General features: G+C 43.9%; 1 protein-coding gene across 2 annotated transcripts; it reads right to left on the reverse strand.

The window, feature by feature from the left end:
- Window positions 1–23689: 23689 nt before the first annotated feature.
- On the reverse strand, window positions 23690–110904 carry LOC143924125 (UAP56-interacting factor-like). Of its 2 annotated transcripts, none has more exons than XM_077448316.1 (9): window positions 110717–110904; window positions 53082–53213; window positions 52550–52692; window positions 49714–49811; window positions 41389–41470; window positions 39574–39626; window positions 39353–39427; window positions 31647–31767; window positions 23690–24026 (listed from the first exon to the last, which is right to left on the reverse strand). In XM_077448316.1, exons 1-9 carry the CDS (start codon window positions 110790–110792, stop codon window positions 23931–23933), a joined length of 876 nt encoding a protein of 291 aa, XP_077304442.1. In that variant the 5' UTR covers window positions 110793–110904; the 3' UTR covers window positions 23690–23930. The 2 variants fall into 2 exon arrangements, with proteins under 2 accessions (XP_077304442.1, XP_077304354.1); XM_077448228.1 differs by having other exon boundaries at window positions 41389–41473; window positions 110717–110902.
- Between the last annotated feature and the right edge of the window lie 33275 nt (window positions 110905–144179).

The following is a 144179-nucleotide window of genomic DNA, read 5'->3' on the forward strand; positions in this document are numbered from 1 at the left end:
AAAGCCAGTCTTTAAACAAGAACACAAGAGCTAGTTTCTTGTGATGTGACCAAGGCGAAGGCAGAGCTCCTCTGGACTGGACGGCTTAAGTAGGCAGGACTGACAAGCAGGATCATCAACAGCTGAGTAACTGTGGAGAGAGATGGGAGCTGGCAATTAGCCGAGATAGATAGATGAGCCATCAGCTCAGAGAAGAAAGGGCTGAGCTCAGCCCTGACACGAACACTGAATATCTTGGAGGACAATTTCATGGGTCAGATGGTGAATGCACCAACAAGGAACAATGCAATACTAGACCTATTGATTACTAACAATACATACCTGATCGCGGATGTAGAAATACCGGTAAATTTAGGAAACAGCGACCGCAGGTCAATTAGTTTCAGCATAGATCACGCAAATAGGAAAAACAAGGGTAATACAAAGACACTGCATTTCAAAAGAGACAACTTCTCTAAACTATGCTCCTTGCTAGAAGATATTAAATGGGATAAAATCCTGAGAAAAATTAACACGGAGGAAAAATGGGTATGCTTTAACAGCATAATAAATAAAGGTATTGGCCAGTGTATCCCAATGGGAAATAAATTCAAAAAAGCTAAGAAAAGTCCTGGGTGGCTTAACTCCAACCTAAAAATGCATGCAAAAGCAAAAGAAAAGGGATTAAAAAAATATAAGGACTGACATCATCAGCATTCCAAATTTACAAAGATGCAATAAGAAATGTAAGGGTGCAATCAGGGCAGCTAAGATAGAACACAAAAGGCACATAGCGGAGGAGAGTAAAAAAAAAAAAAATTCTTTAAGTATATAAGTAGTAAGAGAGGGAGGTCAGAACATATTGGCCCCATAAAGAATGATGAAGGGAATCTGATTACAAAAGATTGAGAGATGGCAAAGGTTTTGAATTTATTATTCTGCTCAGTCTTCACGAGGGAAACGGGGGGGTTTCAGTAACCAAGAATGCATGGTTTATCCTCATGACATGCGACAGGGAGCACCCTCATGGCTAACAGAAGATAAAATTAGAAATATACTTGAAAAACTTAACACGAATAAGTCACCAGGATCAGGTGGCTTGCACCCAAGGGTCCTTAAGGATACAAGAGGGGCAATTGGAACTTTAGATGAGGCAAGTGATCGATGACCTAATACAAAATGGTTTATTGAATTGGTAAAAATAGGACATTACAGTAAAAGTGAAAAACTATTTCATATATATACATAACATAAATGCATTACATATGCATACATGCATGAACATTAAAGCAATCCATTATAATCTTCCATCTATTGTTCTAGCAAGTAAAAAAACAGGTTGTGCCATTGTATACGATGTTTAGCATTATTACATATCATGTTATGGATAGCTATTAGTATAAATATATTATTTGCATCCCATGTAGCGCAATGCGTTTCGTGGTTGAAACCACTCATCAGGAGAGGATGCCTTGGTATGTCTAAGAAATTGGATAAGAGGGAGAGGGATAACCAGTCCCAATCTCTTACATGATAATGGAATGGGAAAGATATGCGGTGTGATGGAAAGAATAGGGGGGAACCGCTGGATTGGTCCATAATGGGAGCTGAGGTGGTGAAAACCGGCACATGAGTGGCGAACACGCACACAATGTTCCCTGAAGGAAAAAGGGGGCCTCCATGAGTAACAAATGGTAATAGAAATATCTTAAAACATGTCTATTAAAGTTAATGGGTTGAAAAACGTGTAAGTGATAAAGTGGGTTGAAAAATACCAATTATACCGAAGAGAATAGGAGGAATGGTCACTGAAGTGCGGGAAAAGTGAAAGTGGTCGGGGATAAGTAAATGACCCAAACACCGAAGTATAATAAGTGCTGGGAACCACATACATGGTAGCCAAGGAGAAGAAGTGATGCATTAAAAAAATAGAGGTTTATCCAAGCACCAACATAGTAGATACAAGGATAGTTACCTTGGACTTAGTAATGTGATGTGATCCGCGTGTGAAGTATACAAGCCCTGAACAACAAGTGAGGATGGGAAGGACAGTGAGGGGTATTTGTGTGCGCTCACAACATGCGCTCGGCTAGCCACCAGGGGGAGGCCCTTGAGTTCCTTAAGGGTCCTTAAGGAACTCATTCAAGTGATTGCCAGACCATTGTTCCCAATTTCTAGGAGCAGGCTGCTGATGGGAATGATACCAGCTGATTGGAGAAAAGCCAATGTAGTCCCAATATTCAAAAAAGGGCCAAGTTATATACTGGGGAACTACAGACCAGTAAGCCTAACATCAATTGTTTGAAAGCTCTTGGAGGGGGTTTTAAGGGACTATATACAAGATTTTAGTAATAAAAACAGTATCATTAACAGTAATCAGCATGGATTCATAAAGAATCATTCTTGCCATTGCCAAACCAATCTATTAACCTTCTATGAGGAGGTGAGCTGCCATCTTGATAAAGGAAGGCCCGTAGACATGGTGTATCTGGATTTTGCAAAGGCATCCAATACAGTTCCCCATAAACATATTTACTTTACAAACTAAGGTCTGTTGACATGGACCATAGGGTGAGTGGATGGATTTAAAACTGGCTACGGGGGGGGGGAGTCCAGAGGGTGGTGATGAATGGGGAGTACTCGGAATGGTCTAGAGTAGTAAGCGGGATCCCCCAGGGTTCTGTCCTGGGACCAATCCTTAATTTATTCATAAACAATCTTGAAGATGGGAGAAACAGCTCAAGCTCAGTGTTTGCGGACGATACTGAGCAATGCAATAACATCTGTGCAGGATGTGGAAACTTTGCAAGAAGATCTAAACATTTAATGGGGTTGGCAACTACATGGCAAATGAGGTTTCATGTTGAAAAATGTATAATATAAAGAAAAAGGAAAGGTCTGGTGTCCCCAGTAACACACTTCCATCCCTGTAACATATAGTAAAATGAAGGATTTGTTGGGGACCCCTAACCTCTCCTACCCTGTGTCTTTATATTCAATACTGTGCCATATTTCCAAATACATACTTTTTCATCCTAGGTACATTGCTACACACATCCACCCCTGAAGAGCGAGCTGGATCGCGCAAAACTAGTCTGGTAGTATGATGCCCGTGTACTATGACTACTGTTATATTTATGTACCAATATTCTTGGTTTATGTATCTTCTTTTAAGCACTTGAGACCCGCGCTATAGCCGAATGACGGCTACAGCGCGGACCTCCTTTGCCGGGACTACGTCTATTGACGTCGTCCCATGCACGAGCAGCCTGCGCGCCCCCTGAGGGGTGCGCGCGGCGCGCCCCCTGAGGGGTGCGCGCGGCGCGCTCTGTGATCGGCGAGTCTATGAGACTCGCCTGAGCACCGATCTGAGCAAGGGGTCGATCCCGACCCCTTATCACGTGATCAGCTGTCAGCCAATGACAGCTGATCATGTGATACAATGGAGCCGGTAATCGGCTATTATTCCTCCTCGCGCTGACAGCACGAGGAGAAAAAAAAAGAGCCAATCACCGGCGGCCGTGATCAGGACATCAGTCCCGATCACGGCCAGCCCTGCCAGTGCCCACGTGCCCCCTGCCAGTGCCACCTCATTAAAAAATAAGTGCCCTTGTCAGTGCCACCCAGTAGTGCCCACAGTGCCACCCAGCAGTGCCCACAGTGCCACCCAGCAGTGCCCACAATCTGCCTCAACAAAGGTGCTGCACCCCAGTGCCACATATCCGTGCCCATCAGTGTCATCTACCAGTGCCCATCAGTGCCGCCCAGCAGTGCCACCTATCAGAGCCACCTATCAGTGCCACCTATCAGTCCCCATCAGTCCCATCTATCAGTGGTACCTATCAGTGCCCTTTAGTGCCACCCATCCATGCCACCCACCCGTGCCATCTTATCTGTGCCCATCTTTGCCCATCAGTGCCACCTTATCTGTGCCCATCGGTGCCGCCTTATCTGTGCCTATTAGTGCTGCCTTAACTATGCCTATCAGTGCCCACCAGTGCAGCCTATCAGTGACCACCAATGCAGCCTATCAGTGCCCACCAATGCAGCCTATCAGTGCCCACCAGTGCAGCCTATCGGTGCCGCCTCATCAGCGCACTTCAATGAAGGAGAAAAATTACCTGTTTGCAAAATTTTATAACAAACTATTAAACATGATTTTTTTTTTTGCATCTTTTTTTGTTTGTTTAGCAAAAAATAAAACTCCCAGCTGTAATTATATACCACCAAAAGAAAGCTCCATTTGTGGGAAAAAAATGATAAAAATGTCATTTGGGTACAGTGTTGTATGCCCGCGCAATTGTCATTCAAAGTGCATCAGCACTGAAAGCTGAAAATTGGGCTGGGCAGGAGGGGGGTTTAAGTGCCCAGTAAGCAAGTGGTTAAATTGGCAACTGTTGGTTATATCTATGCTTGTAAACAATTTTACTTGAATAAACCATATATTGTATTTACTACTGTTATGTTTTCTGGTGGAAACGGTATCCACTTCATTTAAAGTCCTGAGGCGAATCCTTAGTTTTAAAAATGTAATATAATGCATTTGGGTTCCAATAATATGAATGCAATTTTTTTGCTAAGGGGAGAACCTCTGGGGGAATCTAGGATGGAAAAGGGCCTGGGAGTCCTAATAGATGACAGGCTCAGCAATGGCATTCAATGCCAAGCTGCTGTAAGCAAAGCCAACAGAATATTGACATGCATTAAAAAGGGGATGCAATCCTGAGATAAAATGGTAATTCTCCCACTTTACAAGACTGAAGAACTGGAGAGGGTCCAGTGATGGGCAACAAAGCCAATAAAGGAACTGAAGGATCTCAGTTATGAGGAAAGACTGCAAGCATTGAACTTATTCTCTATGTAGAAGAGACACTTGAGAGGGGATATGATTTCAATGTACAAATACCGTACTGGTGACCCTGCAATAGGGATAAAACTTTTCTGTGCAAGGGAATTTAAAAAGACATTCGGACATTCACTAAAATTAGAAGAGACATGGCTTAAATTTAACCACTTGTGGACCGGCTCACGCCGATATAGGTCGGCAAAGTGGCACGTTCCCACGAATCGCCGTATGGGTACGCCGGCTACTTTAAGAACCATAGCAGGTGTACACCCGCTGCACAGAGGGGGACCCACTATGCGTGGCCAGCAGGCATGATCGCCAGCCGACCACCCGCGATCGCTGGCACAAGAGCCAGAATGGGGATTTGTGTGTGTAAACACACAAATCCTCATTCTGACAGGAAAGAAGAGACAGATCTGCTGATTGTAGTAATTACAAACAGCGATATGTCTCCTCCCCCAGTCTGTCCCATATCCCCACAGTAACAAACGCTCACGAGGGAACACATTTAACCCCTTGATCTCTCCCTAGTGTTAACCCCTTCCCTGTCAGTGACATTCACACAGTAATCGGTGCATTTTTATAGCACTGATCGCTATATAAATGCCAATGGACTCAAAAAGGTGTCAAAAGTGTCCAATCTGTCCGCCACACTGTTGCAGTACTAAAAATCACAGATTACTAGTAATAAAAAATAATAATAAAAATGCCATAAACATATCCCCTATTTTGTAGACGCTATAACTTTTGCGCAAACCAATCAATATACGCTTATTGCGGTTTTTATATGTATTTTTTTAAAAATTGTCACTCTTTTTTTGTTTATAGCGCAAAAAATAAAAACCACAGAGGTGATCAAATACCACCAAAAGAAAACTCTATTTGTGGGGGGAAAAAATACGTCAATTTTTTTTTGGGTACAGCATCGCAGGACCACGCAATTATTAGTTAAACCGATGCAGTGTTGTATCGCAAACAAATGGCCCAGCATTAAGCCAGAAAATCTTCAGTGGGGAGCATTGATAATTTCAAGAAACTATTAGCTAGGCACCTAAACGACCACAACAGGGATATACAATGTAATATTAACATAAAAGCACACACACAGGCTGGACTTGATTGACTTGTGTCTTTTTTCAGCCTTACCAACTACGTAACTACGTGACTATGTTGATGGCTCTCCTTTATCAGAATCCTAATTTAAATGTGTCCTTTACAGATGTTGATGGTGCAGGATATACAGCTGCTACATGAGGAGTACATCAGACCTGCATTTAGTGTTTCAGTAAATGGGAGCCTGCAAGATTCAAGCTTTATATCTGTCCTGCTCTTTGCATTCACCACACACGCCCCCGCCTTGTATAATGATTAAAAAATGTTGAAATTCAAGTTCCCTTGGAGGGTATATGGAGTATATACAGTATTTGGAATGGCTAGTTAATGATAGTGTTTTAACTCTTCCCTGTTAGAAGTAGGCTGTTAGGAACACTGGTTTTGACTTTCAGTCTGTACACACTATTTATTTATTTAGTATAGACATTTACATAGTGGTGATAAGTTACATAGCACTTTGCGTACTGTATACTCACATCAGTCCCTGGTCTTAAGAAATATGGCCACATCATTGACTACTTTTGCGTGGTGATTGTAAAATATGTATAATGGGAGGTATGTGGCTTTTTCTTAAATCTTAATTTTAAGGTGAAGTCAGCAAGATCCTATGGTAAAAAAAACCTGTCAGGTCACCCGCAGGACCAAGTGACTAGGAGCACACCATGGAGGTTGTGGACACAAAGGCTGACTACTGAGAGTTGATAATTCTGAGAAGCAGCTACACAGGGTCACAGTTATGGTACTTGACAGAGAGCTAGAGCATAAGATTCCCCAAGGTGTGGAGTCTTAGCCCCTGTACACACGGTCGGAGATTTCCACAACCAAATCCGTCGGATTTTACCCGTCGGATTTTGTCCGTCAGATCTTGTCCGAAACTGTTGCATACACACGGTTGGGCCAAGTTGGCAAAAAATCTGATCTTTCAGAACGTGATGACGTAATTTCGTTACGATGGGACTACGTTCAGGCTAGTAGCCAATAGCTTTGATGTAGGAATTTGATCTGAGCATGCGTGGCACTTGGTCCGATCAGAATTCTCTACACATGATCGGAATATGTCCGACCGGCCCAGTTGGTCGGGAAATATTTCCAACATGTTGGAAAATTGGGTCCGACGGAGATTCGGACGGAATCAATCCGATGCATACCACACACAGTCGGATTATCTGACGACGTGGTCCGATAAGACGCATTCCGACGGATTCTCCGACTGTGTGTACGTGGCATAAGAGCCAGCAGGTTTTCACGAGGACCTCTGATGGTGAGGATGGACTTGGCTGCAGCTGACTCCAGGTGGCGGCCCCCAGGGTCTCTCAGCTCACGCTCACGTCTGGCTCTGCTGGATGGAGAGGAAGCAGCAGTCCAGGGCAACAAGGAATATTCAGGAGGACAAGCCAAAGGTTGGGGCAACAAGTAGACAGGGATGGTCGGAAGAACGAGCTGAAGGTTGGGGCAAAAAGCAGACAGGAATTGTCAGGAGAACAAGCCAAAGTTGGTACATGGGAATCAAACAAAGAGCATGCGGCAAGAATCACCCAGGGAAGCCTTCACACAATTGTTGCTTGGGCAAGGCTGGCTTGCAGTGCGTGGGGTAAAATAGTGTTTGCTGTTAGAGGCTGGGGTGGAGCCATGCTGAGAGAAAGTTCTTAAACAAACAGGTGTAAGAGCACTGTCCCTAAAGCTGATACAGACCAGAGAGGTAAGCAGACAGTCAGGGCATGAAACATTACTGCAGATTCATGACAAAACCTAGATATTTTCCAAAATGTATACTGGGACTGATTTTAATGGAAATTCTTACCAGCAAGGTGGGGTGAATTCCCAATCTCATAGACCATGTTTGAGATGGTCAGCATATATGTGTCAGCTCAGGAAGGGACATGCTGAACTGTAAAGCTAGAGGCTATTGCAGTAGAACTACCAGTGCTATAGGTACCTGTTTCTGGACTGTTGCCATTCCCAAGGAGTAATATGACCTAGAATTTGGGACTTGTTCAAGACATGAACTGAGTAAAGCTCATTGGAGCAGAAGCTTTTTTTGCTATGTGTGCCGTTACTTTGTAAAGATATGTACTTAGTTTCATTCTCCTCAAATAAACAGCCTGTTTTTTGAGAACTGGAAGTTTTTTGCCTCCACTTCTAAACCCCACTCTACCTTTATAGGGTAATCAAAATGTTTGCTTGTTGCCTAATCGCCTTTACTTTGGCTTACACTTTTGTCTGCCATCGTGTCTTGACCCCGTAGCCTGTTTTACCATACTTTGGTCTGTCATCTGCTTTGATCTCTTGCCTGTCTGTACTTCTGCCTTTCATTTTGGCACTATATCTGGGTGTCTGCTGTTACTCTGCCTATCCATCCAAGGACTTTCTTCGCACTATCACTGATCCTATCTGTTGCCTTAGCAACAAAATTAGACTCCTGAACGTCAAGACACATTTGGCCCTTAAATGCATGGAATGGCTGTTCCTTACCTTGTACCTGGACAGACAAAAGTATTTGTAGGGCATCTCATTTAATATTAGCCTTGGGGAAACCAGTGAACTTAAAGAGGAAGTAAACTCTCCCACTCTGATGCTTCTTTTCATTTTGTACATTATAATAAGTAATTATTAGACTATAGCCACTGTAATCCAGCCCAAATCGCATATTACTTACTGTTTAAAGAAACTTTAAAAAACTTGTTTCCAGGGGTTATGCAGCACCATCTTAAGTGTTTTCTGAATCCACAGTGGAGTGTATTTCATTGAGCACTTCCTGTACTGTTAACCAAGCCTCCTTCTCAATCCAACGTTTCTATGGTAGCCCTCCTTCCCTGTTCATAGCTTACTTGTTTATTTCATAGTATTTACTTGTGCCGATGTCTAATGTTTGCCTTTGTCAGACTTATCAGCTTCAGCTGATAAGACTGCAGTAATGGCCAAGTTTAGACTGTATGTGAGGTCACATGGTCACATGGGGGTGTAGGAGGAAGCTCTGCATGTTTCGCAGTCACTTGGGAGTTCAGTGTTGTGCCGTAGGAAGTCCTGATAACAGATAGATAAGCACATCAAGGATTACAACAATACTAAGCAAGTAAGGAGATAACTACAAGCAGTGTTCATTAGGGTTTTTTATGCTGATTTACATGGGACAAAGTTGTGGGGGAGGGTTTACAACCACTTTAAAGTCATCTTCTAAGGAAAATAATATGTGGAACCAGCTTTTGTTGAGATGTTAAGATGGTGGGTTAGCAGAAAAAGAGGAGTTCTGTGACCCTGCACCTTCAAGGGGACCACCATCCATCAAGTGCTTTTCTTTGGGAGCGAGGAAACCAAGTGGGAGCAGAGAAGCAAGACATCATGTGTAGCTCTTAACCTCTTAGCTGGTTTCACAACTTTCTGGATGCTATGGCTGCTCATCCACCCACCCTTCCTGGGACTGTTACGTGATGCAGTGGGTTTGCTTCCTTGAACTTTACGTGTTATTTACTGTATATCACTTTTGCTGGTATCTACCATTTCATTGTTTTTTTTTCATTGTTTCAATAAAGCCTTATCGGAAGTTTCCGATGGAAAATGTTTGATGGGAGACTTTTGTTGGAAATTCCGACAGTGTGTAGGCTTCATCGGACAGTTTCCATTGGAATTTCTGTTGCAAAAAATTTGAGATCTGGTTTTCAAATTTTCCAACAACAAAATCCGTTTGTGCAAATTCCGATCGTGTGTACACAATTCTGATGCACAAAGTTCCACGCATGCTCGGAATCAAGCAGAAGAGCACCACTGGCTATTGAACTTAATTTTTCTCGGCTCGTCGTACATGTTGTACATTCTTGACGTTCGGAATTTCCGACCAACTTTGTGTGACCGTGTGTATGCAAGACAAGTTTGAGCCAACATCTGTTGGGGAAAAAAAATGGATTTTGTTGTCGAAATGTCCAATCGTGTATATGGGACATTCGATTTTACCATTACACTTAAGGTCTGTGCTGTCTTCCCCTTGCCCTGGTTTGTGTTTTGCAGCTGGAGTTCCCTCTCCCTGATGTCTGCGGCATTTCTCTTAATGTCTAGTTGATTTTTGTCTAGTGTTTGGGCTACCCGCTCATGTAATTTGATTCCATTTTATATTCATTTATAATGTGTCTTATTTTATACATTTTACCTGTAGCACTACAGGAGCTGCTTAAGTATGAGGAACATGTCAAATAAATCACAATGTGCCACTTTAGATCAGATTGGTTACTTCTAATCAAATTGGCTCTATGAGTCCAGACAGAAGGAGAGCAGAAGAATGACCTTCTCTTATGTCTGTCCTCTCTCTTCTATCCCCTGACACCACAGGCCCAATTACACACACATACTCAGTTCAATATTTAATGGCTTAACTTCCCAGATAAACTATCCTGCACACCCACTACATATACAGAGCCCTTAACATGTGTGTGCATGCCCGTAAGGCACCAGTAACTTCAGTCTCTTGGAAGGAAGATGAGACCTTAGATCTTCAGCTAGCCACTCTCATTGGTGCACTTAAAATCCTGAATAACAGGGCCAAACAACATAACTGACCCAGATTATCAAGTAAAGAATGCAGGACCTTCCTCAGCAAGGTGAAAGGATAATGGTGTCTGTATACAGTGTCTCTGTATCTGAATGGCCTTGTGTCCTATGTCTCTACGGGTGTCAGCAAGGAGACTAAGAGCAATGATGTCTGTATACAGTGTACATACAACTCTATCTGTGTAGAGTCCTTGTTTTCTGCAAATGGGCAAATGCCCTCTCACCCAATCCTGCGGTCAAGGCCCAAATGAATGTCCTGGAACAGACAGACTCTTCTAGTGGCCCGACTGGTCACCTCACACCAGAACGCTTCACACTGTCAATGCAGGTGCATCTGGATATGCACCTGGGATCCCCCTCTCTCCCCCTACCTGGGAAACAGCACCTCTTCCCTAAGTCCAGTCCCTTCTCCTGCCTCGTGTTAACTGAACATCTCAGTTCAGCAAGATGGAGTTCCTAGTTCCTTTTTCCCCAGAGCAGGTTGGCTCTTGTAGTTCTGTGTCCAAAGATATTGGGCTGTTTTAGATAGGGACTAAATATCCCAGAATCCTTTGCAACTGCTGCTGCTTGTTAAAGTCCCTCTGGCTCCTGTAATTGCTCCTATAATTGGCTCTCTTCCTCCTACCAATAGGAACACAGGGGAAGGTGCAGAGTGAGCAGCTCTGTGTGTCTCCAGACAGAAAGAAGAGGAGGGGGAAATTCCACCACAGCTGCTGACAGGCACTTTCTTCCTCAAAGAAGAATCTCAGCCAGCTTGGCGAGGCCATGGGATATGCAGGGTACCTGCTACATACCTATTTGGATAGTGTCCTATGGACACTGTGGCTCGTTCTGGGGGGAGTGTAGCACTGTGAGCAGAGCGCCGTTTTTGGAACAGGGTATTAGTTAAGAAGTGAGAGTGTATCTTAGAGCCCTTTCACACTGACAGTGTGGGGGCGTCGGCTGTAAAGCGCTGTTAGTTTTAGCTGCGTTTTACCGTTGTTTTTAGAGGCGCTTTTCAGCCGCTAACGGGGTGCTTTTGACCCCCACTAGTGGCGGAATAAAGGGTTAAAAGTGCCCACAAAGTGCTGCTGCTAAGGTGCTTTGTAGTCACTTCGGCGGCGCTGCCCATTGCTTTCAATGGGCAGGGGAGCTTTAGGAGCGGTGTATACACCGCTCCTAAAGCTTCTCAAAGATGCTGCTTGCAGGATTTTTTTTATGTTCTGCCAGCGCAGCGTCCCAGTGTGAAAGCACTGGGGCTTTTACACTGGGATTGCAGATGAGGCATTTTTCAGGCACTTTACAGGCGCTATTTTTAGCACTAAAGCTCCTAAAAAACGCCTTCAGTGTGAAAGGGGTCTTACTGTGCAGAGATCTCTCCACCTTATTACATGCAACAACCATAACTACTGTTCTATGCTATCTTACTGACAGTTTGAGCTCATACTTGGCACATCTCACCATCACATAAAGCTAGGATGTGTATTCACTATAGCCTGATTGATATATAAGAAGAAAATAATTCAGAATGGTGGCCTATGAGAAAATAGTCACCTTCCGCTAAATAATCTGCTAATTCAGATATACAGTGTATACATATGCCATGGACACCACAATACTGGACTGCAGGACCCTGTAAATAAGACTGAGGTGTACAAAAAACAGACAGAAAGCAACTCTAGTAAAATTACATGTTTAAAGTGGTATCAAAGGTTCGGCTTTAAAAAAAGAAACAAAAAAAAAAATGTCATACTTACCTGCTCTGTGCAATAATTTTGCACAGAGCAGCCCCAAGCCTCTTCTTCGTGGGTCCCCCAATGGCGCTCCTGGCTCCTCTCCACTTGCTATGGGGGCACTGGTACGTACACACTCCCGAGCCCTGCTCTATGCCTCCATAAGACACATAGAGCCGTGGCTCGGACCCACCCCTCACTCTCTCCTCATTGGCTCACTGGTTGTGATTGACAGCAGGGGGGTGGCTCCCCCTGCTGTCTCACCCAAAGGGTTAAAGGAGTCCCGCAACAGCTGAGGCTCTCGTGCACATTGCTGGATTGAGAGTTGATTTAGGTGAGTATAAGGAGGGGCTGGGGGGGAGCAGCACACAGAAGAAAAAACCTTCAGCCTTTACAGCCACTTTAAAACTACAGTATATAATAAATATATAAGTAAGTGTATACTTGTATAAAAATGGGCATGATGTGTATAGATTAGGAAAAGCTTTACGGGTTGGTATATATATTTTCAAAATATTTAGTAAGTAGCATCCCTTAAAGTGGTTGTTAACCCACTGTATTAACATAGTTTTATCCCTTCTGTATCATAATATATATGTCCCTGTGTCTGTGTAATGTAAAAAATCCACCGCTCTGTACCTGTATAAGCTGTTCTCTGGGCTCTCAGCTGACATGTCGGCTCCCTTGTTTCTCGGGCCTACAGCTCTAGCAGGCGGGGCCTAGCGTCCTGCTGACGTCAGCCGCTGGATGCAGAGGAGAGTGAGTATTTGCATTACATAGGCACAGGGACAGAAGTTCTAATGATACAGAGGGGATAAGAAGATTATGATCAGATACGAGAGGAGCGCACGGGGGGACAACAGAGGAGACCGACACAGGGAGAGCTGCAGATAGCAGGCTGCAGCTGACGGATTCATGCAGATTACAGTGTCAGGGGCTTAGCAGCCATGATTGTCGTGGTCTGTTTGCACAGGGAAGGGTATAGCCAGGCAGGATCAGACAGGTTTTTTAGGGTATACAGGGGGACAAATGGCACAGCACAAGCACTGTGCTGTATAACATGCTTTAAGGGAACAGGATCAGGTTTTTTGTTTTTTTTGGGGTTAACAAACGCTTTAACTAAATGTACTGAGTCGGTTTCTTATCAGCTGACAAATGATGCTGAATTTCACAGTTCAGTAATAGCAAACCATAACCAATAATTCAATAGAGTGTACAGTCCACTAACTAGAGCAATAGATGCAAAATCCTACATTCTGTAAAGCACTTAGGCTGACCATGTAGGCAGCTTCCATCAGCCCTGCAGGGTTTCCTTTGATTTATTTCAGCAGTATGTTCTGGCAGCCTAAAAGCTAATAGCTGTTTATTTCTTGTACTGAACTTTACGCAGTGCTTGTGACCTGGCTGTGAGACTGGGATGGGATTCATTTGGCTAACGCACACTCATAACACACTTTAGAACTATGCAGTGTTCCATGAGCAACATACTACCATATCCTTTTACTGCCACCTCCTGGTGATACTTGTAATATAGTAGGAAACAAATATCCTCAGCATAGTAGACACTATGAAAAAAGACAAGCATGTTATAGTTTACAAAATCTAACTGACAATAATTATAACATACAGTAGGTCTACTGTATTAGTACAGTATATTGGAATATTGTATGGATTTTGGAATAAATATCTTACTTGGTACATCAGAAATAAGGGATGTTAGTATAGGAATTCCTAACAATGTAAATGTGTTGCTCATCCAGCCATGGGGGGATACTGGTTGGCTGAAGTACCCACTGGCCAGCTGTGTGATTTACACATGAGTTTTCATTCTGCTACCAGCATATATCTTGGTGTTCCTGCTAAGATTTCTATAATGTAACATAACAGAAGGATTGACTACAGTAGGCAGAGTAAGCCCCATAGAAATAACAGTGGCAGGTCTATAGAACAGAGGTCTTGGCATTAGGTTCCCCAAGAGAGTAAACAAACTGCTAGTTATGTAAACCTGCAGACATAAACCCAAATAATAAATCTGGATAGTTTTGGACTACGCCTAACTGGAAATGTTTGTATTACATGTATTATATTCATTTTAAAAGAGAAGTTTGGGATTTTTTTTATTAAAGATTCATACTTATCTAGGTTTCCCCCACAGGCTCTAAGACTGAGAACGTTGCCATCAAACCCCGCTGATTGTTCGGTCCTCACAGCTCTCTGCTCTGCTCCCCCTTGCTCGCTAGAGCACTGGGCTTATGTAGGGGGTGGAAGCAGCTGGCTCAGGCTCTCCTCAGTTCACTGAGAGGCTAAGCTATGTGCCGGTCCAGAGTTCTGGGTGGATGCTGACCATATGGTTGCAATCTTTGCCCAGCCTGGACCAGCGTTGTGACTCTGTGGCTTCAGCCCATGGTCTGCTGAAAATGGGTCATAGGAGTGCAGAATGAACTGCACGCCTGTGATTCACAGGAGAAGTACAGCCAAACCAGCTTTGCCTGTACTTCTCCTTTAAGGCTGAATGGTGACCAAAAAACTATTTTTGGGGGGGGCGTGGCCGGCCAGGGGAGCGGATGGACGTGTAGGAGAGAAGCTCCGCAGCAATCTGAGCAGTAAGGGCGAATTACAGCGGCGTTAACCCTCGTTTTCGGCCATAAGACCTACCAGCACCTGCGGGCAACATCCCTGATGCCATCCAAAAAGAGAAAAGGGCTCTCCAAACTGGGCAAAATGCTGGACTTTTTTGCCCATCAGCGCCAGATCCAGGCCCAAGATGGCGGCCGCGCACGAGGCCAACGATCACAGCAGGAGAGGACGGACCGGTACATAGATCACGGCAATCTACAGGCAGCGGTTCCGCTCGAGCACTCGGTTCCCACCTCTGCATCTTCGAGCCCAGCAAAAAGCAGGCAGAGAATGGATGCTCACTTGAATGACACAGAGGAGGTGAGTGCTTTTAATTCCTCCATGGACGACACTAGAGAATTACAGGACTCTATTACTGATTTTCCCACATTGAATCAGCCAGTAATGGACACCACCTTAAAGGACATGTTAGTGTCCCTAAGATCCACCCTGCATGCAGATATAATGGCTATCACTCAGCAATTTAAAAAAGAAGTGCATGCAGTTACTGACAGAGTGTCCCATGTTGAAGTGAAGATGGGGGAATTCGCCCAAACATTTAATGAACTTGTGGATGCCCATAACGATAGGGAAGAGGATATGGCGGCTATTAAAGCAAAATTAGCGGACCTCGAGGACCGTTCGAGGCGCAACAATATTAGAATCCGTGGGATATCTGAGTCCATTCCACCGCAGGAGCTGAGAGAATTCTTTATCAAGCTAATGAAAGTAGCTCTTCCAGAACTAACTGAGGAGGAGTTGGTAGTTGATCGGATCCACAGACTGCCAAGGCCTAAGAGTGTCCCAGCGCACTTGCCCAGGGACACGATAGTCAGGATCCACTTCTATCACATAAAAGAGAAGTTTGTCAGAGCGACCAGAAGGAGGGAGGAACTGCCTATGGAGCTTAAAGATTTGTCTTTTTTCGCCGACCTCTCGGCTTACACAATGCAGCAACGTCGGCAGCTGGTTACCATAACGAAGCCCTTGAATAACCACAGAATTCCCTACAGGTGGCTGTATCCAGCTAAGTTGCTCATCACATACGATGGGAAATCGCATGTAGTGGCCAAAGTCGCAGAGGGCATCCGCCTCCTTGAAGAATGGCAACTCCTACTTCCACCGCGTACAGACCCGAACAGGACGGGATCACCTCTCTCCACGCGCACTAGCTCCGATGCTGAAACGGGTTGAGTCTACTTACTGACGATAATACTAAATTCGCCTTCACGCCCAGCTAACTGGCTTACAGGTTTATTTTTTTGTTTGTTTGTTTTGGATTTTTTTTTCTTGAACATGTTCACTTTTTCATACTAACTGTTGGTTATACATAAACCCGCATTTACCCCCCCCCCCCCGGTTTTAGCGGAATATTATCTGCACAGATTCCTTAGTGAATCGCTACCTTTTTACTATTTTTTCTGCTCTTTTTTTTCTTTCTTTTTTTTTCTGTAGTCGCTTGTTTAGCAGCTAAGCTTTCACTGGACTTGAACTTCATTCTCCCTTAGTTAGTCCACCGAGGGTACAACTGTGAACTTTTTTTTTTACCTTTTACTGCAACGTTAATTGAAGTCTAATCGGGGATTCCTCCCCATAGGATCGTCCCTTCAGGCTTGGAAGACTTTGGTTATCGGGTCTTACATAACACATTATGGCCTTTACAATTTCATCGCTCAATGTCAAGGGGCTGAATAGTCCCTACAAACGCCAAATGGCGTGGAAGGAGGCAGCCAGATTACGTTGTGATATTGCTTGTTTTCAGGAATCCCACTTTATGGCGGGAAAACACCCTTCATTCCAAAACCGTAGATTCCCACAGGTGTTTTTAGCCAACGGCCCCAAGAAGAAAGCTGGAGTGATCATCGCGGTTAAGAACACCATCCCTTTCAGTCTTATAGACTCCCATTTGGATCAATCGGGACGGTACATTATTCTTATTTGTGAAATCGCTCAGGTTACATATACCCTGGTTAATGTGTATCTCCCTAACTCTAATCAACATAGCTTCTTACAAAAGATTTTGAAAAAAGTGTCAAGTATGAAAAGGGGTCATGTTATATTATGTGGGGATTTTAATTCCATTATGCATAGTGATTTAGATGTGTCTAACCCGCGTATACGTAAGTCTCGCAAGCCAACTTTAACAAAACTATTTTCTACTGCTGACCTCTATGATGTCTGGAGGTGTCAGCATGCATCAGAAAGGGACTATACCTTCTTTTCAAATGTACATCATTCATATTCCCGTATTGACAGATTTCATGTTGATAAATTCCTGTTACAAAAGATAGGTAAATCGGACATTCATGCTATAACTTGGTCAGACCATGCGCCTATTTCAGTTAGGGTGGGGGAGAACGGCGCTGTTACGAGAGCAAACAGGTGGCGCAATGATGTGTCCATTGTTTCCCAACCTGAGAATGCAAAATACTTACAGACAGTTATGTAAGAATTTTTCGAGATCAATGCTCCGTCGGTGTCGGACCCCTTCACCCTCTGGAATACCCACAAGGTGTATATGAGGGGTTTATTAATCCAGTTGACCGCGAAGGTTAAGAGGCAATGGGCGGAGCAACTTACCAGTCTATTAGCAAAGATAGAAAAGTTGGAATCTATGAATAAACAACACACTACACAAAAACTAACGGAAGAACTGTTTGTTGCTAGACAAGACTTGCGGGCTGTACTGGTCTCACAGCAGGAGAACCGCCTTCGTTCCATTAAAGCTCATAACTATAGATATAGCAACAAGGCGGGGAAACTGCTGGCGGGCCAGCTTCGGGAACGGATTACGCAACAAAGGATCAAGTCCATGATTAACCCCATTACGAAGCGTGAAGTGTGTAACCCTAAAGAGATTTCAGACGCTTTTAGCGACTATTATGAGTCCCTGTATAATCTCCAAAATGACCCAGAAACATTTCAACCTTCCGATCGTTCGATTTCCGACTTCCTAAATTCACTCAATCTTCCCACAATTTCCCAAGGTGACTTGGAGGCGTTAAACTCGCCTTGCACAATTCCCGAAATCCAAAAAATCATTCACAGTATGCCTCATAATAAAGCGCCGGGCCCGGACGGCTATTCTTCAGAGTATTACCAATTGTTTCACGCTGTACTTTCTCCATATATGCAAAGGATCTTTGATGCCGCGATGTCCAGTGCCTCTTTTCCGAAGGAGATGCTTACGGCATCTATTATTACTTAACCAAAGAAGGGTAAGGACCCCATACTACCACAGAGTTACAGACCGATATCGCTATTAAACGTCGATATTAAAGTGTATGCGAAAATGATTGCTAGTAGACTGGCAGGTTTGTTACCAGGGCTTGTTAACCATGATCAGGTTGGCTTTGTTTTAGGTCGGCAGGCCAACAACGCAACTAGGAGATTGATCAATTTGATTTACTCGGCTGAGAAGTCGGGAAGGCCTTCTCTGCTCCTCTCATTGGATGCAGAGAAGGCCTTCGACAGAATTCACTGGGGATACTTGACTAGAGTTCTACAAAAGTTTGGGTTGGTGGGACAGATCCTCCGAGCCATACTGGCTCTATATTCTTCTCCGTCTGCTTATGTGTATGCCGAAGGGATGTTCTCCAAGCATTTTCATATAACAAACGGCACCAGACAAGGTTGCCCGCTATCGCCCATTATCTTTGCATTAGTGATGGAGCCCTTTGCCGAAAATATTAGACAGCAGCTAGATGTACAAGGCATTCACTCCCAGCAAAAGCAGCACAAAATATCACTTTTTGCGGACGATGTCATTTTGACACTCTCCGATCCCCTTAAATCTATTATGGCAGCGCACGACGTTATTGTGAAGTTTGGGAAGGCCTCCTATTATAAAATTAATGAAAATAAGTCCTGTATCCTAGGAATTGGTATAGACAATCATATTAAAGCACAAATTCAAGGAGCTCTTCCATATCCGTGGGCCCTAGATTCCATAAAGTACCTGGGTACTAATATAACGCCCTCTTCCACGCAGTTGTTTCAGGCAAATTTTCCACCTTTATTAGAGTTGCTCCAGTCAGATATAAATAGACTTAAAAAACACTATATATCGTGGCACGGACGATTAGCGGCATATAAAATGCTTCTACTTCCTAAATTGACATACCTTTTCAGAGCACTCCCAATCCATATACCCATCCAGTTTTTTAAAGCTGCTCAGAGACAAATGTTAGAATTCATCTGGGAGGGGAAGAGAGCTAGGTTCTCTACTATTGTGCAAAGTAAGAAAAAACAGGCGGGGGGTTTGGGAGTACCCGTTATTCGGGACTACGCCACGGCTGCGGTTCTGGATCAGCTTCAGGGATGGTTTTCCACCCAGGAGCCGAAACCTTGATGTCAATTAGAACAGGCATGGGTAAATCCTAGGTCGCTCCGATCCCTCCTAATCGCTTATAACGTCGAGCAATTTCACATTATTACTGATCACCCCACAATTAAGGCTTCCCTTCTAGCCTGGAAGGATTTACTTACTTCACATGGTACTTCAAAATCGTTTACCTTAGTTCCCATTCCCATAGAGTCTCTTTATTGGTTGATTCCGAATTTGTCTCTGGCCCTTTGGCGAAGAAGCGGGGTATCTATGGTTCAAGATTTGCTAGAGGGAAACCACATTGTGGCCTTCCAGGCTCTCCAGAACAAGTTTAATATACCTCAGACCGAATTTCTAACATATTGTCAGATTCTGTCTTCGTTCCTAAAAAAGAAGGAAACCGGTACTAGGTTTATAACGTTGGTATGGGACTTCCTGAATTCAACCAAACCTAAATCTAAAGGGATATCGCTAATGTATGACTTACTTAACGCAAAGTCTTCTTTCTGTCGGTTTGGTCATTTAGAGAGGTGGGAAATAGACCTGGGTCGAAAGTTCACTGAGCAACAATGGTTATTAGCTTTTAAACACAATGCTAGTTTCTCGAGATGTTCGAATTATGAGGAACTGGCTGCGAAGATAACAGCTAGATGGCATCTCACTCCCTATATTACAGCAAAATTCCTCACCGAGCGGTCTAACGAGTGTTGGAGGGGTTGTGGTCAGGTGGGGACGCTGCTCCACATGTGGTGGAAGTGTCCACATCTGCGGAGCTTTTGGAACGAAGTGTTTAAACTGATTGCCCGTGTTACGGGCGTCCTTCTCAGGCCCTCCCCAGATAAGGCACTATTAAGCATTGGTATGTCAGAATATCCTGTACCCATGAGAACAATTGCTATGCATGTGGTCTTCGCGGCCAGATCCTTGATAGTATATAAATGGAAATCAAAGGATACTCCACACATCTCAGAACTGATTTTGAAAGTGAATATTATTTCAGAGTATGAGAAAATTTTAGCATTCAGAGATGGATCCAGAAAAAAATATCTAAATAATTGGTCTGCTTGGAATGTCTCTTTAGGGAACCTGGTCATGCAAAGCACGTTCCCATGATATTTTATTTCTGCACTATTTCAGTACCCTCGTACCTGTAACTTAGAATTTCAAATCTTACACCCCAATTTTTTCTCCTTCTCCATTTCTTCTCTTTTTTTACCTTTCTCTTTTTTCGGTTTCATCTTTTTTCTTCCGTATCTCTTTCCAATACTCTCGTTTTTTTTTTTCCTTTTACTTTTCATCCTTGACAATCTTCTATCGAAGAAGATTTAAGGTTGTTCCTCAAATATCCGGGTTAGAAAGTGTCATACTTGATGAGGCACAATAGTTGCAATTTTTGAAGATGACTATAATGTTGGAAACTGCAGGAATACGACTTATGTTTGTAGTATGTTTTGTGATATGCTATGTTTATATTGAGCCCTTGTGTGTAACAGATTTCAACGCATTGTAACTCGGATTGGTTCTGTAAGTGTTTATATTTTTTCTTTTATTCTCAATAAAAACTATTTGAATTAAAAAAACTATTTTTGGCCTCTTGAACTGTAAAAATAATGCCACCATTTTCTCCAATCCAGAATGCTTACATTCATTCAAAAGAATACAAGGTGATTTCAGAATGGACTAACTGTAGAGCAAGCAACCAGTTGTGATCTATCTGCCCCAGCTGGAACTGTAAATTTTGGCTTTGAACATCCAGCGCTGACTGTGCTGTATGAGGGGAATGCAAGTACAGGTACCATATAACACGGCAGCGACCACACATTGCATACACTTCATTAGTGTTAATATTTTTACAGTGTTCAACTTTAAATATTTTAAGAACTGTTAGAATAAAACATTTACTGAACAAGAACATGACATACTTTTGTGTGGGCAAGGTAGCCAAAAAAGAAAAATCAGGCACATATTTAACATGCTGTATATATAATTTAAGAAGTATAAAAAACATTTGTGTATAAAATGCGAAATGTAACCATTTGGTTATATATAATGACTTTTAATAAAGATGATACTTTAATAATATGATACTTTAATAATATAATATGTTGAAGAAAAAAACTCAATAAATAGTTTCCGAATTTTCCGAATTTTGAATAGCTTCTTTTGCAAGCATTAAAAACCATTTAATATAGCTTCTGCCAGGTTCTTCCAAAGTCTGGTATTAAGGTGTCTAGCGAACCAATGTTTTTGACTTTGCCATAAAAAACATATTACTCTCCTCAGATCCTAAGGATATTTTCAACTGTACGTTCATCCAACATTTGGAGATTGCTTTTGTGCATGCATCAGAGGTATAGGCAGCTGTCTAAGGTGCCCAGGTTATAAAGCAGGGATATACAATTAGCGGACCTCCAGGTGTTGCAGAACTACAAGTCCCATGAGGCATAGCACGACTCAAGCATGACATTCAGAGGCAGAGCATGATGGGACTTGTAGTTTTGCAACAGCTGGAGGTCCACTAATTGCAGATCCCTGTTATAAAGTATAGTGTGTTCCTCCACTTCAGGCTTTGCCTTTCAAATGGCAAAAGAAAACTTTCTGGGGGGTAACAGCTTCAGTTTTGATTTATTTTTCTTGATCTAGAATTTGCGCTTCCTGCCATTAATGTGGCTGATGTACAGTGTGTGCATGTTAAATCAAGGAACATGAGATCCAAACTGAAGCGGTTATCTCATGTAAACCTTCTTTTGTCATTTAAAAGGTAAATCCTAATTGGTTTCAGATAGATATAGTTCTGTAGTCTTGTTCTTCTGCCCGAATCTGAGCACAGCTAGCTACAGAATGGATGGAACCAAAGCTTATATCTTTATTGCCACTAAACTTCCACAGTGTAGACCCAAGTAAGATTGAGACTCAAGAGGGGTGGACTGACAACTCATGGGGCCCCCTGGCAATAGGAGATTATGGGGCCCCCAGGCAATCCGAGATTATGGGGCCACACAGTATACACACACACAGTATACAATCACACAGTATACACATACATGTACACACAGTATACACAGACATGTTTCTATTGGCTGAGAAGGTACTGGACAGGTGGGGCAGCTATAATCTTGGGATTTTTAGACCAAAAGGATGTCGGTAAGGGGCATTTCAGAGACAGATGTAAAAAAAAAACACAGATTTTTACATACTGTCCCTGGTTTTACTGAAGCTGGCAACCCTGATGGGGCCCCCTGGTGGCTCGGGCCCTCAGGCAGTGCCCGAGTGGCCCAATGGTCAGTCCACCCCTGACTTAACCATCTTCCAGAGCTAGGGTACTAGAAAAAGTTTATATTGATCATCAGTTTATTCGTTTTCTTACTTGATTATGAGGTCTATCCCAAGAATGTCCCTACATTTAAATACTACTTCCTATAAAATTCTTGTTTTTTATAGTGTTCCCAGATGGCACGGTCAGTATCAATTTAAATTGGTTCTAAAGGCTGAAAGTATTTTTACCTCTTTGCATTCTATGCATGAAGGTAAAAAACATTCAGTATGCTGCCCCCCCCCCCCCAATTATTACCCAAGCCCAATCATGATCCAGTGATGTGCATGAGAGTGGCTACCGGTACTCTCCCAAGGCTCTGCATATTGATTGACTGAGCTCACAGCCAGTAAGGAGACAGTTGGCATGAGCCCCATTCTGTGTGTCTTATGGATTGGGAGTGAGCAGGCACAAGCTCCCCCATAGCTAGCATCTTGCTTTGGGGCACTCAGGGAAAAGAAGGGACCAGGAGCATCAGTGGGGGACCCGAGAAGAGGAGGATTGGGGCTGCTCTGTGCAAAACCACATCACAGAGCGTATAACATGTTTGTTATTTTAAAACATTAAAAAATACCATTAATGTCACTTTAAGTATACTGCTTGAGCAGCAAAGTGTAACAAAACTGGGGTTCCTAGGGTTGGGGGTTTGTGCAGGGTCAGAAATTGGGTAATGCATACTGCCGGCTTCATATCACAATTCTTACTGAAGCTTAAACCCTTGGCGTCGCCTGCACGCAAATATGTGGCCTCTTGGCCCCTAGTCCTTGGCACCAAGAGGCTGCATATTTGCGTGAATTGCTGTCAATACAGCTGTGCTGAGTGCGCATGTGATGCACACACCAGGCACAGTTAAGGGCACTTAACCCAAAAGCTCCCAATTGCTGCTCGCATTCTGGAGTTTTCGTATCTGAGTTTATGGATTACGTGACCGCAATGATCTTAAGCCCCGCCCTGCCTCCCGAAGTGATAAACCTCTTAAAGGGCCGTTCCATTGTCTGGGACATAACATGATGTATCCAGGTGGCATTTGTGAAAAGCCATGAAGAAACCATAGTGAGCAGACGAAAATAAAATCAGTATGTTTGTTAAAAGACTTAACAGACAAACAGCATGTACTATAACCAATATGTACATCCCTTTAAATGAGCACAGTCAAGCAACAAGCTTTTTTTTCCGATAGCATAAAACAGCAGACCAACATCCTAGACCTAAGATCATGAATAATATCAGTCCAACACAGCAAGTCTATAAGTATTTGCAGCCATTATAGTTTACTCAATATTCTTTAAATTCCTTTTTGATACATGGTGCAATTAATTGGATTTTGTTACACTGTCAGCACAAAAACCTGAACATAATTAAGTTCTATAGCACAGGTCCACAATGCATTGCATTGAATGTGACTTGTCCATCCAGAAGTAAATGTCCTAGAGCAGAAGTTGAAATTTAGCTGTGTTCCTCTTTTCCTGGGAAATAAAATTGATGTTAAGCAAGAGTGACTGTCCGACCCCCTCTTCTGGCGGGTGTAAACTGTCCTTTAATCTTGAGGGAGGAAAACCGATCATTCAGTGTGACATTAGTCTGCAGAATACAGAAGATTGCATTAGCACTTTTATTTGCCACCCTTGCTAAAACAATCTTTGACACATAACGTAAAACATACAACATTTAGGTCAATGGTAACCACTGAATAACAATTGCATATGAATTGAAACACAGTTTATGTTACAGAATAAAACACAAACTTGCCTTTATATAATTTTCTATCTGTGCCTAATGATCAACTGAATGTAACTGGGCTCAGTTTGGAAGTAGCATATACAGAACCTGTGCTCAATTCCTAATAGCTCTATGTGTATATATTTCATCAGGTGATAAATAGGTGTGACCACATGTTAACACCAAAAATTTTGGAAGAACCCTCTGCACACTATTATATACCCTCTCTAGAAAACCTCAGTAAAAAATAACAGGGGTTCAATTTGGGGTACGCTTGGTGAACTTTACTGAGATTCATATGCTGAATCAGAAGACCACTGAAATCAATGGGAACTGAATCTCAGAATTCAGTAATGGCTGTTTCCTAGGCTAATGGGCAAGAGATTGTCAAATAAAGGGCACAAGGAGCTGAGAAGCACCCTGGAGGACAGGTACCAAAGCAAACAAATAATTACCAAGCTTTTGGTGAAAAGTTCTCGTTAATTGCCTGGCACCATATATTTCTAAACTGGTTCATGAGGACCAATCTGGATTTATTCCAAGCGCCTCCACTTCCATCAATGTTCTTGATATGCAGGTTTTTTTGTTTTCAGGTTTAGGTCTAATGGTCTACTTCCATTAGACTCTTTAAGGACTAATTTGCCTTGATTAAAATTGTAGATTCATTCCTTTATCTGGGCATGAATATTTCTTCTTGTCCAAAGCATTATTTGTCTCTGATTTGTCTCAAGTGTAAAAGTTGGTGCGTCACATACTTAATTAGAATTATATGGCTCCCTCAGCTGCTGTATTTATTACAGACCGCACCCATTTGGATTCCTAAGGGCTGGTTTTGTATTGTTGATGCTTTATTTTTTGAGTTGGTAGGTAAGGGAATCCCTTAGATCAAGGGGGATTGGCACTCCTAAATATGCGGCTATATTATATAGCTGCCCAGATTCAACACTTGATAAGTCTTCTTGGTATTGGAAATCATGACTCTATGCAACTAATTGTTCAAAATATCTTAGGTAACCTGTCGGTGATCTTGCTGTTAGAAGTTATTGTATTTTAAATCTTTTCTCGGGTTATTAATGATCCCAAAAATTTGGGACATAGTCAAATCCATGTTTAACCACTTGCTTACTGGGCACTTAAACCCCCCTCAGTCCCAGACCAATTTTCAGCTTTCAGCGCTGATGCACTTTGAATGACAATTGCGCGGGCATACAACACTGTACCCAAATGAAATTTTTATCATTTTTTTCCCACAAATAGAGCTTTCTTTTGGTGGTATTTAGTTACAGCTCGGAGTTTTATTTTTTGCTAAACAAACAAAAAAAGATGCAAAAAAAAAAAAAAAAAAATCATGTTTTAATAGTTTGTTATAAAATTTTGCAAACGGGTCATTTTTCTCCTTCATTGAAGTGCGCTGATTAGGCGGCACTGATGGCTGCATTGGTGGGCACTGATGGGCTGCATTGGTGGGCACTAATAGGCTGCATTGGTGGGCACTGATAGGCTGCACTGGTGGGCACTGATAGGCATAGTTAAGGCGGCACTAATAGGCACAGATAAGGCGGCACCGATGGGCACAGATAAGGCGGCACTGATGGGCAAAGATGGGCACAGATAAGATGGCATGGATGGGTGGCACGGATAAGTGGCACGGATGGGTGGCACGGATGGGCACTGATAGGTACCACTGATAGATGGGACTGATGGGCACTGATAGGTGGCTCTGATAGGTGGCACTGCTGGGCACTGATGGGCGGCACTGCTGGGCACTGATGGGCGGCACTGGGGTGCAGCACCTTTGAGGCACATTGTGGGCACTGTGGGTGGCACTGTTGGTGGCACTGCTGGATGGCACTGTGGGTGGCACTGTGGGTGGCACTGTGGGCACTATGGGCACTGTGGGTGGCACTGATGTGGGGGAACTTACTTTTATTCAGGATGGCACTGCGGTGGGCAGGTGGGCACTGGCAGGGGGCAGGTGGTCAGCTGTATTGCTGGCCGTGATCGGGACTGATGTCCCGATCACGGCCGCCTGTGATCGGCTTTTTTGCTGGGTGGCACTATGGGCACTACTGGGTGGCACTAACAAGGGCACTTATTTTTTAATGAGGTGGCACTGGCAGGGCTGGCCGTGATCGGGACTGATGTCCCGATCACGGCCGCCGGTGATCGCCTCTTTTTTTTTCTCCTCGCGCTGTCAGCGCGAGGAGGAATAATAGCCGATTACCGGCTCCGTTCTATCACATGATCAGCTGTCATTGGCTGACAGCTGATCACGTGATAAGGGGTCGGGATCGACCCCTTGCACGGATCGGTGATCAGGCGAGTCTCACGGACTCGCCGATCACAGAGCGCGCCACGCGCGCCCCTCAGGGCGCGCGCAGGCCGCTCGTACCCGGGACGACGTCAATAGACGTAGTCCCGGAAAAGTAGATCCGCGCTAATGCCGTCATTTGGCAATAGCGCGGATCCCAAGTGGTTAAAGTAGAGCTTCACCCAAAAGGGGAAGCTCCGCTTGTTCGCAACCTCCCCCCCCCTCCACTGGCTCACTTGGCACTTTTTGGGGAAGGGGAGAGCAGCTCCCCTCATTCCCCCACAGTCTTCTGGGTCACATCACAGTTCCCAGAAAACTATGTGATCATTCATAAGGTGTAGCGTGGCCCCCGCATGTGCAGTAGGAAACAGGCTGTGAAGCTGCAAGGCTTCATTTCCTGTTTCCCATACTGACTATGCCGGTGCCTGACTGAAGAATCGGTTCGGGGTGAGCACTTCACTGGATCTCTGGACAGGTAAGTGTCCTTATGTTAAAAGTCATCAGCTACAGTATTTGTTTTGGGGGAGCCTGGTATGAGGGATTTTCCATATAGATCCTTTTGTGAGAAAACAATAGTTTTTTGGAGGTTGCTAAATTAGGCATATTTGAACAGTGGGAATCCAAGGCATAAGATATGTTCATCAGCTTTTTAAGGATAATGTTTTGAAATCTTTTTAACAATCACAAGTTGAGTTTTAAATCCCTAGAACCAGCTTTTTTAGATATTTCCAAGTTCAGCATGCTATGTGTGCCCAACAGAAGTGGAGTTGCCTTAGATTAAAAAGGGGTAATGTGTCTTATTTATTGTATATCTAAAGCTAGTCGATTTTCAAATAACTCTGGCTTTCTTACCCCATAAGGCTAAATGGGAACAGGACAGGGCCGCTCCCAGGCTGGTACTCGGGGTGCAGTGCACGCGGGCGCCAGAGAGGTGGGGGCACTGAAGCGCCAGAGTGCTCCCCTTCCTCCTCCTCTCTGTGTCCAGAGGAGTCTCTCTCCGCAGGTCACCGCCGCCGCTGTGTTTTTGGCTGCTGAAGCCCGTTCTCCCTCACTCCTCCTGTCAGAGAAGTAGAGCAGCCGCCGGAGATCAGAGTGGCTGGTCTCTGTGTGGAGAGAGACCAGCCACACATTGACGTTGCTGGGGGGGGGCAGGCTGTCACCGTGCCTGACACATGTTCTCCTTCTCTGCCTCTCACTTCCGCTCAAGCCTGTCTCTATCTGCTCTCTACCCAGGTGGCGTGGCTGCGCACTCTCCTCTATAGCTCCCGCCTGGTTGTTTTTATGTACCCCAGTGGAGAGGGGGCTTGTTCTGTGGGGTCTCTACTAATAGGGGGGGGTTTGTCCTGGGGGGGTCTGTACTAATGTAATGGAGGAGGGTTTGTCCTGGGGGATCTGTACTAATGGTGGGGGGGTGGTTTGTCCTGGGGGGATCTGTACTAATGGAAGGGGGTTTCTCCTGGGGGGGGGTTTGTACTAATGGAGGGGGGTTTGTTCTGGGGGGTCTGTACTAATGAAGGCGGGGGCTTTGTTCTGTGGGGTCTGTACTAATGAATGGGGATTTGATCTGGGGAGTCTGCACTAATGAAGGGGGGGTTTGTCCTGGGGAGTCTGTACTAATGGAGGGGAGTTTCTCCTGGGGGGTCTGTACTAATGGAGGGGAGGGGTTTGTCCTGGGAGGGTCTGTACTAATGGAGGAGGTTTGTCCTGGGAGGGTCTGTAATAATGGAGGGGGTTTGTCCTGGGAGGGTCTGTACTAATGGGGGGGGGTTTGTCATGGGGGGATCTGTACTAATGGAGGGGGGTTTGTCCTGGTGGGGGTCTGTACTAATAGAGGGGGTGGTTTGTCCTGGGGGGTCTATACTGATGAAGGGGGTCTATACTTAGTGCAGGGGGGTCTGTACTGAGAGGCGACTGTAGTTGGTGGAAGGGGGGGCGATACCATGGTATACCGCACCTGGTGACACCAACCCTACCCACTGCAGCTGTGGGCTCTTCTTTCCCCCCTCCCTCTCCTCCTCACGTGCACTGCTGTACTAGTGAGCAGCACTGGCAAACACAGCTGCCCACTATGTTTCTTCCCCCGCCTTCATATCAACCAGGGAAGAAATAGAATAGAATAAGGAGCAGAGAAGAGGATTGTAGGACATGGAGTCCTGAAGACTGACAGCCCAACTGTAGCATGTTCAGCTGAATGGGAGAGAGAGAGAGAGCCAGGAGCCCGGGAAAGCTTTCAGGGAAGTACACCCAGGGCTCCAGAGGGAGAGGACAGTGCTGAGAGAACACCATCAGAGAGAGAACCCCGCTGCCCTGCGCCACCAGAGGGAAAGCCACATAGCCTAGCGCCATCCCTGGCTGAGAAAGGAATGGAGTCATTGCCAGAATACAGATCTGCGTGCTACTCAGCGGAGTCGCCACAGGCAATTCAGAGTGAGCTGACTCCTGTAACTGTTTCGGTGGGTCAGGTGAGAGGGCCGATCGGCCATTATCTACTAACATCCATAGGAAATGCAGTCTCTGACCAGCTCCTGTATTATATCTGCAGTCTCTGACCATCTTCAGTATTATATACAGTGGTGTGAAAAAGTGTTTGCCCCCTTCCTCATTTCCTGTTCCTTTGCATGTTTGTCACACTTAAGTGTTTCGGAACATCAAACCAATGTAAACAATAGTCAAGGACAACACAAGTAAACACAAAATGCAATTTGTAAATGAAGGTGTTTATTATTAAAGGTGAAAAAAAATCCAAACCATCATGGCCCTGTGTGAAAAAGTGATTGCCCCCTTGTTAAAACATACTATAACTGTGGTTGTCCACACCTGAGTTCAATTTCTCTAGCCACACCCAGGCCTGATTATTGCCACACCTGTTCACAATCAAGGCATCACTTAAATAGAAGCTGCTTGACAAAGTAAGGTCCACCAGAAGATCCTTAAAAGCTACACATCATGCCGAGACCCAAAGAAATTCAGGAACAATTGAGAAAGAAAGTAATTGAGATCTATCAGTCTGGAAAGGGTTATAAAGCCATTTCCAAAGCTTTGGGAATCCAGCGAACCACAGTGAGAGCCATTATCCACAAATGGCGAAGACATGGAACAGTGGTGAACCTTCCCAGGAGTGGCCGGCCGCCCAAAATTACCCCAAGAGCGCAGCGACGACTCATCCAAGAGGTCACAAAAGACCCCACAACAACGTCCAAGGAACTGCAGGCCTCACTTGCCTCAGTTAAGGTCAGCGTTCATGCCTCCACCATCAGGAAAAGACTGGGCAAAAATGGCCTGCATGGCAGAGTTCCAAGGAGAAAACCACTGCTGAGCAAAAAGAACATCAAAGCTCGTCTCAATTTCTCCACAACACATCTTGATGATCCCCAAGACTTTTGGGACAACATTCTGTGGACCGATGAGACAAAAGTGGAACTCTTTGGAAGGTGTGTATCCAATTATATCTGGCGTAGAAGGAACACTGCATTTCATAAAAAGAACATTATACCAACAGTAAAATATGGTGGTGGTAGTGTGATGGTCTGGGGCTGTTTTGCTGCTTCAGGACCTGGAAGACTTGCCGTGATAAAAGGAACTATGAATTCTGCTGTCTACCAAGAGATCCTGAAGGAGAATGTCCGACCATCTGTTCGTGTACTCAAGCTGAAACGAACTTGGGTTCTGCAGCAGGACAATGATCCTAAACACAGCAGCAAGTCCACCACCGAATGGCTGAAGAAAAACAAAATGAAGACTTTGGAGTGGCCTAGCCAAAGTCCTGACCTGAATCCTATTGAGATGTTGTGGTATGACCTTAAAAAGGCCGTTCATGCTCGAAAACCCTCTAATGTAACTGAATTAGGACAATTCTGCAAAGATGAGTGGGCCAAAATTCCTCCAGGACGCTGTAAAAGCCTCATTGCATGTTATCGCAAACGCTTGGTTGCAGTTTTTGCTGCTAAGGGTGGCCCAACCAGTTATTAGGTTTAGGGGGCAATCACTTTTTCACACAGGGCCATGGTGGTTTGGATTTTTTTTCACCTTTAATAATAAACACCTTCATTTACAAATTGCATTTTGTGTTTACTTGTGTTGTCCTTGACTATTGTTTAAATTGGTTTGATGTTCCGAAACACTTAAGTGTGACAAACATGCAAAGGAACAGGAAATGAGAAAGGGGGCAAACACTTTTTCACACCACTGTATGCAGTCTCTGGCCATCTTCAGTATTATATCTGCAGTCGCTGACCATCTCTTGTATCATGTCTACAGTCTCTGACCATCTATTGTATCATGTCTGCAGTCTCTGACCATCTCCTGTATTATGTCTGCAGTCTCTGGCCATCTCCTGTACCATGTCTGCATTCTGACCATCTTCTGTACCATGTCTGCAGTCTCAAGTCATCTGAAGTCACCTCACGCTCCATTCGTATATCCAGAAGGACGGGTTGTCTGTTCGTACATTGGCCGACACAGCAGACTTCAGGCTTTTGTTTTACTGCTACATTGTACTGTAAGTGCAATACTTTATTTTAATTAATGGTTGTTGTTAGGATGCTGGTGGACACAAGCCCCATAAAAAAACGGTCTAAAAAATACATTTTCATAAAAATGCATGGCACAGCAGGCACATATCAGTAATATGAAATGTTGGGTATTCTTTATTTTACAAGTTTTCAGGATAAGAACATTTTCAGCAAGTACACAAAATACCTTTTGATCTTGCTGAAAATACAGTGTCCTTGTGAGCTGAAAAGAAAGCAAGAACTTGTCTTGGTTAAACTACTAGTCCCTTCAATCCACCATATAATGTAGATGAATAAAGACAGACAAGTCCAGTCTGTGTGACAACTGTGGCTGCCACATAGATACAATGGAGGAAAAAGCATAGACATGAATTATTTTGTAGGATCACCAGGTGAAAATAGAGCCAAAATAAGTCTGAAAAACAAAATGAATGCAGCCACCACATATAAATCCTGGCAAACTGTAATATATAATACACTATATTTTTATATACATATACTATGATATACTTTGCTTTAGACATGAGTAATATAGCTTTCACCGTTTGCTGCCCTTGTGTCCCCTTGCAATTTGTGCAATATTGTCACCACTACAACCACTTTTGCTATGTTAGGCATTACATTCCAGGTCTGAGTAATTGAGATAAAAAATGAACTCACGTGATTAGCCATAGCTCGGAAGTTGAATCTCAAAGGCACACCTTTCGGAGGAGGTCCTGATGGCCGAACTCCTGTTTTCTTAAATTTACCACCAGGTTGCTTTATTCCTGGTTTGATGGCTCTGTGACATTGAGTAAAATAGGGGAACATTGGTTTTCTAGAAATGACATAGCGTAGGCAGCATTTGCACAATAGAACCAAAATATGACAAATCCATTTATCAATACAGCAAGGAGGTTCAGTAATTCAAAATGGCAAATTTAACATTCAGCAAGAGGGCACAATTATTAACAGCATGCATAACCAGCCAATCAGATTTCCACTTTAATCATTTTAGAGCAGTCACATTCAAAACAGCCAATGATCTCTGTTTCCTATGTGTTATTTCATGTTTCTTTTCTTAGCCCTTGTACACACGGTCAGACATTCCGATGGACAATGTCCGATAAGACCGTGTTGTCGGATAATCTGACAGTGTGTGGGCTCCATCAGACTGTTTCTGTCGGAGTATCCGACGGACCAAGTTTTCCAGCTGGGCTATAAAATTTTCCGACAACATGATCCGATCGGACTTAGTCCGATCATGTGTACAGAATTCCGATCGGACAAAGTGCCACGCATGCTCAGATCAAATTGCTAGACCAAAGCTATTGGCTACTAGCCTGAACGTAGTCCCGTCCTAACGAAATAACGTCATCACGTTAAGTATGATCGGATTTTCTGACAACTTTGTCCGACTGTGTGTATGCAACGGATTTGGTTGTCGGAATGTCCGACCGTGTGTACAAGGGCTTAAACTGACCTTCCACAGTATATATGTCTCATTACTTTGACGTTTAGTACTGGGGTTATGGCAGAAAATGTACAGATCATATTTGCAAACATGTGGCTCCTAACCCCATACACAAAGAAAAAGGCCTTATGTTCAGAAACCCACTGTCAGGGCTGGCTTAGCCCTTCCTCCACTGGGCTGGCCGCTCAGCTGTCGGCTAATTGCCAGCTCTCTTCTCTTTCCACAGTTACCAGCTGTTCCCGATGATGCTCATCTGACCTGCCTATTTAAAGCCTTCCAGCTCATTTCTCCATTGCCTTCACGTTGGTCACATCTCTAGGAACCATCTCCTGCTGTTTGTTTCAAGACTGGCTTGCTGACATCCCTCCTGGCTTCTATCCTGCTTGTAGTAACTCTCCTTGGATCCCTGACGTCTGGACTGGCTGATTACCCGATCTGGTTTATGAACTTTGGACTGGCTGACTACCCGATCTGGCTACTGGACTCTGGCTATGCTTGACTATGCTTTTTTCTATTTACCTTTTTATTTTTATTAATAAACAAGCGTGATTTGACTGTACTTCTGTCTCTGTCTGTTTCATGGTTCCTGACACCCACCCCCTGCCTTTCTACAAAGCTAAATGTTACATAGCCCCCTTACCTCCAAAAAAAAAGGAGGAAGATGAACAAACAAGGTGGTCAATTCCTATGTAACATTTAGCTTTGTAGAAAGGCAGGGGGTGGGTTTCTGTCCATAAGGCCTTTTTCTTTGTGTATGGGGTTTTGAGCCACACGTTTGCAAATATGATCTGTACATTTTCCAAATCTCTTTAATATTGTTTGTAATTTACTTTACTTATTGTTAAATTATACAATTCTTTTTCCTTTATATGTACATTTAGATTGTAATATATCCTTTTCCTTGTGGATTGAATACTCCAAGTCCTTTGTTCCTGAAGAAGCCGCTAAGGCGAAACATGTCGAAAAAATTGGGACGGAGAACATGTTGTTTTTATGGTGGAATTCTGTTTGTTTCCCTGTAGCAGGCTCTTTGTATGGACTGTAAGGAATTGAAACAAATGCAGGTTCCATGTGCTTGTGAATTTTTAGTATAAATAATAAATAAATTCAAATGTTTTACTTTTATTATCTACTATGTGTTTCATATTTGTAATTGGTACCATAAAGTCCTCTACCTCCAAGTTCTTTATATATATTAATCTTTTTGGGATGTTGGTACTGTAATGTGTACAGTGAGAACAGATAAATCATTTTTGAATAATCTTTCACATTATACAAACAATTGAGGTAACTATTGTTTTTTTTTTTTATTCAATAAAGTGTATTTTTTTCCCCAAAGATTTGTTTAAAAGACCAAAATACCAATTTAAAATTGTAAACAAATAATTCTATAAAAGGCCTGGTTAGCAAGTGGTTGATAAAGTGGAACCGAGAGTCTATAATACTTCCCAAACCTCCTTACAAAATACAAATGCATAATAGCAGACTTCAGATAAACAATTCACTTTCCTTCCAGGTACACCACCAACTCTGTGTTCCTTTATTTACATCTGAATACTAGTCAGTGGGAGCACAGTATTAAGCATGCGCATGCTATGTCCGTGTTGGGCTGCTTATAAATCTATTGCTCTATGGGCCACTCAGTACAGTCTATGAAGTGATGAGCACACACAGTACTACACCACCAAACATCGCAAGCTCAGATGTAGGCAAAGCTGGAATACGAGACAAGCATTGCTGACCACCTGGGAACAGGGTAAGGTAACATCTGAGGTCTGTTTGTATTGATATGTTTTGAAGAGAGCAGGGGAGCACTTGGAACATGTTAGTATATCATTTTTTCCACTAAAATTTGGACCAGAAAATCAGAGGTGGGTAAGCTTCTAAAAATCTGCAAAGTCTGCCAACAGTTCATCAGATTTCCTTCTGTGAATCTGTCTGCCCAGGGGGAGAGAGTGTCGTGTCAACATCGGAAGAAAAGAAGAAAGAAGAAGACGGTGACGCTCCCCCGCTAGCAAAAGAGCGGCAAAAGAGCAGAAGATAGAGGAGGAGCCCGGCGAGAATAACCGGAAAGTGCAGAGAAGACCCCCGGAGCTTCCTGATAAACTACTTTAAAAACCTGTGTAGTGTTTTTTTTTATTGACACTTTTCCCCCCAGGTGAATGGATAGGGGTACGATGTACCCCATACTCATTCACATAGGGTGGGGGGCCGGGATCCGGGGGCCCCCTTATTAAAGAGGGTTCCCGGATTCCCATAAGCCCCCTGCCCGCAGGCCCTGATAACCAACGGCCAAGGTTGTCAGGAAGAGGCCCTTGTCCTCATCAAAATCAAACCCATACCAGGCAACGGGGCTCGCAAGGTGTCAAGCTCACCCATGGAGGCAGCGACATTGACTTCCTTCTCTATTTCCGTTGTACCTGAAGTCACAAAAGACTTTAGTCCGTGTGTGGGCAAGTCTGTTCATTTGGAAAGTCCGGCGGAAAGTCCGTTCGTGTGTGGTTGTGTGTGTGCAAGTCCTCTCATTCGGAAAGTCTGGCGGACCTCCGCTGCAAAGTCCGGCGGATTGTCCACCAGACTAAGTCCGCCGGATAGTCCGATCGCGTGTACGCGGCATTACTCATTCACTATGAAGAACTTTAATAGATAGACGCAAAGCATAACACAAGTTAATTAAAAAAAAACACCATTTAACAGAATGAGGAACAAGTATTCAAACTGTTCTGCACTGGAGCTTCCTGTTAACATTAAATTGTTACTAAACCCACAAGAGAAAAATCAGTCTGCATACAGTGGTGTGAAAAAGTGTTTGCCCCCTTCCTCATTTCCTGTTCCTTTGCATGTTTGTCACACTTAAGTGTTTCGGAACATCAAACCAATTTAAACAATAGTCAAGGACAACACAAGTAAACACAAAATGCAATTTGTAAATGAAGGTGTTTATTATTAAAGGTGAAAAAAAATCCAAACCATCATGGCCCTGTGTGAAAAAGTGATTGCCCCCCTTGTTAAAACATACTATAACTGTGGTTGTCCACACCTGAGTTTAATTTCTCTAGCCACACCCAGGCCTGATTATTGCCACACCTGTTCACAATCAAGGCATCACTTAAATAGGAGCTGCTTGACACAGTAAGGTCCACCAGAAGATCCTTAAAAGCTACACATCATGCCGAGACCCAAAGAAATTCAGGAACAATTGAGAAAGAAAGTAATTGAGATCTATCAGTCTGGAAAGCGTTATAAAGCCATTTCCAAAGCTTTGGGAATCCAGCGAACCACAGTGAGAGCCATTATCCACAAATGGCGAAGACATGGAACAGTGGTGAACCTTCCCAGGAGTGGCCGGCCGCCCAAAATTACCCCAAGAGCGCAGCGACGACTCATCCAAGAGGTCACAAAAGACCCCACAACAACGTCCAAGGAACTGCAGGCCTCACTTGCCTCAGTTAAGGTCAGCGTTCATGCCTCCACCATCAGGAAAAGACTGGGCAAAAATGGCCTGCATGGCAGAGTTCCAAGGAGAAAACCACTGCTGAGCAAAAAGAACATCAAAGCTTGTCTCAATTTCTCCACAACACATCTTGATGATCCCCAAGACGTTTGGGACAACATTCTGTGGGCCGATGAGACAAAAGTGGAACTCTTTGGAAGGTGTGTGTCCAAGTATATCTGGCGTAGAAGGAACACTGCATTTCATAAAAAGAACATTATACCAACAGTAAAATATGATGGTGGTAGTGTGATGGTCTGGGGCTGTTTTGCTGCTTCAGGACCTGGAAGACTTGCCGTGATAAAAGGAACTATGAATTCTGCTGTCTACCAAGAGATCCTGAAGGAGAATGTCCGACCATCTGTTCGTGTACTCAAGCTGAAACGAACTTGGGTTCTGCAGCAGGACAATGATCCTAAACACACCAGCAAGTCCACCACTTCCACCACTTCAATGGCTGAAGAAAAACAAAATGAAGACTTTGGAGTGGCCTAGCCAAAGTCCTGACCTGAATCCTATTGAGATGTTGTGGTATGACCTTAAAAAGGCCGTTCATGCTCGAAAAACCCTCTAATGTAACTGAATTAGGACAATTCTGCAAAGATGAGTGGGCCAAAATTCCTCCAGGACGCTGTAAAAGCCTCATTGCACGTTATCGCAAACGCTTGGTTGCAGTTGTTGCTGCTAAGGGTGGCCCAACCAGTTATTAGGTTTAGGGGGCAATCACTTTTTCACACAGGGCCATGATGGTTTGGATTTTTTTTCACCTTTAATAATAAACACCTTCATTTACAAATTGCATTTTGTGTTTACTTGTGTTGTCCTTGACTATTGTTTAAATTGGTTTGATGTTCCGAAACACTTAAGTGTGACAAACATGCAAAGGAACAGGAAATGAGGAAGGGGGCAAACACTTTTTCACACCACTGTATATATAGTAAAACATGCTTGTTATATTCACTGTGAAACCTAAGGGGTTAATCATCTGAATTGTGTAAAAAGGCTGTTTGATCCTGTATGCAAAGATCCTCCCCTTCTTGTATTGCCCTCAAAACATGTCAGGATAAGACAGAGTAAATGTCAGGCTGCACATGCTCAGTTCGGTGTATATTGCTAGAGAGTTTTTTTTTTCTTGGGAGGGTGCATGTTATCAGCACATGGCCAATCAGCACTGTCCAGACAGAGGGTTAGGGGTCCTGCATTCTGATAGGACAGCCAGTGCAGTATGAAAACTCCTCCAACAAACTTTAACCAGGTACTGATAGACATCACAGGACTGCTATATATTGCTGATGACAAGGTATTTAGCAGATTATATTTACTAAAACTATTGCATTAACATGTTTTGTGTACCGTGGGAGACCAGAGTAGTAGTATAGTAAATGGAGGGTATGGGAATGGCCTATATATAATATAATATGCCTATTGTAAAATAACTGATGTTTTCTCACACCCAACATGCTGTGGGCAGGGTGTCAGGCTGGCCATAGAAATGAATATTTGCAAGCACCTGTACTCATGTAAAACCCCAATGCTTTTCTTCATTGATGTTTAATTGCTCATGCTCATACAATGTATTTTATGAACATCTAACCTCTACATTTGGGAAATACACCGTAGGAGCATGCACAAGTAAATGCCGGGAATTTTAACTAGGCATATTTTATGCCTCCATACATTCGTGTGCATGAAGCTCAAGTGTTAAAATTCAGGTCAGGTTTTTAATTGCATCTGTGACCCCACCAGGAAAATTTCCCCTCAACTCCTGTCCCTGTGACACCCATATACAAAATGGTGGGAGTGGTTGACATTGTGACAGGAAGACACACTGAAAAAAAAAAATGGTCAAAATTTCTAACTGTTCCCAGTTTGAAGAAAAATTCATTTTTCTATGTTTGTGTTCTCTTTTGGAGAGGCTTTTCATCACATACCGCCCTGACAGAAAATTTATGGAAATATCCCTAATAGGGACACAGACAGCAATAAAAAACCTGAGAGATTCTAACACTCCCTTGCTCTATCTAAATCACAATAAAAAAAAAATGGCTTCAGTTAGTAGGAAGCAGATTTTTGGGCCACAAAATAAATATATAAGCATACTGACTTCTTTCTATGCTGATACCCTGATACCCGCCGTATCTCTTTTAGTAGTGGGCAGAAGCCACAAGGACCCAAAAAAAACACAATGGTACTTCTTCTTTAAAATACTAGCAAAGTGTTGCAGAGCAATAGCCTCTTTCCTCCCGCCAGTGCTCCTATGAAGGTGTGGACTCGTTAGTGGGTCGTTAATTGCTGAACCCTGTCCAGGTCTATTTACTGTGGCACAAAGTATTATATATACATAGCTCCCAACTGTCCCTGATTTTCGAGGGACTGTCCCTGATTTGGAGCAATGTCCTTCTGTACCTCTTTCCTCCTCATTTGTCCCTCATTTTCATCTGATCTATATAGTTGTATATAAAATGCACTATTTATTTTTCAAAAAGTGTTTCCTGGTGTTATACCTTTCATCCAATTTCTAAATTGCTGCATTTGTAAAAATTTTAAAAGCCAATATAAAGGAATAATAGTGATTAAAAAAAGCCCTATGTGTACATACTTTTGCTAGTAGGTGTTCCTCATTACCGTCTCAAAAAGTTGGGAGGTATATAAATATATATATTATGAGTGTTCCTTTATGAGATTGTATTACACATAATGAAGAAGCCCCCGCATTCACCAATTTAGACTTTTATTTATGGTTTACAAACTCAGAACGCACAAATCTTCTTGAGCTTATTTGCAGTATTCTGGGAGATCCCTACGTATGCTGTGGTTTAAATTATAAAAAAAAAACAAAAAACTCTTCATGCACAAAGGAGACGATTCTTGTGGACCATGAATGGCCTGTTTGTATATATGGCTTGAGCCTCCAGGTGTTGTGGGCACTCGGCCAATATAGGTGTGTGGGGACACAGCGGCCGCACAGACACAGCCGCTTGTCCTAATTCGACAGGTGTGTGAATGAGCGGTCCCCTGAATGTATACTGCCTGCATGCAGCACCTAGCAGTTCAAGCTGCATGAACAAATGGCATATTCAAAGTCTAAGGGCCTCAGTGCCCCTGTGAATGGGCATAAACTCGTCCCATTTTTCCAGATCCTTTTTTCATGTTACAGACATTGCAGAAAAGTCTAGCGATCAAAGGTTTAAAAGCTGTAAAGGGCACACTTTTTGTACAGCCTCTGCACGCTCACAGCCCACTTGTTTGGAAATAAAAACGTGTATGCCTAGTATACAAGAGGGGGACAAATATTTTTATTTCCAAAAAAAAAACCACAGTAGACCAGCTGATATGTGATGGGGTATTCACAATATTCTAACTCATGTTAAATTTCATACAGATTTCTTCCTAAAAAAATAAATATTAAATCCTACTCACTGTGAACCTCTATTTGCTTTAGGGTTAGGGACAGATACTGTTAGAGTTGTTCCAAAGCCCTCATCGTTCTGCCAACTGTCAAAAAAATACATGAAACATCTCAATTTCTATTTGGTAAATTTGGCATATACCCATACATACAAATACACTCTATACATACATAAACACAGTACATATAGCAGATCCATACATACGGTACATATAGACATATAAGCACAAACCTTCTGGTGTTCAGCTGCCTGTTACTACGGTTTATCTTGAACTGCTGTGTTAGCTGGAAGCAGACAACATAAAAAGGGTTATATTTCAATAAGGTAACCAATACTAGTTAATACCCTTATACCACTAATTCGCTCGATTACTAATTCTGTGCTTAAAATGTTCTATGAATTCCATTTTTTTTTAAACTGGCCATATGGTAGGAGTGCCCATCTAAAATGCCACACCCTTATTTCACTTATGTGCCCTTGTGCCAAGACACTTTGGTCACATGGATATGTATTCTGCAATGTCAAATCACATGATGCTAAACATTGTTGGTACTATGTTCTCTATGCAAAACCACAAAAAAAAAACCATTGCAAAGAAAAATTAAATAAATGAATCACATGATGGATCTGGAACATGTACCCAGGGATCAAGCATGCCTACAGAAAGTACTGGCTATTTTGCGCACGGGGTAAGATTTTACAAGTAAATATTTAATATTTTATAATGGATTACTGATGACTATAGGGATAGTTTTACACTTTAATCTTATTTTGAATCATGTAATTTTACTATAAAGGGGTTGCAAACCCCTGTTTTAAAAAAAAATAAAAACAAGTATGCCTATACTTACCTGCTCTGTGCAATAGTTTTAAACAGAACAGCACCAATTCTCTTCTTCTGGGGTGCCTTGCCGGCGCTCCAGGCCCCTCCTCTTCATCGAGTGTCCCCATGAAAAGCCGCTTTCCCCGTCTGTCCATTGACAAAGACAGCGGGACTCAGCTCTCGCTCCCGTTTCACTGGATATGAATGACAGCAGCGAGGGCTAATGGCTGGAGCCACTGCGCTCGCACACATTGCTGGGTTGGATCAGGCTCAGGAAAGAAAAAGGTGGATTCTGGGGGGAATGCATTAGGTGAAAAACCATGAGACTTTACAACCACTTTAAAGGTGCCCATACATGGATCTAAATTTGGCTGGTTCTGCAGGGACTAGCGAGTCGGCGGGCAGGGAGCAGAGAGATGACATCATCTCTCACCACCCGCCCTGCATCACTGTAGTTCCACCCTCACTGTGCAGCAGAGAGATTACATAATCTCTCTGCCGTCTGTATTCACACTGGCAAGTCATAATCTGCACCTTAGCAGGTCAATGACAATCAGCAATGTGTGGCAGGTGACATGGCAAAGTGATAATCAGCAATATGTGGCAGGTGACGTGGCAAGTGACAATCAGCAACGTGTGGCAAATGACAATCCGTAGTGTGGCAGGTGGCGTGATAATCCGCAACGTGTGGCAGGTGATGTGGCAAGTGACAATCAGCAACACGTGGCAAGTGACAATACGCAAGGTGTGGCAGATGACGTGGCAAGTGACAATCCGCCACGTGTGGCAAGTGACAATCCACATCTGGTAGCAGGCAAGTGACAATCCGCAACTTGTGGCCGGGATGTGGCACTTGACAATCCGCATCTGAAGGCAGGTCGACATGGGAAGTGACACACTCGGGGTTCCCACTGATTCTGCATTATGGTGAGTTGAACCATTTCAATTTATATTACAATGTAATAATAGAGATAATGCACTTCAATCATCCTGACACCGTACCAACCACGGTGCAGTGATGATGAAAGCGCTAACACCAGCCATTGCCCCGATAAATTTCCTGGAAAAAAACATATTTTCTGGCATTGCCCTCGCGAGTCTAGACTCTGGTTCCACACCTGCTGTGTATTTAGTTGTTTTCTTGTCGTTCAACTTAAATATGAAAATCTCAGACATTTTGTATTTTAATTCCTACATCAATTTCCTATATCAGCACTACTTACTCTTCTGTTTTCATTAAATGCATTTCTTCTTTGTTGGCCTTGACCAGTTCTGAACTGTTGTGCCCTGTTTTGTATGTTGTTTCTGCTGTAATAAATATTATCATTATTACTTGTTAGTCACAATTGGAGATTATGCTAAATTGTCCTTTATTTAAATGCTCCGTGTTTTCGCTATAACAGCTTTTACCACTACATCAGAGGCACCAAAATAACCAAACCTTACCGGCATGCTGTACTGCCTGGAGACGATGGCATCTGAGGGGGGGGGGTTTAGGTAATATTTACATACAGTACTTTTGAACATACAGTTTATAACAATGGGTTCCATCTAGATACAATTTCCCTTTTGCAATTCATTTTTAAAAACAGAAGCATATAACTGGTGATTGGTCACTAAGACACCCAACACTGTGCTATTAGAGGAAGAGTCCTCAGACTTTGCATTTTGTGACTACAAAAGCAAGTACAGAAAATGGAAACTAGCATAAGAAATATTCAGTTGGTCGATTGTCTTTGTGAGGCAGTTTAATTGCCAATATTTAAAAGGAAATACATACCATAGTCACAAAGCTAGATATCAGTCCCAGAAGCTTCCTATGAAATCTGCCATAAGTTAAAACACCTCTTTCCTGACAGACTCCATGGCAGCCTACGTATGGGTTAATCCCGCCTCTCATACCTCATAGGACCCCACTCCCATAAATCTTTGCTCCTAATCAGAGACCGTGTTCCTTTTTTGTCCTCCTCCTTAAGGACCAAAGGGGTAGTTCTTACCTGAAGGAGTCGTGAATCTGGTTCTGGTTCCTGTTCACAGTTAGCACGCATGATGGAATTTTCTGGTGTCTGGAGTCCAGTATCCCAGCTACTAGCAGGGAGGACATGGGGATGTATGCCATGAAGAGCTTACTATCCAGCCACTGGCTGGCAAGCAGCAGTATGGCCATTCGTTTTAGCTACTAGCGGGAGGCCTTTCCCTTTAATTGATCCCCAAGATCGTGCTTATGGATGGGAACCAGGTCGGGTAGTCGCTGCGCTGGAATGGTATCGTATGGCAGCCTGTGTATGTGTATGTTTGTCCTATGCCGATTGTTTTGGGGGATGGCGGCTGGAACGCATATGCGCATCTGCAAGCTTCGGTTGAAATTGAGGCTTGGTTTTCCCTTGCACAGGACAGTTAATATGGCGGCGACTGCGCATGCGCACGAGCGGCGGCAGTTTTAAAAACCTGTCAGATTCAGACAGGTTTGCTGCTGCTCTTTAGCAAAAAAAAAAAAAAAAAAAAAAAAAGAAAAGAGAAAGATTTCACTGCTTGCTCTGTGGAATTGGGGTAAGAGTTTTATGCTTAATCCTGGCTGATTTAACTCTTTATTGGCTAACTGATTTGGAGCACTATCTGGTAGTGTGTCATTCATTGATTTATATTTTTGCTATTGACTTAGTTGCAGCTTGTCTGAATCTATTCCTATGGATGTCTCTTCGCCCCCTTGTGGCCAGCCCTTGTGCCGCAGGTAGGATGGAATTTTATTGTTCCTTTCTGCCTGTTTGTTGGGTTGATTTGGGGGTAGTAAAAAAATAATAATAATTATATATATATATATATATATATATATATATATATATATATATATATATATATATATATATGTATATATATATATATTTTTTTTTTTTTTTTTTTTTTTTTTCTTCCTTTGTTTTTTCCCTGTATCTATTTTTAGCCCTTCTGTACCGGATCTTCGTTCGTCAGCACGTGAAGATAATACTCAGTCTGGGTCATGTTGTGGCCATTCAAGATCAAATTCGGGACGTCATAAGTCCTCTTCCAGACACCGCTCTGACAAATCAAGGTCCGGGTCTTGGCACTATTCCCACCACCATTCTGGTCGCTCGGAAGGAAAATCCTGTTGGGGTTGCAGAGCTAAAATTCCGGAAGACAAATCGCTATGCGATTTATGTTTTTCTCGAGTCGCAAAAGAAAGAGATACTAAAGACCAGCAAGTAGAGGCTTTGGTCAGAAAGGTGGTTCACGAATCTCTGAGTAGATCAGATTCCACGCATGCGGCCGTTCCTCCCTCTGTGCCAACTTCAGTCGTTGAGATGGAAGACCTTGGGGTGCCGGGTCCCTCCCGCGACAGTTGTTCCTTCAGTGGTTCCTCTGACGGTGAGGCTGAAGTGGATGATGTTAATGCAGGGTTTGATTTCTCCCTGGTTCCTCATCTGGTCAGAGCAGTCAAAGACGCACTAAGATGGGACGAGCCGGTGGAAGCACCCGCTAAACAGAGGAAATACTTTAAGCATCTTAAAAAAGAACGCTCAAATTTTCCCTTTTTGGGGGAACTAGGTGAAATCATCTTGGATGAATGGAGCAAAGTTGAAAGGCAGAATTCTTTGATCTCCAAAGTGGCTAGAATGTACCCATTTAAGAGTGAGGAGGTGAAGCACTTAGAGTCTGCTCCTCTTATTGATGCAGCTTTGATGAGACTGGTAAGACATGTCACGCTCCCTCTGGAAGACACCGTCTCTTTATTCGCTTTATCTAAAGCTATGGAGTGCTGGACTGGACATGTCACGCTCCCTCTGGAAGACACCGTCTCATTATTCGCTTTATCTAAAGCTATGGAGTGCTGGACTGATGATATGGGTGCGATTTTGAGGAGCATTTCCGAGGATGCATTTAAGAACTCTCCACTACATGAGATGAAGATGGCGTCAGCGTTTCTGGGTGAGGCCTCCCTGGACATTATTCACCTAGTAGCACGTGTCATGCTGTCTTCTGTTACAGCTAAACGGGCCTTATGGTTACGCCCTTGGGTGGCGGATCCGGCCTCTAAACAGGCCTGGTGCAAAATTCCCTTTGAAGGCGCTTCCCTCTTTGGGAATAAGCTGGATTCAGCTATCACACGTCCTACCGGGGGGAAGTCTGGATTCTTACCCCAGGATCGCCGGCTTTTAGGTCAAAAGAGGGCTCAAGCAAGACAAAATCCGGAACGTGCTAGGGATGCACGTCGTTACAGGCCAGGTCGTGAGTTTAGGAAGAACTGGTGGATGAAACCAGCCTTCTGGTCAGAAGTCTTCGAAAACAACTTCTTCCGGGAATCGAGAACATATTAAGTCTTTTTGATATAGAGCCTGTCCAGGCGGAGCAGGTAGGGGCCCGTCTACTCCGTTTCTGCCATGTCTGGGCAGCCTCAATACAGGACTTTTGGGTCATCAAAAAAGTTTCCAAAGGGCATGCTTGGGTGTTCAGCAGTCCACCCATACACCGCTTCGTTCCCACGAGTCTTCCTCAATCAGAAGAGAAGATAGAGGTTCTTCTAGCTTACACAGATTCCCTTATTGCTCAAGGCGCGGCCATTTTGTTCCCAACAGGGGAAAAATTTCAAGGGATCTATTCCCCTCTTTTTATGGTCTTCAAAAAGAGTGGATCTTGGAGACCAGTCATCGACTTGACTTACCTAATTTCCTTAATAAAAAAGGAAAAATTCAAGATGGAAACTTTACTGACTATACGACAGACAATACAACCAGGCGATTGGTTAGTCTCGATAGATCAGAAAGACGCATACTTTCACGTCCCAATCGCAAAGGACTTCCAGAAAGATCTCAGATTCTCAGTGAACCAAAGACATCTCCAGTTTATTTGTCTCCCGTTAGGGCTTTCAACATCGCCGCGGGTGTTTTCAAACCTCTTACTGGGGGTGGTCGCCTTGATCAGAGTCAAAGGTATCAGGTTACATCTGGACAACCTACTTCTGCTGTCACAGGACAGGGAGCAGTTGCTGTCACGCCGAGATCAAGTCATCTCTACTCTAATAGGGTTCGGTTGCCTATTAAACAAGGAAAAAAGTCACCTGGAGCCAACACAGTCTCTAGTGTTTCTCTGAGCACAGTTCGACACGGCGAAGAGCACGATCTCTCTCCCTCTGGAAAATATCTCAGTAGTTCGGGACAGAATTCATCTGGCAATTTCAGCTCCCATTCTCAGGGCTTCTCAGTGCCTCAGGATAATAGGCACCATGGTGGCCACAGCCCCTATGGTGAAATGGGCGCAATGGAGGATGCGACCCTTTCATAAGGGTTTCCTGCAACAGTGGAATCCGGAGTTGCAAGATCACCTGATTCGAATAACTCCTTCTATGCGGTAAAGTCTCCCTTGGTGACTGCAGCGGAAGAATCTTCTCAACTGCAATTCGATAGCTCCAATGTCCTGGATAATAGTAGCGATAGATGCCAGCAACAGTGGCTGGGGCGCTCTCTGTTGGTCGGAGGTAGCCCAGGGCAGGTGGGATTTTCCACCTCAGGGGGTGGTTTTGAATGTATCGGAGCTTCGAGCTGCCTTCCAGGCCCTTCGGGCTTTCCTCCATCTGACATCGGGGGCATCAGTCCTCATGAGGTTGGACGATACGACAGCGGTATTGTATATCAAAAGACAGGGGGGCACTCGCAGTCTCTCCCTTCTGAAGGAGGTGAGTCCAATCATGTCCTGGGCCCAGGCGAACTTGACGGATCTGACGGCGGTGTATCTTCCTGGAGTTCAAAATGTTCAGGCGGATTTCCTTTCAAGAACCGCCTTAGACAACAAAGAGTGGTCTCTCCACACAGAAGTGTTCGACTGGATCCTGTCGTTAGGAATGATTCCGGAGGTGGGTTTGTTAGCATCCCCCTGCAATGCCAAAATAAAGAGGTATTATACGAGGGGTCGTTGTCCCCAAGCGACCGGAGTAGACGCTCTCACGGATCAGAGGAGATTCCACAAGGCGTATGCCTTTCCTCCAGTCCCGGTCATTCTTCAGTTTCTTTCAAGGCTCAGACAGGAAGTAGCCGAAATAGTGGCAATCATCCCATATTGGTCCAACAGGCCATGGTTTCCTCTCCTGTTACAACTGAGTTACCAGAACCCAGTTCCGCTCCCTTCCAGGCCGGATCTTCTTCTACAGGGAACATCCCTTCATCCATGCCCATCTCATCTCCATCTGATGGTCTGGTGGTTGAGAGGAAGAGGCTGGAGGCATTAGGATGCCCTGCCCAATTCAGCATTGGCTACCTTGTTAAATGCCAGGAGACAGGGTACGAATAAGGTTTACCAGAGAATCTGGTCTAAATTCATGAACTTTGTCTCATCTTCTGGTGGTTCTTGTAACAACCCAGAAATTAAGGATGTCTTAAGTTTTCTCCAATCAGGTTTGGATCTGCCATTGTCTGTAAGTTCTCTACGGGTCCAAGTGTCTGCAATTTCTGCTTTCACTGGTATCTCTTGGGCAAGACATCCTCTTACCAGCAATTCTTTAGAGGAGCATCAAGACTTGGGATCTTCCCCTTGTTCTGGATTTCCTCTCAGAAGAATCATTTCAACAATTGGATCAGCTGTCTATGAAGGGCATTTCTCTTAAAACAGCATTTTTAGTGGCTATAACATCAGCTAAGAGAGTATCGGAGATCAGTGCATTGGATTCTAAGGAGCCCTTCCTTACCTTCTTCCCAGACTGAGTGGTTCTGATCCCAATGTTAGGATCAAATCCTAAAGTGACATCGGTTTTCCACGAGAATCAAGAAATTACCCATCCTCTGGATGTTGGGGAAGTTTTGAAGTGCTATCTAGAAGCTACAGCATCTTTTAGGAAGTCAGATCATTTGTTTGTGTATTTTTACGGGAAAAACAGAGCATTGCGTGCTTCCTCTAGAACCATTGCGGGCTGGATCGTTCAGACTATCCAAAGGGCGTATAAGGCTAAGGGGCTGGCTCCTCCGGAGGCTGTGATGGCTCATTCCACCAGAGGTGTATTGACGTCGTGGGCAGCTTCCCGACACATGTCGGCAGAAGTAATCTGCAAGGCGGCTTCATGGTCATCGATAAATACCTTCATGAAGCACTATTGTATTGAGCCAGCGGCTCTTTCTTCTGTTAATTTTGGTTTAAATGTTCTATCTGTTTGAACGGTGCAAATTAAACCTTCCTTTTTGTTGAACCAGTAATCTGCGCCCACCCGGGTGTGTATGGCTAGTTATTTCCCATATGTAGGCTGCCATGGCGTCTGTCAGGAAAATAGAAAATTTATATCAATACTTACCGTAATTTTCCTTTCCTGATGGACTCCATGGCAGCAGGAGTTCCCTCCCATTTGCTGGAGTAGGCTAAGTTACGGAACACGTTCTCTGATTAGGAGCAAAGATTTATCGGAGTGGGGTCCTATGAGGTATGAGAGGTGGGATTAACCCATATGTAGGCTGCCATGGAGTCCATCAGGAAAGGAAAATTACGGTAAGTATTGATATAAATTTTCCGTTTTGACGTTAAAGCTATATTCTAGAAGGGCTTGTACAAAGCTTTCAATGCATCCACTCTACCTGAGTGCCAGGCCACTCTGATCAGGGAAAGTTATTGCACTGATAGTATCAAAGCTTTCCAGACTCTCTTACCTCCCACACATTCAACATAGTCATCATTGTAATGGTCCCACAGAAGTGTATGATTTGCCAAAACAGCAGTGATCAGAACAAGCAGAATTTGGGCACAGTGGGGTCATCGTCAGCAGATTGTTTTCTTGTCATAGACAAGTCCAGGGGTATACTTCCATATGTGGGTGCATGCTTATGCAAGGGGTGAGGTAGTAGGCCCAAACTGTGTTCTATAGCCCAAGAAGTGTGTATGCGGCCCTAAAGTAAAGAAAAGTCACTTGAAGGATAAGTTAATTTTTTAGAAAAAAAAATAAAAATAAATGCACTTTTTTTGCAGCTAAAAAAAATGTGCGTTTATTTTTAATTTTTTTGGGAGCCTGTAAAGCATTGCACCAGCGATCAGCAGATCCGTCAGAGTATCTGCATGCTCATACATCCCACTTCAGTCACATACAGAACTGTATGAATGGATGACGTGGCTGTGTGGGTGGAGCACCACATGGCCATCCTGATTTCAAAAAGTGACAGTTAGTATGGGGAACTTTTCCCAAGACTGCTGTCACAGCGACTGCAGCATTGGGAACATAAAATAGAAAAATAGCATATTCCCAAAGGAGAACTTATTCTTTAAATTACCAACCCACATTCTAGTGCTAGGATAGTTACATCACTTTATAGTAAATGCATGTAAAATTACCTTTGGTGTCCTGTAATATGCATGCAGCCAAGGAGACAGAAGACAACAGGAAATTAGTGCTTCATAGAAGTATTCAGAGAGAGCTATAGCTTTGTGACAGGTTTCCTTTATTTTTGATTGAAGTATCCTATACCTTTAGCCCTGGTTCACAATGATGCAATTTGACATTGGCGGCACAGTGGTGTAGTGGGTAGCACTCTCACCTAGCAGTAAGAAGGGTCACTGGTTCAAATCCCAACCATGACACTACCTGCCTGGAGTTTGCATGTTCTCCCTGTGCCTGCGTGGGTTTCCTCCGGGTACTCCGGTTTCCTCCCACAATCCAAAGACATGCAGGTAGGTTAATTGGCTTCTGTCCAAAATTGGCCATAGTATATGAATGGGGAACTTGGATTGTGGGGACCAATGTGAGTATGCAATGTACAGGGATAGGGACAATTGTGGACACTCACTCAGGTTGAACTGGATGGACTGGTGTCTTTATTCAACCTTACGAACTATGAAACTATGAAACTATGAAACTATGACATGTGATTTGACAAATCGGTGGCAATTACTGGCAATTGCAGCATCCGAATGTGTGAGATGCCGCATTTGTGGCACTGCGCCGATTCCCAAATTGAAGTTTCTGTACTACTTTTGGCGATTTGGGGATGTGATTTCCATTGACTTGTCCCTGAATTCGGGACTGACATGCGTGAATAAAATCGCGTGAGTTCAGCTGAACTCGCATGATTTCCTCCCGCTGTCAGTGTGAACCTAGGCTAAAAGCTATTTCCTTATATTATTTCAACATTTAAATTGTACAGTTGATATTTTACAGTTGAAATACGTGTATGTTTATTAATAAAACCCCAAAAAGATGTCTATTTCTGCACAGCCAATCTTGTGATTCCAACACATCTGCCACACCGCACAGCCAGGGAGATCACTCTATGGCCTGAAATAGTGTTTCATCTGCTTTACATTTACTGCTTCCATAAAGTGTCCTGCTAACAGGACTGGGGTGATTCTGCTGATTCTTTTTCCACTGAATAAGCTGTACATGGAAACTTTTATTGCTGAACTGGCAAAGGATGTGTCACCTGCCTTTGCAAATGTGTGTAAATCATGACATTTACCTAACAGTTTTATGAATCATTTGGCAGATAAAATCACACCCAAATATACATTTCAACAGTGTTCTTAGCTGTCTGCTGGATATTCCACTATTGTTTTTTTTGTCCACTTACCTCCTAGTGATCATCTGTACAGGTACAGGTGATGTTCTATACTTCTTTGCGATCGTCTTTGCCTTCTGTGATTGTGCTTGTCCCAAGTTCTGAGAACTCTGTCAACATTGTAAAAGCAAAGACAGCAATTGCTGCAAATTAAACAAGTCAAAGATAATGGAGGTTTTGTGGTTGCCCTTGTCATGTCACATTTGGCTACCCATCACATTTTGCTACGGAAGTGACGTTCCACTGAGAAATTACACACTGCGCCTGCGTAACTTACCCATATGCGTTCCAAATGTTTTTACGACAATACGGAGTAGTGAAACTGTCAGATAATGTCACGGAAGTGACATTACCGACAAGCTCTTCTTTGTATAATTATTGATTGTAAGACACCACTTTGCAACAGGGCCCCTCGCGGGCTCGCTATGCTTCAGGCACGGCCTTGCTTCGCTCGGCATAATTATATTCTTACTCTATGTCCACTTGGATGGTGGGGCTTGAACCTGCACTTAGGGGTGGAGCCACATACTGTTTTGTCATAAAAGTGTTGGAACACATATGGCAGCGTCGCGCATGAGCACTCCAGTAGGCAGCCAAATGTGATGGGTCGCCATTTGTGACGATACACCCTTTTTATTGTGAAACTGCAAAGTCCAGTTGCTCCAGAGATTAGCAAATGAGGTAAAGCTTCACTTTGCAAAAAATACCCAATCACATGCTAGGAAAATAAAAAAATGAACAGCATTTTTGCTTGCAGATGATTGGATGGGGGAAGTCAGCAGAGCTTCTGCTCATTTATTAAGCTCTGGACCAACTGCACTTGCAAAGTGTACAGTCTATTTGCCTTTAGTAAATCAACCCCTATGTTTGGGTAAAAGCCTTACTCCCACTTCAAACATTTGTTAACCCCCCAAAAAAAAAAATAATAATAATTTCTAGTACCTTAAAGTGCTTGTGCTGTATAATCTGCCCCCCTCTAAACTAATCGGAGCAGAATAGCGAGTCATGTGACCGGCCTAAAGACAGCTCTAAATAGGTACTTACGGCGCTCGTTTTTCTATAAGAAAGGTACAGTGTGCTCTGCCAGACTGTCTATTACAGTTTGAGTTATATGGGTTAACAAACCCTTTCAGCTCTGGAAGATTTTACCCTCTTCATGACCAGGCCTTTTTTTGCTAGTCAGCACTGCATTACTTTAACTGGCAATTGCGCAGTCATGCAACGCTGTACCCAGACAAAATTTCTATAATTTTTTTTTCACACATATTGAGATTTATTTTGTTGGTATTTGATCAGCACTGGGTTTTTGTTTTGTTTTTTTCATTTTTGCGATATAAACAAAAAAGGCAGAAAATTTAGAAAAATAAATAAATACTTTTTTTTTACTTTCTGCTATAACCATTCAGCTTCAGGTCATTTCTGGCACTTGTAGTTTACATGTACAATTAGTATTTTTGCTGGAAAATTAGTTAGGACCCCCAAGCATTTTTTTTTTCAAAGCAGAGGCTCCTAGAGAATAAATTGGTTGGTTTTCAAACACAATTTTTTGGGAAACATCCACTTTTTAAAATGTATTGCAAAAAACACAATAGAAATACATAATACAATGTTTTTTTTTATATATAAAAGATGATGCTACATCAAGTAAATAGATACTAAACATGTCTTTTTTACTATCCAGAGGCGAATCTTTAAAAGCTATTACAGATTACCACTTTCGATTTACAGAAGAGGTCCAGTAATAGAACAACTGCCCATGATTTGATGTTTGCGGTAATACCTCACATATGTGGGATGATCATGCATGTGTGCAGGACCGACCCATGCGTACGCCTTTGCATGCACGAGCATGGGGGGGAATTTTTTTTATCTTAATTATTACTTTTATTTTATTCTTACACTGTTGATTTAATGTTTACATCCTTAGGAGATATCCGGGGTAGCTACAGATAAGCCTTATTAGAGTAAAACATTTTTTTTCTGCCAGGAAATACCTTATACAGCTTACTTCCTGTTTCTTGTCTGGTCATTAGCCTAAGCTTATGACATCATGCACATCTCTCTCTCTCTCTCACTCTCATGTAAGTTTGCTAGGATGGGAGGGGGGATGAGTCATAAGAAGACCAATGAGTGCTGCAAGGCTGCAGAGCTGGAGGTGTGCCTCTGTGTGTAGTATAAATCAAGGAAGTAAACAGGCAGCAGCTTCAGCTGCCCTCAGTTAAAATAGATGCAGCCAGACTTAGTGGAGGGAGATTTCTGCAGCATATTTGGCAAGTACAGTATCACAGTATATATAAAATAATATGCAAATTGGATGGAGGGAAGCTTCAGAATGCCAAAGAAGTTTTTATTACAAATTATGTGAGCAGACTGCAATTCCTCTTTGAGGAGCAGCTGCTTTGGGCTCTACAACCATGACTGGGCCTGGGCCAGTTGCCCCTTTTGCCCCACATTAAAAGCAGCCCTGATGGAGGTCTTATATGATGTACATGTGTAGGTGGCTGAACTGGGAAATGGTACTCCCTTTTTGCAGGTCCACATTGGGCCCAACTCATGTTCTTCTACACAGGCCCACTGCATTCTGAAAATGACCCTGCTCAAAGCTTTTCCCCCAATCCAAGATGGTTGCTGCCAGGACAAGTCACAGCCCAGAACTAGGCATAGTAAATCAGACCCGTGTTACAGGTCTGCTATCGAAAGTGCCAGCAAACTTATACTGAGTCAACTTTAGTCATCCCCCACCCTTTTTGTGTGATTTTTTTTGAAAATATAGTTACACCTTAAGATACTGAATCTAAAATGAACTGAGCTAGCTTTCCCAAAGCCAAGAAAAGCAGAACTAAATTACCGGTGTATTTTTGTTGGGCCGGTTAAGTGGACTCACACCATTGAAGGTTGCTCTTTGCCGTGTAACTGGTCCAAAGGATGCATTTCTTGTATTGACACGAGAAAATCTTTGTTGTTTAAAACCAGGCTTTGATCTGAGAGGCCCTAAGAAATTAAGCACAGATTAAGCATTTATGGTTCTGCCAAAGTTAGAAATTAAAAATCCATCACTATGCACACTGTGTATTTTTACTGATGGTCAGATTTATTTCTGAGAAGGTCAGAATGGGAAATACTGCCCCTCGTTTTGACCTCCAGGACCCCAACAACGCACATACTGTACATATCGTCCATCAGAGATCAGCAAATTGATTTGACAGATCTGGAAAACTCAAAAAATTGCTTTGCTAAGCCACATATTTTCATTTCACCTGACTTTATGGGCAAATTTGTCTGATCTGCAGAGAATAATACAATCTGTAGTTCCACACAAAATTCAAAATTGACTATTTTATTTAGAATACCCATAAGATGCAGTTATACTTAATACACACCTTGTTGATTTCTTGGTGGAGCTCTAAAAAATCTCATGTTTCTAAAATTTATTCTTGTCCTTATTTCCTGACCAGCCTGGCTTGAGGACGGCCGAGGATCAGATTCTTCTTTTTGAAGCTTAATTATGTCATCTAGGTGACAAAACATACATAAGTTGTACACATTTAAACCATAAAGAAATTGCACTATACTTAAATGGTACACTCAAAAAATACAGTATATGTTTTTTAAGGTATAGCCTTGTCATAGGGACAATTAGATTTTTTTTCTTCATTCCACATAGAACTTTTTGATGTTTCCACTCACTTTTACGTGTTCTATTCATCTGTGACAGAGCTTTGTGGCAGAGCTTTGCCCTGCCTGGGTCCAGAAAGAGGTTATGACCCAGGATTCTCAACCAGGCCGGAGGGGGGGGGGGGGCAGCCCCCTGGGGAGAAGACAGTGAGTATTGCTAGCGGTTGCAATAATTTCAAGTGAATCCGGCACGCTGGTTGTACCCAACTTGGTACAGTCAGCCTGCCCATTAATGGTTCGAATCCTAGCTGGTTCCTGCTAAACTGGCCTAGATTAAAATCGTGAATGGCCAGCCTTAGTATTGACCTGGCCCGGTAGACAACAGGTATTTGCCCAGGAGTCAGGAAAGCTCCACCTAGGGGAGAGGTGGGAGCAAGAGCAGCTGGGGCTGCTAGAGGTATGCACAGATTTTTATAGGAAGACGGTCTGTGTCTGTCTGTATAGGAAGACGGTCTGTCTTTGTTTCTGTCATAAAATGTTGCTAATTAGTAATTTTTCTACATAAATGTTGGCTAAAATTTATACTGCTACATATCTTTGGTAAAATAATCCAGATTCCTGTATATTATTTGGTGTTTGTGAAAGTTATAGAGTCTACAAACTATGGTGCCAATCACTGAAAATTTATCACATCTGATCAGGCCTTTAGTACATCAGGTGTATCTAATTTCTTGAGACACTAAGGCCCCTTTCACACATGCAGACCGTATGTCTGTATTTCAGTCATCCATTTTCGGATGAAACACAGACATACACGCATCCCTATGGGATAGCGGGTGTCAGTGGATGAACATCCTCTGACACCCGATATCATCCGTTTCCCTATGGTCCGATTCTGCAGACGGAGGAAAATCCTATTTTTCTATCCATCTGCATAGCGGATCAGATGAACAAGGACAGACGGTCTGTGTTCATCCGATCCCCCCCATAGGGGAGAGGGGAGATCTGACACAGATCTGACAGTGTGCAGGGACCTCCCTGTCATCTGCCGGCTCAGCAGGGATCAAAGGAGCGATCCCGCTGAGCAAGCGGATGTTCACAGGGTGGATCATCACGGATCCGTCCCATGTGAAAGGGGCCTAAAGGGTAAGGCCAGAGCAGGAGTGCTGCATGAATAAGCCTAGAGGATGAATGTTCATTTGCTTTAATGCAAGATAAATGCTGAAAACCCTTGTGAGGGAAAACTCATATTTTTTGTTTTCTGGAACTTTCTTGTAATAAAAATGGGCAAGAAAAGCCTTTTAAAGAAGAAAGTGAATGGCTAAGTCCTTCATTTGAGTTCTAACAAACAATATGACTGATTTTGCATCTGTACATTGTTATAATGCATGTTTTACTATGCATTAGCTGAACGCAAGTTAACGCGTGAACTATGGTGCAGTGCGTTATGGTAAAAAAAATGTACCCAATGCACCTTGCAAATGTACCCCGATTAACCTATTAGGCCTCATTCAGATGGGCTTAAGGGTCTATACAGAGTGAATAAAGTATTTGTTTACACATTTGGATCGACCTGGAACTGCGCGCAGGCAACTTAAGTTAGTGAATAGAGATGTAGTGGCTTTACACCCCTGTACATCTAAGCTTGACAGGTGTGCAGTGGTGAGTTTGTGACCCCAAATTCACACTGTCTTCTTTCGGGGCTGTGCACATTGCCTTGTGTATCTTTCAAACTGGGATGTGTAGGTTTGTCCATACAGCCGCTGCATCTCCCTTCACTAACATAGGCAACCTGAACACAGCTCTAGTTGGCTCCAGGTACATATGCCTCTTTAATAAATTTGACAAGAAAAAATACTCCAAACTTCCAATATAAGAGATCAAAGCAGAGAGATCTGATAGGTGTCCCTTCATACAATATAGACAATTAAAAGTAAATCCAGCGTTATTGGTGCAAAAAAAAGAAAAATGTCTAAAAGCAGTCCATATCCTATATATACCAACAAGGTAATGCAATTTTGGAGCTTGGTGGATCAATGCTGTTCGCATGAGTACAGTGCTTCATCAGGATCCACAAGCCCTTGGGTCAATTGGATATTTAACATGTAATATATAACACAATCTATATCAAAGAATATATAAAATCAGTATAGACTATATTACAAAGATTAAATATATACACTGCAGAGGGACGGAGGGCCAAACATAGAAGAAAAAGAAAATGGAGAAGAAAAAAAGAAAAGCTCAATAATGCTTTACAGGCCTCAGCACTTGGGTGAATATGGCCTAATAGCTTCCCTTAAAAACGAAACTGCAGCCCACATAAAAATTAGATTTTTACTTGAAATGCATTTTCATGCTGTATAATCCATGTATTTTTATTGTCTAGGAAAACAGAGTAGTGTAAATAAGCCCTAAGTGAAAATGTTTATGTGTTATTGGACCTCCATGCAATATGTTCCAGTTTATATTAAATTGACATTCCATAGCAAACAATCATGTTTATTACTTACTGAAAACCATATTTATTGTATTCTGAAGTGGAGACAAATTATATGAATGTTGGTTGATGCTGTCATATTTGCAAAAATAACAGACACAACATAAATGAACAATACACAAAATTTTTAGAAAATCGTGCTTCTTCAACTACACATCAATGTAGACAGGGGGGAAGAATCTCATTGAAGAGCTCTGTCATTTTTAATAATATGGTGGGTGAGGCAGCTCTTTAAGGCACAGACTGCATAATGAATATGTGTCCTTGTTATTTCCTCCATCAAATAGACATAAGAGTAATTACTGAGCACATTGACAGGATTCTTCTGAGGATGGGCAGCCATTGAAAGCTGAGGAAGATTCTCCTGCTAACAACTGCTGCTGTCAGACAAGGCCCGTGTCATCGGAGTGAGTGGGAGAACACAGCTGCTAATGGCCGTGACCGGCTGCGTTGTATGCAATGCGGTCCACAGTAGAATGAAAATACTTAACCCACTGTGGCAGGAGAAGGCTAATGTGATCAGTAAATAGCTCGGGAAAGCTTTGACACTAGTATTTTTATGTTTCTCTATTCCTTCTTTTTTTCACAGATCAAAAGTCAACTCCACTTAAAATGCTTCTGTAGTCAGCATTGGTTGGTTGAATCACCTGTTGTCTGTTTAAATCTCTTAACCACCTCAATACAGGGCACTTACACCCCCTTCCTGCCCAGACCAATTTTCAGCTTTCAGTGCTCTTACAGTTTGAATGACAATTACTCATTCATGCAACACTGTACCCATATGAAACTTGCGTCCTTTTTTTCACACAAATAGAGCTTTCTTTGGTGGTATTTAATCACTAGTGGGTTTTTTATTTTTTGTGCTATAAATAAAAAAAGACAGTCAATTTTGTGAAAAAAAAGCTTTTTTCTTTGTTTCTGTCATAAAATGTTGCTAATTAGTAATTTTTCTGCATAAATGTGGGCTAAAATTTATACTGCTACATATCTTTGGTAAAATAATCCAGATTCGTGTATATTATTTGGTCTTTGTGAAAGTTATAGAGTCTACAAACTATGGTGCCAATCACTGAAAATTGATCACATTTGATCAGGCCTTCAGTACATCAGGTGTATCTCATTTCTTGAGACACTAAGGCCCCTTTCACATGTGCAGACCGTATGTCCATACTTCATCCATTTTCGGATGAAATATGGACATACAAGCATTCCTATGGGATAGCAGGTATCAGCGGATGAACATCCGCTGATACCCGATATCATCTGTCTCCGCTATGGTCTGATTCTGCAGACGGAGGAAAATCCTATTTTTATATCCGTCTGCAGAGCGTATGAACACTGACAGACGGTCCATGTTCATCCGATCCCCCATAGAGGAGAGCAGAGATCTGACAAGGCGGTCCCGGCACAGTGTGCAGGGACCGCCCTGTCATCCGCCGGCTCAGCGGGGATAAACAGAGCGATCCCCGCTGAGCAAGTGGATGTTCAAGGGGCAGATCATTACGGATCCGTCCCGTGTGAAAGGGGCCTAACAAGTCTGGAAAGTACAAATATCCCCCAAATGACCCCTTTTTAGAAAGTAAACATTCCAAGGTATTAAGTAAATAGCATGGTGAGTTTTTTGTTTGTATTTTTTTCCCACAATCCTTTGCAAAATACATTTTTTATTTTTTTTACAAAATTGTCATATCAGGTTATTTCTCACACACAGCATATGCATACAACAAATTACACCCTAAAATACATTCTGCTACTCCTCCCGAGTATGGTGATACCACACGTGTGCTACTTTTACACAGCCTGGCCACATACAACATTGACATGGCACTTTCAAGCGTTCTAGGAGCATAAATGACATCTCATTTCTCAACCACCTATTACACTTTTGAAGGCCCTGGAGCACCAGAACAATGGAATTGCCCACAAAATGACCCCATTTTCAAAATCAAACGTAAAATCTATGAGGCAGAATGAGTCTTTTGAACGGTTCATTTTTTCCAGAAGTTTTTGGAAAACGTGAAAAAAAAATGAAAACTTTTTTTTTTTACACAAAGTTGTCAATTTATAATATATCTCCAACACATAGCATGTATATAGCAAAAATGGCACCCCAAAACACATTCTGCTACTCTTTCCAAGTATAGCGATACCACATGTATGAGACTTTTACACAGCCTGGCCACATACAGAGGACCAACATTGAAGTAGTACCTTCAGGCGAGCTAGGAGCATAAATTATACGTCATTTCATTCCTGCCTATCACACTTTTGAAGGTCCTTGAGCACCAGGACAGTGGAATTACCCAAAAAATTACCCCATTTTGGAAAGCAAACACTCCAACGTATATTTGGAGGCATGGCCTGCAGATTGCTACTTGGGTACTCTGATGGGCTGGAGACAGGTACTCTGGTAACTTGATGAGCTGCAGACAGGTACTTGGGTACTCTGATGGCCCGGTGACAGGTACTCGATTACTCTGATGGCCTGGTGACAAGTACTCGGGTACTCTGATGGCCTGGTGACAAGTACTCGGGTACTCTGATGGCCTGGTGACAAGTACTCGGGTACTCTGATGGGATGGTGACAGGAATTCGGGTACTCTGATGGGCTGGTGACAGGTGCTCGGGTACTCTGATGGCCTGGTGACTGGTACTCGGGTACTCTGATGGTCTGGTGACAGGTACTGGGGTACTCTGATGTGCTACAGATAGGTACTCAGGTACTCTGATGGGCTGGTGACTGGTATTCGGGTACTATGAAGGGCGGTGACAGGTACTCGGTACTCATATGGACTGTGACAGGTCCTCAGGTACTCGGGTACTCAGATGAACTGTGTCAGGTACTCATATGGACAGTGACAGGTACTCGGGTACTGTGATGGACTGTGACAGGTACTCGGGTACTCAGATGGACTGTGACAGGTACTCAGATGAACTGTGACAGGTACTTTGATGGGTGGTGACAGGTACCTTGATGGGTGGTGACAGGATTTTATTGGGGGGAGGACAATCAGTGTGATTTGTGTACACTGTAGGCGGTAACGAGATGTTACTGCAATCTCCTTCTCACACACGATCGGTGTGTGAGGAGGAGAACGTGGTAACATCTTGTTACCGTGGTTTGTTTACATTTAGTGATCGGCTGTGAAAGGATCACAGCCAATCATGTGGTAAACAGCCGTCGGCCAATGGCTGTTTACCACCGTTGGTGACGAGCAGTGTTCCCGGGAACACGCCGCCACCAATGTGCACAGGCAACGAGCTCCCGATCACGCGCATGCGCCGTTCAAAGTGGGGCGGTACCACCTGTGATCGGCCTTGACTTCATCACGGCTGATCACATGGTAAATAGCCGTGACTTCATCACGGCCGATCACATGGTAAACAGCCATGCCCAATGGCTGTTCATCCCCTTCAGTGGCAAGTGGTGTCTCCATGACACACTGTCACTGAAGGAACAGGGATGCACGCGCACGATCGCACGCATTCCCAGTTTAAATAGGAGGCCTTCATATGACGCCCTCCCAGAAGGAGAGCCACGCCGCCTGCCTGTCATATGACGGCCAGCGGGCGGCAATCGGTTAAAGTGAACTTGTGCTTTTTGCATGTAGTGTGATTGTGAAGCAACATATTCGCTTTAGGCCAGTGGTCATCAACCTTGTCCTCAGGGCCCACTAACAGGCCAGGTTTGCAAGATAACTGAAATATATCACAGGTGATATCATTTGCTGCTCAGTGATTGCAGTATCTTAATCTGCATCTCCCCCAAGGTAATACTTAAAACCTGGCCTGTTAGTGGGCCCTGAGGACAAGGTTGATCACCACTGCTTTAGGCGATCATATTTCTATATTACTGCTTGCAGGAAAAGGCATACCCGTAATAGAAATAGCTTACCTTTGTTGCCACCTGTGCACTGAATGCTTCTCCGCTGCTGAAAGATAGTCCCCCAGAGGGCGTGGCCTGCAGCGGAACCGAATGGACGTTTGATTCCAGAGCTCCTGCTTCTCAGTGGACACAGCGACTATAAGCGGCTATCAGGACCCCGTTTTCTCCACACACACCTGGCGGTTTACGAGGGGTACACCCGTGGAGCGTGATGGGCAAGCGTAAAGGCTCTTCTAAACGGCTGACGGACTTTTTCGTCCAGCCGCGACATGACGGTAGGCAAAATGGCGCCGTTCCCTCTCCCCCACTGACTGTTAAGCAAAGGCTGAAACAGCTTACCAGCACTTCATCTCCCAAAATGCCGGACTCTTATGGTGACCAGGCCTCCCCTTTAATGACCTCTCCCTCCGGGAGCCCAGCTAAAACAAAATTAAAGCTAGATGGCACTGGATGCAGCCCCACGCTGAGCACGCTGAGTCCGGAGGCAGACTCTGAGGATGACACCAGGGAACTCCATGATTCGATTACAAATTACCCCACTTCCAATCAGCCAGTATTGGACACTGTATTGAAGGATATGTTAGTCTCACTGAGGAGCACACTTCAGGCTGACATGATGGGCTGTATGAACAGGCTCGGTGGAGCTGTAAAAATAGTGGAAGATAGAGTGGATCACATGGAAGGCAAGATGGGGGAATTTGCTACCACCATAAATGATTTAGTGGACGCACATGAGACGCAGGAGGGGGAGTTGACTTGGCTGAGGGACAAGATGGCAGACATCGAAGACAGATCTAGGAGGAACAACCTCAAGATCAGAGGCATCCCTGAGTCCATCCAACCCCTGGACCTGCGCTCCTACGCTACTGACTTATTTGCCTCCCTTCTGCCTAATCTCCCAGCCATTGAACTGACTAGCCGGATACACCGGCTACCAAAACCGTCCCACCTCCCAGAAAAAATTCCTAGAGATGTGATCCTTCGTATGCATTTCTACCATGCGAAAGAACAACTGATGCAAAGCGTTCGTAAACAGGAGCCGCTTCCACCCCAATACCAACATCTGCAGTTCTACGCTGACTTATCACAGCATACCCTGCAAAAGCGGAGAAACCTGAACACAATTACGAAGGTTTTACGAAACCACCAAATACCTTATCGCTGGGGCTACCCCACCAAAATCACGATCAATTACCAAGAACGATCGTTTGTGGTAGACTCGCTCGAAAAGGGTATTGCCTTGTTAAAGGAGTGGCAGATCCTTCCTGATGCCAGTGATAACAATGCGGACGCTTCCAACCTTCGGATGTCCGAACCAAATAGGAACTCGGTGTCGCCACGTAATACCAGCTCTCGTTTTCAACCGACGCGCTGACGGGGTCCCTTCGTTTCTCCACCGGGGAAGCGGGACTACCGCTAGGCCTGAACTTTTACCCCAATTTCTCTGAGTAACACCTGGTTGCATATGACCCACCCCTGACCCACCCCTATCCTTCTGAGGGGCGTCTTAGACCAAAAATGGGTCTTCTGTTTCTCAGCAGTGTTAATATGACTTGGACTTTCTTTGTTTTTTTTCCTTTTTTTATTCACCTATTCTTTCTTCTTTTGGAGTCTTGCCAGGATTCACATGATCAGCAAATCACTACAAGAACGCACGTTCAACGCGTGGATAATAATCACCGCGTGCATCTTCAGAACCACCCACACCTTTTTTGCGAATGCTACATCAAAAAAAAAGGGCGTTATGATAGCGGTTAAAGATTCGGTTGCCTTCACTCTACATGAGAAAATTGCAGACACTCAAGGCCGCTACCTGATCTTGGTATGCGATATCAATCAGGTGTCTTACACCATTGTGAACGTCTACGCCCCTAATTCCCAGCAAATCCGCTTCTTCGACAGGATTTTGAAAAAGACCCGAAAGTATAGAAGAGGATCCCTAGTATTGTGCGGTGACTTTAATGTCGCTCCAGATCCCTCCATTGATACAGCGTCTCACCCTAAGCGAATATCTGCTCCTCTGAGCAATACGCTGCACAGAGAGGAGCTATACGATGTCTGGAGATGCTTGCATGCCGCGGAAAGGGACTTTACTTTTTTTTCTGCCCCTCACCACTCGTATTCCAGAATAGACTTGTTTTTGGTCGATCAACACACCCTGTCTAGGGCAATCTCTGCATCTATCAACTCTATTACGTGGTCGGACCACGCGTCAATCACGCTATCGTTGAAAGACTCTTCTACTTTTGAATCTATCCCTCTATGGAGGGCGAACTCCTATCTTATGCAACTACCTGAATACAGAAAACGAATCAAGGACCACTTGGGAGAGTTTTTCTCTCTCAATGGGCCCTCGATGCCTAACAAATTTGTACTTTGGAATGCCCATAAGGCATACATGCGAGGGATATTTATTAAACTTGGGGCTGGGGCGAGGAGGCGGCGGCAGCAGAGGATACGCGAAATTACAGAAAAGATCCGTGACCTAGAATCGACAAACAAACAGACCACATCCCCAACTTTGACTGAACAGCTCAGTAGACTGAGACATGACCTGAGACTCCTCCTACTGGAGTCTTTTGAGAAACAGGCGAAACGATTAAAAATGACATACTATTCGCAGGGTAACAGGGCAGGGAAATTACTTGCACACCAACTCAAAGGCTATAGATTAAAATCAAAAATCCCCTACACCCTTAATTCTGAAAACAAGCAAAAAATTTATCACCCTCAGGACATCGCTAACGCATTTAGTGACTACTATAGTTCCCTGTATAACTTAAAAGACGACTCTGATACTATTCAGCCCACACCCTCACTAATCAATGACTTCCTACAAAATTTATCTCTCCCCTCCCTTTCTCCACATAACCTAGAACAACTTAATGCTCCTTTTACTCCAGACGAAACTCTTAAAGTGATTGACTCTCTCCCAGGGTCAAAATCCCCTGGCCCTGACGGTTTTTCTGGGGATTACTACAAGATGTTTAAACTACATCTGCTACCTCATTTGACTGAGGTGTTTAATGATGCTGCCGCCTCCTCCTCTTTCCCACAGGAAATGTTGAATGCTGTTATAGTGACGTTGCCGAAGCCTGGGAAAACGCCTGACACACCGGCTAATTTCCGCCCCATATCTTTACTAAACACAGACGTAAAAGTTTATGCCAAATTGTTAGCAAACCGGTTGATGGATATCCTACCCTGCCTGATACACCCTGATCAAACTGGGTTTATTAAGGGACGTCAAACCTCAGATGCCACTAGGAGGCTGACGAACATCATTCACCTGGCTGGTGCGGAGAGGGGGCCTTCTCTGCTCCTTGCGCTGGATGCAGAGAAGGCCTTCGATAGGGTCCACTGGGGGTATATGAGAGCAGTTCTGACCAAATTCGGTTTTTCTGGCATGATCCTTTCGGCTATCATGGCTTTATATTCGAACCCTTCCGCCAAAGTGTACTCCTCGGGAGTTCTTTCTAACACTTTCCTCATAACTAATGGGACACGTCAGGGGTGCCCACTCTCCCCACTTATATTTAACTTAATTTTAGAACCCCTAGCGGCCTGCATAAGATCTCACCCCAATATAACTGGGTTTAGGGCCCAGAATTCTGAACATACAATTAGCCTGTTCGCAGACGACATTATACTAATGCTTACGGACCCCGAAAATTCCTTGGCTTCGGTACACGATACTCTGAGAGCGTTTAATACGGTATCTTACTATAAAGTTAATGAGAGTAAATCTTATATTCTAGGGATGGGTGTAGACAGAAATATGCAGTTGAAACTCAGTTCACGGTTTCCCTATAGGTGGAGTGAGAATGGCATAGGATACTTGGGAATCACCTTGACCCCCACCACTAGCGACCTATATACTAACAATTATGTTCCTTTTCTTAACTCCCTCCCGTCTAAGTTACAATCCATTGATAAAACGGAACTCATCTGGTCCGGTAGGCTAGCGGCAGTAAAGATGATAATTTTACCGCAACTAATCTATTTATTTCGGTCCCTCCCTATCCCTGTCCCCAACCACTACTTTACCAGGGTACAAGCTATCATAAACAACTTTTTATTGAAGGGGAAAAAAGCTAGGTGGGCATTTAAAAGCTCGTTAACGACGAGGAGTGCTGGTGGGGTGGGAAACATTCAGATCCGGGACTATTATTTAGCCTCCATTCTAGCGCAACTGAAGATGTGGTTCCCTGATTCACCCTCAACGAGATGGAGGGAGCTTGAGGAAAGCCAACTCCCGCACCACATCTATGGCACCCTCCATAGTGGCTTCCTTGCATGCTTGGAAAATTCTCCTTGCACAAACCTTTCCAACCCCCACTTCTACATTAAAAGTTCCTATTGGCAGCCTTACAGGACTCATCCCTAATCTACAACTTTCTCATTGGCAGGAAAAGGGTATCAATTATGTCAAGGACCTTAAAATAGGGCCAGCAATGAGTTTGTACGTTGCAAATTGAGTTTGGTTTAACAGAATCCGACAAATATAGATATATCCAAATCAGACACCTTCTCCAAACGAACACTCTATCAGACATACAACTGCCATGGAAGATAGTCTTATATCTTACCAATCCCTCTACTACTTTGAGGGGAATCTCCCTATTCTATACTTCGCTTATCGACAAACTAAATTTCCGCAACACATCCAACATTAGCGCGTGGGAAAAAGACCTAGGTAAATCATTTACGGAAAGCCAATGGCAAATGGCACTGCGAATATCTTATGCTTCCACCAAATGTATTAACTTATGGGAACTGACGCAAAAAATATTGCGTCGTTGGTACCTTACTCCATATAGGATAGCCAAATTTGCCCCCAGTGCCTCTCCGCTCTGTTGGAGGCGGTGCAACAACCCTGGTACCTTGCACCATATCCTTTGGGAATGTCCAGAGATACGTACACTTTGGAATACAGTATTCCACGTGTGCTCACAAATAGCGAAAACCCACATCCCCGCGGATCCGGCATTAGCAATCTTATCTCTGAACATGGATCTAGGGTGATTGTGTCCCACATTATGCTGAGTACCAAACTGGTTTTAACACGCCACTGGAGAGATCATAGAGCACCAACGTTAAAAGAAATTATCATAACTACTGACACCCATGCCATGTATGAAACCATGTTCGCATCGACACAAGGCAAACTTATCGCAGCTAGGGCAAATTGGAAACCGTGGACTGACTGGTTTAAAAATACTAAACTGATATGATAAGTACTTTATAAAACTCACGACGTGTGGACAGACATGAAGTAAACTGTGTTATGACTCCAAATTTCTGGCTTATTTCTCTCTTCCTTTTATTTTTCCTTTTAATTTTCATTCTATCAGCTTATTATTTTCTTTTTACTATCTCTTCCTTCTTATATTCTCATGAGTTTTAACTTATTGCTCATCAAGGTTATCTCTAGTTGAACGGCCTTCACTCTTCCTTAAGTTGCATACACGGCATATTACTCAATTGTAGATGTAGTTTATGTACTGAATTACACCTAGCTACTACAAATTTATTGCCTTAAATTCATCATTTTAAATTTATTGTTTAAACTTCATGAGGCAGCATATTACTGGTGGAGGCACGTGCATTACTCCCTAGGGTTCATTTTGATTAAGGGGCTGTGTGTAGGGGCCGTGGGGGACTGCTGGTGTCGCCTGGCTTTTGGAGCCAGTGCTTGCAGAATCAGGGGGAGTGGGGGGTCTTCCCTCTCTAGGCACAGCGAGTACCCACTGGGGGTGCCGGAGGGAGGGCCTCCCCCCCCATTAAGAGAAATTGGCTGGGCGCCCTGGCGGTTCACGCGGCTCCGAGATCACGGACCTGGTTGTGTGATGTAGTGTGATACTTTTCTTAATGCATATCTCTTCATGCATATTTCCTCATGTTTTGTACACAAGGTCTTTTGTACCCGCTATTTGTTGTTGTAACCTGACCTGTTGTATCTCAATATGTATAAGTATATACATGTTTTCTTGTTTAAACTCAATAAAAATCTATTGCAATGAAAGATAGTCCCCCGAAATCCACTGGAAAACCAAAACAGGTGGCAGGAAAGGTATGTATGTGCAGTCAGTGTGCCTTTTCTTGCAAACTTTACTATAACTGCTTAGGCCTCACGAACCCCAGTGCATAAGATCCTGGAGTATTGGTGCAGGTGGAAAACATAGGTGCACCACCCAGCCCTTCTGCCAGCAGCCTGTAAAACTCTATGCAAGGCTGAAAGCGGCTACAACTTGGCATGTCTGAATGGAACATCAAGTGGCACTAAAAATTAGGGCAATTTGTGCCCGGGGATCAATGCTTTGAAAGCAGACTGCTTGTTTTCCCAGCCATTGTTCCTTGTCACATACTGCCCTAAGCATCTACATAGCTCCCAACTGTCCCTGATTTCGAGGGACTGTCCCTGATTTAGAGCAATGTCCCTCTGTCCCTCATTCCTCCTCATTTGTCCCTCATTTTGGTCTGATTTATATAGTTGAATATAAAATGCACTTTTTATCTTTGAAAAAGTGTTTCCCAGTGCAAAACCTTTCATCCAATTTCTAAATTGCCGCATTTGTACATTTTAAAAACCAATATAAAGGAATAGTAGGGGTAAAAAAAAGCCCTTGTGGATTTAATTAACCTTTTATTTATAATTCTCCTTCAAGGGGGTGTGGCAGGGGGCGTGTCCTATGTGTACATATGTTTTCTAGTAGGTTTCCCTCATTTCTATCTCAAAATGTTGGGAGGTATGCATCTATACCACTTGATGCACCACCCAGCTGCAGCAGCAGCTTTCAGCCCCGCATAGAGTATTACAGGTTGCTGGCAGCAGGACTGAACAGTGCCCCTATGACTCCTGGAAACCAAAACACCAGGCATCTCATGCAATTGGCTAAATGCCCAGTGTTCATGAGGCATTAGCCTTACATTACCCTTCTACCCCCACCTATTTGATCACCTGCACAAATGAAAAGAAGAAGCTCTACATGAATAAAACAACAGGTTCACTTAACTGCTGTTCTTCTCAGATGCACATCCACCCTTCCTTTGTTACCCCCCTGCTCTGCTCAGCCTGCTGGGACTAAAAGGAAATACCTGGTACTTCTGGGTATGAAGAGCATGTGAGTCATTCCCCTTCCTCCCACATAACTGCAATAAAGCTTGATAATTGGCTACACGGGCATACAGCGCTGTCACGTGATGAGAGAATCCTCCGTTTTATGTAAGTTTTAAATCAAAACTTGAAGCTTACACATGGCTTATCTTCTTCAATACACTTCTGGCAGCCCAACAGAGAAAGGCGAGTATATTGTTGCTGTATAATGTCATGCATGGGTAAAGTACAGTTTCACTTCAGTGCATTCATTTATAACTCCAGACCTCTCTAATGAGGTGCTAACAAAAGTGCTACCAGGCTCGGGCCAAGACAGAGGAAGAAGAGGCACCTGTTTTGTGCAACATGGTATTTAAGAAGAACTGGGAGCTCTCATGGGCATAATTCTCATGGGAATTCCTCAAAGAAATAAAGAAGCCAGCATAGGTTTAAACTATCCTAAGTATGCAAAACAGAAATATCTGTCATGAATACCGAATTCAAATGAACACATGGCAAATATGTAAATCTGCCAGCGTCTGTGGGCACACTTGATACCATCCCTGTATGATAGCCTATTGCATAGTTCCATAACTGCAGCTTTAGGACACTGAGATGTTCTGAGTGGCCAGCTTCAGATATCTGCCTACCATCAAACAAGTCATCAGAGAAGAGGGACCTGCCACAATTTTAAAAGGCTACACATATATATAGGTCACTCCATAGTTCCACTTTTTACAGCACTGTGGATGCCAGAGGGCCAAAAAAACAGGTTCTTCACCTTTATACACTCAGACACTGACATCAGTTTAGCCTTGAATGGCTTCAGATAATCATCATAACAGCACAGACCTTGAAGGCTCCAGATATTCAGGACTCGTAATTTTTCACTGCAGACAAAAAAACAGTCAACTTTTATATGATAAATGGCCTTGACATATCCTCAGGGGTGAGAGATAGTAAAAAAATAAGAAACAAGACGAAGAGAATAATATCTAGATGCATTAAGTCCATTTTCAAACTCATGTCAAAACACAAGGGCAAGAGGACCAGACTATTTGGAAAAAATGTCCATATATTGGAGAATATATGTATTTTTTTACCTTTGTCCTTAACAATTGTTGTCCTTATTCTTTGTTAATATATTTCTATTTAATGTGTCTATGCCTTGCCCTCTGTTCTTAGAAATTGAAAAAGCCCCTTGAGGGTGAATATATCCAAGCAATAGAACAAGCTATTTAGAAGTTGATTTGTGAAAGAATGAGACAGAATGTCATTGTATGTGTCTGAGCAAGAGGTAATCCAAAGTGACACCCCAAACAATGTACTGCAAAGCCTGTAATTCAACCATGCAGAATGCAGCCAGTGTGTGTAATTGTACAGTATATGCATTAGGGTAATACATGTTGGATAGAACACAGTGAATTAATTTCCAACATATCATACCAGTATATATATATATATATATATATATATATATATATATATACATACCTGTATTGTACAAGTTGTATTTTTGAGGATTATTTCATTATTGAACAAATACAGTCAATCCAAAATGTTAATAAAGCTCAAACCTGAATATTTAGGTAAGTAAAAGTGAGGTGTTGGCTTTCTTAGGGGGGATATCTACATGTGAACTTATATTGGGCAGCTATTAGTGTACAGAATTACTATGCAACTAAATTAAAAATTAAAAATCCCCCATCTCCGTCTATTTTCATCTGTTAAAGAGAGCATAATAAACAAACAACTCATAAATTACAAATCAACATTTCTGGCATTTAAACAAAATACATTTAAAAATCAGTGACCAATATAGCCACCCTTCTTTTCAATAACAGTCATAAGCCTTCCATTCATGGACTCTGTCATTTTCTCAATCTGTTGCTGCTCAACTTTTTGTGCAGTAGCAACCATGGCCTCCCATACACTGTTCAAAGAGGTGTACTGTTTTACTTTACAGTAAATTTCCCATTTAAGAAGGGTAGACAAGATCTCCAAAGGGTTTAAGTCAGGTGAGGAAGGGCGCCATGTAATTATTCTTTTATCTTTAAAGTGGAAGTAAACTCCCCTATCGTTTTCAGCCAAGGAAGCTGCCATCTTTGCCTCTGTTTAATCTTCAACTGCTATGGTGCTGCACATGTGATTTGTTATGACACCAGCCATTGGATGGCTTGATAGTTTGGCTGAGAGCACAGCCAATGTGCAGTTAGCATTCCCGGCATGCCTTTTTTTTTTAACTGTTTAAATCCATGTGTTTACTTCCACTTTAAGGCTTTTACTGGCTAGCCTTGCAGTGGAGTACTTGGATGCATGCAGTGGAGCATTGTCCTACATAAATATCATGGTCTTCTTGAAAGATACAGACTTTTTCCTGTACCACTGCTTGCAGAAAGTGACTTCTAAAAACTGGCAATAGGTTTGGGAATTCGTTTTGAGTCCATCTTCAGCTCAAAAAAAGTCCAACCAGCTCATCTTTAATAATACCAGCCCATACAGTACCCCACCTCCACCTTGCTGGCATCTGAGTGAAAGTGAAGCTCTGTGCCCCTGTTACTGATGGAGCCACAGGCCCATCCATCTGGTCTATCAAGAGTCCCTCTCGTCTCATCAGTCCATAAAACCTTTGAAAAATCTGTCTTCAGATATTTCTTGGCCATGTTTCAACTGATATGTCTTGTTCATTGGAGGTTGGTATTTTAACCTTCCTTGCCTTTGCTTTGTCCCTGAGCAATGAACACCTTGTACTTCTAGCCACTCCTGGAGTATAATGGGTTCCTGGTAGCTTTACATTTGATTCTTCTCAAATTAATTGGTGTCTTTTTTTTCTCATTACGTTTCTAGCGACCCTGTTGACTATTTGCGTTTACGTTTCTGTGATCACTCCCCAATATCTTAGCAATTTCAAGATTGCTGCAACCCTCTGAATTACTTTATACATTTTTGACTTTTCAGGGTCAGTTAAATCTCTTTTTAGGCCCATTTTGCCTGAGGAAAGGAAGCTGTCTAATAATTATGCACACCATATAAGGTGTTGATCTCCTAAGGCCACACTCTCCCTCTTTACCCAAATACACAAAACAGCTTGGAGTTGGACAATATGCATAAAAGTGATGATTTGGTCAAAATACTCACTTGCCCAATAATTGTGCACACAGTGTTAAATAGACTTCTTAGGCTACATTCACAATGGTACTCCTGTGTTTAGCTCTGGGAAATATAAAAAAAAATCTGTCGACTATATCACTTTTTACACACATTTAGCAATGTTTACAGTTTCTAATTGGATCCTGGGCACACAGAATTATATTTGCTCCAAAAGCAGGTACTCCAGTTTCCAGTTCTCCCAGACTCCAAAGACATGCGGGTAGGTTAATTGGCTTCCGTCCAAAATTGGCCCTAGTATATGAATGGGCTCCTTGAGGGTAGGGACTGATTTGAGTGTACAATGTACAGGGATAGGGACAATTGTAGACACTCACTCAGGATGGACTGGTGTCTTTATTCAACCTTACTAATTATGTAACTATGTAACCCGGAAGTCAAATTACTATATCACTTCTAGGGATGAGCTTCGTGTTCGAGTCGAACATACGTTCGACTCGAACATCGGCTGTTCGCCCATTCGGCGAATTCCGAACGTTATGGGCCGTTCGCACCAAATTCGTGTGGCGCTCACGGCCCACAATGCACTGCGTCATCGCAGTGCATTGCTGGCTCATGATTGGCCAAGCATGCACTGTGACCCCGCATGCTTGGCCAATCACAGCGCCAGCAGCAAGGAGAGCCATGATTGGCCACAGGCAGGATGCCTGTGGCCAATCATAGCTCAGGCTGTGCAGTACACGCCCCACACTATATAAGGCCGCCAGCGCGGCGGCCTTGTATAGTGTGTTGGCGTCTGAAGCAGTTAGTGGGTGTTCTGTGTACCTTCAACACAGTACACACCGATCGTTATCGGCCGATTTTTGATCTTGCTCTTCTGTAGTGGTTGTTGTCTGCGTGCCCTGACCGCAGTATACACCGCTATATTCACCTCACCTATATAGCTAGTGATCTATCTTTTATAATAGAGCTTGCAGTCAGTAGTGTTAGGAGCTTGTGTGTGCTGTCTGCATGCTCTGTACCCAGTACACACCGCTATATCCACCTACATAGCTCTTCTCTATTTGAGCCATCTGCCATCTGCAGGAGTTATTGGAAGTTGTGTGTGCCTCCAGCACAGCACAGTATACATATGTATATACCCCTTTATCTCTGGTGTTCTATAATAAAGGCATCTGCAGGAGTTAGTGGGTGTTTTGTGCCTCCAGCACAATATACACCTGTATCTACCCTTTATTGCTGTTCTCTAAAAGAGCCATCTGCAGGGCTTAGTGGGTGTTGTGTGCCTCCAGTACAGTATACCCCTTTATCTCTGGTGTTCTATAATAAAGGCATCTGCAGGAGTTAGTGGGTGTTGTGTGCCTCCAGCACAATATACACCTGTATCTACCCTTTATTGCTGTTCTCTAATAGAGCCATCTGCAGGGCTTAGTGGGTGTTGTGTGCCTCCAGTACAGTATACCTCTTTATCTCTGGTGTTCTATAATAAAGGCATCTGCAGGAGTTAGTGGGTGTTGTGTGCCTCCAGCACAATATACACTACCCAACTGCTGTTTTACCCAACTCCCTTCAGGCCATTACCATGTCTGGAAAGCCAGCGAGAGGCAGACAGGCGCGAGCCGATAAAAGAGGGCAAGCAGGCTCTGTGTCTAGAGACAATAGTGCTGGTCGTGGACGCGGTGCATTGTCATCAGCACGTGGCCATGGGACATGCTTGTCCTTTTTTTCGGCAGCTGGACATGTTGAACCGCAACATGCCAACGACTTGGTAGAGTGGATGACCAAGTCCTCTTCATCTTCCTCATCCTCTCTCACCCAGTCTCAGGGTACTAGCAAAGCAGCTGCCAACGCATCGTCTTCCCTCGTCTCAATGTCATCATCAGTAACTCCTTCCCTAGACTCACCACGTCCTCCTGAGGAGTCTCCTGAACTCTTTGAGCACAGTGTTGGGTACATGCTCCAGGAGGATGCCCAGTGTTTTGTAGCCTCTGATGATGACACTCAGCTAGAGGAAGGCAGTAGCGTGAATGCAGAGAGAGGGGATGCTCAAGAAGGACAGCAATCTGGCAGTCATGTTCCACAAGCTGCAGCATATTGCCAGGTTTGCTACAGCGATGAAGAGGAAGGGGATGATGAGGGCACTGACTCCACGTGGGTGCCTGGTAGGAGAGAGGAGGAGGAGGCACATTTCCAACGAGGCAGGATACCCTCCGGAGGCCAGCTTAGGGGCAGCACACCGACTGAATCACAGCGCAGAGCTCCGCCTGTGCAGGGCGCTGCCTCTGCGCGTTATTCTAAAAGTTCTTTGGTGTGGGCCTTTTTTGAGACGAGTGCATCAGATCGCACCGCTGCTTTTTGCAACATATGTCTCAAGCGTATCTCGCGTGGCCAAAACATCAGCCGCTTGGGCACCACATGCTTGACCAGACATATGTTGACCTGCCATGCAGCTCGTTGGCAAGCATACCTCAAAGACCCACACCAAAGAACAAAGCGGACCTCTCCTTGCTCCTCATCAGCTGGCATCTCCAACCCCACTAGACCTTCAGTCCTCTCTGAAACCTGCTCTGAGAGGAATGAAGGTGTAGAATTAGGTGTGTCACAGCCAAGTGCTTCCGGGCACTCTGCTAGCAGTACACCCACGTCTGATTATAGCAGGCAAATTTCCCTGCCGCAGCTGCTGGACCGGCGAAAGAAGTTCACTCCCAGCCATCCACATGCCCATCGGTTGAATGCTAGCTTGGCTAAATTGCTAGCACTTAAACTGCTGCCTTTTCAGTTAGTAGACTCGGCCCCCTTCCGTGAGTTTGTACAATGTGTGGTTCCTCAGTGGCAGGTCTCACGGAAGGCGATTCCGGCTCTCTACCGGCATGTGGAAGGCAATGTCCTTGCCTCGCTGGACAGGGCGGTCAGCGGTAAGGTGCATATTACCGCTGACTCATGGTCCAGCAGGCATGGACAGGGACGTTACCTGTCTTTCACGGCCCATTGGGTCACTCTTCTGGCAGCTGGGAAGGATGCAGGACAAGGTGCAGTAGCGTTGGAGGTTGTTCCGCCACCACGCCTCCAAAATGCTACTATTGGTTGTGACACACCTCTCTCCTCCACCCTCTCCTCTTCTTCTTCCTCCATGGCCTCTTCCAGTGCTCTGTCCTCAGAACCAGTGGTGCTCCGTAGGCGTTCCAGGGGCTACGCAAGTACGCAGGCAAAACGATACCATGCCGTGCTTGCGCTGGTTTGTTTGGGGGACAGGAGTCACACTGGGGCGGATGTTTTGTCAGCTCTGCAGGGGCAGGCCGAGAGGTGGTTGACGCCATGCCAGCTTAAGCCAGGAATGGTGGTTTGCGACAATGGCACCAACCTCCTCTCCGCCCTCCGACAGGGACAACTGACCCATGTGCCCTGTGTAGCTCACGTCCTTAACCTGGTGGTGCAGCGGTTCTTGGGCATGTACCCGGGCTTACAGGATGTCCTGCAGCAGGCCAGGAAAGTCTGTGTGCATTTCCGCCGATCATTTAATGCCTGTGCTCGGCTGGCTGAGCTCCAAAAGGAATTGAACCTGCCCAAGAACCGCCTTATATGTTACATGCCCACCAGGTGGAACTCAACGTTGGCCATGCTGCAGCGGCTGCACACGCAGCAGAGGGCCATCAATGAGTACCTGTGCGACTACGGCACCAGGACATGGTCAGGGGATCTCGGTTTTTTCTCACCACGCCAGTGGGGCATGATTAGGGATGCATGCACTGTCCTGTCACCGTTTGAGGAGGCCACAAGGATGGTGAGCAGTGACAGTGCATGCATCAGTGACACTGTACCTCTTGTCCACCTCTTGGAGCATACGCTGCGTGGAATAATGGACAGGGCACTTGAGGCAGAACAGAGGCAGGAAGAGGAGGACTTCCTTGCCTCTCAAGGCCCCCTTTATCCAGACAGTGTTCCTGCTGTGCCACCCATCACACAGGAAGAGGATGAGGAGGAGGAAGAGGAGGAGGAGGATGATTGTGTCAGCATGGAGGTGGAGGCTGGCACTCAGTATCAGCAGCAGTCTTGTAGGGATGATTTACAGTCCCAAGAAACACGTGGACTTGTACGTGGCTGGGAGGAGGTAGCTGCGGATCATGTTGTCCTTAGTGACCCAGAGGACCCCGGACCGAATGCCTCAGCTAACCTACGCTGCATGGCCTCCCTGATCCTGCAAAGCCTGCGGAAGGATCCTCGTATTCTTCGGATCAAGGAGAGGGACCATTACTGGCTGGCCACTCTCCTTGATCCACGGTACAAGGGTAAGGTTGCCGACCTTATCTTGCCATCGCAGAGGGAGCAGAGGATGAGACATCTCCGGGAGGCCTTGCAGAAAGGTCTGTGCAACGCGTTCCCAGAGACTGGGAGGTTACAAACTCCTGGTCCTGGACAACGTGTTGCTGGGGCATCGGTCAGAAGGAGCGGTGGAGAAGGTGGCCGTCTGACTGATGCTTTCAGACAATTTTTTAGTCTGCAGCCCCAAGGTATGATCGGTTCCAGCAACCATCGCCAGCGTCTAATTTACATGGTGCAGGAATACCTAGGGGCAAGGTCAGACTTGGACACCTTTCCCACCGAAAATCCTCTGGCTTACTGGGTCTTGAGGATGGATCACTGGCCAGAGCTTGCACAGTATGCAATTGAGCTACTGGCTACTGTCCTGCATCCAGCGTTCTTTCGGAACGCACCTTCAGTGCTGCTGGTGGCTTTGTTACCGATCACAGGGTGCGCCTGTCCACCGAATCAGTTGATCAACTGACCTTCATCAAGATGAATCAGTCTTGGATCACCCACAGCTACCAAGCACCTGAAGCTGATGTAACCGAATAATTTTTTTTGAAATATCACATCCTTTCAAGACTGCCTATGCTGATGCTGAGTGACTGTCCTGTTATGTTGATTGTCTATCCTCTTCCTCCTCCGCTGATATGTTGGAAGAACATTTCTGCTTCTGGGTGATGCCATCAGCCCAATTTTTCTGCCCCTGTTTAACAGGGGCGTTTAATTACAATTTTTGATGCAATGCTTTGCAGCAGGGCTAATTCCTGCAATAAAAATAGGGTATATGGGAGAGGTTGCAGTGTCGTGGCACCAGCACCAGTGCCTAAGGCCCAATTTTTCTGCCCCTGTTTAATAGGGGCGTTTAATTAAAATTTTTGATGCAATGCTTTGCAGCAGGGCTAATTCCTGCAATAAAAATAGAGTATATGGGAGAGGTTGCAGTGTCGTGGCACCAGCACCAGTGCCTAAGCCCCAATTTTTCTGCCCCTGTTTAACAGGGGCGTTTAATTACAATTTTTGATGCAATGCTTTGCAGCAGGGCTAATTCCTGCAATAAAAATAGAGTATATGGGAGAGGTTGCAGTGTTGTGGCACCAGCACCAGTGCCTAAGGCCCAATTTTTCTGCCCCTGTTTAACAGGGGCGTTTAATTACAATTTTTGATGCAATGCTTTGCAGCAGGGCTAATTCCTGCAATAAAAATAGAGTATATGGGAGAGGTTGCAATGTTGTGGCACCAGCACCAGTGCCTAAGGCCCAATTTTTCTGCCCCTGTTTAACAGGGACATGTAATTACAATTCTTGATATAATATTTCACAGGAGGGCCCGTTCCTGTGCCCACCCAGAGTAACTGTGAGGACTTATAGTGTTGTGGCACCAGCACCACAACCACCAAAGGTCAATTTTTTTACCACTGTTCAACAATGGCATGTAATTACAATTCTTGATATAATCGTTCACAGCAGGGCGCTCCAGCGCCCACCAAGAGTCACTTTGAGGGCTTACAATGTTGTGGCAAAACCAACACCTTGTTCCGCCATTTCTGCAGAGCATATAGGGCAGGCCCCTACTTTCAAACATCCAACTTACAAACATCTCCTACTTGCAAACGGAAGGAGACAACAGCAAGTGAGATGAAAAAAGATGGACGACAAAACAAATTATACAGGGGTGATAACCCTTCCCTATGTTTTCCAAAAAAGCTTAAAAATAGTTTTTTTGACTGGAGCTACACTAAATGTACCGGTTGAAAATTACAAATAGATTCATCGTAACACAACAAACCTACACAGTCCCTGTCTTGTTTGCACCGCCTGTATACTGCTGTTCTGAGTATATAGGGCCTGGGGGCCACACACATTTCCTTTTTTTAATATGGGTACTGGGTTCCCCTTAATATGCGTACAAGACCCAAAGGGGCTGGTAATGGGCAGGGAGGGCTACCCATGCCATTTTTCTCAATGATTTTCAACCATATTGCAGGAACCAGATATAACATTAAAACCGCAAGCAGTTTTAAATGATGTTATTTCCGTTAAATGTCATTTTGTGCAGGGACTGTTCTAAACACGGGAAACACGTGGCACTTCACAGGCATACTACAGACACCCCCCAGGCACCATATTTAAAGGAATATTTTACTTTTTTCCCCTTTAATCGTCATTAAAATCAGTGCTCCCGCCAAAACGGCCATTTTTAAAAACATTTTAGGCATTGACCCATGTCCCCTGGGGCAGGAGCCAGGTCCCCAAACCCTTTTTAGGACAGTATCTTGCATATTAGCCATTAAAATTAGCACTTTTAATTTTGAACGTTCGAGTCCCATAGACTTCAATGGGGTTCTAAAGTTCGTATGAATTTGGGGTCCGTTCGAAAGTTCTGGTGCGAACCGAACCGGGGGGTGTTCGGCTCATCCCTAATCACTTCCAGTTTTAGTGTAGGCTGCTGTGGCCAGAAAAGTAGAGAAGGGAACACAATCCAGGATTCATTATCTTCAGTGGGTGGCAAGGGAAACTTTACAGGTTTAATAGTCCCCTGGTAATGAGAATAGTCTCGGTAAGGCTGCTTTCACACTGGGGCGGTATTCAGGCGTTACAGCGCTAAAAATAGCGCCTGTGTAACGCCTGAAAAAAACCGGCCCCTTTAACTCCAGTGTGAAAGCCGGAGGGCTTTCACACTGGAGCGATGCGCTGGCAGGACGGTGAAAAAAGTCCTGCTAGCCGCATCTTTGCAGCGGTGAAGGAGCGGTGTATTCACCGCTCCTATACCGCTCCTACCCATTGAAATCAATGGGACACCGCGGCAATACCGCCGGCAAAGCGCCGCTGCAGCGGCGCTTTGCGGGCGGGTTTAACCCCTTTTCGGCCGCTAGCGGGGGTTAAAACCACCCCGCTAGCGCCCGCACACCGGCCCTAAAACGACGGTAAAGCGCCGCTAAAAATAGCGGCGCTTTACCGCCGACGCTGCTCCCGCCCCAGTGTGAAAGCAGCCTAAAGAGAACCCATCACAGCAAAATGCTATCACATTGGGGGGTTGACACCCCCTATATGATAGCGAAAACATTAGGTGAAATGCCCAAATTAATTGAAAGTCCCCCCTACACACACACACACACACACACACACGCAAGCATAAAGGCATACATCAGTGTGCCTATGTTTGAAAAGGCTGATTGTGCTTCACATATTGCATATCACCATGCATGCCATAGTGCAAACAAGAATTCTTGAGCCAACATGGTTACCTCAAAACTGACAACCTGTAATGGCTTTTAAAATATCACCTGTAAAAAATTTGGCTCACTCCATTTTAATACTTGACACGTTTGGTATCTATTTAGTCAGTGCAGCCTCACTTTTTGTATTCTACCATAAAATAGGGAAATATACTGTGTTTGTGTATTTTTTTACTGAAATAATCTGTTTAATAAATGGTAGCGCTTAAATAATGTGACATAAAAAATTGGAACTATCACCATTTGATTCTCCAAGGTCTCTGCTTTAATAGATAATAGATAAAGGATTATGTATTTGAGCATGGCTGTTTTTTATGGTCTCCAGTCTTCATTAAAGGAACCTCAGCGATAGTATGCAGCCTGGGAAATTTAATTGAGAAATTTGGTAAAATGTATTCAAATTTGGAAGGCCCCAGATTCCTGCACATGAGGATTGAAGAATTAAAGCGGCGTTCCACCTGTTTTTTTGTTTATTAAAAGTCAGCAGCTACAAAAAGCCTAGCTGCTGACTTTTAATAAACCGACATTTACCTACAGTGGTGTGAAAAAGTGTTTGCCCCCTTCCTCATTTCCTGTTCCTTTGCATGTTTGTCACACTTAAGTGTTTCGGAACATCAAACCAATTTAAACAATAGTCAAGGACAACACAAGTAAACACAAAATGCAATTTGTAAATGAAGGGGTTTATTATTAAAGGTGAAAAAAAATCCAAACCATCATGGCCCTGTGTGAAAAAGTGATTGCCCCCCTTGTTAAAACATACTATAACTGTGGTTGTCCACACCTGAGTTCAATTTCTCTAGCCACACCCAGGCCTGATTATTGCCACACCTGTTCACAATCAAGGCATCACTTAAATAGGAGCTGCTTGACACAGTAAGGTCCACCAGAAGATCCTTAAAAGCTACACATCATGCCGAGACCCAAAGAAATTCAGGAACAATTGAGAAAGAAAGTAATTGAGATCTATCAGTCTGGAAAGGGTTATAAAGCCATTTCCAAAGCTTTGGGAATCCAGCGAACCACAGTGAGAGCCATTATCCACAAATGGCGAAGACATGGAACAGTGGTGAACCTTCCCAGGAGTGGCCGGCCGCCCAAAATTACCCCAAGAGCGCAGCGACGACTCATCCAAGAGGTCACAAAAGACCCCACAACAACGTCCAAGGAACTGCAGGCCTCACTTGCCTCAGTTAAGGTCAGCGTTCATGCCTCCACCATCAGGAAAAGACTGGGCAAAAATGGTCTGCATGGCAGAGTTCCAAGGAGAAAACCACTGCTGAGCAAAAAGAACATCAAAGCTCGTCTCAATTTCTCCACAACACATCTTGATGATCCCCAAGACTTTTGGGACAACATTCTGTGGACCGATGAGACAAAAGTGGAACTCTTTGGAAGGTGTGTGTCCAAGTATATCTGGCGTAGAAGGAACACTGCATTTCATAAAAAGAACATTATACCAACAGTAAAATATGGTGGTGGTAGTGTGATGGTCTGGGGCTGTTTTGCTGCTTTAGGACCTGGAAGACTTGCCGTGATAAAAGGAACTATGAATTCTGCTGTCTACCAAGAGATCCTGAAGGAGAATGTCCGACCATCTGTTCGTGTACTCAAGCTGAAAGGAACTTGGGTTCTGCAGCAGGACAATGATCCTAAACACACCAGCAAGTCCACCACCGAATGGCTGAAGAAAAACAAAATGAAGACTTTGGAGTGGCCTAGCCAAAGTCCTGACCTGAATCCTATTGAGATGTTGTGGTATGACCTTAAAAAGGCCGTTCATGCTCGAAAACCCTCTAATGTAACTGAATTAGGACAATTCTGCAAAGATGAGTGGGCCAAAATTCCTCCAGGACGCTGTAAAAGCCTCATTGCACGTTATCGCAAACGCTTGGTTGCAGTTGTTGCTGCTAAGGGTGGCCCAACCAGTTATTAGGTTTAGGGGGCAATCACTTTTTCACACAGGGCCATGATGGTTTGGATTTTTTTTCACCTTTAATAATAAACACCTTAATTTACAAATTGCATTTTGTGTTTACTTTTGTTGTCCTTGACTATTGTTTAAATTGGTTTGATGTTCCGAAACACTTAAGTGTGACAAACATGCAAAGGAACAGGAAATGAGGAAGGGGGCAAACACTTTTTCACACCACTGTACCTCCCGTTCCAGCAGTGTGGCCGCCCAGAGGCTAGCTTCTCTCCCCCTCCTCTCCTCGATGCCATTGTGGTAACTGTGGGCACCCTGCCGTGACAGTTTACGGATGCATGCGTGAGAGCATGCGCAAGTCGCGATGTGCTCTCCTATTGGCCAGCCTGACCTGAGTTGTGTCCCAAAAGATTAATGGCAGGGAGGGGCTGCCTAAGGCAAGAGGAGGTGTCACCTAGGTGGCCGAAGATAGGAAGCAGGAAGTGGGACAGGAAGTCCCACAAAATAAGGGTACAGGTACCCCCCCAAAAAAAATGACATGCCAAATGTGGCATGTCAGGGGATGAGGAGTGCTTAAAGCGGGAGTCCGCCGGGACTCCGCGTTTTTTTTTTTTTTTTTAAAGCCAGCAGCTACAAATACTGCAGCTGCTGACTTTTAAAATAGTGACACTTACCTGTCCAGCGCGCCCGCGATGTCGGCACCCGAAGCCGATCTCTAGATTGTCTGTCGGGTGCTGCCGCCGCCATCTTGGGTATGGGAATCAGGAAATGGAGCCTTTCGGCTTCATTTCCCGGTTCCCCACTGCGCATGCGCGAATCGCGCTGCGCAATAAGGACGGTCCCCGCTGCCTGCTGGGAAACACACAGATCCCAGAGGCAGCGGGGCACTTGCGGAAAGGGGCGGGCACTTGCGGAAAGGGGCGTAATCTACGCCCCTTTCCGCAGAGAGCTATCCCGGAAGTGGGTGCAGAATACCTGTACTGTACAGGTATCTGCACCCCCCTCCCCCCTGAAAGGTGCCAATTGTGGCGCCGGAGGGGGGAGGGTTCCGATGAGCGGAGGTCCACTTTAGGGTGGACCTCCACTTTAAAGCAGAAGTTCCACTTTTGGGTGGAACTCCGCTTTAAGTCTAGGTTTATGATTATTCTAAGTGAATCCCATATCTGGTGTTACAGTATATGGAATAAAGCACACATGAAGCACGTATGAGCTCTGAGGAAAAGGGTAACCCCTTGAAATGCATTAGCTTCTGCTTCTGTTATGATGTCATTTATGCTCAACTTGAGTACTGTTTGAGGTGGTTCTTGAAGCTGGTTTCTGAGTATATCCACTTATGTTGTATACAGTAAATGGTATCTTAGGTAATGCGCAAGGCTGGTACTCCCCCATTTTTGGTCTTTGTCGAGCAGCTACTAGGATGCCCATGCCTGAATTGGGCAGCAAGACCTAAAGCAAACTTGCTTACCTGTTGAAGCCTATTAAAGAGAATGCAATGGGGTGATGCTTATATTTATCTGCCACTGACCACCTAGACTTGAGCGCTGAAGAGGCTTTTTTTATGAGTCACAAGGATCACCTTGAAATAGTACAGCAGTTTTGGTAGTCATATTTACTCTGTCTCTGAGCATTACTCTACCCAGCCAAGAGGTAGGGAATTTGTCCTATGCAGTAAGGAGCGATTTGAGTTTTCAAAAATAAAGGTACATAATTTGATGCATATATGCTATTATAGGAGCCAGTCAAGTAGATCCTTAAGTATGGAAGAGCAGGTAAGGCCCAAGAAAATCATATAAGTGATGCAATTGATCAATGAGTAGGTGTAAGAGTGTGATGTTAAACACTTTGTGAGTACTGATAATAAGACCAGAGGCATAATGGGACAGAGTCTGTAAAATTGAAGTCAGAGCAATAATCAGGTAAGTGATAAATGGCCCTGACATCATGATGAAGATATTTCATCAAATACAGTGGTGTGAAAAAGTGTTGGCCCCCTTCCTCATTTCCTGTTCCTTTGCATGTTTGTCACACTTAAGTGTTTCGGAACATCAAACCAATTTAAACAATAGTCAAGGACAACACAAGTAAACACAAAATGCAATTTGTAAATGAAGGGGTTTATTATTAAAGGTGAAAAAAAATCCAAACCATCATGGCCCTGTGTGAAAAAGTGATTGCCCCCCTTGTTAAAACATACTATAACTGTGGTTGTCCACACCTGAGTTCAATTTCTCTAGCCACACCCAGGCCTGATTATTGCCACACCTGTTCACAATCAAGGCATCACTTAAATAGGAGCTGCTTGACACAGTAAGGTCCACCAGAAGATCCTTAAAAGCTACACATCATGCCGAGACCCAAAGAAATTCAGGAACAATTGAGAAAGAAAGTAATTGAGATCTATCAGTCTGGAAAGGGTTATAAAGCCATTTCCAAAGCTTTGGGAATCCACCGAACCACAGTGAGAGCCATTATCCACAAATGGCGAAGACATGGAACAGTGGTGAACCTTCCCAGGAGTGGCCGGCCGCCCAAAATTACCCCAAGAGCGCAGCGACGACTCATCCAAGAGGTCACAAAAGACCCCACAACAACGTCCAAGGAACTGCAGGCCTCACTTGCCTCAGTTAAGGTCAGCGTTCATGCCTCCACCATCAGAAAAAGACTGGGCAAAAATGGCCTGCATGGCAGAGTTCCAAGGAGAAAACCACTGCTGAGCAAAAAGAACATCAAAGCTCGTCTCAATTTCTCCACAACATATCTTGATGATCCCCAAGACTTTTGGGACAACATTCTGTGGACCGATGAGACAAAAGTGGAACTCTTTGGAAGGTGTGTGTCCAAGTATATCTGGCGTAGAAGGAACACTGCATTTCATAAAAAGAACATTATACCAACAGTAAAATATGGTGGTGGTAGTGTGATGGTCTGGGGCTGTTTTGCTGCTTCAGGACCTGGAAGACTTGCCGTGATAAAAGGAACTATGAATTCTGCTGTCTACCAAGAGATCCTGAAGGAGAATGTCCGACCATCTGTTCGTGTACTCAAGCTGAAACGAACTTGGGTTCTGCAGCAGGACAATGATCCTAAACACACCAGCAAGTCCACCACCGAATGGCTGAAGAAAAACAAAATGAAGACTTTGGAGTGGCCTAGCCAAAGTCCTGACCTGAATCCTATTGAGATGTTGTGGTATGACCTTAAAAAGGCCGTTCATGCTCGAAAACCCTCTAATGTAACTGAATTAGGACAATTCTGCAAAGATGAGTGGGCCAAAATTCCTCCAGGACATTGTAAAAGCCTCATTGCACGTTATCGCAAACGCTTGGTTGCAGTTGTTGCTGCTAAGGGTGGCCCAACCAGTTATTAGGTTTAGGGGGCAATCACTTTTTCACACAGGGCCATGATGGTTTGGATTTTTTTTCACCTTTAATAATAAACACCTTCATTTACAAATTGCATTTTGTGTTTACTTGTGTTGTCCTTGACTATTGTTTAAATTGGTTTGATGTTCCGAAACACTTAAGTGTGACAAACATGCAAAGGAACAGGAAATGAGGAAGGAGGCAAACACTTTTTCACACCACTGTAAAGTGATTGTAAAGGCTATATTTTTTTTAATTACAATAACAAACATGTTATTGCCACAAACCTTCTCTTCTTGGGTTCCCACTGGTTCTCTAGGCTCCCCCTCTTCTCTGTGTGCCCCCACAGAAAGCCACTTGCTATGGGGGCACACCTGCCAGCTTACTCCTGAGCCAGGTTGTGTGCATCTATTAACACACAGAGTGTCCAGCCCCCTGCTCTGTTTACAGGATTTGACAGACAGCAGCACCCACTGCTGCCAGAGTCCCTGTGAGAAGAGGAAGAGAGGGGAAAGAAGATCTGAGGCTTGGACAGTGCTGGATCACTGACAGGCTCAGGCACAAGTGTTTGGTTGGGGGGGGGGGGGGGGGGTATTTTCTTACCTTAATGCAGGGAATTTAAAAAGAAAACAAACAAACATGTTATACTTACCTGCTCAGTGCAGTGGTTTTTCACAGAGAAGCCCGGATCCTCCTCTTCCCGGGTCCCTCACTGGCACTCCAGGCCCCTCCCTCCTGCTGGGTGCTTGCTATGGGGGCACCTGAGCTGAGCCGCTGCTCTGTGTGTCCATTCACACACGGAACCATGACTTGGCCCCACCCCCTCTGCCTCCTGATTTGCTCACTGGCTGTGATTGACAATGGCTTCTGCTGGTGCCAAAAGCCAATCAAGAGTGCGAGTCCTGGAGAGGCAAGGCTCTGGTGGACATCACTGGATCAGGAGGGGCCTCAGGTGAGTCTTGGGGGGGGGGGGGGGGGGGCTGCTGCAAACAGAACGTTTTTTAACTTCATGCACGAAGGTAAAAAAAAACCTTGTGCCTTTACAACAACTTTAAGGGGGCAGAAAAAAACACAAGCTATAGAACTACTTAAAGTCTCAAAGAGGTATTATAAGTCAGATTTAGTAATGCCTAAACACAATCATAAAATCGCAGCAAAGTCTCCTAAACATGTTATTGTCCTTCCTCTGTCACATATCAGAAATGACTGTTTACTTCTGTCATGCTGATCAGCTTTAATGCAGCCCTTTGTATAAAATGACACTGAAGATTTGAAACAGCGCTTCTTCCATTGCAGGTTAAAGTTGGCACATTGTAGCTAGCTCAAAAATATACAGCATCAGGCTGTAAATGACATATCAAAGCCTTTAATCTCTTTGAAGATGAATACATTCATGCTCTAGTTATGGCAGAATATTAAACAGCTACACAATGTATACAAAATGTCCTGATTCAGGTTTCAAGTTGTTTCACTAAAACGCTTTCTTGATCAGAAGTAAATGCTACATTATAAACACTTATGACAGATTGCCTGTAAAATATATAAAAGCTAGCAGCTCAGACATTTCTGATTAATTCCCCGTACACACGATCCGAAAATCGTAAGAAAAATGCTGCATTAGAATCGATCGAACAATAATCGGATCGTTAGTACAGAGCTTTCAAGAGCCAATCAGGACAGTCCGTCCGATATTATTCTATCGGACATGCACGGAAATGTTTTTCTTACGATAGCAGATTGTACGATTTTCGTTTAAGCAGTACAGCTATTGTTCAAAAATGCAATACAAATGCATTACAACTAGGGCTGTTACTGATTAAAATTTTTGTGTTCAATTAATCGTTTTTTTTTTTTATCAATTAATCGACTAATTTCGATTAATTATAATGCACATACAGATCCAACTACTTTTAGCTGATCTCGTTGCATTGCAACTCTGCATGAGTCAGTGGTAAATGTGGTATACACTAGGGCTGAAACGATTAATCGATATTATCGATAATAAAAATCGTTGTCAACGATTTTCGTTATTGATTAGTTGCTCTGCACCATGCGATCCGTGGAGCCGTCTGTGGCCGCGGCCTTAGGAAAGGCCGCAGCTTTGGCCTAGTTCCGCTGCGGGTGACCATCTTGGTACACCCGGCGGCAGCGAGCTGCGCGCTTACGTCACCCCCAGAGCAAGTTGTTCAGCCCGTGTCAGCCCAAGTGAAGGAATACTGGAGGAGTCATGCTGGATGCCTTGCCTGCCCTCATTCAAAACTTCTTTTATGCAGGTACCACTACATCTATTACCTAATCTAACCTAATAACTATCTATTAGATAGTAGTTAGTTATTTTCTAATTCTAATCCTATCTAAGCCTTTCCACTTGCCTGGCACAGCCACATTGTTTATTTAAATAAAAGGTATAAGGCTCGGTTCACACAGGGGGCGACGCGAGGCGACACGACTTGCCGTGCCGCGACCTGAAAAGTCGCCCCCGTTCTGTACTACGGAACCGTTCTAAGAGGAGCGACTCGAGTCGCTCCGACTTAGAAAAAAGGTTCCTGTACTACTTTTGGGCGACCTCGGGCGACTTGCATTGACTTCTATACAGAAGTCATTTGCAAGTCGCCGCTGAGGTCGCGGCAGGTCGCGGCGCGGCAAGTCGTGTCGCCTCGCATCGCCCCCTGTGTGAACCGAGCCTAACACTATCCCCCCCCCCCCAATAAAATGCAGCTTATTACAAGCATAAAAACATAGCATAAAAAACAAGAGAAAATACTGCGCTAAAAAATATAAAAATAAAAAACGAATCCAAATACCTAAAAGCAGCGATTAATATGATGTGATACACACCCATAAGACATATAGATCAGAAAATTATAACCGCGCTCTCCCATATAACAAATCCTAGTAAAAAGAAAAACTAACACCTAAAAATTACAAACAAAAAATAAAAAAATAATAATAACCATAACCTGTAAACAAAAATACTGTGTATACACTATGGACAGTTACAATCCAGTGAAAATAAATACATACACAATATAAGCAAATAAGTAAATAAATAAGAAATATTTTGAAATAATTATGAATACATGCAATCAATAAAGTGCACTAAATATACAAACAATCACAAGCACCATAAATAATACACAAAGTGCTCAAAAAAAACATGCAAACGACAGCTTCTCATAAGAGTGTAATCATAAACGTGACAGTCCAATAAACGTAAATGTTTCTCCAAAGGAAATCCAGTGAAGGTGTAGTAAAAAACTTCCTTCACTAACACCGTGCTGATAAGTAGTAAGAATGCGTGCTTACCAAATCCAAAATCAAATAGGCATATATTATCAGGAATCTCAAAGGGTCATCACACTAGGACACCAACTCATCTTTCCACATGGTTGGACCATTCATAAAATGCAAATAGAAACTCCCATAGCGTAGGTCAAATCTGCGTTAAAATGCCGGCCGGCAAAGCGAACGCCCATATGTCACATGATAGCGTGATCAGGGGTGGTCTCGACGTGCTTGACGCTATCACGTGACATTTGAGCATTCGCTTTATTGGACTGTCACGTTTATGATTACACGAAACTGTCGTTTACATGTTTTTTTTGAGCACTTATACACAGTATTTTTGTTTACAGGTTATGGTTATTATTATTTTTTTATTTTTTGTTTGTAATTTTTAGGTGTTCATTTTTCTTTTCACTAGGATTTGTTATATGGGAGAGTGCGGTTATAATTTTCTGATCTATAAAAACATAGCATATCACTGATGATTTGCGACTCATCATGGCGGTCTGTTTGGAGGAACTTTGATCGGTGGTGAGCTTGGCACAAATCATCAGCGATATGCTATGTTTTTATGCTTGTAATAAGCTTTATTTTATTGGGGGGGAGATAGTGTTATACCTTTTATTTAAATAAACAATGTGGCTGTGGGGGGCGGGGATAGTGTTATTTTTTTTGCTGATCCAATAGTTTTTTGATCCGTTGCACCCCTAGTGCGCACCTTCCCCCCTGCCGGTCCATTAGAATCCTGTGTATCCTCCTGTGTCCTACGCATGCGACATGTCCACGAGCACGCAGCTACGCCTGCTCGCATTCTCCACCCAGCTGACGTCCCACCAGCAATGCGCCTGCGCTGCTTTCGGCTCCTCCTCCCCCCTCTACCCAGCAGCCTTTTGATAGACGCGCCGCAGAGCGCAGGCGTGGCAAGCCCTCGCCGGCCCGCTTTTCCAGCGCTGCTGTGACTAGAGGTTGTGCTCTGCACATGCGTGCATCCATCTCCCAGCTTCAGGGTGCCCTTCGCGCCATTTGGAGGAGTCGGCCGAGTCACATGTGGCGGGTCTGGACTGAGACTCTGCCCCACACCACCCGGAACACAGAGGAGGAGCCGCTGTCACCATGAAGGGGTGAGAGAACCCAAGACACCGGAGGGGGGGAGGGGAGCACTGAGAGAAGGTGGGGCAGTGACACGATGTGAGAGGGGAGGAATATGTCATCTCTACTGGGGGGGACACCTGTGTATGTGTGTATATATATATATATATATATATATATATATATGTATTCTCCCCTTTTCAGTTTTTTTTTCTTTTTTTTTTATATATTGTCCTCAATGTATACTTTCTATGGAATAAAGGAGGGGGGGGAGAAGTATTTTATATGTCTATTATTATTCTCTTCATATATACACATATTCATAAACTTCTCTCATGTCTCCTTAGATTTCAGCAAGGACGCCAGGTCATGGCTAGAAAGAAAAGATCTAAGTGCTCACCGCTTAAGTATAAGATTTAATTTGTGTGTTCAAACACAAACTACTCATATAAAGATGATAAAAACAGCATGTAAAGTCGACAATCATGTTAGTTCCATAGGGCAGCAGCGGGTGACGTCATGCGTAGCTCCTTCCCGTACACGTTACGTTCAATCAGAACTTCAACGTCACTGGACTCCTCCCCCCTTCCCTTCGTTAGCAGACAGAGGTACTTGGGGAATGGGGGAGGAGTCTGGTCGATGTCCGTAACATCACCGGATCTCCGACGGAACTCCCTGAAGACCCGGAAGCCGGGGGAGAGGTGAGTACCGATCAAAATAATTTGATCGATCAAAAAATTAATTGATTAATTGAGGAATTTATCTTTAATTTACACAGCCGTAATTACAACACATGACATCACTTCTGAATTTTTATTCTGTCACACAAGAATTTTCGTAAACTCATCAGATTCGACGTGAGATTAGCATGCAAAAAAAAAAACAGACGATCATTCGTCCGATAATCGGATCGTGTACGGGGCATAAGGATTAGGTTTAAGGTGAATTCTGCATGTCTGAGATTTGCAGTCCCGGTGTAGTTATGTGCAGATTTACCATGATGTACTGAAATGCATGGTCTTTAAACCTGGGCCAGTAATGGGGGCTTTTGGATAAACCAGCCCTCTCAGGCCGCGTACACACGCGCGGACTGTTCGCCCAACTTTGTCCGCTGAACAGTGTTTGGGCGGACAGTCCGCTCGTGTGTGGGCTTTCAGCGGACAGTTTCAGCGGACAGTTTGACGAACAAGGTTTTTCGGAAATTCCATAAAACTGTCCGCTGAAACCTTGTTTGAGCGAACAGTCCGCCCGTGTGTAGGCTTGTTCGTCAAACTAAGTTCCGCGCATGCTCAGAAAGGATTTACACGCCGAAAGTTATAATGCAGTGTATAGGACGTCGTATTTTTCGTCCCGTCGTACGTGCCGTTCACGTCATCGCGCACGGTTTCAGCAAACTGTTCGTTCGTCGTGTGTGGGCATGTCCGTCCATGCTAATTTTGAGCGGACTGTTTGCCGAAACTGTTTGACGGACAAAGTTGGGCGAACAGTCCCCGCGTGTGTACGCGGCCTCACTATAAAAGTTGGGGTGCAGAGCGGCCATAGTGTTAGTGTAGATTTATATATATATATATATATATATATATATTTTTTTTTTTTTCTAAGCCTTCCTTTCCTCTGAAGCGTGATCCGTGTTTGTTACGTTTGGCGAGCTTTCTGCTTGTTAATCACTACATATCAAGGGTTGGGGCTCAGGTCTAAATCAAGCCTTATACACACGGATATTAAGATCTTCATCTGACTTTTCTCTTCAAAAATTCAGACGGACCTAGAAATAGAACATGTTTCAAATCTGTCTGACGGAATCAATTTCTATCGGGAAAACTGTTCGTCTGTATGCTGGTCCGACGGACCAAATACAACACAAGGGCATCTATTGGCTACTGGCTATTGAACTTCCTTTTCTAGTCCCGTTGTACATCATCACGTTCAAAATGAACAGACTTTGGTCCGTTCGTATGTGGCCAAGTCTGTTCGGTCAGAAGTCCATCGTAACTGGGAAGACCGTCGGACCTTTTCTGCCCGAAAGTCCGGTCGTGTGTATGCGACATTAGTGTACTAGAAGTGGCTGCCTGGAAAGGTGTCATGGTTATGTAATAGAGTTTGTCTGCTTACCTGTCTCCATGTGTTCATCTCTAGACACCAGCCGACTCTCACCTGATTGCTTTTATAATCCCTCCTCTGGCATGGCTCCATCCTAGCTCCTATCAGAGAACTCTATATTAACCTGCGCACTGCAGGCCAACCCTGCTGATCAACCTTTGTGTGTTTGGCTTCCTGTTACCTGCCGTGTGCTCTTCATTTGTTTCTGTTACTGACTTTGGCGCGACCCCGACCTTTTGGCGTGTCCCTGACTATCCCTGTTTGCCTGTGACCCTGAACCTTTGGCCTGAACTCTGCTGTCCTTGTCTGCTTGTGGCCCCGACCTTGGCTTATTCCCTTACTATCCCTATCCTCCTGTTGTCTACTGTGGGTGTGAGCTGGGGGACCCTGGGGGTCGGGACCTAGAGCCAGTTGCAGCCCAGTTCATCCTCACCACTAGAGGCTCTGGTGAACACCTGCTGGCTCTTAGACTCCGCGCCCCAGGGAATCTTACGCTCTAACCCCAGTGGGATCCGTCTTGGTGTTCTGGCGGCCCTGCCTTCCTTACCACCTTGACTCCCGTCCGCAGCAGTCAGCTGTAGGGTCCACTACCTTGCGGTGCACTTCTGATCCCAACGGTGTGCATCTGTCACCTGGCCTCATGGTGACCTGACAAAAGGATTGGCAAAGCTGACAATGGGATCAGTTAAAAACACTGTGCCTTTCTATTGGGGACATGTTTATCTAATTTTACCTCGTGGTTAATTTATTTAAAAAGTGATTGTAAAGGGTTTTTTTTATAACAAACATGTCATACTTACCTGCCCTGTGCAATGGTTTTGCATAGAGCAGCCCTGATGCATTTGTCAATTTGTGAGTATAATACTTACCCTTTTTTTAAAATTAAATATTGTTGTTGAGGATAATGTACTAGGCACGTGCGCCCTTTGTTTTGTTTTGTGATTTCAGTGACTTTAGACTCCCCCAGTCTTATGAAGGCAAAAAAGTGTGGCATTTCCAGGCAAGCCGGATGAAATTATAGATAATCACCACTTTGGGCCCACTTTCAAGTGCAGGAGATTTTGTGCTCGTTACAGTATTTACAAAGTAATTACAGGCTGAAAGGAGCAGCAGTTGTCCGCTGCTGTTCACATGTGTCCGAAGATCCCACAATTGACTGCTGGTAGGGACAGAAAATCTGTCCTGGATGTAACCTGTCTGCATCCAGGACTGATCATCTTTCCCCAACCACAGATAACAGCTGTATGTGCGCATACATGCATACAGTGGCGGCCAGTTGCGGCTCCTGTCAGCCTGTCATTGCTTTGAATAGGCTTCCAAACCGCAGTTGTAGACAACTGTCAGTGATTTTTGCTTCAGTAATCTGACAGTCATCTAATTGCAAGTATGGAGCCAAGTAAATATTTTTTTTTTTTAAATGTATACAAATCCTGCATAGTTAGAAAAATAACATAAAGTCATGAGATATCAGTGTATGTTAGTATGTAAAAGCAGAAGCCTTACTTCCAAGTTATCTACTATAGTATCATTAGTAAGATGAATATTTCAATTTTATACAAAGTATATATATATATATATATATATATATATATATATATATATATATATACTTTACTTTATTATCAGTATTGGCCTGCCTTTATACGCACATGAAATTTAATGGCATCCTAGTCTTAGTCCATAGAGTTCAATACTGTTTTGACACACACTTTGCAGCTATAACAGCTTTATCTCTTCTGGGAAGAGATAAACAAGGTTTAGGAGTGTGTCTATGGGAATGTTTGACCATTCTTCCAGAAGCACATTTGTGAGGTCAGGCACTGATGTGGACTAGAAGGCCTCGCAGTCTCCGCTCAAATTGATCTCAAATGTGTTCTATCAGGTGGAGGTCAGGACAAGTAAAGTTCCTCTACCCCAAACTCGCTCATCCATGTCTTTATGGAACTTGATTTGTGCACTGGTGCGTAGTCATGTTGGAACAGGAAGGGGCCATCCCCAAACTTTTCCTACAAAATTGGGAGCATAAAACTGTTGAAAACATCTTGGTATGCTGACGCCTTAAGAGTTCCCTTCACTGGAACTAAGGGGCGAAGCCCAACCCCTGAAAAACAATCCCACACCATAACCCCCCCCCCCCCCCCTTGACATCAACCGAATAGAACACCTTTGGGAGGAATTAGAGCGGAGACTGCGAGCCAGGCCTTCTCATCCAGGTCAGTGACTGACCTCACAAATGTGCTTCTGGAAGAATGGTCAAACTTTCCCATAGACACACTCCTAAACCTTGTGGGCAGCCTTCCAAGAAGAGTTGAAGCTGTTATAGCTGCAAAGGTTTGGCCAACTCAATATTGAACCCTGAGACTGGGATGCCATTAAAGTTCATGTGCGTGTAAAGGCAGGTGTCCCAATACATTTGGTAATATAGTGTATATCGCTTTCTTTATAGACCTTTGCATCATGCTATTTGATGGCTAAAATTAGTAAATCCACGAGAATCTCTGTTCCAAGTGTGAACAGGTGCTAAGCTCCTCTTGCCAAGTGTTGTTGAGCTATACTAATACAGTATATAGGATTTTTGTGTTAAAGCTGAACTCCAGCCAGACAAAAAGGCACATCATTAAAGCCTCTTTCACACGAATGTACTTAAAGTAGAATTGCAGGATTGACCATCTAACCTTAAACATCCCACCCCCTCCTAACACCTACACTAGCTACCCTGTAGCAGAAAGATGCATTAACCTACCTATTCTCAGCCCGCTCCAGTCATGTGATCATCTCCCCTCTGTCGGCCAGTGGTGGCTTCAGAGGAGAGAAGGAAGCGGTGGCAACGGATAGTTAGCCTATGGGTGATGCCACTGCTCATGTATTCCAGCTGTTGTCAGAGCACTCTTTGCTCTCTATTATAGCCGGTGTTGACACGGGGGAGATCACATGACCAGACTGGCGCTGCCTGCGAATAGGTAAGTATAGATTCAAAACATCCCCAAAGGGCAGTCCGCTTGTTGCAGAGCTGTGTGCGAGATACTGATTATGTGGAGCAGAGCATAGCCCTAAAAAGGAAATTTCTAGATAAAAAATATCCTGAAAAGTTAGTGGATCAAGCCTTTGAATTCGAAAAAGAAAACCCTCTTGGAAAAGTGGGACTTTTAAAGTGACCAATACACCAATGGTATCAAACAAATATATTTATTGTATACATTTAGACATGATTCAATTTGAAAATGAATTAAAAAATAGAAATGTGAAATAAGCAATTGATACATATACAGACATTGATTACATCTGATGGACCCAACATTTCTGGCTAGATGCCTTTCTTCAGGGGTTATAAACAAACAAAGCAAAAATGTCTATTGAAAAAACATATATATAATTAAAAAGACAGTAAACACAGGTTGAGACAAAAAACTGCAAGCAAATATTGATGGAAATATCAAGTACATACCACTGATATCAATTGTCTATATGAACAGTAAAAGAGTGAAGGGACCTATAGGGGCCCCCCACAAAGAGGACAGAGATTGGGCAGATGGGTCTTAGATGCTAAACACCTCATAGGCAAAGGATATCTCAGCGAAGGTCCATTTGGTGAACACATGTATGACATCAGAGCTGGTATAATCTAAGTGAACAGCAATAACAGTAATAACCCCATACTATGTATCTGCCATGCTTGAGAAAGGACCGCGGCTGCTACACCACACACAGTGTGCATGCTTGGAAACGTGACGTCATCCCTCCATGCCGCCCGACCACCTGAAAACCAAGCCTCGCTTTGGTTCCCTCCACCGTGAGGGTGTTTTCCATCACAGCGGTGAACGGTGGAGACCCAGTGCTTTGTGGAGATAGGAGCGGAGGGGTTTTGACTCCCCACCAATGACATCTCTTTGGATTTTCTTCACAATGATTTGCCTGTTTATCACTACATACATGTGAGTTGCCAACTGGATGTTGTTCCAATAAAATTCTTTTAATCCTACACTTAGAGGTGCCTCTCTACATTTTTCTTTCAGCCCTGCTGGAATCTGGCTTCTATTCCTATGTGGTGGCAGCCCTTAACTGATGTAAGGAAGATTGTGTAAGGAAGGGGCCCTATGGGGACACTGATGTAAGGGGGGCTCTTTGGGGACCTTGATGTAAGGAGGGGCTTCTGGGGGGACCTTGATGTAAGGAGGGGCTCTCGGGGGACCTTGATGTACGGAGGGGTTCTCGGGGGACCATGAAGTAAGGGGGGCTCTATGGAGACCCTGATGCAAGGAGGGGCTTTCTGGGGACCTTGATGAAAGGAAGCGGCCCTCTGCGGACACTGATGTAAGGGGTGCTCTCTGGGGTCCTTGATGTAAGGAGGGGCTCTCTGGGGACCTTGATGTAAGGGGGCTCTCTGGGGACACTGATGTAAGAGGGGCTCTCTTATGTTTGAAGCCTGAAATGTGGCAAAAGGTTGAAAAGTTCAAGGGGGCCGAATACTTTCGCAAGGCACTGTATATACACACACACGTGTATATTATATACATATGTATGACATTCTTTACTTTGCTGCTATGGGCTCTGGTGGGGGCCCTTCATGGTTTCTTGCACCGGGGCCCTGAAGATTCCGCCTCTGTTCTTAACAATAAAATCCTAATAGGAATTTCAACACATCTATCCAAAACCAAATAAAATGTTTTTGGCTTTAGGTACACTTTAATTGTGCACATGTGTTTAACTCTCTTAATAATGCAGCTTTTTAGGGCTCTTTCAGAGACAGGTGACAATGCTAATCCAAATTTTGAACAATAGAGATTAAACAAAATGGAATGTGCATATACTGTAAATACCGGTAAGTGAATTAGACATTTTCATTTAAAGCACCTGAGAGTTACAGTAGCTATTTTTTCAGCTATCATGGACCTGTTCTTGTGCTCAAAATTGCCCTTTGTTAGCCTAATGCCCCGTACACACGATCCGAAAATCGTACGGAAAATACCGCTTTCGAAGCGATCGTACGATAATCGGATCGTTAGTACAGAGCTTTTCGAGAGCCGATTGGGACAGTTCATCCGATATTATTCTATCGGACATGCACGGAAATTTTTTCGTACGATTTTCGTTTAATCAGTACAGCTATCGTTCGAAAATGCAATACAAATGCATTACAACACATGACATCACTTCCGAATTTTTTTTCTGTCGTGCGGGAATTTTCGTGACTTTAGTAAACTCATCAGATTCGATCTGAGATTAGCATGCAATAAAAAACGGACGATCATTCGTCTAATAATCTCATCGTGTGTATGGGGCATAAGGCTGGGTTCACAGGGAGTGGATCCGTTGAATGGACTCCGCTCAGCAGGGGATCACTCCTTTGAGAACCCAGATCGTTCCTGATCATTGTGCAGGGACAGACCTGTCAGAGCCCCGCTGTTCTCTATGGGGAGATCCAATGATCTTTTCATCCGATCCGATCCACTGGACAGACTGATTTGAGCGGATCTTGTTGGATTGGATGGCAGGCGGGTGTCAGCGGACACATAACTGCTGACATCCGCCTGCCCAAAGAAGTCATTGAGTGGCCTGCCCGGATTCACCTGAAGAACAGACAGACGGATGCGAGCAGGCCGATTGTGTGAAAGTGCCCTTATTATTACTATTATTATTTTTGCACAGAATGAAAAAACAGCAAACATTGTACAAAAAAATGTATATCAACAGTCCACATAATCAAAAACAAAAATAAGGAAAACACAAATACAAACAGCAATGAATTAGAGAAGCTGCCATATTGTATATACAGTATACCTTAGGAAGGTGTTTTTTAACCAGCAGATTTCACCTAAAGGGTAACTCCACTTCCGTGGCGAAAAAAAATTGCAAATAAAGAAAAAATAACATAGCACATATAATTGTGACATTGCAATATGGCTACTTAAATTTGTTGTGTACACAGATACTGACCACTCCCCAGAAACATAATTTCCTGTTTGTGTGATTGGCTCACCACTTTTTCCAGAATTCTGCCTAAGATACAAGTCAGATTTCAGGCATCCCCTACAACAAAAATATCATTTTTGGAGAGATACTTTCAATAGGAACACATCTAAAGGGATGCAGGCCCAGCAGATCCTCATTAGTGCCTTTCAGTCCACACCTGACAGTTAATTATGAAACCACTCCCATTAGACCCACTTAACACAGAGGAACAGACAAACACACATGGATTTAACAAAAGGTAGGAATCTGCAACAAAGGTTGTCATAATCCTTGCAATGTACAAAGATCACCCAGAGGGGAATTTTTTTTCTCAACAAAAGTGGAGTTATGCTTTAAGCAGCCAATAAGCAAGATTGGGAGTCCCCCTTTACCAAAGTTTCTGTAGCAATTTTTTTTTAAATTTTCTGGTGAAATCAAATTCACAAAAAATAAGTCCACTCTATTGCTTAACAGCTTGCCGACCAGCGCACAACGATGTACGTTGTCACAATGGCACAGCTGCGCAAAATGGACGTACCTGTACGTCCCCTTTAAGACGCAGCATTGTGGGCATGCACGCGCCGCGTACTCGTGACCGCGCCCGAGGGTCCCGCGGACTCGATGTCCGCCAGTGTCCCACGATCATGTCACGGAGCGGCAGAACGGGGAGATGCCTATGTAAACAAGGCATTTCCCTGTTCTGCCTAGCAACATGACGGGGATCTACTGCTTCCTGTGATCGGGAGCAGTGATCTCTGTCATGTTGTAGTGAGCCCACCCCCCATAGTTAGAATCACTCCCTAGGACACATTTAACTCCTTGGTCACCAACAGCGTTTAACCCCTTCCCTGCCAGTGACATTTACACAGTAATCAGTGCATTCTTATAGCACTGATCGCTGTATAAATGACAATGGTCCCAAAATAGTGTCAAAAGTGTCTGATGTGTCCGCCATAATGTCACAGTCACGATAAAAATCATATATTTCCGCCATTACTAATAAAAAAAAGATGATAATAAAAATGCCATACATCTATCCCATATTTTGCAGACACTACAACTTTTGTGCAAACCAATCAATATAGGCTTATTGGGATTTTTTTTTTATCAAACATTTGTAGAAGAATACATATCGGCCTAAACTGAGAAAGAAATTCGTTTTTTTATATATTTTTGGGGGATATTTATTATAGCAAACAGTAAAACAATTTTCTGAACACCATAAAATCGTGTTCAAGAGCAGTACTGGAAATGCCAGACACCGGTAAAAGGTGTTAAACGAGGGTTAACGCTGTAAAAAAAGCATTAAGCCTCGTTCAGCGTTTCTCTGCCTCTATTCAAAATCGATGGTTCCCTATGGGAGCCCATTGATTTGAATAGAAGTCACACCAGAAGTCGGATCATCATGATCCTAATTGGCAGTGCAACTTATGTGCTGAGGCTGAAGGGGAACCCCCTGCCAAAAATAATAAAAAAAAATAATTGGCGTAGGGGTTCCCCCCTCAGATATACCAGGACCTTCGATTTGGTATGGGTTTTAAGGGGAACTCCCTTCGCCAAAAAACGGCATGGGGGTCCCCCCAAAATCCATACCAAACCCTTATCCAAGCACGCAGCCCGGCGGTCAGGAAAAAGGTTGGGGACAAGCGATCAGCCCCCCTCCTGAACCATACCAGGCCGCATGCCCTCAACATGGGGGCTAAGTGCTTCGGGGAAGGGGGGCACTGCGCCCCCCACCATAAAGCACTTTGTGCCCATGTTGATGAGGACAAGGGCCTCTTCCCAACAACCCTGGCCTTTGGTTGTCGGGGTCTACGGGCGGGGGGGCTTATCGGAATCTAGGAGCCCCCTTTAATATTCTGGAGACCCCACCCCCTTATGACATCACAACCCGAGGCATGATGGGACGGTGACACCATAAGGGGGCAGGGTCCCTGGATGACATCACCCGGTGACCACGCCCCATACCAATATAAGTCATTGCGCACCGCACACCCGGCATTACAGCGGGAGAGAGCGCTGTGTCAACATCGGAAGAAGACTGGAGGGAAGAAGATGACGGAGAAGACCGGGCCAATGCTAGTAAAAGAGCAGCAAAAGAGCAGAAGATAGCGGAGGAGCCCGGCAGAAGATACTGGAGAGCGGGAGAAGAGGCTGGAGAGAGCGGAGAAGAAGGTAGAGACCCCCGAAGTCAAAAGAGCCCCCTGGACCTGCCTAATAAATTACTTTAAAAACCCGTGTAGTGTGTTTTATTTTTGACACTTTTTTTCCAGGTGAATGAGTAGGGGTACGGTGTACCCCATACTCATTCACATAGGGTGGGGGGCAGGGATCTGTGGGCCCCCTTATTAAAATCTTATCTGGGGCTCCCAGATTTCGATAAACCCCCTGCCCGCAGACCCCGACAACCAAAGGCCAGGGTTGTCGGGAAGAGGCCCTTGTCGTCATCAACATGGGGACAAGGTCCCTTGGGGTGGTGGCGCGCAGTGCTACCCCGCCCGAAGCACCACCCTCCCATGTTGAGGGCATGTGGCCCGGTACGGTTCAGGAGGGGGGGGGGCGCTCGCTTGTCCCCACCCCCTTTCCTGACCGGCCGGGCTGCGTGCTCAGATAAGGGTTTGGTATGGATTGTGGGTGGACCCCCACACCATTTTTTCGGCGAAGGGGGTTCCCCTTAAAATACATACCAGACATTCAGAATGGCCGTTTATGAGCTCCAGTGTGCATGGATCCTAAATGCGCATAAATGCTAGACATGTTTAGCAATTCTGTGTTTATTTATTTCAATAGCAATATAAATGAAAATTCTGGACAATGAAATAAACTCCCAAACCCCAAACACTGCTAAACTCAGATAAACTCTGATAACCTCGCCTAAACTCATTTGAAATAATGCAGCTTTAGGTGAGTTTATTGCATTTATTATGTTGATTTTCTCCGGTCAGGATAAACAGCATTTACAATAAAGCAGTGTGCATGAGGCCTAAACCTGGGGAGGTCCAGTGCCTGTTCTCCCTGCATTAACCTAAACTGCACTACAAAATGACAGCTGGAGTGTGACTGATTGTGCAAACATTAGGCAGCCATGGATTATGTATCATAACCAGGCACGCACAGACTGAACAATGCCGGACCTATTTATAAATATGCTGTAAACAGTTTGTGGTGCAGCTATGGAAGATACAACGTATACTATAACCTGTCATGAGCCAACTGTGGAGGCTGCAATCGCTGGCTTCCTTCTGTAAATGCTAGTTGCCTGGCTCTCCCAGTCTTCAATTCTTTGCAGAAATCTGTCCATGCACCAGTTGGTGACACAAAACCACTAAATCATCAAGGAAGTAGAACTGCGCTATTCTGGCTAAAATGAGAATCACAATTTTTTTGCTTAGAAGATAGATCACCATTTTCTCACGATTCTCACGGCATAACATCATCATTCAAATTAAAACAAAAAAAAAATTGGGATAACTTTACTGTTTCTTTTTTTTTTATTCATTGAACTGTATTTTTTCCCCAAAAATTGCGTTAAAAAAAACGCTGGGCAAATACAGTGTGAATATTGCAGCAATTTACTTTTTATTCCCTAGGGTCTCTGTTAAAATAGATATAATGTTTGGGGATTGCAAGTAATTTTCTAGCAAAAAAAAATTGATTTTACCTTAAGAAACAAGTTTCTGAAAAAAAATATTTAGACAAAGTTTGAGGGCAGGATCTAAAATTTTCCGACAACAAAATCCAACCGTTTAAATTCTGATCGTGTGTAGACAATTCCGACGGACAAATTGCCTCGCATGCTTAGAATAATTTGCAAGACGAAAGCTATTGGCTACTGGTCTCTTTATAGTTCCGTCGTACGTGTTGTACGTCACCGCTTTCTGAACGATTGGATTTTCCGACAACCTTGTGCGACCGTGTGTATGCTAAACAAGTTTAGGCCAAAATCCGTCAGATGGATTTTGATGTCGGAAAGTCCGACCGTGTGTACAGGGCATAAGAAGGAATTTCATTTCAATGTTTCATTTTAAACACTTGGCAGACTGCCCAAATGTTTTCTTTGAGTGAGCAGATAAGTCTCTCCACTTGTTATATGAAGAATCGGCAAACTGTGCAATAGAGATCGTCGGGTTGAATCGAGATCACGATTTTTTAACAATTAATTGTACAGCTCTACAAGACAGCCAAGCAACTATCACTTTCATGTACTTTTTATTCAGTTATTGAACTTGTTTTCATTTCTAAGGCCCCTTTCACACATGCGGAACATATGTCCGTATTTCATCCATCTGTTTGCGGATGAAATACGGACATACAAGCATTCCTATGGGATATCGTCTGTCTCCGCTATTGTCCGATTCTGCAGACGGAGGAAAATCGTATTTTTCTATCCGTCTGCAGAGCTGATCGGATGAACACGGACAGACGGTTCCCCATAGGGGAGAGGGGAGAGCTGACAGGGCGGTCCCTGCACAGTGTGCCGGAACCACCCTGTCATCCGCCGGCTCAGCGGGGATAAACAGAGCGATCCCCGCTGAGCAAGCGGATCATCATGGGGCAGATCATTACGGATCCGTCCCGTGTAAAAGGGGCCTAAAGACCAAGAAAGTCAAGAAGGAATCAGTTCCTATTTCGGTCAATGATCCCAAGAAACTTGTCTTCACCCTGAGCTAAGCCTGCAGGCTGTTTGAAAGAGATATAACAGATTCCTCCATCCGTGTTAAAAAGCATGGATGGAAAAATCTCGTGCTGAGAGGTACTGCAGCACCAGATACCAAAATGCCCAAACAGAATCTGTATCTAATTAGATGCAAACGCTGTTCAGCCAACAATTTTGCACTTGGCTCCTTCAAGAAAAGTCGATTGAAAAATAGACTTTTGTTGATCTTGCATCCTTTGGAGGTTTAATGGTTTAAACATTTAAGCCCCAAACCATTTGGCTGGCCAAAGGCCAGACCACTTTTTGCGATTCGGCACTGCGTTTCTTTAACTGACAATTGCGTGGTCATGTGACGTGGCTCCCAAACAAAATTGACATCCTTTTTTTCCCACAAATAGAGCTTTCTTTTGGTGGTATTTGATCACCTCTGCGGTTTTTATTTTTTGTGCTATAATCAAAAAAAGAGGGACAATTTTGAAAAAAAAACGCATTATTTTTAACTTTTTGCTATAATAAATATCCCCAAAAAATATATTAAAAATATTTTTTTCCTCAGTTTGGGCCGATACGTAATCTTCTACATATTTTTGGTAAAAAAAAAAAAAAAAAAAAAAAAAAAAAATCGCAATAAACGTATATTGATTGGTTTGCACAAAAGTTATAGCATCTACAAAATAGGGGTTAGTTTTATGGCATTTTTATAAAAAAAAAAATTTAAACTAGTAATGGCGGCGATCAGAGATTTTTATTGTGACTGCAACATTATGGGAGATACATCAGACAATTTTGACACATTTTTGGGACCATTGGCATTAATACAGCGATCAGTGCGATTAAAATTGCATTGTTTACTGTAAAAATGTCACTGGCAGTGAAGGGGTTAACACTAGGGGCAGTGAAGGGGTTAATATGTATCCTACTTTGTGTTCTAACTGAAGGGGGGATGGGACTGTGCAGGGAAACTAGCAGATTGCTGTTCATACTCAGTATGAACAGACAATCTGTCAGTTCACTGCTCAGAGAACTGGAAACTGTGTGTTTACACACACAGCTCCCGCTTCTCCGTGTGCCCCAAGCGATCGTGGGAGCCCAGAGGCGATCGAGACCGCAGGACAATGGCATCGGCTCGGGGAGCAAGTGGAGGGGCCGTACGCGCCCCCTAGTGGCCATTTATGCTACCGACGTAGCATAACGGCGATTTGTGCTGGTCGGCATGCGGTTAATAGAGCCATGGTTGAGAAAGACTCAGAGTGGATAAAAACGAATGATTTTTTTTCTTTATTGATTTTTTTATTTATTTAAATCTGATTCTTTTAATTTAAATCAGAGTTTTACGATTTTTATCAAAATGTATTTTAATAAAATGCTTTTAGAAGTAAAAATCTAAAGATCGTTCACTATTTAAGATACAATAATATATTCGTTTATTCAGCGTAAAATTGAGCTTGGCTATATATCGTGAGGCTGTATATTCTGCAATATTTCATTTTTGGTAAACTCATTTAATGAATCCAAGCTCTGCAAGATGAGATAACATGCACTGCTTTGATGCATTCACACAATTTCGCAGTAACCATGAGCTAAAACAAAGTTCAGGAATATTCCTTTATCCCATTGTTTTCCAGATCTATGTACACTACAAACTGATTGAATCGGATCTGATATCGCTGTTTTACTAACCTGACAGCTTTTTATTCTAAATAGGAAACCTTCATTTTGTTTGCAAATATTAAAGATTCTATCTACCAACAAGAATGAGTCCTTATATTTTGGGCTCATGCACACTGGACGTTTTTGGACATTTTTACAGCAGCTGTTTTTGACTTCAGATGTTTTTTTTTTTACAGTCAATAAACTCCCCATCAAATTTTCCTATGTGTCCATGCAAACATAGGCTGTTATTTTTGGCTGGGGGTTTTTGGCTTTAAAAAAGCATACTGTTGTGTCACTGCCGCATCACCAGCCACCCCATTAAAGTGAATGGGACTGTTGGTGAGTCAGCAGCAGGTCAGAGGAGGAGCCGCTGTGGGACAGAGATGACAGTTGCTCTTTAAAAATGATGATTTAAATCAAGTTGATTTAAATAAAGCCTTCTTACTAGTGATTTAAATCATTATTTAACCACTTAAGGACCACCTCACGCCGATATGCACTGGCAGAATGGCATGGCTGGGCACAATCACATACCTGTACGTGGCTCTTTAAGTTCCCAGCCATGGGTCAGGAGCGCTCCGCTGGCAGCACGCTCCTGACCTGGTCCTGTGCTCCGTGACCGTGGCCGCGGGACCAGCGGACCCGATCGCCGCTGGTGTCCCGAGATCGAGTCACAGAGCTGAAGAATGAGGAGAGGTTTGTGTAAACAAACCTCTCCCTGTGCTTCCTACTGTGGATGTCACCGATTGTCTGTTCCATTTTATAGGGAAAGATGATCAGTGATGTCACATGCCAGGCCACGCCCCCCTACAATAAAAAAACACATAACGTCACACATAACCCCTACACTGCCCCCTAGTGGTTAACTTCTTCACTGCCAGTGGCATTTACACAGGAATCAGTGCATTTAAATAGCACTGATTGCTGTATAAATGACAATGGTCCCAAGAATGTGTCAAAAATGTCCGATGTGTCTGCCATAATGTCGCAGTCCCAATAAAAATCGCTGATCGCCGCCATTACTAGTAAAAAAAAAATATTGATAAAAATGCTATAAAACTATCCCCTATTTTGTAAACACTAGAACTTTTGCGCAAACCAATCAATAATTGTTAATTGCGATTTTTTTTACCAAAAATATGTAGAAGAATATGTATCGGCCTAAACTGAGGAAAAAAATGTTTTTTTTATATATTTTTGGGGGATATTTATTATAGCAAAAATGAAAAAAAATATTGCATCTTTTTCAAAATTGTCGCTCTATTTTTGTTTATAGCGCAAAAAATAAAAACCGCAGAGGTGATCAAATACCACCAAAAGAAAGCTCTATTTGTGGGAAAAAAAGGACGCCAATTTTGTTTGGGAGCCACGTCGCACGACCGCGCAATTGTCAGTTAATGCGACACAGTGCCAAATCGCAAAAAGGGGCCTGGTTCTTTGGCTGCAAATTGGTCCGGGGCTTCAGTGGTTAAATTGTGATTTAAATCAACTTGATTTAAATAAAACCCACCCTGGAAAGTCTGCTCTAAACTCGAAGTTTAACAACTTAGAAACACATGCAGTGTGCTTACATTAGGGCGGCGATAGCCTGCCAAGATTCTGTTACAAAAGAAAGTGGTAAGGAAAGAGCTAAGCTTTCTATGCTTCTGTTGTGAACTTTGAAGGTGAGTATCTCCACAATGCTTATAGATACAGAGGTGAATGATGGAAAATGCTTTCATGACTTGTTCAGAATATGTAAATACTTTAGTATGCACAGTTTGAGCAAAAGTTCACTTTAATGGAATACTGACAGCGCCTATGTGTTTTTCCAGTATCCATTATTAGCACTGAGCTCAAGTAGGCAAAACATTTCTGACAGGGAAAGCATATAAGCAAATAATAAAAAAAAATTGAATAATCCTTGAATAATATTAAACACATCAAGTATGAAGATTCAGATTATTATAAAAGCCCACTGGTGACTGATTCTCTTTATAGCTGAACTCCAGGAATTCAGCTACTTATGAAAATCAATTAAGTCAAAAGAGATGCATGCCACCTCATGGACTCATCTCTATAGTTTACAATTTAAATTTTTTTGGAGCATCAGGAGCATAGCTCTTGTTAAACTTCTGCAATTCTGACACCTGATCCTCTGGTCCCAGCTCCAGCAGCCGCTGTGCCCACCCTTACCTTCCTGCTGTCCATTCACAAAGTGTTTTCTGTTATGTGAACTCATTAACAAAATACAAAGGCTTCTCTAAAGGGGCAGCGGAAGGGAAGGGTGGGCAGTGATGCTGTGTATGAGAAAGCAGAGTCTTCCCTCTCAGTGCCCCAGAGTGTACAATAGATTTAAACCCAGAATTACATAAAACTTTCAGATGAAAATTAAAGAAATAAGCTCACAAGGTGGTATGCACCTCACTGGACTTAATTCATAGTATGCTAGCACATTTTATAACCACTTGACCTCCAAGGACTTTTCTAGCACTTTTGTTTACATGTAACAATCAGTATTTTTTGCTGGGAGTTTTCTTAAAAACCAAACATTATAAATTTGTTTAAAGCAGAGGCCCTAGAGAATAAATTGATGAGTATTTGCCCAATGGTTTTTCAAATGCAATTTTTCTTTTTAATTTTAATGCAAAAAAACTAAATACATAACCCAATTTTTTGGTAAAATATAATAAATGATGTTATACTGAGTAAATAGATACCAAACATGTCACATTTTAAAATTGTGCATGCCAGTGCCACAGACAAAAGACATACTATCCATAGCTGAAGTTTGAAAAACCTTTACAGGTTACCACTTTAGATTTCCACAGGAGTTCTGCTGCTAAAAATGACTGCCCATGATCTGACGTTTGCGATGATATCTTACACGTGTTGGACGATTGTTGTTTCCACGCATGTGGGACCAACACATGCATTTGCCTTTGCGCACAAACACAGGGAGGGGCAGGGGATTTTTTTATTATTATTTATAATTTTTTTATTTTTACCCTGTTGCTTTAATTTTTTTATCCCTTTTATTGCTGCCACAAGAAATCGAAACATGTGACAGATACGCTTTATGGATAGATCTGGGGTCTATAAGACCCTAGGTCCCTTTTCTGTACTTAAAAGCATTTGATCAACCCAAGATCAGTGTGATCAAATGCTTTTCATTTTGGAAAATGGCATAGTTTACATCCAAGGAAACCGTAAATGATGTAAGGTCCTAAGGTCATCGCTTCCAGTTTCCTATACAGTACCATAGAGATGAACAAAGCGGTTTCCGGTCATTGTTCATCTCTATGATCAGCTGCCGGAAGCGCTGGCTGGTCGGTGGTAAGGAACCACCCAATGAAGCAGCGGAAGGTGGCGGTAGGGAGGATGTCCCCTTTCGCTGCTTGCAAAACAAATCTAGAGGCTAGTTAGCAGCTAGGATTGTTTTTTTTTTTTTTTACAAGAGAGCCAACTGTCGGCCCTGCAGGCATCATCCTGGTATAACCACTTGAAGTGCAGCAACATACCTGTACGTCGCTGGTCGCCAAGTAGACAAAGTAGCTGAATTCCTAGAGTTCATCTTTAGTGAACATTTGAGAAGACATTCTGACTTTAGCACTAATGTTTCCTGGATAGTTTTAGTAGCTTCAGTAATTCATTTTACTTGTTGCCTGAGTTTGCTCTTCAGTGTTTGGATCAGCTTGTAGGCCTCAGGGTCTCAACATTACAGTCACATGGAAAACATATGAAGGCCTGAACAGTCATCGGTCTAAAATATGTTTCCTTCTGTTGACTCATCTCATGCTAAAAATAATCCTTCACGGTCAGACTAGCCGATGCCAAAAAGAGAACTTCATACTACATCCCTAACATTTGTTTAGTCACTGGCTGCACTCAGTAGAAGAACTGGAAAAAGAAAATTAAAGCAAAGAGTGACATGTCAGCTACTGCAGCACTCTAAGCCCCAGAGGTTTGCTCAGAGATTCCAGGTCTTGTTCATTGTCAAGCACAATTCTGTCTAAGAAGCCAAAGTGCCACTGATGAAAAATAGGGTCTCCATTCGTCTGGATTTGGCGGACAGGATTGGATCATATCGGATAGCAGCTGGTCCCAGCGGACATGTCACCGCTGACATCCGCCACTCCATAAAGCTGAATGGAGCCTCTGATCAGGTCTGCCTGAAAAACTGACAGCCTGTGTGAAAGGGGCCTTAGGGTGCACCTATTCTTTATCTAGTTGCTGCCCGCCCCACCGTCAAATGACAGCGAGGCGGTGGGTGCGGCTCTCGTTCTGGGACGACGTCATATGGCCGCATGGCATGCCCACTAGGACACAACGCACCCCCGATATCTGTAATCTCTGTATCTCTTTAACCATGTGATCGGCTGTGTCCAATCACAGCCGGTCAGATGTAAACAAGGAGATGCAGGTAATCAGCACTCCTCATCTCAGAATGACAGAGTGTGTGGCGAGGAGAACCGATCAGCGGCATCTCCACGCAGGGGGACATCTACACATGTAATCAGGGCACTGATCATCAGTACCCTTATTGCAATATAGTGCTAACAGTGTGCCCACCAGTGCCAACAATCAGCGCCCACCAGTTGCAGCAATCAGTGCCCACCACTGCCCACAAGTGCCACCAATCAGTTCCCATTAGCGATGCCAGTCAGTGCTGGCTATCAGTGCTCTCCATCAATGCCCATCACTAACGCCTATCAGTGCTGCCTATCAGTGCCCATCAGTGCCCACCAGTGCCACCTATCAGTGCCCACCATTGCCGCCTATCAGTGCCCACCAGTGCCACCTAACAGTGCCCATCAGTGATGCCTATCAGTGCCACATATCAGTGCCACCTATCAGTGCCCATAAGTGCGGCATATTAGTGCCTCCTCATCAGTGCCACCCAATCAGTGCCCATACTGTAAGTACCGCCTCATCAGTGACCACAAGTGCCACCTCATCAATGCCCACCAGTTCAGCCTATCAGTGCCCATCAGTGCTGCCTTATCAGTGCACATCAGTGAAGGAGAAAAATTACTTAGTTACAAAATTTACTGACAGAAACTAAGTAAAAAAATTTTTTTTTTCAAAATGTTTGGTCTTTTTGTTTTTTGTAAAAAAATAAAAAACCCAGCAGTGATTAAAGAGGAAGTAAACCCTGATGGGTTTACTTCCTCTTTTTTTCCCTGCAAAGGTAAAGCATAATGGACTACTATGCATCGCATAGTAGCTCATTATGTGTCACTTACCTGACACAGGAGCCAGCGAAGTCGCCGCTGATCCCTGTAGTCCGCCGCATCCATCTTGCTGGTGGCGTCTCGCAGCTCCGACCAATGACAGCGGCGAAGCCGCGATGACGTCACTCCCGCGCATGCGCACGGGAGTCGCGTCTCGCAGCTCCGCCGCTGCCATTCGGGAAAGCCGCGATGACGTCACTCCCGCGCATGCGCACGGGAGTCGACAAATTAGGCAAATCCATTCTTTAACTTGCCGCATTTAGTGCGCCTGCGCGCCGCTGTCTACGGCGCATGCGCCGTAGACAGCGGTGCCCATTTTCGGGCAAATATCTCCTAAACCATATAGGTTTAGGAGATATTGCTTGGACCTACAGGTAAGCCTTAATCTAGGCTTACCTGTAGGTCAAAGTGGTTTGAAGGGGTTTACTTCCTCTTTAACCTCTTTATGCTGGGCGAAAGCATATATGTGGCCTCTCTGCACGTGGGCCTTAAAGCGGAGGTCCACCCTAAAATGGACCTCCGCTCATCGGAATCCCCCCCCCCCTCCGGCGCCACAATCGGCACCTTTCAGGGGGGAGGGGGGTGCAGTTACGGGCTAGCTCTCTGCGGAAAGGGGCGTACGTTACGCCCCTTTCCGCAAGCGCCCGCCCCCTTCAGCAAGTGCCCCGCTGCCTGCTGGGAAACACACAGCTCCCAGAGGCAGCGGGGACCGTCCGGATTGCGCCGCGCGGCTCGTGCATGCGCAGTAGGGAACCGGGAAATGAAGCCGAAAGGCTCCATTTCCTGATTCCCATACCCAAGATGGCGGCAGCAGGACCCGATAGACGAGCGAGCGATCGGCTTCGGGTGCCGACATCGTGGGCGCGCTGGACAGGTAAGTGTCACTATTTAAAAGTCAGCAGCTGCAGTATTTGTAGCTGCTGGCTTTTAAAAAAAAAAAAAAAACGCGGAGTCCCGGTGGACTCCCGCTTTAACGCTGAGCGACTGCATATATGCGTACCTGAATGTAAATAGAGCTGTGCTGAGAGCGCGCACCCTGTACGCTCCTGGCAGCTAACGGAAAGCCGATCATGTGACCGCTGTGACAGCCAATCACGGCGGTCACATGATCAGAAACCCCGCCCCCACCTCAGAAACCTCTTACGGGGCCGGGAGGTGCTGGCATGAAGGGGTTAAAGTATTCCCTGCATTAAGGTAAAAAATGTTTAGGTAAAAGTCTTGCCCCCCCACTACCCCTTATACTTACCTAAGTCCTCATTCGATCCAGTGCTGTGTCTGCAGTGGCTCTCTCCTTTCCCTTCCTGGTCTCACAGGCTTTGCTGAAGCAGCAGACGTCATTGGCTCCTGCTGCTGTCAATAAAATCCAGTGATGAGGGAGCTGGGAGCGAAACCGAGCCAAGCTATCTGTGTTTTTGGATACAGGCAGCGAGGCTTTGGATTGAGCCTGCAGGTGTGCCATGATAAGGAGCGACTTCCTATGGTGGCATACTAAGAAGAGGAAGAGCCAGGAGTGGGGGACCCTGGAAGAGGAGGCTCGGGAGCAGGTAAGTATAAGCCTGTTTGTTTTTTAAAAAACAAAAAAATCAAGTTTACAATCACTTAAATCCCAGGCAGATAAACAGAAAGGCATCATTTATTGCAGCTATGCTTTCCTTAAAAACGAATAAATCTGTTTTTACAAATACTTGTGATAAATGTGAATTTGTTTGGATAGCTTCTTCTGTTATTCTCTACATGCAGTAGCAGCACTCAGACTGGAAGACAAACACCTCTATGTAAACAGAGACTTTCAGCTCTAATTCGGGACAATGACATGCTCCACTCATATGTGCAGACCCCCTTATATGTCAGAAATGGGTGTGTGCCAGAGCTGGAAATTGCTGTTTGCATATCGATCATGTTGTGTTTAGGGGTTTGGGTACGCAGTGGAGGACTTGTTAGAAAAGAAGGTTATGCAAGCATCTTTTGGTGCCTACCTTTACAGCCCATGTCCAAGCAAAACGTCACCCCCTCCTAGCTTCCCATCTGATTACCAGTTAAAAATAAAGTGTAAGTGTGGTATCGATCGCTCCCGTCCATTCATAACTGAAGCATCGTGAACTGTTTTACTAGAGTATCTATAGTTAGCTAGAGTATCAGGTTGAGCGCCAGACAGCCAACATTTCTTTTAGATTGTAAGCTCTAAGGAGCAGGGTCCTCTAGATCCTCCTTTATTGAATTGTATTGTAACTGTACTGTCTGCCCTCATGTTGTAAAGCACTGCGCAAATTGGCGCTATATAAATAGCGTATAATAATAATAATTTCCATAAGTCTACAAAACAGCCAACACCTCTCTTTTTACCCTACACTAATCAGGGCCGTTTTTAAGGCAGGGCAAAAGGGGCAGCTGCCCTGGGCCTTGTCATTTTTGTGGGGCCCAAAACAGCTGCCTCATACTTGCCAACAATCCTGGTTTAAATTCCCTCATCCCTTGAGGTTTTAGTCCCGTGCTGTGTTACAATATCTCAGTGTGAAGTGCTGCTACTAATGCTGCCCAGCTCTGCCCTATTGTTGTGTACAGGTGACTCACCTGCCGACCCTGTGTTTACATGCCAATTACCAGCATTCATATGTAAATAGCGACAGCATTCATATGTAAATAGTGGCGGCCGGCGGCATTCATATGTATATCATGCCCCCCTGAGGTCATAACCACAGTAATCTCTAGCAACCTACCAACAAGCAGAAATCATGTGCTGTAACCACTAGCTACTAATCAGTGAACCGTAATGTGTGCTGTAACCTCTAGCAACCAGTCAGTGAGCGATAATGATACACTGTAACCTCTAGCAACCAGTCAGTGAGCAGTAATGATACACTGTAACCTCTGGCAACCAATCGCAATAGCTGCCTGATCTGATTCAGTAAACTGATTTTGAGTCTAGCTGCTATTTATTGTATGTCTCAGAGCAGGTGGAGAGGAAAACTGTATGGGGGGGGGGGGCAAGAAGAGTTTTGCCCAGGATCCAATCAATATTAAAGACGGCCCTGACACTAATGGCCCCTACACACAATCCAAAAATCGAACGAAAAATACAGATTTTGAAGCGACCGTACGATAATCAGATTGTTAGTACAGAGCCTTCGAGAGCCGAATACGACAGTTTGTCCGATCTTATCTGATCGGTCAAACACAGATTTTTTTTTTCGTATGTTACCTGATTATATGATTTGTACAATTTAATCAGTACAGTTGTCGTTGGAAAATACAATAGAAATACACAACACGTGACATCACTTACACATGGTCGGACCAGTAGTCAGCTTTCGTAATAGCTTTCGTCTCATAATTTATTCTGAGCATGCGTGGCACTTTGTCCGTCGGAATTCTCTACACGCGATCGGAAAAAGTCAGATCGGATTTTGTTGTTGGAAAATTTTAGATCCAGCTCTCAAACTTTTCCCGTCGGAAATTCTGACGGAAAAAGTCCGATAGAGCCCACACACGATCGGATTTTCCGACAACATAAGCCGATCTGACTTTTTCCATTGGAATTTCTGACCGTGTGTACAGGGCATAAGTCTTGAAGAAGAATGGGGCATTTTTGGCTCAATGGACTTCAATAGGAGAATGTGAAAAAATATGAGAAAGCGCACTAAGATCACTTTTAAGGCGCTTCTATAATAAAAAATCTCGCAGGCTACAAAATCAAGCAATTTTTTCCCATAAGAGCTCCTGTTTGACACTTTACCATTAAAAATTAAAGAAACAAATAAATAAGTAAATAAAAATTGCTTCCAAATAAGTGTGAATGGGCCCCCAAATCTTCCATACAAGTGCAAATGAGCCCCCAAATCTTCCATATACTGGTGAATGAGCCCCCAAATCTTCCATATAAGTGCGAATGAGCCCCCAAATCTTCCATACAAGTGTGAATGAGCCCCTACAATTGTCCAGTATGTGCCAATGACACCCCAGACTCTGCACCCATGAGATTAGTAGGTTTTGTGTATACAGTATAATGACAGGTGTATAGATTCCCCGATCTCCTACCCAGGGACATGTCAATCTTGGTGGTGTCCTGGAGGTCTCCTTGCCCCTGTCCCGGCTCCTCTCCTATGTCCTCCATGGCTGACTATGCTCCGGCTGATCACACACAGGGTGGCGGTGGGGAGATGATCCTGCCCTCTCTATGCCTCGGATCTCTGCCAGGGACGGAGGACACCAAATAGGGACATACAAGAGCCGGGCTCGCCGTCCGCCTGGTGGTGCGGGGCGTGTGTACACTGACACTTCATTCACTGGTCACTACCCTGGGGACATCGGAGACACCACCTACCTGCAGGGATCGCGTCCTGGCAGAAATAACGGAAAGATCTACCTGGAAGTACGCAGGCGAATTCCAAGCTTTGCATAAAACAAAAAACAAACAATGATGTCAGATTGTAAAAGAAACAAAAGTGTGTTTATTATCTGGTGGTATATTTTTTGGTGGGGGCCACCCCCGCCCCCCTTACATGAATATTAGGGGGCAGCGCATGAAGATTACTGCACCCCTTATGGACCGACCGCCACTAAATTCAATAGGTTCTTCGGTCTAGGAAAAAAGAAAAAAGTAGCTGCTGACTTTTAATGAAGAGACACTTACCTGTACAGGGATCCAGCGCTGTCCTCACCTGGGCCGGTTCATCACTGGTCCCCAACATCCTCATGTATATTGTGGGAAGCTGGCTGGGATTCATAGTCAGCTCCCTACTGCACTTTGTGAATCTTGTGATCATAGGCTTGTACAGGGGGTATGCCAGGTGTGAATGGGCACACCCTAATTACTAAGACCCCTTTCACACGAGAGCGTGCACTATTGTATCCAGTGTGAAAGCCCGAGAGCTTTTACACTGGAGCGTTGTGCTGGCAGGACGTCAGGAAAAGTCCTGCCAGCAGCTTCTTTGGAGCGGTCAACGAGCGGTGTGTTTACCGCTCCTCCACCGCTGCTCCCCATTGAAATCAATGGGGCAGGGCGGCTATACTGCCGGCAAAACGCAGCTATTGCGGCGTATTGTGGGAGGTTTTAACCCTTTCTCGGCCACTAGCGTGGGGTAAAAGCACCCCCACTAGCGGCCAAAATGCGCCGCAAATCTGACGGTAAAACGTCGCAAAAAATAGTGGCGTTTTCCTGCCGACGCTGTCTGAAAGCTGTCTTAATGCAGTGCTGATTCCCCTTACTGCCCGGGTTTCCCCTATGTTGGCCCCACACCCCCACCCTGCAATGCTGCTGGTTTACTACTTCTCTTCTCCTGCCAGCTGCTGCGGGGGATGTTTCAGGATGAAGAATGAGGGAAGAGGCTAGTAAATATGTCATTTACCAGCACCTTCCTTTCTAAATGAACACAGTGAACACAATCACTCACTCTGTTTATTAATAACTGAAGCATAGTAAACTGTGTTTACTATGCTTCGGTTTGTGAGCTGCTTGGCACAGAGCACTTCCCATTTATTCTCTGTCCAGTGTAGCTGAGGCTGCATAGAAAAGGCATGTGTGTTTGATTTTTAGGGAGTATCCACTCCATAAAAATCCACTCCCTAAATTTTTTTTTTTTAAACTTCCAAGAGAGTGCGGGGAGGAAATAAAGCAGAACTTCCCTTTTTAGGTGAAGTTCTGTTTTAACCACTTCAGCCCCGGATCATTTGGCTGGCCAAAGACCAGAGCACTTTTTTCGATTCGGCACTGCGTCACTTTAACTGACAATTGCGCGGTCGTGCAACATGGCTCCCAAACAAAACTGGCGTCCTTTTTTTCCAACAAATAGAGCTGCGGTTTTTATTTTTTGCACTATAAACAAAAAGAGAGAGACAATTTTGAAAAAAAAAACGCAATATTTTTTAATTTTTGCTATAATAAATATCCCAAAAAATATATAAAAAAAACATTTTTTTCCTCAGTTTAGGCCGATATGTATTCTTCTACATATTTCTGGTAAAAAAATCGAAATAAGCGTATATTGATTGGTCTACAAAATAGGGGATAGATGTATGGCATTTTTATTAATATTTTTTTTTTTTTACTAGTAATGGTGGCAATCAGCTATTTTTATTGTGACTGTGACATTAATGCGGACACAGTGGACAATTTTGACACATTTTTGGGACCATTCACATTTATACAGCGATCGGTGCGATTAAAAATGCATCGATTACTGTGTAAATGTGACTGGGGGGGTTAAGTGTGTCCTAGGGAGTGATTATAACTGCGGGGGGGAGGGGCTACGTGGGACACATCATTGATCACCGCTTCCGATTACAGGGAGCTATGATCAGTGTCCTGTCACTACGCAGAATGGGGAAATGCTTGTTTACATCAGCATTTCCCTGTTCTTCCTCTCCGTGAGACAATCGCGGGTATCCCTGCCGACATTGAGTCCGCGGGACCCGCTGTCCTGCTCACGGAGCTTGTGGCGGGATGGCACAGCGGCAAATTCAAAGGAACGTACAGGTACGCCCATTTGTGCATTCGTGCCATTTTGTCAACGTAAATATACAGGCGGCGGTCGGCAAGCGGTTAAGTTAAAGAGCTGGGGGTAGCATCCAAGGACTATGAGAACGCTTAAATCACCAAACATTTGTTACATTGAGAATTATGAGTCACTCTGCTGCGGTGGTGGATGAGACTTTTCATTTTTTTTAATCACTGTTTCTGAATTTAAAGTGGTTGTATAGTCTTTTTTATATGTTTAACCTACAGGTAAGCCTATAATAAGGCTTACCTGTAGATAAAAAAAAATATCTCCTAAACCTGTATGGTTTAGGAGATATTCCCCTCGCAATGCACCGCTGACTGCAGCGGCGCATGCGCACGGGGGATTCTCGGCTGAAATTCCGGCCGACGCCGGAAAGAATTCTCCCGTGCGCATGCGCGGGAGTGACGATATCACGGCTGCGGCCACTCACAGCACCGGAGCCGCGAAACCCGGAAGACACGCAGAGGAAACATGTCAGCTCCCTTGGCGTGGATCGTCGGAGATATCAGGGCCTCATTCTAAGGTAAGTATTTCATAATGAGCTAGTATGCGGTGCATACTAGCTCATTATGACTTTTCCCTTGCAGGTCAGAAAAAAAACAAAAAAACATGTCAGCGGGTTTACTACCGCTTTAAGTACTGCTTGCTGGGAATAATTTTTTGGGCTTAAGTCATAAGTGAAAATCTGAACAGACACCTGCCTCTTAAAGTGGATGTAAACCTGAAAAAAATAAAGACTTCTACCTGGTACAGTAGAGGATGTCAAGTCATCTGTGCCCATTCTTGACATGAAGAGTTAATCCAGCTCTGATCAATTCTCCTGCCCTTTTTTACTAAGATAAAAAAACTTCCTCCAATACTGTGATTGACATCTCATTTCTTTCTCTCATGCACAAGCATAAGCGCAGAGGGTGTGTCTGATTCGCTGTCAAAGCGGTGCAGAGTATATATGACATGCGCACAATGGCGAAGGCCGTGAGCGCGCTCGATCTGTTTGCACTGTGTGCAAAGTAAGGACTGATCTGCACACACTTTCCATTCTCCAGGCGTGAGGTTCGGCCTCGTGACACTGCCTGGTGAGGGAGTGTCAAGGTGGGTGGGGAGTCACGTGACATCATGACTCTGCCCCCCAAGCGACAGCAAAGAGACCTGACCACCAATTCCTGAGTTTTGCGAGGCTCCTACCGCTGAAGGGACTAAGATTGGAAAGGTAGGGATACATGCAGAAGGTTTATTCTGTATGTATGGGCAGCTTTATATTGTGCCCAGAGCCGTCTTTAAGGCAGGGCAAAAGGGGCAGCTGCCCTGGGCCCTGTCATTGTTTTGGGGCCCAAAACAGCTGCCTCATACTTGCCAACTATCCAGGTTTAAATTCCCTTGTCCCTTGAAGTTTTATTCCTGTGATGTGTCCTAATATCTGTGTGAAGTGCTTTTACTAATGCTCCCCAGCTCTGCCCTATTGTTGTGTTCAAGTGACTCACCTGCAGACCCTGCGTTTACATATAAATAACCGGCATTCATATGTAAATAGCGGCGACAATACTAAGTAAATAGCTGCGGCTGGCGGCATTGATATGTAAATAAAGGTGGCATTCCTATGTATATCATGCTCCCCTGCTGTGAGGAGGTGATGTGCTGTAACCTCTAGCAACTAATCAGTGAGCCGTAATGTGTGCTGTAACCTCTTGCAACTAGTCAGTAAGCAGTAATGATATGCTGTAACTGCTGCCAACCAATCACAATTGCTGCCTGATCTGATACAGAAAACTGATTTTAGGTCTAGCTGCTATTTATTGTATGTCTCAGAGTAGGTGGAGAGGGAAATTGCATGGGGGGGGTGGGGCCAAGAAAAATTTTGCCCAGGGCCCAATCTATATTAAAGACGGCCCTGATTGTGCCTTTAGTTTAATCTGGGTAATCAGTGGGTTCACATCCCCTTTAAATGCTCGTACATAACACCAGTAAGCCTCAGTTCACATTGTGCACCGCATTTGAATCACACAGGAACCACACCACATTCTTGTGTAATTCACAGGCGTTCAGTGTGGTTTGATCTGAGCCCAATTATTTTGAGTCAAATGCTCAAACGCACCTTTTTTGGAGCGGCGCTGAACTGGATCACATGGTCGTTTTGTAACATATGATCCAGTGCAATTCGGTGCAGGCAACCACACTGCTTTTGGGACCTGCGTTTGGGGTGTCAGTAACTTTGTATTGACACACACAGCAGATCTCAAGGGCAATGTGGTGTGGGAAATGTGCACAGATCACAGTGTTTCATTGCATTATGCCCTGTACACACGGTTGGACATTTCGACAACAAAATCCATTGGATTTTTTCCGATGAATGTTGGCTCAAACTTGTCTTGCATACACGTGGTCGCACAAAGTTGTCGGAATAATCCAATCGTTCTGAACGCGGTGACGTAGAACACGTACGACGGGACTATAAAGGGGGCAGTAGCCAATAGCTTTCGTCTCGTAATTTATTCTGAACATGCGTGTCACTTTGTCCGTCGGAATTTAAGAAAACGGATTTTGTTGTCGGAAAATATTAGATCCAGCTCTCAAACTTTGTGTGTCGGAAATTCTGATGGAAAAAGTCAGATGGAGCCCACACACCATCGTATTTTCCGACAACACGATCCGATCGCACATTTTCCGTCGGAAACTCCGACCCTGTGTATGGGGCATAAGTGTGAACCTAGCCTAATAGAGGTAGAAACATGCAGTTGACGTGAGTATAGCGCAGTGTTTCTCAACTCCAGTCCTCAAGGCGCCCCAACAGGTCATGTTTTCAGGATTTCCCTCAGATGAAATGGCTGTGGTAATTACTAAGGCAGTGAAACTGATCAAATCACCTGTGCAAAACAATGGTAAGCCTGAAAACATGACCTGTTGGGGCGCCTTGAGGACTGGAGTTGAGAAACCCTGGTATAGCGAGTTAGTGAGTTTAAAAATCTTATCTGCAAAACTATTATAAATAAATTAGTTGGGCAATTCACTGCTATAATTTCTTTACCAGAGTTTAGTTCTATGTGAAAGACGAAGTTTCACTTCAGTTTTTATTAACAAGTTCTATTTTCTGGGGGACATGTAGTACTATGTCCCATCTCCATGTTTTGTGAGGTCAGACAGGACATCCCTCTTCAATCAGGCAACAACACAGCTAGTAAGGAGACAACTGCTTTTCTCCTTCTTGAAGCACTTGCCTGACACAAGTGTCTCATAAGGAATGCCGGGGGAGGAGGGCTTGTCAGTTAAAATGTTTGAGGCATGCAGGCCATTGTTTGGAGATGAAGAAAAGTGCCATCAGTCAAAGTTGTCTCCTTGCTGGCTAAGTTGTCGGATGGAGAAGCGGTGCGCTGTCTGGCCTCACAGCTAAACTTAGGCAGCACAAAGTAAGATAGGACAAAGTACTACACAAATATTTTCCCCTGGGAAACAGAAGTTATTAATCACTTAAGGAATGGATGATTTTACCCCTTAATGACTGGGCCATTTTTTGTGATACGGCACTGCGTCACTTGAACTGACAATTGCAACATTGTACCCCCAAAAAAAAATGTATGTCCTTTTTTCCCCCACAAATAGAGCTTTCTTTTTGTGGTATTTGATCACTTCTGCGGTTTTTATTTTTTTGCGCTATAAAGAAAAAAGAGCGACAATTTTGAAAAAAAAATATATTTTTTACTTTTTGCTACAATAAATATCCCCCCCCCCCCATCAGTTTAGGCCAATATGTAGTCTTCTACCTATTTTTGGTAAAAAAAAAAATCGCAATAAGCGAATATTGATTGGTTTGCCCAAAAGTTATAGCGTCTACAAAGGGGATAGATTTATGGCATTTTTATTATTTATTATTTATTTATTTTTTACTAGCAATGGTGGCAATCAGTGATTTTTAGCAGGACTGCGACATTGCAGCAGACAGATCGGACACTTAATTGAAATCTTTGACACTTTTTGGGAACCAGTGACATTATTACAGTGATCAGTCCTAAAAATATGCACTGTTATTATAATAATGACACTGGCAGGGACGGGGTTAACATCAGGGGTGATCGATTGGTTAAATGTGTACCCTCAATGTGTTTACTAACTGTATGGGGGACTATGTGACTGGGGAAACACATCAGTCATCCTGCCTAGCAGACAGGATCTGTATGATCTTGTTTACACAGGCAGATCTCCATTCTCTCACTGCGGGGAACGATCGCAGGTGGCTGGCGGACATCGTGTCCGCCCCACCCGCTGATTGGCTCTCCCACTGGCCAGTGGGTGCGCACAAATCGCTGTGTATGAGCCAACGTATAATGACGGCAATTCAGGAAGCAGACACAGTACAACTGCGGCAGCTGGTCCTTAAGTAGTTAAAAATTAATGTAAAACTTCAAATATTAACCAAATAAAGTGTGCTGTTTTTTTGGTTTTTGCTACAGATGTGGCAAGTAATTCTGTACCTTAAAGTGATTGTAAAGGTATTGTACAGGACGCCGTGGCTGGGTCCTGGAAGGACGCTATATTTCCCCTCTGTTTGGGTTGTGGTCTCTTTAAGGGAATAAAATTGATTAACCCACCTGTTAAGGAAGACAGGAAGTGGTAGATGGGTGCGAGGAGTGGATGGTGGATGGTGTTTATTTTGCACTGCAGCAACTGAAGTGGACAGCAGTGTCCTGTTTGGAAGGCTCCTGGCAGGGGAAGCTACCTGCCATCAAGATCAAGCACTGTTTTGATAAAGACAGCTATTCTGGACTTTGCAAGTCGTGAGACTATAGACCTTTTTCCTTTTGTTTTTGGCTGCTGTAAAGCTATTTAAGTTTAATAAACCCTTTGCTGTGTGAAAAGCCTGTGTCCTGCGATCTACCTGGTCCCCCCGAACATTACAGTATATACAGTATCTCACAAAAGTGAGTACACCCCTCACATTTTTGTAAATAATTTTTTTATATCTTTTGATGTGACAACACTGAAGAAATGACACTGTTACAGTAAAGTAGTGAGTATACAGCTTGTATAACAGTGTAAATTTGCTGTCCCCTCAAAATAACTCAACACACAGCCAATGTCTAAACCACTGGCAACAAATGTGAGTGCACCCCTAAGTAAAAATGTCCAAATTGGGCCCAATTAGCCATTTTCCCTCCCCAGTGTCATGTGACTCATTCATGTTACAAGGTCTCAGGGGTGAATGGGGAGCAGGTGTGTTAAATTTGGTGTTATCGCTCTTAATCTCTCATACTGGTCACTGGAAGTTCAACATGGCACCTCGTGGCAAAGAACTCTTAAAAAAATAAATTTTGCTCTACATAAAGATGGCCTAGGCTATAAGAAAATTGCCAAGACCCTGAAACTGAGCTGCAGCATGGTGGCCAAGACCATACAGCAGTTTAACAGGTTCCACTCAGAATAGGCCTCACCATGGTCGACCAAAGAAGTTGAGTGCACGTATTCAGCATCATATCCAGAGGTTGTCTTTGGGAAATGGATGTATGAGTGCTTCCAGCATTGCTGCAGAGGTTGAAGGGGTGGGGAGTCAACCTGTCAGTGCTCAGACCATATGCCGCACACTGCATCAAATTGGTCTGCATGGCTGTCATCCCAGAAAGAAGCCTCTTCTAAAGATGATGCACAAGAAAGCCTGCAAACAGTTTGCTGAAGACAAGCAGACTAAGGACATGGATTACTGGAACCATGTCCTGTGGTCTGATGAGACCAAGATAAATGTATTTTGTTCAAATGGTTTCACTCATGTGTGGCGGCAACCAGGTGAGGAGTACAAAGACAAGTGTGTCTTGCCTACAGTCAAGCATGGTGGTGGGAGTGCCATGCTCTGGGGCTGCATGAGTGCTGCCCTGCAATGGGGAGCCATAGATCATTGAGGTAACCATGAATGCCAACATGTATCCACAACCATCACCTCATGTTGCAGCATGATAATGCACATCCCCATGTTGCAAGGATCTGTACACAATTCCTGGAAGCTGAAAACATCCCAGTTCTTGCATGGCCAGCATACTCACCGGGCATGTCACCCATTGAACATGTTTGGGATGCTCTGGATCGGTGTATATGACAGTGTGTTCCAGTTCCTGCCAATATCCAGCAACTTCACACAGCCATTGAATAGGAATGGGCCAACATTTCACAGGCCACAATCAACAAATTAATGAACTCTATGCGAAGGAGATGTGCTGGACTGCGTGAGGCGAATGGTGGTCATGCCAGATACTGACTGTTTTTTGGACCCCCCAATACAGTAAAACTGCACATTTTAGAGTGGCTGTCACATACCCGAAAGGAGACTGAGCTGACGAGGTCGCCCTCTCTTGTATCTACAACCCAGGTCCCACTGTTGAGTGGACCAGAGGGAGCCAGGGGGGCAGGAGGACCACGAGTGTCTGCAGGTGTAGACCTGGAAACTTGCAACAGAGGATGCAACCTTGGGAAGGCAGGAGAACCATTAGGTTAGGAAGGGCAGCTGGACACCGTAGGTCAGCTGGGGTTAATGAGGCACTCTGCTTGACTGCGGAACTGGAACATATGGAGATGTAGAGCTTCTTGCTGGAAGTCGCAGCAGTTTGCAGGACTGTAGTGGCAGTGTTGAGCCAAGCAGGGAACAAGAGCAAGGTCACTAGGATAGCCAGGTTCAGTACCAGGCGGACAGCAAGTTACCAAGGCATTAGGCAGAGGCAGGGTCAGACGGAAGCCAGGATCAAGAACCAGTAGTCAGGAATAAACAGTCCAAAGGCAGGGTCAAAGGAAAGTTAAGTTCAGCAACGGGTATCAGGGTTCAAGGTTTCAGAAAACAGCTGAAGACCAGTCAGCATTGATCAGGAGTCAGGACCCCCTTTTAAATACAAAAAATGTGATGTATCTAATTGCAAAAACTTTTCTTGTTCATAGAATTCGCCCTAGCTCCTGAATAAGCGTTTCTTTTCCGCGCAACATGTAGAGCAGAGCTGAGTTTTTTATGACACACTACCTCGTCACGTTTTATAATACCTAATGCCGCGTACACACAACTGGACTTTTTTTCTGACTTTTTTCTTCAAAAATTCAGACGGACCTAGAAATAGAACATGTTTCAAATCTGTCCGATGGAATCAATTGCTATTGGGGCTGATGGACCAAATACGACGCAAGGGCAGCTATTGATTACTGGCTATTGAACTTCCTTTTCTAGTCCCGTCGTGCGTCATCGCGTTCAAAACTAACAGACTTTGGTCCGTTCGTATGTGGGCAAGTTCTTTCGGTCGGAACTCCGTTGGGAAGACCGTTGGACCTTTTCTGCCAGAAACTCCAGTCGTGTGTACGCGGCATAAGAGTGATCAGTTCGGTCCTTGAGCTTACGATCTCCAAAACTCAACAATCCGGATCCAAGCTCTACATTAACCTCTTTTGTATTAACAACTCCATGCAGGTCAGCCTCCCCCTTGACAAACTGACCCCATCAGGTCAGTTCTGCAACACTTCACCCATACACAGGGGTGTACCAAGAAGCAGCTTCAGTCTTTTTTGAGAATGCTCAATTCTGCAATACGGGTCATTCCCCAGGGTTGATCTTTATGTCACGCTTCCTGGTCTTCCTCTTCCAGACACAGGACCCCCGTCAGATCCTTAATTTGGACGCCGCAGACCTATCAATGTCGGAAGGTTCCGTACTACGTGGATCGGTATATCAATGTTCATACCTTCTATGTCGCCCCTATCACCCCAGGTAGTGACAGATGCCACGGCCACCACAGGCTTTGCTGCAATTTTTGGCCACCATTGGTTTACAGGACCATGGCCTCCAGAGATACTCCTAAACCCTGGGTTTACCCGGACTTCCTCCCTCTTTTAGCTATACCCCGTCATGGCAGCTCTATCCCATAGTAACAGCTGCACAGCTCTGGGGTCATTGCTGCGCAGGGCAAACTGTGGCCTTCACCGCCAACAACAAAGCCACAGCAGAGATTTATAATAAAGGCAGGTCCAACTCCCTCGCAGTCGTGTCCTTCCTACATAGGCTGGTACAACTGTCATTACAAATTCAGTTCAACATTTACTGTACATTTGTTCCCGGGCAAGCGCAACCTCGCAGCAGATGCACTGTCACGTTTTAACTACAGCTCCTTTTGAACAGGTGCTCGGAGCCGATCCAGTATCAGCCACTATCCTTGCTTGGTCTCAGCTAACCCTTGATTAGCACAACATCTGCAAACAGCGACCCAGCTCATCAACATCTCACTCTCTTGCAACACCCTCAAAGCCTACCAGACGGACTGGAGGGCCGTCAACAAATTCCTGACACACCACTCCTAGGAAACTTCAAACATCAAGCAGATACTGGCCTTTATCTCATACTGTCATACCCAGCTGGCCCTATCCCACACTATTCAGCTATACCTAGCCGGCATCCAACATTTCTTGTCCTTACGGGACCCCGCAAACCTTCCTTATTCATGTCCTATGCAATTCGACCAACCAGTGGTCCAGACGTCCAGAAACTCCAACGCTTACCCAATCAGGTAACATCCTTAGGGTTATGCGGACCATCCTGACTACCTCTCCATTTGGTCTCCCCCCAGTATGGTCCTACAAGCAGCTAGGTATTTGGCCTACTACGGGTTCTTGCGACCTGGAAAATTCACCTGCAGCAATCCAGCAGGCCAAGTGCTACGTGGACACAACTTAGTCCGCTACAAAAATCACCTCGTCCTTCACCTAGCGGTTTCTAAAAACCCAAGAAATAGGCTCCGGGATAGACATCCACCTTTACAGAACCGATAATAGCGGGTGTCCAATTTCCACACTCAATCAACTGTCGACACTACTGCCCGAACAGTCGGACTCTGGTCCCCTTCTTCCTTTCCCGTCAAGCCCTTGATTACCTGTCAGTTCAAGAAACACATGAGGGTACTTCGCAGCTTTCACCTGAACCCTAGCCAATACTTCGGTCACTCCTTCTGCATTGGGGCAGCCTCAGCAGCATCCCATCACGGGGTCTCAGACCTTGTCATTAAAAGGCTAGGCAGATGGGAGTCTACCTGCTTCGCCCGGGACATCCCCAATCCGCAAGTGGAAATGGCTCAGGCATTTACTAAACTCACTCAATGATCAAACTCAATTAATAAAGAACTATCCCCTACCTAAATGTTTTTGCCCCCTTATTTTGGTATACCGTACGTTAGACCAAGGCACACTTTCAGGTCCATTTCATGTGGTAAGTTTTATATTAACTCTGAATGTTATCCATATCCGTATCGGCCATAGGGCTCCAATCATAAATAAGAAGGCCAGTATGGTGGCCTGAATTTATGGGAGGAGCCCGGGGGGTATTTAACCAGCCCGTTCGCCTGTGGTCTTTGTCGGTTTCCGGATACCCACCCTCCCATCCCCTTTTTAGGGCATTTCTCAAAGTATTCATACTCCTCACAGATTACTCATTTCATATTTCATTTTATTTCTCATTTCTTATCCAGGGTATGCCCCCTTATTTTGGTATACCGTACGTTAGACCAAGGCACACTTTCAGGTCCATTTCATGTGGTAAGTTTTATGTTAACTGAATATTATCCATATCCGTATCGGCCATAGGACTCCAATCCTAAACATACATTGAACATTCACATTAGTCCCTACCCTCAAGGAGCTTACAATCTAAGGTCCCTAGCACACGTACATACATATACTAGTGCCAATTTAGACAGGATCCGAATAACCTAGCAGCGTGTCTTTAGAGTGTGGGATCTATATATAGCCTGTGGGATTATTATTATTATTATTTTTCTTAATAGCAAACATGTTATACTTATCTCTTCTTCTGGGGGTCCCTTGCTGGTGCTCTTGGCTCCTCCTCTTCTCAGGAGAAGAGGAAGCCTATGGAGACCTATGGTGACATACCTGCTGGCTCACTGCTGGGCTGCTCGGCTGCTGCCTCTGAGCCTGTGTAAGGGGAGAGAGAACAAGCCCTGCTGCAGACAGGCACAGCGGTGTATTGATCCAGGACACAGGTAAGTATTTGGGGGGGAAGGGCAAACCAGCGGAAGGTTTTTTACCTTAATGCAGGCAATTAATTAAAGAAGAACTCCGGGATTTTTTATCCATGCTGTGACCGCCCTGCATGGGTTAACTGTTTGTTTTTGTCTAGGGGTGGGGAGAGTGGAGATAAACTTAATCTATATCATACATAATCTAATCCACCGATCATCCGAGTGCAAGACCGGTTCCTGCCCCCCTGCACTCTAGTGGTCTTGTGCATGCATGGACAGTTCCAGGCATTGTCATATCCATAGACTGGCTCTGGACGTGAGGACGGCAGGAACAGTCCACCGGTGGACGTGGGGGAACGCTGTTTTCCGTGGGTTCGAAGGATCAGGTAAGTATAGCCTTTCTGTGCACCCCCAGACTAAACGAGCAGTTCTGCTTTAAGGCAAAAAAAATATCTGACTTTACATCCATATTAATTCCCTACACACTCTGAAACAGAAAGAAAGGTGGGTCTCTATTCTGTTAACTTGCTTGAGGAGATTGAATTAACCCTTTTCATAGCTTACTCTATTCTGAATGAAGACCCCTTGTGATATTCTCTCTTAAGTACTTACATTGTTATAAGGAATACACTTTGAGTTCAGACAGTTAAATAATTATTTACAGTATAAATCTGTAACTCTCCCTTACTCTATCAAAAATGGAAAAAAAATGTTGCCTATAGTTCTACTCACACTCTACACACGATTGGAATTTCAGCCAGCAAAAGACAGATGAGAGCTTTTCATTTTAAAATGCAACCGTGTGTATGCTCCATCAGAATTTAGCTGGCCGAATTCCTGCCAGCAAAAATTTGAGAGCATGTTCTGAATTTTCCAGACGGAAATTACAATCATGTGTATGCAATTCCAACACGCAAAAACTCACGCATGCTCATATTCAGCTACGAGACGGAAGCTATTGGCTACTGGCTATTGAACTTCCTTTTTCTGGTCCCGTCGTACGTGTTGTACGTCACCGCGTTTTTAGCGGTTGGAATTTAGTGTGACGGTGTGTAGGCAAGACAGCTTGAGCGGAATTCCGTCATACATTTAGTTGGGAAAACCATCAGACCTTTTTCCGACCATAATTCCGATCGTGTGTACGTGGCATAAGTCAGATTCTAGAGAGAAGGAAGTGAAACTGCTCATCTCCAACTCTCATTACTCTGCAATGACTGCAAAAATCTAAAATGTCTACCCTTTTATCAGTCTGTTCTCTAACAATGTGAACTTGATCTAAATAAGCAATATGATTGTTCTCAATGAGCCTGTTTAAGATTCCAATATGCGTGAAGGGTCCAGCACCCCTTACCTAAAGATACCACTAGAGGGAACAGTTTTTGATAGCATGAAACTATTTCAAAGCTTGATTTCTGCATTGTGCACTTTTTACTAAGCCACATGTCTAAACCTAAAGGTTTTCTTTTTTTATAAATATCAAGTGATCCTTTGGAGCTCACAGAATGATTCTTGCAATTTAAGATATCCTGTGATTCCTAGTGTGATGCCATGAGATTTGGTGCCCGCAACCCCCCCCCCATAAAACCCTCAATGCTCCACCAATCAGCAATTTAAATGTCTAAATACATACAGTAGAATGACTGTTTCCGGTATCTCAAGTAGGTTATTAAGATGCAGCCAGGGTGACGTTCATCGCCTTTCTCAGCTCTCTTAACCACTTGCTGACACAGGCAGGGAAATGGGCACACCTGTACGTCCCTTTGAATTTGCCGCCTATTGGGTGCGTGCATGCCGTGGGTCCCGCAAACTCGATGTTCACCGACGGCCCATGGTTGCAACAAGGAGAGGCAGAACAGGGAGATGCATTTCCCCATTCTGCCTAGCAACATGACAGGGACCTACTGCTCCCTGTCAACGGGAGCAGTGATCTCTGTCATGTTATAGTGAGCCCATCCCCCCCCACCGTTAGAATCACTCCCTAGGACAAACTTAACCCCTTGATCGCCCCCTAGTGTTTAACCCCTTTCCTGCCAGTGTAATTTTTACAGTAATCAGTGGCTATTTGTAGCTCTGATCACTGTATAAATGACAATAGTCCCAAAATAGTGTCAAAAGTGGCCAATGCATCCGCCATAATGTCGCGGTCCTGATAAAAAACGCAGCTCGCCGCCATTACTAGTAAAAAAAAAAATTATAATAAAAATGGCATAAATATATCCCCTATTTTGTAGACGCTATAACTTTTGCGCAAACCAATCAATATACACTTATTGATTTTTTTCTACCAATTGTAGAAGAATACATATCAGCCTAAACTGTGGGAGAAATTTGTTTTCTTATATATTTTTTGGGTATATTTATTTTAGAAAAAAGTAAAAAATATTTCTTTTTTTTTCAAAATTTACGCTATTTTATTGTTTATAGCGCAAAAAATAAAACATGCAGTGGTGATCAAATACCACCAAAAGAAAGCTCTATTTGTGTGAAAAATAGAGGGTATATATGGGAGTTCTCTCAATTAACATACAAAATCTTTAATTAAACATACTAGTAATTGCAAATGTTACCTGTCGATACAAGACATGCTAACCATGCACCATAATCTTTTCTAAGATTATACCTGTAATATTCTGTATATCGCAGTTTGCCACACTAATATGGAAGAAGAGGGTCGAGGTCACAGGTAACCCCTCAGCATGAATCTGGAAGGGGTTACAAGGAGGGTAATGTTACATGAGGTTTACAGCTGAACTCAGGGAATTGGAAGTGAACCCCAACCCCCCACTTACGCACACACACATAGCAAGGGTTAAACGCTTGTTTATTCTAGGGGTGCAGCAGTATGGTGTAATACCTTATTTTTTGCTCCAAGATGCTTCCCCCATCCATGTGATTGGTCCTGTGCTGCTGTTTCTTGAAGGGGCTCTCAGCCATGGTCACATGCTCATTTTCTATATTTGCAATGCAGGGTTAATAGCCCTGCACTGTACATTAGGAGGCCACAGCCTGGAGCTTCAGCAGCAAAACAACAGTTGGAGCTAGAGATATGTATTACAGCTTATCCGGTACTCCTAGCCTAAACAAGCATTTAACCCTTGCAGGGCAGAGTGGCCCCAATGCAAGGATAGATTTTGGGCATATTGGCGTAATATTTTACATTACGGAAAATAAAGCTATACACGTGCTTGTAGAAATGCAAGTGCTGACATTTACATGTGCATAGCCACATACAGCTCCTCCTCTTCTTTGCCTTTCTTCCTCATTCTGTCGGGGTACCCCAATGCTCTGTCTTTGGGTCTCTCCTATTTTCTTTTCACAACTCTTCCATGGGCCAGTTGATAACCTCCCACTGTTTCCACTACCAGCACTACTCTGATGACACCCAAATCTGTCTCTCTACTCCCCAACTCACCCCCTCAGTCTCCTTACATATCACAAATTTGCTGAGAAACATATCACAATGGATGTCACACCATTTCCTTTAATTCAGTCTGTCTAAAACTGAGCTCATAATATTTCCTCCTCACTGCCCACCCCCATACTTTTACCATTGAAATTAATAGCACAATTATTGGTCCCTACGCACATGCTGCTGCTGGACTTATACACCTTACTAAGGGATCTGTGGCTGCTACCCCTCCCCACCAATCCCTTTACTAGCTTCCAATAGCCCAGCGTATAAAATGAATGTAACCCTACCCCCATAGGAGCCACTGGTTATCAATTGGTTGTAGAATTTGTAAATGGAAAGGGGTTGGGGTGGTATAGCACACTTCAAAATGGCTAGGAATTTCAATGAAAAGACAGTTTAAACCCTCACAACTGTGAGGTATATTTATGAACAGTCTTAAAGCCACACAGCTGGGGACCATGAGGTATCCTTTTTAAGAGTCTTAAAACCTCACAGCTGGGGACCATGAGGTAAGTCTCTTTGACACCTGCACAATAGCATAGCTGTAGGTAACCAGTGCAACTTCAGGAACACTGCACAGTACAGGAAGGCACTGTTCTCTAAATTCATAGTCCAGGATATTTCTGAGGAAAGGGGAATGGGCACCAGCTTGCCTCAGACAGGCAACAGCCCTCTCTAAGGCTGCAAACATCTCCTCCCTAAGCCCTCTCTAAGGCTGCATAAGACAATCTCTCCTGGGCTTCAGACTACTTATCAACTTCCCCAGCTACCATCTAGACACACCTTTCCAGGGATTAACTAGGCCCTGATCAATATTCAGGCATTCAGACAATTCTCCCTCCCTAAACTCAAGAAAGTTCTTCTAGAGGCAGGGAAAGCAATCAAATTTCCAGCCAGTGAAACCCTGAACAGACCAGAGCAAACGACACTGCTCCCTTGACTGCAGATAATTGTTGCCACTCCATCCCTTTAAACCCAAACACATATTAAATACACAGGTTCTGTGGCTGATTAAGGTGGTAATTAAACGCACTTGACGCCTTATCTGCATTAAATTAGCCTCAAAACCTGTGTAATTCATATGTGTTTGGGTTTAAAGGGATGAGGTGGTAACCCTACAGCAGAAAGAGCCAACAACTAAATTAACCTAGCAGCCTAACTAGAAGGATTTTCAAAATATTACTACAAAAAACAAAGACATACACAACACAGCCTCAAGCTATATCACCAACCTCATCTTGAGATATCAATCAAAATGTCCACTTCACACCTCCAAAGACCGCTTGCTCTGTGGCTCTTTGGTACCTCTTCCCTCCTCTGGAACTCCCTGCCCCAGTATGTCTGGTTAGCTCCTATCCTGTCAGCCTTTAGGCAATCCTTGAACACTCATTTATTCAGGGAAGCCTACCTTATGTCCACCTAAAAACTGTACTTCAGCCACCTCCATCAGATCATCACCCACAGCTATTACCCTTTGCACCAACTTCCCCCTTTTAGAGTGTAAGCTAGAGCAGGGCCCTCCTAATCCCTCTGTATTGAACTGTATTGTACTGTCCCCCTTTATGCCGTAAAGTGCTTCGCAAATCATTTTCACGATATAAATCCTGAATAATAATAACAATATTAATACAGCATTTTTTGCAATGCATGTCTATAGCCAAAATAAACTGCAGCTGTGGCTTCTGGGCACGACAACAACAAGCGTAATTTACTCTGTATGGCCGAACGCCTAGGATACCAGTGTGCGCAAGAGCCCATAAAGAGTGCTGGTGGTTAATTAATGATTTGAATGGTGCCTAATACAACCTAAGCCCACACCAAGGCTACTTTTTTTTTTTTTTTTTACATTTTCTTCTATTCTATTGTGTGCATGCATACATCTATGCAAGTTGTGTTAGCTTTACAACATTGGCTATGTTAGTCAGCACAACATGATGGACAAAGGATGCCATTCATTTAGTCTGAGACTTTAGACACTGCCAAATGCAATATAACATAGTAATGTTGCATAATTTATCATGCCATTTATAAGCCACAAACTGTTATTATAAACTATAAACTACAGCTAAGTGGCATTTTGCACAGGCTTTCCTTTATGTAACTTTGTAGTAAAAAAGGCACAATGAGTATATTGATTCTGGAGGGGATCATTCTGTTTTCATAGAGAACTGAAAGAAGTCGAACTAACCTAATTACAACTCCATCATTACTTTTTTTAAACGCACACACAAATTTAACATGAAAACATTTAACTCTAATGCCCCGTACACAGAATAGGATTTTCCGACGGAAAATGTTTGATAGGAGCTTGTTGTCGGAAATTCCGATCGTGTGTAGGCTCCATCGGACATTTTCCATCGGAATTTCCATCACACAAAATCTGAGAGCTGGTTCTCAAATTTTCCGACAACAAATTGACGGAAATTCCGATCGCGTGTACACAATTCTGACACACAAAGTTCCACGCATGCTCGGAATCAAGCAGAAAGAAGAGCAGCACTAGCTATTGAATTTATTTTTTCTCAGCTCGTCGTACGTGTTATACGTCACCGCGTTCTTGACATTCGGAATTTCCGATCACCTTTGTGTGACCGTGTGTATGCAAGACAAGTTTGAGCCAACGTTCGTCGGAAAAAAACGTGGATTTTGTTGTCGGAAAATCCTATCGTGTGTACAGAACATAAACTTAAAATAAAATTTCAGGCTTGTGCATAAGAAGAAAGAAACTTTTTTTACCTGCAGCAACCCATCAGTTGATCCTGTTTGTACTGACTCACAGCTTCATGGGCTGCTATAGGCTGCACAAATACCTTTAAAGAGTAACTCCACATACTATGGGTGATCTACAGTATGTACATTGCAAGGATTTTAACAAACTTTGTTGCAGCTTCCTACCTTTTGTGATTCTGAAGAAATTGTTGTTTGTCTGTGTGGGAGTGGTTTTATAATTATCAATCGGTTGCTGCAACTGCAGAGCCCTAATGGGGAAAACTGCAGGGTCTGCATCCCTATAAACGTGAATTCCCTTTGGGAGTATGATCAAAATCTGATTTGTATCTTAGTGCAGACTTCTGGGGGAATCAGTGAGCCAATCACACAAGCAGGAAATGACATACAGGTGCATCTCATAAAATTAGAAAACTATCAAAAAGTTAATTTATTTCAGTAATTAAATTCAAAAAGTGAAACCCATATACAGTTATTATATAGATTCATTACACACAGAGTGTTATAGTTAAAGGATTTATTTCTTTTAATTTTGATGATTATGGCTTACAGCCAGTGAAAACCCAAATTTCAGTATCTCAAAGTATGCACTCAATACTTGATCGGGGCTCCTTTTGCATGAATTACTGCACCTCCATGCGTGGCATGGAGGTGATCAGCCTGTGGCACTGCTATGGTGGTATGGAAGCCTAGGTTGCTTTGATAGCGGTCTTTAGCTCGTCTGCATTGTTGGGTCTAGTGTCTCTCATTTTTCTCTTGACAATACCCCACATATTTTCTATGGGGTTTAGGTCAGGGGAGTTTGCTGGCCAATCAAGCACAGTGATACCATGGTCATTAACCACTTGCCGACCAGCGCACGCCGATGTACGTCGACAGAATGGCACGGGCAGGCAAATGGGCGTACATGTACGTCCCTTTAAATTTGCCGCCCTGCCATCGGGAGCGCGCCGCCGGCGGCTCGCTCCCGCGCTGGTCGGGACACCCGTGAGTCCGGTCGCGGGACCTGCGGACTCGATCGCCACGGGCATACCCGTGATCGTCTCACGGAGCGGCCAAATGAAGAAATGCCGTTGTAAACAGCATTTCTCCATTCTGCCTAGCAACTAGTGATGCTGATCTCTGCTCCAGTGTTCACTAAATGAAAGCCCAACCCCCCCACAGTTAGTACCACACCCCTAGGAACACTTAACCCCTACACTGCCACCCACTGGTTAACCCCTTCACTGCCAGTGTCATTTACACAGGAATCACTGCATTTATATAGCAGTGATTACTGTATAAATGACAATGGTCCCAAAAATGTGTCAAAAATGTCCGATGGGTCCCCCAGAATGTCGCAGTCACAATAAAAATCGCTGATCGCCGCCATTACTAGTAAAAAAAAATAATAAAAAATTATTAATAAAAATGCTATAAAACTATCCCTATTTTGTAAACGCTATAACTTTTGCGCAAACCAATCAATAATCGCTTATTGCGATTTTTTTTACCAAAAATATGTAGAAGAATACGTATCGGCCTAAACTGAGGGAAAAAAATGTTTTTTATATATTTTTGGGGGATATTTATTATAACAAAAAGTAAAAAAATAATGCGTTTTTTTCAAAATTGTCGCTCTATTTTTGTTTATAGAGCAAAAAATTTTGTTTGGGAGCCACGTCGCACGACCGCGCAATTGTCAGTTAAAGCAACGCAGTGCCGAATCGCAAAAAGTGGTCTGGTCTTTGACCAGCAAATTGGTCCGGTCTGAAAGTGGTTAAACCAGGTACTGATACTTTTGGTAGTGTAAGCAGGTGCCAAGTTCTGCTGAAAAATGAAATCATCATCTCCTTAAAGCTGGTCAGCAGAGGGAAGCATGAAGTGCTCTAGAATTTCCTGGTAGAGGGCTGTGCTGATTTTAGACTTGATAAAACACTGCACCAACACCAGCAGATAACATGGCTCCCCAATCATCACTGACTGTGGAAACTTCACACTGGGACCTTGATTTCCAAATGAAATGCAAAATGTTCCAGAGTCCATGATGATTCGGGGAGCCATGTCATCTGCTGGTGTTGGTCCACTGTGTTTTATCAAGTCCAAAGTCAGAGCAGCTCTCTACCAGGAAATTCTAGAGCACTAATATACTGTATGTGTTACCTTGTTATCATAAAAGAGAAGTATGGGTTTGGGGGGTTTTCCTCCATTATAATTACCTAGGTGGACGCAGCATCGGTCTGATGCGGCATCTGTCCCCGGCACCTCTGCACTGAGAACCAAGCGATCGAACATCGCCAATGGCTCGGTTCTCACAGTTCCCTTAGCAGAGAGCTGCTGACTGTCAATCAGCAGCTCTCCACTCTGCTCCTTCATGCTCACTGGAGCGCTGAGCTGTGGAGAGGCAGGGAGCGGCCATCTCAGCGGCTCACTGAAAGGCTGAGACTGCCATCAGTCCAGGCTCTTGGTGGATCCAGACTTCCATTTTCAGGCTGACGCTGTACCTGGACTGATTCCTGTGATGTCAGCAGAGAGCGGACTTCAATTCGCTCTCTGCTGAAAATGGGTCACAGGAGTGCAAAACTAATTGCATTCCTGTGACACATAGGAGAAGCCCAGCTAAACGAGCACAATCTGGACTTCTCCTTCAAGTAATGCAAAGTTATCACAAACAGGTAAATAGCAGAATTAAAAAAATTGCTCTGGTCAATAAGAGGTGAACAGGTGTGAGAAGTGAAGTGGTTAAAGAAGTATAGTTTAACCTTTTGACCTCCAGAAGATTTTACCCCTTCATGGTCAGGCTATTTTTTTTGCTATTCTGCAGATATTGTTCTACTTTAAAGTGGTTGTAAACCCTTACAAACCACTTTGACCTACAGGTAAGCCTAGATTAAGGCTTACCTGTAGGTCCAAGCAATATCTCCTAAACCTATATGGTTTAGGAGATATTTTCCCGAAAACAGGCACCGCTGTCTACGGCGCATGCGCCGTAGACAGCGGCGCGCAGGCGCACTGAGCGCGGCATTCTCCGCAACGGAGCTGCCGCGCGTGTCGGCTCCCGTGCGCATGACAGCGGCGGAGCTGCGAGACCCCACCAACAAGATGGATGCGGCGGACTACAGGGGACAGCGGCGACTTCGCTGGCTCCTGTGTCAGGTAAGTGACACATAATGGGCTACTATGCGATGCATAGTAGTCCATTATGCTTTGCCTTTGCAGGGAATGAAAGAGGAAGTAAACTCATCAGGGTTTACTTCCTCTTTAACTGGCAATTTTGTGGTCATTCAACACTGTACACAAATTAAATGTATATCATTTTTGCACACAAATAGAGCTTTCTTATGGTAGTATTTGATAACCCATGGGGGCTAGTTTGACAAGGTGTAGGCCTGTGAAAAATGTAAGCCACGGTCGTCATGGCAACATTCTCCTCCACACATCCGGTCACCTTCACTTCCAGCCCAAATCATCCAGGGCGCCCGGCATCAGCTAGTACAATTGGCTTGTGTCAGTCCAGTCTTCAGTGGTGTGTTCTACAACACACCTCCCACCACACAGTGGACCTGACATCTGTAACAAAGCCACCGGATTCACCATCGTGACACTCGCTGCTCCATCTTGGCAGGCTTTTCCTGGAGATCTAGCTACCCACCTCGGGACCCATAGTTGAAGTACACCGTTGATGTTAACCCTCATCATCTGGATTCTATTGTGCTATCGTACACATTTCTTCACAGTATATCAACAATGGCAATGGGTTTTTATATTGCTTTTATATATTTTTACCATCTCATCACCACTTGACGGTTGTTTTTTATTCCAAATGTGCATCTAATAAACTAACTTTATTTAGCATATAAACTTGCAAAGTTATTTATACTGGTCCCATATAGAGCTGAATTTGTTTTATATGTTATATTGGATAGAGCCTGTATATTAGGCCTGACTTTATTACCCTACATATATTCTGGTTATCACAATAAAAGGCCATTGATCACTTCAGAGAATGCATCCTCTTGTTGGCAATTTTTCTAATACTGTATGTATTTCATAAAATGTTTAAAACTCTGCAATAAAAATTATTGAAACAGAAATCGGGAACATTTTCACTTAGGGACAGCCCCTTAAATCAGGGACTGTCCCCGGAAACTGAGGACAGCTGATCATCTTAGCCTTGCATTCATTTAAAAAAAAAAAAAAATTTGTTAAGTGTCAGAGGTTTTTTGAGCAAGTGACTTCCTATGTTCAATATGCAGACAGCAAGTTGTTCAAGCAGCATGAGGAAGAGGAGAATCCTAACTGTATATAGCTCAGACCACAATGGTAAATTTCGAAATCCCCAGCAGTGATCTGAATGTAACACATGGATCGGTGCATGTAACCAAGCTGAAGAACAAACAAAAAAAGATTCCCTTTAATCCAGCGCTGGGGGGTGATGGCTACAAACCACTTAAGGCATACCTTAGAAAAGTCATAAAAATGTCTATGGTACAGTTTGTGATAAAAAGATGTAGCGATGGCCCGTGGGGTTGCTACACGTTACAGCATTCACACATTTCACCCTGCTGGTCAGACGTCCATTGTAAGCACGCTTCCTCAGACAATGAACAGTCTCTTGATTGTTTTTGTTGTTTTCATTAGGGGATTGAGCTTGGTTGGGGAAAAGGGACGTGGGATGCCCATAGGATGAATAGTTCTTAGTAGAATAAAAGTAATAACATCAACACTTTTTAGTAGAATAAAAGTATTTGCATGTATACTTCTTAGCCGAATAAAAGATGGTTGACTCTAAACTTGACAGTCTCCTCCTCAGTACATCTCCTTTGGATCACTAACTTCACTTCTCCTCGAGCACACTACTTTGGAGCACTTGCTTCGATGTCCAAATTTATTCTCCTGTCACACCATTGCACATGACTGGGCCTCACTCTGAATAAGTCCTAGCGTCTTTCCTTGATAGACCTTCTGCAGTACCTCTGTCTGGTAGCAAACAATTTGATTGAGAAGAATAAATGTACTTGATCTACTACTGATCCCAGCAAGTCCGATTGAAAATCCTGCTCGCCCTACTAGCTGCAGTGACTAGACACATAACACCCACAGTCTCGCCCTCTGGTTCTACATCCAACTCCTGGCATGTCTCTTCCAGAGCTTTTCACTGTGCTTCCACTCACCAACACCTGGCCTGGATCCCTCCTGAATGACTTTCTCTGGACATGCTCCCAACTGTCTCTTCCAGCTCCTGTTCCAGGACACCTCTCTATGACTGTGTAAAGAGAGGCTCCCTCCTAGCTCCCGAGCTTCCCTGAGGTACACCCCCCTCCCTAGAAAGGGGGTTCCATCAGACACGACAGTCTAAGCCCTTCTACACACGGTCGGACATTCTGACGGAAAATGTCCGATCGGACTGTGTTGTCGGATAATCCGTCTGTGTGTTGGCTCCATCGGACTGTTTCCGTCTGAATATCCAACGGACAAAGTTGGGCTGGGCTATAAAACTTTCCAACAACATGATTCGATCAGACTTTGTCGATCGGACAAAGTGCCACGCATGCTCAGATCAAATTCCTAGACCAAAGCTATTGGCTACTAGCCTGAACGTAGTCCCGTTGTAACGAAATAACGTTGTCACGTTACGTACGATTGGATTTTCCGACAACTTTGTCCGACCGTGTGTATGCAACACAAGTTTCGGACAAAATCCGTCGGACAAAATCCGATGGATTTTGTTGTCGGAATGTCCGACCGTGTGTACAAGGGCTAACACTACATCATCCAGTTCACCCAGCCAACAACCCCTCCCCCAGCAGGCTGACCATGGGTATATGTAGGAGGCCTGCCCCCTGTCAATCCTAGTTGGGGATTGGTCAGGGCTCCCACATGCACCCCATGTTACTCCAGCTCTCTGCCTTGCCCCTTTTCCAGAACCTCCTGCCTGGAAACAGAGGAGGCGCCCAAGAGCTGAGGCACATGTCAGTCGCCTACTGCTATACTAAACCACTCTCCTGCCCCAAGATCAAAACAAACAGGCCTAGCTCATAGTATAGGCCTGCCTACATTTACCTGCACTGGCAGCTTACACAAAACCTACACCTAGCACCTACCGAAGGTAGAGGGTGCTCGACCCACCCCCCACCAGAATACAGCTGGTCCCCAGCTGTGAAAAATAAATGGAAAAATGGCTCCTGGGCCCAGGAGCAAGGGCATCCCATGTTACAAGTTGGATGGGGGAAAGGAAATAACTTGCAAAGAGCTATAGTACAACAAATTATGTACAAAAATAGATATATACATTCTTGCCACGTATATACACTGTACACTGTCCCATCTCTGGAGTTCCTAAAAGAAACAGAAGGCATAACATCCTACTCTTACATACTAACTGTACACTTCACATCACTACTGAAAGGGGGTTATGACCCTTCCAGCAGAAAAAATCTGATCCACATTACCACATATATTTTCCCGTTTGTCATTATTCTGTTAGAAGTTGGTTGACTCTAAACTTGACAGTCTCCTCCTCAGGACATCTCCTTTGGATTACTAATTTCACTTCTCCTCCAGCACACTACTTTGGAGCACTTGCTTCACTGTCCAAATTTTGTCTCCAGTCACACCATTAGCACATGACGAGGCCTCACTCTGAATAAGTCCTAGCATCTTTCCTTCATAGCCCTTTGCAGGACGGGTCTGCAGTACCTCTTTCTGGTATCAAACAATTTGATTGAGAAGAATAAATGTACTTGATGGACTACTGATCCCAGCAAGTCCGATTGCAAATCCTGCCCACCCTCCTGGCTGCAGCAACTTGACACATAACACCCACAGTCTCTCCCTCTGGCTCTGCATTCAACTCCTGGCAGGTCTCTTTCAGAGCTTTCCACTGTGCTTCCACTCACCAACACCTGGATCCCTCCTAAATGACTTTCCCCGGACATGCTCCCAACTGTCTCTTCCAGCTCCCGTTCCAGGACACCTGTCTGTGACCGTGTAAAGAGAAGCTCCCTCCCTGCTCCAAAGCTCCCCGCCTTAAGTACACACCCCCCCCCCCCCCCCCCAGAAAGGGGTTCCCTCAGAAACGACAGTCTAATACTCCAAGATCCATTTCACCCAGCCAACCCCTCTCCCAGCAGCAGTGGTGATAATAGCCCCGGGCATTGGTGTCAGTGGCAGCAATCATAGCCCCCAGCAATGTAATCAGTAGCGGCAATAATATTCATTGCATTTCTGTCAGTGGCAGCAGTAATAGACCCCTGCATTAGTGTCAGTGTCTGCAATAAAAGTCACCAGCATTGGCGTCAGTGGCAGCAATAATAGCCCCCAGAATTGGTACAATTGCCTGCAATAATAGCACCCCAGCATTGGTGTCATTGGCGGTATAAGTGGACATTGTTAATCCGCCCACTAGTAACCAACAACATGGCCACCTCCAAGGCAGTGACAACTTTCTTCCGCCTTACCCTTTGTTCTGTGAAAACACCTAACTCATCGATATCTGCAAATATTGCTGCTGGAGAGTCACTGGAAGTGACGTGGCTGCAGATTTTGTCACATTGGAGTTTTTCGGCAGAACACAGCCAACTCGTCGAAATCTCCAACCACTTCACTTTCGGTGACTCTCCAGCAACAGTAATTGGAGATTTGGACAAGTTGGCAGTTTTAACGCAACACCAGCAGCATATACAATACGGTACACGATATAATGAGTGGGCATTGTTAGTCCGCCCACTAGTAACCAACAACATGGCCTCCTCCAAAGCAGCAACAACTTTTTTTCCTCCTGCTCTGTGAAAACAGCCAACTCATCGTGTACTGTAGTGTATACTCTGCCGGTGTTGTACCCAATTAGTGCACCCATCACATCAGCAAACAGAAGTGACATTCCATCGGCTGCACATGCATTCCATGGGTTCGCTAATCTGACAGAACAGCAGCATCAGTCATCTTACCACACCCAGCTACGGTTTGAATTTCTGAGTAATGTTAGCAGTAAAGTGAGCGTATATAAAAATAAAAAAATATAGAATATTGACATCTGTGATGCTGTTTCGAAGTTTAATTTTGAAAGCCTAATGCCGCGTACACACGATCGGAATTTCCGTCAGAAAGTTCTCCCGCCAGGAAAATTGAGAACATGCTATCAATTTTTGGCTGGCGGAAATTCCGACAGCTAAATTCCAATGGAGCATACACACGGTCGCATTTTCCGATGAAAAGCTATCATCTGTCTTTTTCTGCCCGGAATTTCCAATCGTGTGTACGAGGCATAAAGGTTTAGTGTAGAGTAGTGTGGGGTGTACCAACGTGGCCAAAAATGTAACATCAAAACAGTATCACAGATGTCAATATACTATATTTATTTATATATGCTCACTTTATTGCTAAAATTACTCTGAAATTCAAGCTGGTTGTAGTAAGATGTAAGACAAAAACAATTCCACAGCTCAACTCACCAACCAGTCTGCTGACCAACCAATTTAACATGTCTAAATGTCTGTTAAAAGCAGGGGTTTAGTTAGCACACATTTGCAAACGCATGTGAAAGCTGCAAGGCCTCGTCATGGCACCCTGTGTTGCTTGCAGTCCTAACACTACAAATTTATAAGAGTCTCCACAGTGGATGCACTGTAACGACACTGGCGACCAGGTGATGTCACTCAGGAGGTCCTGTGCCTTTATGCCATAAGGGGACAGAGCAGGGCAGGGGGTGGTCATGTGACCTGGGTACTGGGTGGAGTATTGCGAGTGCATGTCTGCAGCTTGGGCATTGGGACAATATTGCTCAGTCTGCCCTTCTGCGTAAGCTGGATGGGTGTTGTAGTCCCCCCAGGGTGGGAGGGGGGTTATTCCTGGGGGGGACATTAACTATTAAGTGGATCTGTCACTGTTCTGAGAACAATGAGGGGGTGCTCATTCCTGCACTGCGTCTTATCGCTCGAAAACCACAGAGATCGTAGATGAACAGCTTTGTGGTTTTGATTGGAAACAGGAAACGCAGCTCAATGCATGTGTTATGATGCACTTACGTATGTTGGGAGGCCTCAATGCGCCTCTTGGCACAAGGACCAGTTCACACTATAAAAGGTGCGTGCGTTCCCAACAGCCCATTAATTTCATGGTACTGTTTTAGGGTGGCCCGCAAATGCACCTGCATTAGCTTGATGTGCGGAGGCGCTATTAAATATGAATGTCAACTGCGTTGAGGGCGTCGAGGGCAGCGCGTTTCTTGGCAGTGCGGTAAAACAAAGGCAAGTGGTGTGAACGGGCCCGGCAACCAGCAATGTACTTTGCCAATGGGTGTCTTGCAGTAAATCTCCCCGAGGGACCTCATTTATACTTGTACAGATGTTCTTTTGTTTTTTGTTTTCATCATTCTTCGCTAATTACAAGACAAAAAATTCCAAAAACATAATTTTTTTGAGGCGCTCACATTGAAGGCTTATGGGGCCAAAACTCTTTTTTGAGCAGTGATCTTTCTTTTCATTATTATTTTATTTTATTTTATAATACAATCTTTAGTCAATAGAGTATATCTATCTATATGTGTATATATATATATATATATATATATATATATATATATATATATATACGTGTATATATATATATATATATATATATATATACACACACACATATATATATATATATATATATATATATATATATATATATATATATATATATACACACACATATATATATATATATATATATATATATATACAGTGCCTTGAAAAATAATTCATATCCCATTTTCCACATTTTGTCATGTTACAACCAAAAACATAAATGTATTTTATTGGGATTTTATGTGCTAGACCAACACAAAATTGTGAAAATTGTGAAGTGGACGGAAAATAATAAATGGTTTTAAATTTTTTGTTACAAATAAATATGTAAAAAGTGTGGCTTGCATTTGTAGTTCTGGCTGTATGTTTAGGGTCATTGTCCTGCTGGAAGATGAACCTCCGAAAATCCGATTGTTCAGAACGAGGTGATGTTCGTAACATAGGACAGAATTACGTAGAGGCCTGTAGCCAATAGTTTTCGTCTCCAAAATTTTTCTGAGCATGCTTGGCACTTTGTGCGTCGGAATTCTCTAGACATGATCGGAAAAAGTCTGATCGGATTTTGATGTCGGAAAATTTTAGATCCTGCTCTCAAACTTTTTCCGTCAGAAATTCCGACAGAAAAAGTCCAATAGAGCCCACACACGATCGCATTTTCCGACAACATAATCCGATCTGACTTTTTCCGTCTGAATTTCCAACCGTGTGTATGGGGCATAACAGGTTTGACCAATTACTCTGTCCCTGCTGAAGAAAAGCATCCCCAAAACATGATGTTGCCACCACCATGTTTCACAGTGGGGATGGTGTGGTCAGGGTGATGTGCAGTGTTAGTTCTCCGCCTCACATTTTTTACTTTTTGCTTTTAGGCCAAAATGTAAAATTCTGGTCTCATCTGACCAGAGAGCCTTCTTCTACATGTTTGCTGTGTCCTCCACATGGCTTCTTGCAAACTGCAAACGGGTTTAGGTGGACGGTCATGTCTTGGTAGGTTACCAGTTGTACCATACTCTTTCCATTTTCGGATAATGAATTGAACAGTGCTCCATGAGATGTTCAAAGCTTAGGATTTTTTTATAACCTACTGTATGGCTACAGCTCTCACACATGCCACCTCTGTGTTTACAATGCTTCTCACTTCCAAAAAAATCTTCAGGTTATAGATGGCTTTTCCTTGTGTTCACATGGACCTCTGAAACATAATTCCCACTTTATCCTCTGACACCAGCAAGGAATCGAAGTGGAACTTTATTCAGAAAATAAAGCCCTGCTAGATGACTTCAGACCAGTCCCTTCTGCAGGTATGTAAAACATTACAAATAAGGGCCTATATTGAGTATAATCCTGTAATACACGGTCTCTCCCTGCTCTGCACATGCTCAGTTCCTCTCTGTTTTTAGGCACTGCTCTGAAAATGTAGAGGCCGATCTGCTGACAGCCTAAATATTTACTGCTGCTCAGGGGCTCTGAGCTTTGGTAAAATTGCAACTTCCAGCAAGAAAAGAATGGGAACAATGCTGGAGGCAATTTGCAGCACACACTAGTTTTGGTAGAATAATTATTAATGTGGAATGTATGTTCATTGCTAAAGAACTTTATTTTTATCAAGTTGTTATGTGTAAGTTCCACTTTAACCTCTTCAGCTCCGGAAAAGGTTGACCTCCCTTTATGACCAGGCCATTTTTTTGCGATACAGCACTGCGTTACTTTAACTGACAATTATTTGGTCATGCAGAGCTGCACACAAATAAAACTGATGTCCTTTTTTTTCTTTTAGTGGTATTTTATCACCCCGGCAGTTTTTATTTTTTGCGCCATAAACAAAACAATACTGACAATTTTGAAAAAAATATATATTTTTTTTATTTTCTGCTACAAAACATATCCAATAAAAAGTGTAACAAATCAAATTTTTCCATCAATTTAGGCCAATATGTATTCTGCTACATGTTTTTGGTAAAAAAAATCCCAATAAGCATATACTGATTGATTTGCGCAAAAGTTACAGCATCTATAACTATAGAATAGATTTATGGAATTTTAACTTTTTTAACTAGTAATGGTGGTGATCAGGGATTTTTAGCAGGACTGTGACATTGTAGCAGACATATCTGATACTAAGTGACACTTTTTGGGGACCAGTGACACCAATACAGTGATCAGTGCTAAAAAAAAAAGCACTGTCGCTGTGCTCGATAACTGTTGGGGGGGGGGGGTGCTTTGACTGTAGGAAGCTAGAGATCCGTGTTTCTGATTAGCAGTAGGGATGAGCCGAACATCCCTGGAACTTTAGAACCCCATTGAAGTCTATGGGACTTGAACGTTCAAAATAAAAAGTGCTAATTTTAATGGCTAATATGCAAGATATTGTCCTAAAAAGGGTTCGGGGACATGGGTCAATGCCTAAAATGTTTTTAAAAATGGCAGTTTTTTCGGGAGCACTGATTTTAATGACGATTAAAGTGAAAAAAAAAGTGAAATATTCCTTTAAATATCGTGCCTGGGGGGTGTCTATAGTATGCCTGTGAAGTGCCACGTGTTTCCCGTGTTTAGAACAGTCCCTGCACAAAATGACATTTAACGGAAAAAAAAGACATTTAAAACTGCTTGGTTGTTTTAATGTAATATCTGGTTCCGGCAATATGGATGAATATCATTGAGAAAAATTGCATAGGTAGCCCCCCTGCCCATTACCAGCCCCTTTGGGTCTTGTACGGATATTAAGGGGAACCCTGTACCCAAATTAAAGAAAAGGAAAGGCGTGGGCTCCCAGGCCCTATATACTCAGAACAGCAGTATACAGGCGGTGCAAACAAGATGGGGACTGTGTAGGTTTGTTGTGTTAAGTAGAATCTGTTTGTAATTTTGAACTGGTACATTTTTAAAGTGTAGCTCCAGTCAAAAAATCTATTTTTAAGCTTTTTGGAAAACATAGGGAAGGGTTATCACCCCTGTATAATTTTTTTGGCTGTCCATCTTTTCCATCTCACTTCCTGTTGTCTCCTTCCATTAGTTGGTGGAACATGACTGCTAGATTGCTGTCCTTCTTGAGCATCCCCTCTCTCTGCGCTCACGCTACTGCCTTCCTCTAGCTGAGTATCATCATCAGAGCCTACAAAACACTGGGCATCCTCCTGGAGCATGTACCCAACACTGTGCTCAAAGAGTTCAGGGGACTCCTCAGGAGGACGTGGTGGGTCTAGGGAAGGAGTCACTGATGATGACATTGAGATGAGGGAAGAGGATGCGTTGGCAGCTGCTTTGATAGTACCCTGAGCCTGGGTGAGAGAGGATGAGGAGGATGAAGAGGGCTTGGTCATCCACTCTACCAAGTCTTTGGCATGATGTGGCTCAACACGTCCAGCTGCCGAAAATAAGGACAAGCGTGTCCCATGGCCATGTGCTGATGACGATGAACCGTGTCCACGACTAGCACTGTTGTCTCTAGACACAGAGCCTGCTTGCCCTCTTTTATCGGCTCGTGCCTGTCTGCCTCTCCTTGTTGGCCTTCCAGACATGGTAATGGCCTGAAGGGAGATGGGAAAACCAGCAATTGGGTAGTGTATATTGTGCTGGAGGCACACAACACCCACTAGCTCCTGCAGATGCCTTTATTATAGAACAACAGGAATTAAAGGGTAGATACCGGTGTATACTGTGCTGTGCTGGAGGCACGCAACACCAGCTAACTCCTGCAGATGGCAGATGGCTCAATTAGAGAAGAGCAACATAGGTGGATAAAGGTGTATACTGCGCTCAGGGCACACAGATAACACCCAGAAACTCCTGCAGATGGCTGATAGCTCAATTACAGAAGAGCAATATAGCTATATAGGTGGATAATGGTGTATACTGCACTCAGGTCACACAAACAACAAACAGAAACTCCTGCAGATGGCTGATAGCTCAATTACAGAAGAGCAATATAGCTATATAGATGGATAATGGTGTATACTGCACTCAGGGCACACAGACAACATCCAGAACCTCCTGCAGATGGCTGATAGCTCAATTACAGAAGAGCAATATAGCTATATACGTGGATAATGGTGTATACTGCACTCAGGTCACACAGACAACACCCATAAACTCCTGCAGATGGCTGATAGCTCAATTACAGAAGAGCAATATAGCTATATAGGTAGATACAGGTGTATACTGCGCTCAAGGCACACAGACAACACCCAGAAACTCCTGCAGATAGCTGATAGCTCAATTACAGAAGAGCAATATAGCTATATAGGTTGATACAGGTGTATACTGTGCTCAAGGCACACAGACAACACCCAGAAACTCCTGCAGATGGCTGATAGCTCAATTACAGAAGAGCAATAAAGCAAAATAGGTAGATACAGGTGTATACTGCACTGAAGGTACACAGACAACACCCACTAACTCCTGCAGATGCCGGAACACTACACAAGGCCACCGCGCTGGCGGCCTTATATAGCATGGGGCGTGTACTACACAGCCTGAGCTATGATTGGCCACAGGCATCCTGCCTGTGGCCAATCATGGCTCTCCTCGCTGCTGGCGCTGTGATTGGCCAAGCATGCGGGGTCACAGTGCATGCTTGGCCAATCATGAGCCAGCAATTCACTGCGATGGTGCAGTGCATTGTGGGCCGTGAGCGCCACACGAATTTGGCACCAACGGCCCACAGAGTTCTGGCTTCGCCAAACGGGCGAACAGCCGGTGTTCGCGTCGAACATGCGTTCGACTCGAACACCAAGCTCATCCCTAGTTAGCAGAAACACAAGATCTTCATCTTCCCCTCTGACAGAACGGCGATCTGCCTTGTTTACATAGACAGACCACCGTTATGTCTGCCTCGGGAATTATCGAAAGGTCCCGGCAGACATCGAGTCCCTTGGACCCACTGATTGGCTCCTGTTGTGTCCAGTCACAGTGGGAGCGGGTCGCCGGCGGCGCACGCTAGCATCCCAGACTCAACAGTCAAAATCACATACAGGTATGTGAATTTGCACTAAAGGGCTGCCCTGCTGCAGTAAATGTATGTGGGGTATGTTATACTGAAGAAATAGCTGTTTGTTTGTTTGTGTCTATGTGCAATGGCTTTTGTGTCCTAGCAACAAGGAGGCAATGGTGGTAATTTACTAAATCTGCAGAGTGCAAAATCAGTCACATTTCTGCATAGAAACCAATCAGCTTCTAACTTCAGCTTGTCCAATTAAGGTTTGGCAAAAAAACCTGGAAGCTGATTGGTTTCTTTGCAGAATTGTGACTGATTTTGCATTCTCTAGCTTTAGTAAATAAAGCCCAATGATGTATGTAGCAAAGCAACAGGGAGACAATGGTTTTCATGTCCTAACA

This window comes from Lithobates pipiens, unplaced genomic scaffold (assembly GCF_037356315.1).
Source record: "Lithobates pipiens isolate NorthernLeopardFrog02 unplaced genomic scaffold, aLitPip1_a1.2 Scaffold_1, whole genome shotgun sequence".
NCBI classification, from domain to species: domain Eukaryota; kingdom Metazoa; phylum Chordata; class Amphibia; order Anura; family Ranidae; genus Lithobates; species Lithobates pipiens.

Coding starts and splice junctions, on each gene's coding strand:
- LOC143924125 (XM_077448228.1), bottom strand. CDS start 110,792: ATGGAGGACATAGGAGAGGAGCCGGGACAGGGGCAAGGAGACCTCCAG. Junction 52,693..53,081: donor TCCACCAAGAAATCAACAAG/GTGTGTATTAAG, acceptor TTAATTTCTTAG/GGCCTCTCAGATCAAAGCCT. Junction 49,812..52,549: donor GGCCCAACAAAAATACACCG/GTAATTTAGTTC, acceptor CAATGTTGACAG/AGTTCTCAGAACTTGGGACA.